The 102,037-nt window shown below is 42.7% G+C and overlaps 1 protein-coding gene, 1 long non-coding RNA gene and 1 pseudogene across 11 annotated transcripts; 2 read left to right on the top strand and 1 right to left on the bottom strand.

The window, feature by feature from the left end:
• Positions 1-15,910: 15,910 nt before the first annotated feature.
• On the top strand, positions 15,911-99,972 carry LOC113931451 (OFD1 centriole and centriolar satellite protein). 10 transcript variants are annotated; one of them, XM_027609424.2, is made up of 25 exons: positions 15,911-16,021; positions 33,656-33,686; positions 44,608-44,713; positions 54,221-54,319; positions 58,077-58,277; positions 60,881-60,949; positions 61,036-61,063; positions 72,591-72,698; positions 74,462-74,598; positions 74,923-75,096; positions 77,394-77,500; positions 79,031-79,150; positions 80,838-80,911; positions 82,047-82,138; positions 83,202-83,391; positions 84,382-84,512; positions 85,043-85,154; positions 86,797-87,372; positions 87,853-87,976; positions 91,920-92,020; positions 93,243-93,353; positions 96,118-96,275; positions 98,795-98,947; positions 99,491-99,555; positions 99,829-99,972. In XM_027609424.2, exons 3-25 carry the CDS (start codon positions 44,666-44,668, stop codon positions 99,869-99,871), a joined length of 3,021 nt encoding a protein of 1,006 aa, XP_027465225.2. In that variant the 5' UTR covers positions 15,911-16,021; positions 33,656-33,686; positions 44,608-44,665; the 3' UTR covers positions 99,872-99,972. The 10 variants fall into 10 exon arrangements, with proteins under 10 accessions (XP_027465225.2, XP_027465226.2, XP_027465227.2 ...); XM_027609425.2 differs by lacking the exon at positions 15,911-16,021 and adding an exon at positions 29,554-29,609; XM_027609426.2 differs by lacking the exon at positions 15,911-16,021 and adding an exon at positions 29,581-29,605.
• On the top strand, positions 36,873-38,235 carry LOC118355926 (annotated as a pseudogene).
• On the bottom strand, positions 43,954-53,541 carry LOC118356622. Its single transcript, XR_004819863.1, has 3 exons — positions 53,456-53,541; positions 47,247-47,354; positions 43,954-44,701 (listed from the first exon to the last, which is right to left on the bottom strand). It is a non-coding gene; the product is annotated as an uncharacterized LOC118356622 (long non-coding RNA).
• Positions 99,973-102,037: the final 2,065 nt, after the last annotated feature.

The raw sequence follows: 102,037 nt of genomic DNA, 5'->3' as shown, positions 1-102,037 counted from the left end.
GTCAGTCATTCATTGAAGTTCACTCCACGATCACTAAAAGTTGACCGTTTGGGGAGAGAGTGGATGACTGTCTGCTTTGTGCTTTGTGGCCACTTAGTCCTTTGCTGTACGCAGAGTGTGGTTGAGAGCAGCTCAGCAGGCCCTAGAGCTTGTTAGAAATGCAGAGTCCCAGGCCTCATGCTCCTGGATCCCCTGGTGATCCTGTTCAAGGCAGTTTAGTGCTCCTTTCTCAATAGGCCAGGAGTCCGTAACAGTGGCTGCGTATGAGGATCATCTGGGGAGACTGACAACCCACTGATGCCCGGGCAGGGCAGGGGGGCTCCCCAGAACAATTGAATCTGAATGCATGGGATGCAGCCCGGGCTCTTTTAATTCCTCAAGTTATTGTGAGACAGAGTTGAGAACTACTCCCACACAGGCTCTCACTTGATGGTCTCGCAGCTCTAAGAAAAGAATGTCACGGTACACTTTACACCTGAGGAAACGGGCCCCCAGGGGTGCTGTGCTTAGCTAGCCCAGCTGGAACTGCTCCCACACTGTCTTCCTCCAAATTCACCATCCAAGACCACTTCAAATTTGACTTCTGAGAAAGGTGTTCCTGGCAATGTGGGACAAGACGAATAGTGTCTTTAGGCTCCAACATTGGATAACTAGGGCTTTGTTACTTTCCCCTCTCTTGTCTCACTTGTCTCTCCCTTGAACCATGAAAATTATCCTCTAATCCCACAGGTAGAATTTTGTTTCGAGTCCTTTTGCCTAGTCAGAGGAGTTGCGTATTTATTTGTTTGGGTTTTTTTGTTTTTTCTGCACAAGTCCTCCAGAGTATATAAAGTGTTTATGAAATTTGGTTTCTGATGTTAGGGAGCCTTCATGTTCTCAAGGGCATGTGAGTTTAGATCCGTAGGGGAGGACAGAAGCTCTCCTAGGCTCTGTGGCTGGGACCCCGCAAATTAGACGGACAAAAGACAGACTAACAAGAGAAAAACCGTTCATTAACACGCCGGGCATGAAACATACGGGAGAAACTCAGTGATGAAGAATTCAAACGGGTGGTTGGAACTTGGGCTTGTGCAATAGCATCTTAGCAAAGAATGATACATTTGTAGAGAAATAACAAGAAGAAAGGGGCTTTAGGCTTTTAGGGCCCGCAAACTGGGAGGGTAAATATATGGGGGGACTGATGAACATAATGGTCATTTAGTAAGGTTTGTTTGTGTAGACTCTCCTCGCTGCCAGCCTGAGGATGTTCCCTTCTTCCTGGTACAGAATTCCTGAGGGGAATTTACATTCTGCTTTCAGGCAGAGAGCTCCTTCTGTGTCTGCCTTTTGTCATTTGCGTTCAGCCCAGAATGATCCTCATGCCAAGATGGCATATTGGGGGTCCCATACTCTGCACCCTTTTAGGTCTGAAGTTCCAATTGTGCTAATGTAAAAACAGGCCTTGATCTGTCAGAGGTCGTCCGTTGCCTCAGCCTTTGAATCTACCAACATTTCTCTAATGAATGAATTGAAGAGGAAATTCCTTCTTTAAGGCTTTTGCAGTGTTGAACCAACCTGTGCGATTATTTAAGCACAACACACCTCTGTGATTATGGCTGATTTTGTTCTCTTTTGAGAACTTGTCGAATGTTGATGGTTACAGTTTTGATAAGCTTACTTCAGAGTTATACACATTTTCACCAGTTCTTTTCTCCCACCGTTCCTAACTTCCTGTGTCAGAGCTCTGAAGGCCTAACCAGATACACAGTTTACCTGCCTCCTGACACAATTCCCCAAATGGTGCCTAAAACTAGAATATGTTCGCGTGTTCCAAATGGGTTTGAAGTAATCGGAGGCCCTCGAGTGTGAATTCTATTTTGATATCTTTTCCCCTGGTGGCTTCCCGGGGCTGCCTATTTTGATGTAACATGCTAGTCTTAAAGAGAAACTTGCAGAGTCACCTAAAACTTGAAGTTTCACAAACTGGTTTCATGTGACTTAGGATGATCTTAAAAACTATTCAGTGGTTCTAAAAGGGCACATCACATGAAAACCAAGTGTTCGTGTCATTGTTTGTTTTTTGTGTGTGGTGGGGTTTTAAAAAAGTTTTTATGCTGGAATTGTGCAAACTTCATTTGCAGACAAATAAAGGCATTTGAAATGGAAATTCCTTCACTCTCCAAAATGTAAAAATCTGGGTAGTCCTTTTCATTTCCTTTCGACTGGTCAGTGACTTTTGGAACCAGAGATAGGCAAATAGCAGTGTGGGTTTTTTTTTTTTTCTTTTAGCCAATGAGACAGCATTACATTTTTAAGTATAATCATCCTTTCACATTCTGTGTCTCACCCACTAAAAAGAAAGTGTTTTCCTTTAAAATTGCTTCTGGGGGAAAGGAGCTTTCATTTAATTTACAATCACGGTTACAGAAATGGCAAGTACAATGGCCCCAAGGTCCGGGGCGGGGCGGGGCACGACAGGAGCTGACCAGAGCTGAGGTGAAGTCACAGGAGCCACTGGGTTCATTAGGGCCCTTGTCAATCATCATAAGGACTTTGGGTTTTTTCCAAGCCCGATGGGAAGCCATTGAAGGGAGGGAGTTGGTAGTGAGACAACTTCAGTGGCCTTTAGGAAAGTTCCCTCTGGCTGCTTTGTTAAATTAGTTGGGGAGGGAAGGCAGGATGGATGCAGAGACATCCAGTCAGGTGGCCATGGCAATGGTCTCGTTGTCATGTGACTGGTTCCAAACAAGGGTACACCAGATGGTCTCCCTGCATGTTTACAGTTGACAGAGTCCTTGGCGATGGGGTTCGGGAAATGCTACTCCAAAATCTGGTACCTTCTCATACAGAAGAAACTGAAGGAATCCAAGTAAGGGCCTGTAGGTGGAGGACTCTTTGGCCTCCCCCTCCTCCCCTGAGGCAGGTCCTAAGCCCCTCCACTGAGAGGTGCCCTCCTCCTACCCGAGGAAAGGAGCATCCCTGATCTCTGCAGAGGCAGGCACACAGGGGAATCTGAGCAAAGAGGACTTTCTAGGTTTTCCCCTTGGCTCATACCCTTCGGTCCTATCACATTCCTCCCTGACCTTCCACAAAAGCACACCGGTTTAACTCTCTTTGGGGCTTCGTTTCCTTATGAAGTCTCCTGTGTCATGTAGAATTTATGTTACATAAATGGGAATGCTTTCCTTTTGTTAATCTGTCTTTTGTTACAGAGCCCCAGCCAAGAACCTAGATAGGATAGAGGAAAAAATATTTTTTTTTCCCATCCTTATATAGGCAGTTTTGCAAATGGGTGTTTCATCAAATCCAACAACCGCAAATTCCCTACCTGTGACCCATAATAAAAATGAACTAACAGCACAGAAATTCAGTACAAGTACTGGCCCGGATCTTGGTTGCCCTGGTTACGAGGAGTAGCTGCATAGGGCATAAGCATCAGCTGTTATACCTCAATCTAGAAGGGCTCTTCATGCCTTTTCCCACATCACCCTCCTTTTGTCCATGTTACTTTTTTTAGATAAAAAGTTGGATACAATTGCAGCTCTGTCTCTTCCCCAGCACTTCCTGGGTTGAGAGGCTCCTTTCATTCCCTATTTCCATTTCTAAGCACCAGGCAGGGAGCCTGCAGCTGGCCACGCTCCACTGCCTTTGCGAGGGTGGGGTCTTCGGCTTTCTGGTCAGATTGCTTTATTTATAACTTCCCAGTAGATGCAAAATATTTTACACAAGTATTTTTATATCTCTCAGAGGTATTTACTGTAAGTGCCTAGATTATAGAAGGCGTCCTCTTGCTTTCAGAAGAGCCCACAGTCCAAAAGGAGAAAGGATGATGACTTCATATGATTCCATTTGCATTACTATTCAAAATGAGGTTTGCAGAGACGTTGCCGCGCATTAGCAGAAATGCCGTGCCGTGCGGTGGCAAGTGCCCATTGCTCTATTGCCCAGCGCTCGGCGCTCAGGGCAATGAGGTGATCGAGAGCCATTCCAGGCCTCCGGACCCGCAAAATGCAGGGGACGCACCAATGACGTGGCCAGCTATCATTTTACATTTTAAGAGCTATGAGAGAAACACCGGCTGACTGACTGATGAGGCAGGGGTGCAGGGTACCCGGGAGGATCAGGGAGGGCTTCACGGAGTCTGTGACGCTCAGGGTGAATGTTGAGATGAAGTGAGCCAGGCAGAGGAAGGGGGAGGGATATTCCACCCCTGCATTTGCTAGATTCCTGGCACTTCATCTACAGGATCTCACGTAACCTTCACAGCTACCCTGCCAGCATTTTAGAGGTGAGGAATCTGAGGCTGAGAGAGATTAAGTTAGTTATGCGGGGCTACACAGAGCCAGATTCCATTTATCTATTTGACAGAGAGCTCATGACCCGAGCTGAAGGCAGACAGTTAACCAACTGAGCCACCCAGGCGCCCCTACAGTTTTGTTTTCATGCAACAGATGTACACATATCCCCCAGCTTTGTGAAATCTCACAAGCTGCTGAGCAGGAAGTTTGCAGACATTTTAGTGGATTTCAATGCCATTGGAAAATGAGGTGGTGGCTAAAGGGGCTGAAGGTTCCTTTTGGGGGTGATGAAAACGTTCAAAAATCAATTGTGGCGATGGTGACCCTACTCCGTGAATGTGCTAAACACCATCAAATCATACATTTGGAATGGGGGAATTGTGTGGTCTGTAAATTAGATCCCAATAAATAAAGCTGTTATTAAAAAAATCAAATGAACTGAGGGAGGGAATTAGAAATAGAAATACTCTATTGGGTATTTATGTCAGCGAATCATTCTGAACCTTTAGTATATTCATACATGTAATGGAGAGAGAATGGCAGTCTTTGTCAAAGGGGCCTTGCAAGGAGCCTCCCCTGCCAGCTCACAGTGACCCAGAGAGAGGCTGCATCTGCACCTCGCGGCCTCTGTCCAGGCAGTTTGCTGGGCCCCAGCCTTTGTATTTCTGCCTAGAAGGCCCCTCTCTCTTTCAGTCCACAAAACAAACAGGGCTAAAGCTTCCTCCCACAATGATCGCTCCTTGTGTTTCTAACCCGTTTCTCAAGCCACAGACTTGAGCTGTACTATGAATGACATCAAGCCCCCTAGAGCATAGAAAATCTTCTCGAGTCAACCCAGAGCAGTTGCCATTTACATCCCTGGTTAGATCTGTACTTTGAAAAGAAACTGCAGATAAATTCACTACCTCAGAATGAGGCCCTGACATCAGCGGCATGAGCCAGACCTGGGAGCGAATACAAAAATGCACCCCCCGCCCCGCCCCATCTCAGACCAGTTGAATCTGAATGTATGTTTTCACAAAGCCCTCAGTGATTCCTCACAACGCAATCAGTTTGTGAATGCTCTCTTGTCCACAGCAACCGGGCCTGTGAACTCTGCCTTCCCTCTTATGCTTTTCGATGAAATGCCTGAGTTTCTAGCTAACAGGGATCTCTCCACTTGTCTTGGTCACCAACCACCTCCACTCTCCACACTACTAAATCCAAGGGACAGTTCTCAGCCCTGAAACCTGTCTTCAGCATTTGACACACTGGCCTCCTTGGGAACACTCTTCATGTGGTTTGCAGTCGATTGTACTCTCTCTGGTTTTCCCTCTTACTGGCCACTCTGTCTCAATATTATTGCTGCTTCCTCATTATTTTCCTGACCTCTTAACTTTGGAGTGTCCAGAATTTAGTCCTCGGACACCTTCTGTATCTACACTCACTCCTTTGTTGGTGTATCTAGTTCCATGGCTTTCTATACCATCTATATGCTGATGACTCCCCCTCTTTATCTTCAGGCTTGCATCTCTCCTCTGAATTCCAGGCCCCGAAATCTAACAGCCTGCTTGAGAACTCTACTTGAATGTCTGACAAGCATGTCAAACTTCGTATGTGTAAAATCAAGCTTCTGATCTTCTCTCCAACGCTACTTCTCCACTTAATAGCAACTCCATAGTTGGATAACTTAAGCTAAAAACCTTGGAGGTATGATCAAGTCCTTTTTTTCCCTTCCTTCAAACTTCCAATCAATCAACAAATCCTGTTGGCTCTATTTCAAAGATTAAGAAGCCCAACTTAAAAATGGACAGAAGATTGGGGCACCTGGGTGGCCCAGTCAGTTAGGTGTTTGACTCTTGATTTTGGCCCAGGTCATGATCTCAGAGTTGTGAGGGAGAGCCTGGCGTAGGGCTTCATGCTGGGCGTGGAGCCTACTTAAGATTCTCTCTTTCCCTCTACCCCTCCCTCTCTCTCTTAAAAAAAAAAAAAAAAGGTCAGGTCATGATCCCTGGGTCCTAGGATCGAGCCCCACATTGGGTTCCCTGCTCAGCAGGGAGTCTACTTCGCCCTCTGGCCCTCCCCCGCTCATGCTCTCTCTCCCTTTCTCTCTCTCAAATAAAATCCTTAAGAATAAATAAATAAATAAAATTCTATCTGTTCATTGTTTTACTTTCCAGAAGGCCCTATAAATCTTAGGTAAGGAACATAGTTGAAAGAGTTGTTTGGTGATATTGCTGCTGTTGAGTTTTTCTATGTATTACATATTGTGCTTGGCTGTATGTCAGTAATTCTAAAAGTGCCTCTTTGAAAATAATCATCCCCAAATCACATATATAAACATTATTTGCAACTTATGAGGTTTTTTTTTTAAGTGGTTTTTAGTATATTCACCAAGTTGTACAACCATCACCATCATCTAATTCCAGAACATTTCCATCACCACCCCCCCAAAACACCATTAGCAGTCACTTCCCATTCTTCCCTCCCTGGAGTCCCTGGGAACCACTAACCTGTTTTCTGTCTCTAGGGATTTGCCTACCCTGGACATTTCATATCAATGGAATCATGTAATATGTGGCCTTTCGTGTCCCGCTTCTTTCGCATGGGTTTTGTTTTTTTTTTTAACTTGAGAAGTAAAGCATATTTTACTAACCAAAGGGACTGTGCTGGCCTTTATTTAAAGTGCAGCTTTAATTGAATTCACATAAATAATTTAACATTTACATCTGTCATAATTGCACTTCTTCAAATTTTTATGTCAATAATTTTTAGTAATCACATGTTAAAACTTGACATTTTGAAAGACAAAAAACCCCCACTCATCTACAAAATAAAGGTCACAAATATTTTTCCTTAAGAAAAGGGAAATATGGATATTTCCCCCTACTTATTTTAGTTGGCTAAGTAGAGTTCAATCAGATTTCATCACTATAACCACTGTTTCAGTAAAGACTTGTAGCCATTGTTTAGTAAGGACCAAAGTCAGAAATTCTTAGCAACACGTTGGCTCGGTTTTTCCTCCCCTGCATGTCTTCTTCCAAACACACAATACAGTGTGGTATAAAATTATTGTGCCTTTGAATTATATGGCTTGGAAAAAAAAAAAAGAATTGTATGGCTTGTTTTAAAGTAGTCAGTTCCTCACATAATTCCATTTTATCTCTAGGCTGAGAGATTTCACACTTAGCTCATCCTATGAATTTTCTCCGTTCTGTCTCTCCTCTATTTTATCACTGCTTCATGTTATTTGTGGACATGTTTCTTCCCTTTAATTGTCCATTAAGTTCCCTGTGCACATCTTAGTTATGTTTGTATCCCTCAAAGCCCCAAGATTAACTCTGGGCATGGTAGATGCTTAATGCAATTTTGTAAAATAGGTTTTTACTTAGAGTGGAATTTCAATGAGTTCATATGTGTTTCTGTTCTACATCTGCCACCCCATACTTTGGAAACACTGCATCTAACTTTAATAAAACTGGATCAAATGTTATGATTGTTAACGTTTCAAACCCACTCCCCCCAAAAAGTAATTTATTCAAAATAAGTTTATTTCATTCATGTTATGGCATTTGAAACTTACCAAATTAATGGAAGAGAGCCCTGAGTCATAAGGGTTGTGTAGATTGTATTATTGCTCAAGTATTTGATGACCTTCCCAGTGAGACAATTCTAGAATACCATACCACTTAGATCAGCTTTGCCATGTGACTTGCACTGCCCCTCCCTTTAGAAGGATTGCACATCCTAATGTGTAACTCGCTTTGGCCAAGGACATATGGGTAGAAATGATGCATGTCACTTCCAGGTAGAAGCTTTAAGAGCCAACCAACCAATGAGAACTGCAGCATATCAGACGGGCTTCTCCATTAGCTCAGATTCATCAGCTTGGGCCCAGAGGGAACGTGACATGGAATGGAATCACAGCTGACCTGTGATAGACATTAAGATGAGAAACAAATCTTTGTTTTTATAAGCTGCTGAGATTTGGCGGGGGGTTGGGGCGGGGGTCATTTTTTTCTTTTTTCTTTTTTTTTTTTTTACCACAGCATGGGCTAAGCCTAGACTGATTGATAAAAAAGTGTTAAGAGAGGTATAGTTCCAATTACCTGAATTTATATTATGAATCACAATAAGTTTGCACTAGATGATCTATATGATATATTCTAACTTTGTACCATTCCAGAGTTTGTACAGTTGACCCTTGAACAACACAGGTTTGAACTGCTCAGGTCCATTTATACATGGATTTTTTTTTTTTTTTTTTATAAATACAGTACAGTATTGTAAATATATTCTCTTATGATTTTCTTAACATTTTCTTTTCTCTAGCTTACTTTATGGTAAGAATACAGTATATAATACATATAACATACAAAATATGTGTTAATCAACTGTTTATATTATTGGTAAGGCCTTTCTGGTCAACAGTAGGCTATTAGTAGTTAAGTTTTGGGGGAGTCAAAAGTGACATGCGGATTTTTGACTGTATGGGAGTCAGTACCTGTAACCCCCACTTTGTTCAAGTATCAACTGTAGTTTCAAGTAAAGACATCAACTCCTTCTAACTTAGAGAAGGCATTTCTTAGGGAGATGTTGAGTAGTTCTTGGAGGCAAGGCTGGAGTATTGAGTTTGGACAGTGGACAGGAACAATGAGAATCCACACCATGAATGGCCTGATTAAGATGCTGTCACTGCTAGGCACTAGGTACTGCCACTGGCATCATGACCACTGGCACTGTCTGTGGTCTCTGGACACCAGAGGCCACCACTACACATGCCAGAATGAACTTTGAACTATTCCAGCATCTCTGTGTTCCTTGCCTAAGGTTCAGATCTTCAGAGAGGGTATCTGATTGGCCAGTCTTGGGTCTCATGCCCTGTATCCTTGTTGTGGGGGTTCTGGAAGAGCAAGTATCTAAGTAGCTGGCCTTTAGAGCTGTTATAATGAAAAGACTCACAAAATAGTTGGCTCCCTAACAGAAGGGCCTTCAGGTGCTAAGCAAAACCCCTTCTCCCCAACCCCCCGAAACTCTCAGAAAGTAAGAAAACTTTGCAACTCCTAATGTGTATTTCTTACTAAGTCAGGCTTCCCTTTATGGGGGTATAACATAAGCAGTGCGGTATAAATGACTATACTGTAACTGAAAATTTATGAGGCGAATGGACATATTCTAGTCCAGTTCAGTAGAATTTTCTGTGTTGGTGGAAATATTCTATCTACACTGTCCAGTGGGCTGGCCACTCACCACATGTGGCTATTGAGTCCTGGAAATGAGGTAATATGACTAAGGAACTGAATATTGAATGCCATTTAATTTTAATTGATTTATATTTCAATGTAAGTAACCCCTACAGCTAGTGGCTAGACAGCATATTTCTAGTACCTTTAGGCACCACACCTACTTTTCTCCACTAAGTTCTTCACGTTTTCTGTTATATTTATTTCTAAATGTTTTATAATTTTGCTACTGAAATTGGTATCTTTTTAAATTTACATTTCCTGTGTTTGTTGGTTATATAAATGGAATTTATTTTTGTTAAACATTTTTTATCTAGCCACTATCTTGGTCCATTTGGGCTGCTATTACAAAATACCATCGACTGGGTGGCTTATCAACCACAGAAATATATTTCTCACAGTTCTGGAGGCTGGAAGACCAAGATCTTCCAGCAGACTCGGTGTCTGTTGAGAGCCCACTTTCAGGTTCATCAATGGCCCTATTTTCACAGTGTCCTCAGATGGTGAAAGGGATGAGGCAGCTCTGTGGGGTGTTTTTTTATAAGGGCACTGATCTCATGGTGAAAGCCCCACCCTCATGACCTAATCACCTCCCAAAGGGCCCACCTCCTGATACCATTACATTGGGGGTTAGGATTTCAACCCCTGGATTTTGAGGGGACACAAACATCTAGTCTACAGTAAGCTGCCTTGTTGAACTCTTTCAATAATAAGTTTTCTATAGAGTCCTTTTGAATTTCCAAGCATATTGTCTGTGCTGAATATAGTTTTGTTGCTCCCTTTGCAATCCTCATATTTGTTCTTTCTTTTATTTCTGTGTGCTGTGACCTCGAGTGCAATGATAAATAGAGTGCTTGCTGCAGACACACTTCTCTTTTTCTTGTTTTAAAGGGCATACTTTATAGGGCACCTGGGTCACTCAGCCAGTTAAGCATCTGAGTCTTGATTTTGGCTCAGGTCATGATCTTGGGGTCGTGAGACTGAGCCCCACAACGGGCTCCAGGCTGAGCGTGGAGCCCACTTGGGATTCTCTCTCTCTCCCTCTGCCCCTCCCCGTCTCTAAAGAAAGGGGGGGGCATACTTACAGATTTTAACTATTAAGAATGATATTTGGTGTGGGTTTTTAGTAGATACTCTTTGTGAGGTTAAGGAATTTCCCTTCTATTCCTGGTTTGCTGAAATTATTCATCACGAACGGGTGTTGAATTTTGTTGAATGCATTCTTTTCTTCACCTATGGAGTTGATTGTATGTTTTCTTTTCCCTTTAAGCTATTAATATTTTTGTTTTGAGAGAGAACGCACACGCATGCACGAGCAGGGGTGGGGTGGGGCAGAGGGAGAGGAGAGAGAGAATCTTAAGCAGGCTCCACACCCAGTACAGAACTGAAGCAGGGCTCAGTCTCACAGCCATGAGGTCAGGATCTGCACCGAAGTCAAGAGTCAGACCCTTAACCGAGCCACCCAGGTGCCCCTGAGCTGTTAATGTTAAACTATCCTTGCATCCCTGAGATACACCCACATTGTCAAGACATTAAATTATATTGTCTTCTTTTCTCTTGATTATTATTCACTTTTTGCTGCCTCTTTGCATGTCAGTATTTTTTGTTGAATGCCGGACATTGTGTGTAAATGCAACATAAATGCTCTAGATGATATCTTCCACCACTGAGGGTTCCCTCTGTCCTCTATTAGGCAGATAGGGTGAGAGATCTATCACTTTAATCCAGTCAGAGATTGGGTTTAGGCTGAGCCTGGCTACAGCAATGGCCAGGAGCTCGCACAAGCTTGGATTATTATGGCTACTGGGATGGCCATGGGGAGAGGAGATGAGAGAATGAGAAGTTGGTGATGTGAGGGCCATAGTGGTCTCAGGTTTTAAACCAAAAGGGTCAAGAAAGCTGCTGGTGGGCATTGGGTACTGAGACATATGGCAATGGGGGGGGTGGGAAGAGGGGCACTAACATTCCTGTCCTGAGTTCTAAGAGCAATATGAAGTTCTGGATGTGTCTGTGGATTTCGGAGGGCTTCTGTTTAAAGGAAAAAGTGGCTAAGATAACTGAATTTTTGTCTTCCCTAACTACTATAGCCTAAGGCAAAGATGACATTTGGATGCCATAGAAAGTAGGGTGCTTAAAATTCCTTTGTTAAAAAATTTCTACTTATTGCTCAAAAAAAATACTATAACATGGAATTCAAATTTTAAATAAAAATTCCCCAGAATCCTGCTGCCCTAACAATTCAACTATTTTGATTTTCCTTGCTGCTTTCCATTCTTTTTTATTTTTTTAAAGATTTTATTTATTTATTTGAGAGAGAGAGAATGAGAGATAGAGAGCACGAGAGGGAAGAGGGTCAGAGGGAGAAGCAGACTCCCTGCCGAGCAGGGAGCCCGACGCGGGACTCGATCCCGGGACTCCAGGATCATGACCTGAGCCGAAGGCAGTTGCTTAACCAACTGAGCCACCCAGGCGCCCCTCCATTCTTTTTTAAATAAAAACTCTTATGCAGAAACACCCACAAACACACACACACACACACACACAAATATACTTTTTCTATAATGTAACCATGGTGTGCCTGGAATTTTCCTTCTACTGCCTCTAAAGGTGAAGTTCAGTTTATGACTCACATTCATTAGGAAGTCAGCAAAGGGATCAGATTCCTCACTTCATTCCTGAATTGTAATGCCTGTTCCGTTCTGCCATCTGTAATTACCTGAGTTAAGCTATGTTTAGAGTGTGGTAGGGAAAGAGCATCACTCTTCAAAATGCACTTAATATTTTTAAGAGAATACATTAGAGCTAGTTATGGCTGAAGAAACAATCATAATTTTGGTTTTTCCATCAATTATGAAGATTTTCTAAATCTTTCTAAAAGTTTGCATCTTTATTTAGACTTTTTTTGAGTGCTACTATGTGCTAGGTTCTTAGTGAACTGCTCTTTTCTCAACTGGTACCGCCCCCCCCCGCCCCTTCCACAGCTCTTCCCACTGCTGCTTGCTCATCTTGAGGGCTCAGCATAAGTCCCCTGATTCATGCCTACTGTGGTACCATCCCCCTGTACTCCCACAGACTGCACCTTGTTTATTTCCTTCAAGGCCCTTAATCCAATTGGTAACTGCACTGTGTGTTTAGTTGCTTACTGAATGTCTCCCTCACTCTTCTGGGCTGTCCTGAGAAAGGGATTGAATCTATTTTATTCACCAAGGTAAGATCATATGATATAAACACAGTTGGTAGATGGGAGCAAAAATTCAGGGAGGGTGCTTGGGGACACCCCTTGAATTTCTCCTGCATCTTGTCTACCACTGTATTCTCAGTACCTGGCACAGTGTGGGCACTCACTATATATTTGTTGAATAAATACTAACATGAAATGACTTTTCATTTCCTGAAAAATCTTAAAACCACCCAAGGGAAGAGGGTAGATGTGTTTCTATACTACAGGCATTGGAAGGGTTTGGGCTGGTGTGGTGGTTACCCGCAAACTTGGGAAGTGCCAGTTGCAGTGGCTTCTGACTCCCATGCCCCCTCTCTTCTGACAGTAGGCAGGCTGGTGGAGGAAGCGTGTCGGTGGCTTTTGATTCCCAGGTAGCCATTCAACATCAGCCACTGTACAGAGCTCATGGGACCCATGAAAGAATATATGTTCTATCATGGTGGCAAGTCAGACTTTCCATTTGATTGTATCAACCTGAAGATCGCAAATCCTGAAATTTTCTTACTGGCGATATATAGATTAAGGATGATGCTCCTATTCATTTTTTGATTCACTACTCCTTTTTAAGCTAAGGAGTGAAGAAATCAGATTTCTGATATTTTCTCATATTGAAATTTTATCTGACTTCAGGATCAGGATAAAAAGTTAGTACTAGTGTAGGAAACATGCTGAATTTAGTTTCTAGCCAAACTGGAAGGGTGTGACATTGTTTGAAATACTGAAAATGTATATATTATATAAATATATGAATATATAAAGGAATATATGAATTAAATAAAGGAATAAATATATACTATAGATAAATATAGATAAATATTAATATTTATTGAAATATTTCAATATTTATTGAATATTTATTTATTCAATATTGAAAATTATTCAGTATTTATTTATATAAGAAATGTTTCTGGGGCACCTGGGTGGCTCAGTCAGTTAAGCGTCTGCCTTCAGCTCAGGTCATGATCCCAGGGTCCTGGGATTGAGTCCTGCATCAAGCTCCCTGCTCAGCAGGGAATCGGCTTCTCCCTCTTCCTCTGCCCCTCACCCTCAGATCCCGCTCTCTCTCTCTCTCTCTCTCTCACCTGCTCTCTCTCAAATACATAAAATCTTAGAAAAAAAGGTTTCCTCCACCGAACTGGGATTTTTTGCCTTCATACACTATTGATAACGTTCTTTTTCACTTATTGTATGTTGTTACATATTTTCACTCTGACTTTAAAGCCAAATATAATGGATTTCGAATTACTTTTTATGCTTTTCTCCCTTAGTACAGCTATGCAAGTACGTCTATGTAATATTGAGAACAAATCTCTTATTTTGGTCAATGATACAGGGAAATTATCAAATTTCTGATTATTTAGATATGTCATTTAATGGTCAAGTTGCCTACCATTGAGTTCTATGTTTTTCCTTGTATGTGAAAAGTATAATCAATTTAACTAGATCAGTATTTATGATACCTGAGTCTGGGGCCCACTTATTTGTAATTTTTCTTCAGAGATACCAGAGATGATATCTTTCAGACTCCAGCTGGAAATGGGGTATTAACTCCCAGGGCTCACAGTAATAAGTAGGTGTCATTTAATGAAAGAAAACATTAATGCTTAGCAACCTTGACCTCTTTTTCCTCCATAAGTGATGCAATGGATGTTTACAGAATATAAAGACAAAAGTCTTAATTAGATGAAGTGAGTCAAATGAGGTCAATTTTTAAATGTTTTTCGTCAGTAAGCAAGATCATGGAGCAAGAGAGACAGAGACCATCTAACTTGTGTCAGCTTGCCAACCACACACATCCGACAACAAAAATCCCCCAAACTTGCCCTTCAGGGAAAATTTTTTGACCCACTCTATTCTTGCACTGTCAAATCAGTTAGGCAAAGAAAGGAATGTATACCTGAATATATGAATATTCTTAAGTGTCAGTTGTATAGTGTCTCAGTAATAGTTATTTCAGAAAAAGTAACTCCTTATTCTTTCTTCAGGTGCTGACTATAATCTATACTCAGATGTTTATATACAATAATTCCGTAGGAGCGCTTGTTAATAGCTGCTTGGTATTAGCAGTTGCGGAAGATAAAGTGCATCACTCTCTGACTATGATTATGATATACAGTTTTCAGGCAGCCTTTCCTTAGTGATCCTGTGGGTTGCTTGTTGCAACTTAGTTCACCGTACATGACACTATATAGTTCTTCTTTGGGAAAATTAATTCTAATGTTCTTATATGTTTTATTGTGTGGTTTTAATTATTTTGTATTTTAAAATATAATATCTTTCCCCTCCCTATTTTCAGTAGATTTATATTTTATAAACCTCTACTCATATTTCCTTGGGGGGAAATACCCTACATGGATAAAAAATAGATTTCTTTATAAAAGAAAAATTCATTTAAGCTCAAACTAGAACTCAGTCTTTATTACAGGCCTCATTGTCATAAGTATTCTAAAATTGTCTTTAATACTTGTGAGAAACTCTACTAAAATACACTTTTTCTAGTGCTGAATGAAAAGACTACATTAGATTCTTTACCTGAAAATGACTCCCTAAAGAGCCGAAGGTTATTTAATGATTGTGAGCCCAGCAAATCATAAAAGTGAGGTCCTCCTCTTGCAATACAAACAAACTAAATCTACCCCACAAAATATAGTGAGAGGTCAAAGTCCCTCCAGGAACCTGTGTCGTAAGAACCATGCGCTCAACTCCATATATTGAAGTGAGGAATTAAGAAGAGGTTTTCCAGTAGTCTTTCTCCACTACCGCTTTATATTTAGAGATAACAGAGGCGGTATTTTAACAAGATGACGGAAAAGGTTTCCATTTACTTTTATAAAAATTCCTGTTAATGCCACAATATCACAGCTGTTTGCATTTTTCATCTACCATTTGCATATTCGTTTTCTTATGGAAATCACAAAAACCTGTGATTGTGCTGATGCGATCTGTTTATTTCCACTTTAGGTGAACTTTTAAAGATAACTATTATTTCGTGCTCCCTCTCGCCGGAACGCAGCTGAGGACACGAGGAGTAGCCGACCCCGGGAAAAACGGCGATCTAGCGAGAGGACAGGCGTCCGGGAGAGAAGGTGAGGGCGGGCCGTGCCGCGGCCTCGAGGCCCCGCCTCCGCGGGCCCCGCCCCGGCCCGCCGCCATGTTGTTCCCTGGGCGCTGGACGTGAGTAGCTGGAGCTGGACCCCCGCAGCGCTACGCGCTCCTGCCCGCGGCGCCCCGACCTACTCTCCTCGGAGAGGAGCTGGACCGGCCAGCCGCGAGCTCCCGGGCGTCCTCTGTGTGGCCACGAGGTGAGTGGAGCGCGGACGCCCCTCGGGGCCGGGCGGGGGTCGGGGCCGGGCGCGCCAGCGTCAGGGTCTGGGGGGGCTCGTGGGCCCCGAGTGCGGCCTGGCCCTGCGGCGGCCGGGGCGGGGGCTGCGCGGGGCCGCGGGGCAATCGTCCGTCTCGGGACGGGGGACGGCTTGTTGCCTCCTGACTCCTGCTGACTGACGCAGGAGAAAAGACGAGTTCCCACAGCCACGTAACCCGAGGAGAGGGACACACACCCAGACACGCGGGGACACATGGAGGGACGCCAGACATCGGGAAGACACACGCAAACACCCGGGGAAAGAGAGATCCGCAAACACCTGGGGCGCACACGGACTCAAGCGCCGGGGGAGAGCGACACGTACGTGCGTTCTCGGGGAGTGGGGGGGGGGGGGGGGGACACAACCCCGCGGGAAACACACGCACACAAAGACACGCAGTCGGTCGGGGACACACAGGTACAACACCCTTTACCCCCAACCATTCGGGGACACACACACATCCACACGCCCCAGCCCGCCCGGACCAAACCATACCCCCGAATGATTAACGGAGAGGAAGCAAAGGCGGTCACAGGGTTTGATTTTGGCGACCTCTGTCAGGCTGCCCGGGTGAACGTTTGCCAACGTGTTAATGACCACTCGGTTAAGGAGTTTGGAGTGTGGAGCCAATTCTAGGGGCTGGCGGCAGTTTGGGGCATTATCTGAGTGAGACTGTGGCTAAGGTTTCAGAATCGTGTTCCTTTCTTCCAACTTAGTTTGTCAAGAGGCAAGGTGAGAGTTTAAAGTGCTGACCAAATAGCTGTGGCGGTGTTAGTTGTCTTTTTGTTGTTGTTTTTCTTTTTAAGTGATGATACATCCCGTGACCGTGGTTCTTTTGAGGAATGACTTTTCTGCTGGTTTCCAAAATGTCATGTCATCACAGTCTTTTTATAAGATTTCAGCAACCTGATAAAACCAGTAGAATTTGATTGCTTTTTTAAAATTAAAGAAAAATTTTTACATGTTTGTCTTTCTGATACCACTGTACTGGAAAATCCCTAAACTGCCTGTAATCTCAGAAACTGGTTCGTGGAGCAAAACGAGAGAGATGAAGGAAACCCAGAACTCTTCGGTTTTTTTTTTCCCCAGCCTTTTAGGAAGGCTGTGCTTAGTTTCTCTTTCAGGAGCTTATGTCGAAATTATAAGCACTACTTGTCCATAACTCTCAGTATCTTACTTAGATCCCCAAATCTAAGACGATGGTGTGATCCGGGTGCTTTCAGTATTTTTGTGTAGTCGTTGTAGTTAAATTCCTCTTGCTTATACTAAAAAGTTTCTGGTTTGGTGACTTATTTTGGAGAGTTTTCTGATTTGGGGATGTTTTTGGTTTATCGTTTGTGAGGTTATATAGCAGACCAACGAAAACTAAGAACATCATTGGCCTTGTTGACTGTCTTGGAGGTTGGGGAAATACCTTAGTGCTCTTCCTCCTTTCCATCCTCTCGTGTCTTTTCGTTTCTTCCTGTCCTTACCACTCCTTCCGTGTAGACTACAGTACTCTGGAGGCCTGAAGCTAAGTTCCTTTGGTTCTAGAAGTTAATTTTTAGCCTCCCCTCATTTCTTACCAGTTCTTGGGCAGTCACTCTGGCACTGGATGTTATGTGCATATAAATCCTGTTCATACATCATTTCATTTGATTCTCACAACAGTTCTCTGGTATTAGCTCCATTTTACTCGTGAGGAATTTGCTGGGGACATAGGAAGGTTAGGTCTGTTTCCCAGGTCACAAGTAGGGAAGAGGGCAGAGGCAGGATTCGGGGCAAGCCTTTGTGAGTTTTGCTTTCTTTTCTTTTCTTTTTTTTTTTTAAGATTTTTAAATGTATTTATTTGAGATGGAGTGAGAGTGAGAGCGATCATAGAGGGAGGGGGAGAAGCAGACTCACCGCTGAGCAGGGAGCCTGATGCGCATCACCATCCGAGGGCCCCGAGATTATGACCTGAGCCGAAGGCAGACGCTTAACCAACGGAGCCACCCAGGTGCCTGCCCCCTTTTGTAAGTTTAGAGCGGTAGTTCTCACCGTGGGGACAGTTGACAATGCCTGCAGGTGATTTTGGTTTTCACCTGAGAGGGAGTGCTGCTGGCTGGCATCTAGTGGGTGGAGGCTGTGGATGCTGCCCAGCATCCTACGGTGCACAGCATAGCCCTCCACAACAAAGAGTTGTCTGGCCCAAAATGTCACTAGTGCCAGGGTTGAGAAACCCTGCTTTACAGCAGTCTAACTCACAGGCTCACGTTTCAGCGCTTCTGTAGTTCTTCAAATGCAATGTCATTTTCCTATTTAGGATACCTCTTAATCATTTTAAGAAAGAACAGTGGGGAAAATTTGAGAACTTAAAGAGATTTCCCTTGACCAAGAGGCATATTCATTCATTTGAAAGACTAAGGAGTGAACAAATAATTTCTGATAACAGAATCTTTTTTTTTTTTTAAAGATTATTTATTTTAGAGAGTGTGCATGTACGTGAGCAGGGGAAGGGGTGGAAGGAGAGGGAGAGAAAATCCACAAGCAGATTCCCCACTGAGTGGGGGAGCCTCACGCAGGGCTCGATCCCAGGACCCTGAGATTATGACCTGAGCTGAAATCAAGAGTCGGACGCTCAACTGACTGGAGCCATCCAGGTGCCCCCAGGGTCTTTTATTTATTTATTTTTTTAAGATTTTTTCTTTCATTTTAGAGAGAGAGCATGCAAGCAGGGGAAGGGCAGAGGGAGAGGGAGAGAGAAGCCCAAGCAGACTGCGCTGAGCACAGAGCCGGCCGCCGGGCTTGATCCCACAACCATGAGATCATGACCTGAGCTGAAACCAAGAGTCAGATGCTCGACTGACTGAGCTACCCAGGCGCCCCCAGAATCTTTTTTTTTTTTTTTTAAAGGCAAAAGTGTCAAAAAGAACTTGAGAGCCATTCAGAGCTGTTGAAATAGACTTAGGGGTTTGGTTTCTGTATTATTCCAGTTGTCAATAAACACTGGGCAGTCAGTTAGGCACTGATATGAAAGTGCTGGTGATATGAAGGGCAATAGGGAGTTGCCAACTCTGCGAAGCTTATAGTCTGTCTAATCATAATCGTAAGATCAGATTCTGACTCTGTCCTGGAACAATTTTATTGCCTGGGCTACTCAAGGTCAGGGGCTAGGTGTCATTAAGAAACAAAATAGCTGTATACCCACACACAGGTACCTGTAAGGGCGTTTACTATGGGTGGACTTAGGTGAAATGGGGAACAATTGATGTGTTTTGTTTTGTTTTTTTAAGATTTTATTTATTTACTTGATAGAGATCACGAGTAGGCAGAGAGGCAGGGAGAGGGAGAAGCAGACTCCCCGCTGAGCAAGGAGTCCGATGCAGGGCTCAATCCCAGGACCCTGAGATCATGACTGAGCCACCCAGGCGCCCCTGATGTGTTTCTGATAGCTTTTTAGGTTGACCACATCTGAATATTTACAAGAATCAATATTTACAAGAAGCCATTCTTGTTGAGCATAAAATTTTCCTTACATTTAGCCTCAGTAGGCAGTAGTTATGCATGCATTTTATCGTGGAAATCAAGAAATGATGAAATTTTTAAAAATGACTTTTGTATCATTTTCTTTTCTTTCTGTTGTTTTGCAGCCATTTTCCCCATACCTGTCTAAGACTAGGCCCTTCAGTATATGTACTACTTCATTGTGGTGGTGGATGTAATTATTAGGCGAACTTTGGGGGTCAGTGATTGAGAGGAGGAGTCAGAAAGGTTTGGCTATCTGTTTAGGAATCACTGTGAAAGTGTTATTCATGCAGCTGGGATGGCTCTTTCGTGGGTAGCTTTGCTTTTGACTTACGCTGATGGACAGCATGTTCTTTGTTACTTACAGATTTCTCTGTCTCTTATCAGGAGTTATCTCCTGTGGGGTAAAGGGGATGCTAAATTGTACACCCAGAAATGATTGCTATCATATGGGATCTAGCAAAGGGATATATATGTTCTTTCCTGATTCGAAGGGTTTCATTCTGGGAAGGGTCAAGAGGAATTGGTGCAGGAAGAACATGCACTGGCCTCAGAGGAGTCTTGCTCGATGTATAGTTGGCTTGCTGCTCTGGCCAAGTTAGGTCACCACATTTCTTTCTTTGTAAAATGAGATGGTTGTACCTTACAATCTCTATGAGAGTATATGACACCAAGTAGAGACATTATATTATTGGCTTCCAAGTAGTTCCGCTCCAGGCAACATGCAGGTTAAGCAGCAGGAGGGAATAAGTCAGATAGAAGTGTGCCTGTGTGTTTGAGAAACGCGTCTCACTTGAAAGCTAGCTAGGTAATAAATTTGTTGGTCAAAACCGGGGACCAGAAAACAGAGCTTGTGACTAAGTAGGTCATCAACAGAGAACATTTATTAAGGATTGGGCCGGGGGGGGGGGCGGGGCGGCACTGAACTCATAAAATGCCTCACGGAGTTGGGAAAGCTGTGATGCAGAGGCACATTCTGGATACCTGAGGGAGGAGGCCTGGGGGACCCCGGTGTATAAGCAGGTGGAGGAGGCCTGGCCTCTCCTTGTGTTGAGGAGGTAAGGCTGGAGGTAGTCCTAGGCCTGTGCTTGCCAGGGAGCCTGGGGTGTCTAGGCTTGTTAGATACCTTGGAGGAGAAATCTCTATTTTCCAGAGTGAATCTTGATATTGTACATGTTGTGAAAGTGGAGCTCTGCGTATTTCCACATTCTGTATTCTTCCATTACTTTTTGTTAATTTTTGACGAAGGTGGATACAGGGTTTAGAATGCTGTTGCTTATCATGAACACAGAGAGGACAGCTAGAAGTAAATGAATGCAAGTAAGCTGACCACTGGATCAGCACTGGGTGGGGAAAACGGGTATGTATTTTGAAAGAAATACAGAAATGAAGCAGGCAGTCAGGCTTTACATTCTGCCCTCACTGAACCCAGCTCACTTCATGGTGGGAAATCTGGACGCAGACTGTCCAGACAGAAGCACTTCTGTCCAAGGTCTGATGCCTTACAAATCTATGCTATTGTTTGATAAGGGGACGGAGAAACAGTATGGAGCAACTGGATATACTCATTCCGTGGCCACATTCATTATCCAAGTGTGAAGGCTAGCAGAGCAGTGTAAACTAACAAATTGAACTGTTAGTTCAATGTAAACTGAACTATTTTATTTTTTATTTTATTTTATTATTTTTTTAAAGATTTTATTCATTTGACAGAGAAACACAGCGAGAGAGGGAACACAGGCAGGGGCAGAGGGAGAGGGAGAAGCAGGCTCCCCGCTGAGCAGGGAGCCCGATGCGGGGTTCAATCCCAGGACTCCAGGATCATGACCTGAGCCGAAGGCAGACAATGACTGAGCCACCCAGGCGCCCCTAAACTGAACTATTTTAATTCCAAGTTCTTGTGAATTGGACTAGGTTTTTGGGTACAGAGGCCAAGGTAGTTTTCATATGAGTGGTTGCGTTGCCAGTGTTAGAGAAGCCTGAAAAAAGCCTTACAGATTTCTTTTCTAGAACTTGCTATGTAGAACACTTAGAGGAGTGTTTATTTATTAAGGTGTTGTTTTTTTTTTTTTTTTTTGAGAGAGAGAGCGAGCAAGCATGAACAGGGGGAGGAGCAGAGGGAGAGGGAGAAGCAGCCTCCTTGCTGAGCAGGGAGCCCCACGCGGCACTCGATCCCAGGACCCTGGGATCATGACCTGAGCCAAAGGCAGAAGCTTAACCGACTGAGCCACCCAGGTGCCCTCAGAGGAGTGTTTTGATTTAACAGGTTCAAAAAGTTAGAAGTCACTTGGCTATGGTGTGTAGCTAGGCACCTGCTCTAGTTGGTGCAGTTTCTCGCTTGTGTATTTAATCAGAGCAGTGATTAGATAAACATACCTGAAAATACATACATGGTTTAGTTGGAAGTCAGAACAGAACAACAGAAGAACTGCTTGAGGACCACACGTTGGTGAATGCAGAACATTCTCTGAAGGAGTTCCAGTATCTTTTTTTTTCAGATTTTATTTATTTATTTATTTGAGAGAGAGCGTGCGCACAGAGGAAGAGGGAGAAGCAGACTCCCCACGGAGCAGGGAGCCTGATGTGGGGCTCTGTCCCAGGATCCCGAGATCATGACCAGAGCCGAAGGCAGACAACTGACTGAGCCTCCCAGGCACCCTGAGTTCCTCTAATCTTAAAAAAATTTCATAAATAGTTGTTTTGGAGCAAACAGCTGCTACCCTCATATCCTGTTCCTCATTAACATTTGTGTAGTACTTGATTTTTATCACAGCAGCCCTGGAAAACCTAGCTTTGCGAAGATAACAATGTCATGGAAAGGAATGTGGTACAGTCTCATGTTGAAACCATGAACTCCCTTGAGCGCCAGCTTGCCTGGTGTCTTACAGATGTCTGCTACCTCTGTGGCTCCCTCAGAAATTTAGAAGAGTCTGCCCTGCCTCTGTTGCCTGTGCAGACTGACCCTTGATCCTCTCTCCCTTGTTTTCCGTAGGGTTTCATCCCCATTTTCTGCTCTACACACTTCTTTAGGGAGTAGATTTGCCGGTGGCGAAAGGGGCCTCTAGGTGCAGAGGGGATGGTCATGGGGTCTGTGGCCTTTCAGGAGAAACCCTTGTGCTTTCAGCCTGGCCAGCCTGTCTCAAGAAGTGTCAAGAAGTGCCAGTGTGCCTCTTCAGGCCTGCCCTGGGAATCAGCTTTCTCATCGTTAGCTGCTTCTCCCCGGGTTAGCGGTCCTCATCTCTGCCGTTTGTCATGACGAGGACATTTGCTGTCCATCTCAGTTTCGTTGCTGTCTCTCATCTACAGTTCCCTCTTCTTCTCCTTTTTGGGTTTGTGTGTGTGTGTGTATATATGTATATTTTTATATTTAAAGATTTTATTTGGCAGAGAGAGAGAGCGAGAACAGGAACACAAGCAGGGGGAGTAGGAGAGGGAGAAGTAGGCTTCCCACTGAGCAGGGAGCCGGATGCGGGGCTCAATCCCAAAAGCCTGGGATCATGACCTGAGCTGAAGGCAGGCGCTTAACGACTGAGCCACCCAGACACCCCTATATGTATATTTTTAAAGATTTTTATTTATTTGACAGAGAGAGACACAGTGAGAGGGGGAACACAAGCAGGGGGAGTGGGAGAGGGAGAAGCAGGCTTCCCGCTGAGCAGGGATCCCCATGCGGGGCTCGATCCCACAACCGTGGGATCATGACCTGAGCCGAAGGCAGATGCTTAACTGACTGAGCCACCCAGGTGCCTCATCTAAGGGGAGTTTTAAGGACCATTAAATAGAAAGCATTTTCAAGGTCACTGCCAGGCTCTTTAGACCTAATAGAGACAGTAATGATGGCTGGGTCCCGGCTCACACTTAGAGGTCCCACCGATGCCTCCAGCTAGAGATACGATATTTCATAAGATCCTTTCCCAGTTGGGCCTCCATTCCTTTATTTGTTTAAGAAAAATGCCTTGAGTACCCTTTGAGTTTTTATGTCATGTACATCCAGACAAATGGCTACATCTGAGAGAATTCACTGTACCAGGTGGTCAACTGTGGAGCTGTTTTCTGGAAGCAGACACAGCGGAAGTCCTAAGAGAAGCATTTTTCTCTTTATTTGCTTTAGGGCTTTGTGTCCCTTAGGGCATTTAGATGAGGACTGAGGAGAAGCCCCTGGATTGGCCTTTAGGAGCTCTCTGGTGACTTGGGAAGCTTTTTGTAAGCAAAATCAGCTCCAGTACCTTGGTTGGAGCAAACTGGGCATCGTTGATGGAGAAGTGGGATGAAGTGAACTTTCCTGTAAGCCAGGTGCAGTGCTCTTCTGTGTCTTCTCATTTTGACCTGGTAGCAACTTCCCTGCAGAATGGGCTCCTCTAATCCACTTGAGTCCTAGATGCTAGACATAATAGCTGTCCTCTTGCAGTACATCTTGGGAAATCCCCACTCCTCTTACTTAATTTCTTAACAGCCAAGAAGTTCTACTTTGCTGTGGCTTCATGCCTTAGGGGTCGTGTTTGTGTACTAACTCCTCCCTGGGTTTTTATGGAAGTTCTCCAGACCTTACCCTTTTCTGCTCCAAATTAAAGACACCTGGTTTCTTACCTGACTTGAGGAGTCAGAATCAATGTTCCCTTAAGTCACAGCAGATCATTTTAGATCATATTTAATTTGTGTTTTGCTGCTTTAATGCATTTTGCTAACATGCATATTTAAATTCATTTCTTTCACAATGCAGTCTTCTTCCTGAAACCTAGCCGGAATTTCCAATAGTCCTATCTTGTGACCTTTATCCATTTCTTTGTCTTTGAATTGTGTCCCTCACAGTGCAACCTTAAAGTATCTTAAACAACCTTAAACTAAAAAAAACCTCTTGTCTTTATTGTTAAGCAGTTTAAGTGTCTTTCACAGGTTAATGTCTTATAGGTAGATTTATGGGTGTTCTTTTAAGGACCTCATTAAACAGAATAAAATGTTATCCTCACTTCCAGGATTAGCAGTTTCTCATGAGTAAGTCTGTTCACTGACCTGTCACAGTTCATGGTCAAAATGTAATATTAATAAAGTCTCACAGGTGAGGGAGAGAATGGGGAAACAGTGATGTCAAGTAAAGATGAAAGTCTGGAGGGTATTATGAGTAACACAAATGGATCACACATCATATACAAATGATGTAGGGGCGCCTGGCTGGCTCAGTCCGGTAGAGCAGGCAACTCGATCTCGGAGTTGTGAGTTTGAGCCTCATGTTGGGGGTAGAGTTTACCTTAAAAAAATGTATACGTACACACACAAATGATGTGGACATGTATTGATCATTACAGATCCTTTTAAGAATCAGATGAAACCCTTTGTACTCTTTCCGGAGAAAAGCTGAAGCACACACTTGCATCTGTACATTCATCCTTGTTTCACCTGTCATTCTAGGAGGTGTGTTTTCCCCCTGCAGCTCCTTCATGGACTCCCCAATTAAGCACACTCTCTACCCAAACTGTCCAGTACTCATATAGCAATTTAAATTTAAACTAATTAAAATTAAATAAAATTAAAAGTTCAGTTCCTCAGATCAGTCGCATTTCAAGTGCTCAAAGCCATCCATGTGTGCTTAATGACACCATACTAGATAGTGCGGGAGTAGAATATTTCCATTATTGCAGAAGGTTCTGTCTGATCATGGTGCTCTGTATTTTCAAGATGGTTTAGGAAGACTTAGTTCCTTAACCTCTCTTTTCCTTCCACTCTCTCCACCACTGTTAATGATTAGTTCGTATACCTAACTACAGAGGTGCCTTGTGTTTTAAGCAAAATCGTGAGTATATATTTCTTAAAAGTTTATTTATAATTAGGTGACTTATCTTCAAAAAAGAGTACTTATTGGGTCCCCTGGGTGGCTCATTCAGTTAAGCTTGGTTTTTGCTCAGGTCATGGTCTCAGGGTTGTGAGATCGAGCCCCACATCAGGCTTCACTCTCAGCACAGCGTCTGCTTGAGATTTTTCCCCCTCCTTCCTCCCCCTAGGCTCCCCCCAACTCATGCTTTCTCTCTCTAAAATAAATAAATAAAATCTTTAAAAAAGTATTGAAATGAGTTCTTCAAATAGGGTGTTCTTTTTTTTTTAAAAAAAGATTTTATTTATTTATTCATGAGAGAGAGAGAGAGAGAGAGAAGCAGAGGGAGAAGCAGGCTCCCCGCTGAGCAGGGAGCCTGATGCGGACTCGATCCCAGGACCCTGGGATCATGACCTGAGCCGAAGGCAGACGCTCAACCATCTGAGCCACCCAGGCACCCTGCTCTTGCATTGTGTTAGTGTAGTTTGATTTACAGTTTTTTCCTTCTCTTGCTATCTCTGTGAGGTAATGTTCAGTGGTCAACTAGATGATTTATTTCATCTGGTAAGGTGTACCTCTAAAAAAAAAAAGTTGTGGCTTCAAATTGGTCTCTTCCTATGGTATTTTGCTTAAGTCTTTGTGTGTGTGTGTGTGTGTGTGTTGTGTGTTGTGTGTGTTGACCTCTTGCTGTAGAGATAAAGCACCCAATTAGACGTGGTGACTTCTTGACTTGCTTCTTGCTCATGCGTTTCAGCAAGACAACCAAGAAGACTGGAAACAGAGTGGAACTAATTAGGCTGTTAAGTGAGAGACACTGATACTAAGATTCAAGAAATGAATCCAGCTCTAAGCGAAAATAGAAATAATTCAGAGATTACCCATGCGTTTCGTTCCTTGGTTAGTTTCTTTGAACCTCAGAATAAGTGGTATGCCTCTAAACTAGGACATTCAGGGTAAATGCAAAAGGAATGTGTGATTTTGAGAAAAAAATATCTGTTCCTAAATTTAAAACAAGAGTGATAAATTCAATTTAAGTGTTTGGAAGTAAGGACTAGTCAAGGGGTTACAGAATATGTGTTTCAAATCAGAAATTTTGAGCAGAGCAGTTTACAAACCCAGCCCTACTCTCCCTTCGGCAGCTTATTAAAGGAATGTTGTTGTTTTTTAATGTTCACCAGCTCCCTGTTGGAGCCAGTAGTACTTAAAGTGGCATTTTCATTAGACTTGCAAGAAAGAATCAGTTTTTTTGTCCCTTCCCACACATTTTAACAGACTTCAAAAATAGAATGGGGGAAGAACTGATTGAACAAAGAATTGTAAGCGCGGAAAGTACAAATAGAAAAATAAGAATAGAATAAAGGAGGAAGTTATTTACTCTTTGTTCTTAATTTTGCATTTATTTGATACCTCGCAGAACCAAAAAAAGGACAAATGAATGGATAGAATTAGGTGTGGTGTGTCCCTCCTCAGGAGTTGACATTGTAATTAGGAAGAGACGTGTACACAGCTGACAATGGTTAGAGCACAAGTGAGTGAGCGCTGTAATCAGGTGGAAATGATGATGAGAGCAAAGAAAAGAGGACGATTAGGTTTCTGGGGGTGGCCATGGCAAGCTTCTTGGATGAGGTGAGGCCTTTGAATGACTAGGATTTTCCTAGATGTCTAGGTGTTGGGAGGGAAATCCCAGTCCAAGATAAGGGCCTGAACAAAGACTGGGCTGTAAATTCCTGTGATAGGTGTGGGGACGGTGAGTTGTAGTGTTATAATTGGGACAGGTTTGTGAGGTTGGATGGCCCTTGGAATGCCATGCTCTAAACCTTTATATATAATGAAAATAATGAAGAAATAAATGGGGTTAGTTAACTGTTAAGAATGGAGGCAGTTGGATCTATAAACAATAAAAAATGTCTGCCTTTAATCCCTACAAACATTCCTATTAGAGATTTATATTTTTTCTGCTTGGATCTGACTCCCTCTTGGTTTACTGTAGTATAATGGCTTTGGAAACCAGCAAAGGGTTGGGGAAAGCCAGAGAAAAGGGTACTGCTAATAAACTATCTGTAAACAATTGATAGTTAAGATAAAAGTATACAATAGAAAAGTTGGAAAAATAGTGTTGTAAAAAGTAAAGGGTGGACATGCAGTGCTTTTTGTCTTCAGTTTTGAGGTATGTGCTGAAAACGTAGTTCATTTTCTTTGCTGCCCGTGACCTACTTATCCATTTTCCCATGCAGATTAGTGTGTGCTGTAGACAGCATGTGGTGGTGCCAGCACGTGTATTGTAATCCTAAGCTATCTACTGTGTGTGTCACAGTTCATTCAAAGGACACTGATGAAGCGACAAGGAGATCATTCGTGCTTTGCATGAATCTAATTTTAGGGTCGTCTTTGACAATTCTTAGGACGCGTACGTATTTGTGTGAGTGTGTGCATCTATAAATGTACACCTGTATTCTTTAGATATAACTCACATACCATAAGATTCACCGTTAATGTATACAATTCATTGGCTTTTAGTATATTCACAGAATTGTGCAGCCATCACCCACTATCTAATTCCAGAATATTTTCATCACCCCCCCCCACACACACACAAAGAATCCCTGTACCCATTAGCAATCACTCCCCATTTACCTTTCCCCACCTGTTTCCTGGTACCACAATTCTACTTTCTATCTGTGGGTTGGCCTATTCTGAACATTACATATAAATGGGAGGCCACATGTAATGTTATTAACAATTCAGTTGTTGGACATTTGAGTGGTTTCCACTTTTTGGCTATTATGAATAATGCGGCTATGAACATTCACATACAATTTTTGTGTGGAGTATGTTTTCATTTCTCTTAAGAGAAGAATTGCTGGGTCATATGGAAGGTTTATGTTTAACTTGTTGGGGAATCACCAGGCTATTTTCCACTATCCCTGCACCATTTTACATTCCCACTAGCAGTGTATGAGAGTTCCAGTTTCTCCATATCTTCATCAACACTTGTCTATTGTCTGTCTTTTTTGATTCTAGCCATCCTAGTGATATGAAGTGGTATCTCATTGTAGTTTTGATTTACATTTCCCTAATGATGTTGACCATTTATGCCTGTTTTTAAATTGGGTTACTTGGTTTTTTTTGTAAGATTTATTTATTTAGGGGCACTTGGGTGGCTCAGTCGGTTAAGTGTCTGCCTTCGGCTCAGGTTATGATCTCAGGGTCCTGGGATTGAGCCCTGTGTCGGGCTCCCTGCTCAGCAAGGAGTCTGCTTCTCCCTCTCCCTCTGCCCCTACCCCCACTTGTGCTCTCTATCTCGCTCTCTGTCTCTCTCAAATAAATAAATCTTTTTTTTAAAGACTTTATTTGAGAGAGACAGAGTGCACAAGTAGGAGGGGCAGAGGGAGAGGGAGAGAAAATGTGAAACAGACTCCACAGTGAGCTTGGAGCCTGGCATGGGTCTCAATCTCATAACCCTGAGATCATGACCTGAGCCGAAACCAAGAGTCTGACGCTCACCCAGCTGAGCCACCCTGGTGCCCCTCTTGCAGGCTTTAATATAAACCTGTAAGGTTTTCTGTGCTGTGATCATGGTATGCATGTAGTTTTATCATTCAGCAACAGCATATTTCTACAGTCCCACCTTTCCATGTTTCCTCAGGGAGTGCAAAATATCCCCAGTTAGGCATTTAGGGCATTTGCATTTGCCCTACTGTTGACATTTTTGCAAAATTTCTTTTTTTTTCTTTTTGAGATGATTTTAGAATAGTATGGGGATGCATTTTTTGCTATATTTTATTTTATTTTATTTTTTTAAAGATTTTATTTATTCATTTGAGACAGACAGATAGAGAGCATGAGCAGGGGAGAGGCAGAGGGAGAGGGAGAAGCAGGCTCCCAGCCAAGCCAGGAACCAGACGTGGGGCTCGATCCCAGAACCCTGGGATCATGACCTGAGCCAAAGGCAGACGCTTAACCATATGAGCCACCCAGGCGCCCCTGCTATACTTTAGAAAATTGGTAACTCGGGGAAAAGTATGGGCATTTTTTAATGGTATAATGTGTTTCCATGAAACAGTCTTTTTAGAGAGCTTCTTTTTTTTTTTTTTAACATTTTATTTTGTTTTTCTAAGTAATCTCCACATCCAACATGGGGCTCGAACCAACACCGAGATCAAGAGTTGTTGCATCCTCTACCAACTGAGCCAGCCAGGTGCCCCAGGCATATTTCATTTTTATTAGACATAGTAGGTATGCCAATTTCATTATTATTACGTCTGCACTTAGAGGCATGTTCAGGGTGCATTAGGAATTGGGGGGGGAAGGGACTTCAGTGGGAGATGGGGTCTAGCTGCATCTACAGGGGTGAGCAGGAGTTAGCAAGGGGTGGCAAGAGGAAAAGATGAAAGGGAGGTGAGGTATAAAGCCACAGAGTGAACATCTTACTGCAGGATCCAACTACAAGGCAGAAAACCCACCATTTTCAATCTCAAAGCCAGCTGATGCCATTGGTAGTTAAAAGGGATCATAAGGGCATCCACTGAAGCTCTACCCCGAGTGCCTCCTCTTTCCCTCACCTCAGCCAGTTACCTTTCTGGATTTACATCTGATCAGGTTGCCTGCTGCTGAAGCTCTTAAAGTGCTCTCATCATTTCAGGGGTGTAGATGGAAATCCTTCCCATGTGTCTCAGGCCCTGCCTGTTTCAGTCCCCTGTGTATAGCACTCTCCTCCCTCTCTGGGCTCCAGGTGCTCAGGCCTATCTCGGGTTCTTCCTCTGCCTTGGCCTCTTCCTTCACCACTTCCTTACTCCAGCTCCCTCTGCTTTTCTTGGGGTTTTCTCCTCTCCCTGTTGCTGAGCTTCCTGCTAGTGGACTTAGCCTGTGATCAGACCTACTTACCCTGGGTCAAATCCCCCTACAGTGGAATCAGACCTTAATGAGGCTGCTCTCTATGGACGGCATGCAGCTAAAATGATCATTGAGACATTGCTTTGGAAGAGCCCGCACTGGAAACTGGTGTGTAGTCTCTCACTAACACACTTGAACACAGCCCAGTTTCCCTCTGGCCTCGGAAGTTACCACCTTTTTAACTGAGCAGCAGGTGAAGTAGCTGGCTGAGGTACAGGGTCGTAGTGTATGAAAATTAAGTCCCCCTGAGGTCTGGAATCACAGGTGACTCCATGAAGTACTCACATGTGGGGCCTGGGTGTGACTGAGAGAGCCGCAAGTTTACACACTGCATCCCTCACTCACCGAGGGAGATGTTGGGCAGAATCCCCTGAGCTATTTAAGTTGTTTGGTTTCTGGTTCAGCATGAATACTTGCACTCTCTGTCAAGTGCCTCATTTGTAGGTCTTGCCATAGTTGTAACGCACATGGGTTTGTGTGCAGATTGTCACTTAACCCAACTACAAGCTGCATGTGGCAGGGACCGGGTGGGTGTGGCTGCATCCACAGTGTCTGGCACACAGGAGGCTGCACTAAGCACTTGTTTAAAAACTGCTTTGTCACCTACTCCGTGGAACACTAGGCTTCTGGGGGAGATGCTTCAGAGTTCTGCCAATATTTGATTCACATTTCATTTAAAACACGTTTAGGGGCTCCTGGGTGGCTCAGTTGGGTAAGCATCTAACTCTTGATTTCAGTTCAGGTCATGATCTCAGGGTTGTGAGATCGAGCCGCATGTCAGGCTCCATGCTCAGCATGGAATCTGCTCATCCCTCTCCCTCTGCTCCTCCTCCCTTTTGCATGCGCTCCCTCCCTCTCTTTCTCTCCCTGTAAAATAAATAAAGTCTTTAAAAAGAGTGTTTAAACTATTGAAATTCTATTAAAACTTTGGCACTTGGGGCAGCCTGGGTGGCTCAGTTGGTTAAGTGACTGCCTTCGGTTCAGGTTGTGATCCCAGGATCCTGGGATCAAGACCTGCGTTGGGCTCTGCACTCTGCAGGGAGTCTGCTCCCCCCCCTCCCCCCCCCCGCACCCCGGTCTCAAATAAATCTTAAAAAAAAAAAAAAAAAAAACAACTTATCACCGTTACGTGTGCTTTATTTTTTTTTTAAGATTTTATTTATTTATTTGACAGAGAGAGACAGTGAGAGATGGAACACAAGCAGGGGAAGCAGGAGAGGGAGAAGCAGGCTCCCCGCTGAGCAGGGAGCCTGATGTGGGGCTCGATCCCAGACCCTGGGATTATGACCTGAGCCGAAGGCAGACGCTTAACGACTGAGCCACCCAGGTGCCCCTAGATGTGCTTTATTTATAGTACATGTCAGTGGATTGAACACTACTAGTTCTGTCAGGTTACCTTGTTCTTGTGCAGTTCTTGAAATAAAGCCCGCAGTTGAAAGACTCTGAGCATCGCAGCTGCTTATGTTCATTCGGCAGTCAACAGGAAAACCCTCAGAAATAAATGCAAAGGCAGCTGAGCCTAATAGGGTAAGTGGCAGGCCTTGGAACAGTCAGCTGCCCTGAGATCTCCCTCTCTCCATCTTTTCCTAGCTGTGTGACCTCAAGTAAGGTAGTAGACCTCTCTGAGTCAGGATCCTCATCTGTAGTGGAGGGATAGGGACACAGTTGAGAGGAGTGGATGCATTGAAGCGGAGGAAAGGGCTTATAGGGCTTAGTCAGTGTTCACTGTTAACAGCTGTTGTTACTGTTGCTATTTCATCTTTAACCCCAAATGTCAAAATTTTGAAGAGTCTTCATTTATTCGTTGATTGAATTTATAAGTTAAGGGCTGCCGTATGTAAGTTTCACAGAAATGCCCTTTGCTTAAAAAAGGTGTGTGTCAGGGATAAAACCTTCGGTTTAGACTAAGAGAGCGCTAGTGCTTCAGTCCAGCTGCCCGCATAATACGTCACTCAGAAACCTTCGCAGTGAATTCGGTCTCTAGGGTTCGGATCCTCTGGCTTCCTCATGTCTGCCTGCATAATCCTCTTCTCTGTTCTGCCCAGGACTCTTACTGAAATTTGACTGAAGAAATGGTCATGAAAGAAACCTTTCCTTAAAACTGCCAGTAAAGACTTCTTCACGTGTTCATCCCACAGAAACTTCTTGCACTCCTATAATGAGCCTGGCACTGTAGTGAAACGCTTTTACCTGCTGTCCGTGACCCAGTGAATCTTCCTAGGGGCCCTAGGAGGTAGGATGTCAGGTAGCTCGCCCAGGGGTGTGTGCTCTTGGCCTTTGGCACCAAGAACCCTTCTCCTTTCTGATAATGGGCTACTGTTCTGTCACAAGAAAAGTTTTCATCTCTGCCTTGGCTGCCCAGAAGCTTCCTGACATAGCGCTGCCTTAGCCTTAGCCTTAGCCCAGCTTTTCCTTTGTTGCGTTGGTGCCCCTCCCTCTCTTGTGACTCTTCCTTTTTCTTGTTTGTGTTAGCTTTATTTAATTCTTTGGAATAGGATTATTCTCAGCCACGCAAAATTTGGGCAAATTTTGAAGAATGACGTATTTTACGTTTTTAAAAAATTATATTGAGAGCGAGAGAGGGTGAGAGAGAGAGGGCGAGAGAGCACAAGCGGGGGGAGCAGGCTCCCTGCTGAGCAGGGAACCCAACACAGGGCTCAATCCCAGGACCTGAGATCATGACCTGAGCCGAAGGCAGACGCTTAACCGACTCAGCCACCCAGGCGCCCCCATAGTTTACATTTTTATCCTAAAAATATCTTGCACTTGTTTGAGTGTGAAACTTAGAAAAGAAGGGTGGGCAGGCAAAAACCTTCTCGAAAAAGCAGTGATTGAAGTGTAGTATTTGGGGGCGCCTGGCTGGCTCAGTTGGTTAAGCGTCTGCCTTCGGCTCAGGTCATGATTCCGGGTTCCTGGGATCGAGTCCTGCATTGTGCTCCCTGCTCCGTGGGAAGCCTGCTTTTCCCTCTGCCTGCCGCTCCCCCTGCTTGTGCACTTGCATGTGCGTGTGCGCCCACTCTCTTTCTGACAAATTAATAAATAAAAATCTTTTTTAAAAAGTGTAGTATTTGATTCTAGGATTTCTTTTGGGCTGAGAAAGGTCATGGACAGCTTTCAGGTATGGTTTTCCATTTATTTATTTATTTATTTATTTTTCCCCTTAATTTTTTTATTGTTATGTTAATCACCATATATTACATCATTAGTTTTTGGTTGGTTTTCCATTTATTTTTAGTTTTATTTTTTCTGGTTTTCCTTTTAAATTAAGAATCCAGATGCTCATAGAAGTCATATTTATTCACATTTTAATTTTTGTTTTTACTCTTAAAACTATGAAAACAAATTAAACGTACATTGCTAAAATGAGCTTTCTAATTTTTTCTTTGCAGATAATGATGCTGCTTGAGCTGAACAATTAAGGTAACATTTATGACCTATGTAATATGCTTTTCTTATTCAGGATTCTTTATCAAATTTAGCTGAATTGTTAAAGTCATGTTTTAACCTTGCTGTGGTTGCTTGTGGGCAATCATTCCGAACTGTGGAGTAAAAAAGACTTCACATTATATTTTAAGGTGAGTTCTGAAAATAACATAACAAGATACCTTTATTCATTCATCTTATGCTGAAGTTTCAAAGGGTTTTACTATTTTTAGAAAAGAAAAAGGGAGTATTTTTAATGTCTCCAAGCCAGTTATGGTTATGTTAATGTATAGATTGCCTGAAGCTAGCTTTTGTTGGATTCAATGGGAAATAAGATGGTTTATATCATTATCTGTATCGCCATGTATGTTTATATACAATTCTACAGTAAGAATCAAAGAAATGTTTGTGTATATATTGTTTTAGCAAATGCTAGCATCCTTGCAAAGAGGGTATCTGCAAGGCCCCAGATTATAGATGGGAATTGTGAAAAATCATACCCCACTTCCTGGTGTATGGGTCTAGCATACCTCAGATTTGTTTAATCAGAATAATGGCACCAACTAGGAAATCCTACATTATTATGAAAAAAGAAAAGAACTGTGTCAAAGTGTCCTGATAAAATTATAAATGACAAATCTCAAGGAATTTCTAAGACTAAATTTGGTAGATATATGCAACCAGTCATCTGGGGGGAGGTTATTAGATTGCATAATCTGGTTTATAATTTGATGTGAAGATCCTAACAATTCAGTGCTGTGCAGTAAAACTTTGTGTCTGGTAAGGTAATTGGAGACTTACTCAAACACTGAGATAAATGATATACTAGACTCACACACATCTCTTACATCCTTAGAACACAGAAGAGAACTCTTGAGTTCATGTATCTTGAAAATCTTGTGAAAGGAACAGTCTTGGAATGGGGGCTGCTGGGGAAGGTGTTGGTGATGACCATGCTGAGTGGTTCCAAGGGCTCAGCTGTTAGTTAGGTGAAGTGGGGTAGGATCACCAGCAGAGGAAGCAGCCTGTGCCAGGGCCCAGGCAAGGGAGAGCAAAGGAGCTGAGCAAGTGGAATTGAATTTCAGTTCCATCTGACTGTGCATTTGTCAATGACTGAAGCCAGAAATGGGGAGCAGGGCTAGGTGTCTTGTCTTAGAAGTTGGACTTAGATCTGAAAATCTGGAGAACCACTGAAGAGTGTTAAGGATAGGACCTTAGACTAGTGCTTTTTCCTCATCTCGTAATAGCTGGTATGCAATTTTGGTTTTTGTTATTCTTTTTTTCTATAAATTGAAATAGTTTAAGCAAGATTGCAAAGTTAACAAGGAACAGATTTACCAAGTTGTTACCTATGTCAGGAGATTAAGGGGTTTGGGATTGTTTCGATTTCCTCTCTGACATGAATGTAGTTTGGGCATTGAGCAGAGCAATCCACTGAAGTCAAAAACGTCTCCAAGAGGTAAGTACTTTGATTGCCTCACAGTTTTGTTGGCCACTTTAAATTGTATCAGTTATAGTAGTAATTATTGTAGTAGTAACTTAAAAGAGCCAATAAGAGTTACGGACAAGTTCTACAGGTTTTACCAGAATAGTGTATCATGTAGTTGGAAATTCAGAATTCTTACACATGACAGGAAATATTTAATTCCATTATACTGGGTCACATTTGCTTAAAACCAGGAGAGAGCCAGATACTGTTTACTGCAGTGAATTTCCAAATCCATCCTAGTCGATTAACAATTATTGTTCATGTCTTTCTTACCTTCCCATTAATGGATTCACAATATATCCAGTTTCATGTTAAAGTTAAGAACCATTTTTGCTCTAGAACTGTGCTGGCCACTACAGCTATTGCCTCTTTAAATGTGGCCATTCAAATTAGTTATGATTAAATAAAATTTAAAATTCAGTTCCTCATTCCCTCCAGCCACATGTCAGATGCTCAGTAGTCATGTGGCAAGTTGCTGCCATATTGGAGAGTGCAGATGGGGGACATTTCCATCATTACAGAAAATTTTGTTAGTGCTATTCCAAAGATTGTCTCCTTTTACAAATTTTAATGTACTTAAAAGCCATGTAATAGTGAAATATTTACAGATTAAATGATATAATTTGATTCAAAATAACTGGGGAGAATGGGGAGTTGTTACGGAAGAAACAGGATTTGCCATAAGTTGATAATTGGTGAAGCTAGGTTAGGGATCCATGGGGGTTTCATTATATTATTCTCATTATTCAGAAATTTTGTGTATGTTTGAAATTTTCCATGGTAAAGAATAAAAACAGAAACCTTAAATAGGAACAGTGCTCCTGTTGGCACTTAAAAGTAGCCATCTGGGGACTCTGAGCCCAGGGTCCTGGGATCGAGTCCCGCATCGGGCTCCCTGCTCAGCAAGGAGCCTGCTTCTCCCTCTGCCTGCTGCCCCCCTGCTTGTACTCGTGCACTCTCTCTCTCTCTCTCTCTCTCTCTCTCTCTCTCTCTCTCTCTGGTAAATAAATAAATAAAATCTTAAAAGAAAAAAAAAGTAGCCATTTGTAAATGGGCATCTGAAATTCTGCCCCACACAGGCTGGTGCCTGGGGTGTAGGGAAATGTTTAATCCTGCCCCGGGGCTTCCCCAAAAGGGTACATAGAGTACCGCATTCTTTTTTTTAAGGTTTTATTTATTTATTTGAGAGAGAGCACAAGCAGGGGGTAGTGGCAGAAGGAGAGGGAGAAGCAGACTCCTGCTGAGTGGGGAGCCCGATGTGGGGCTCCGTCCCAGGACCCTGGGATCATGACCTGAGCTGAAGGCAGACGCCTAACCAACTGAGCCACCCAGGCGCCCCTAGAGTACCACATTTTTAAGGTTTGTCTCATTCCTTCTGAAAACACACAAGTTGACAGCCCAGGTTCATATTTATTAAGAGTTTGAACTGCCCAAATGAGTCTTGTGGGCAGAATGTGCTAGATAATGATATTTTGTTAAAAAATTCCATTGCTGCTGACATTAATTTTAGCCAAGTCCAAATTGTGTTCCTAATGAAGAGAATGGAGCCCATTTACTCAGTCATTGCTTATTTTTGTTCACAGCCAAATCAGTCAGCTTCTCTCTCTGGTTTCCTGGTTACCAGCTCCTGTGGTCATAGCGTTGGAAGAGAGAAAGGGGAGGTCATTGAGAAAACCCTTGGCACAAGACGAAAGCCATCGGTAAAACTGTCACTGTGCCACCAAAGGGCTGTTTGAAGTTGTTACAAACAACCTGCCTACTTTGGTCTCCTACTGCATGTCTAACAAATGGGGGCAGGGCTTATTGTGCGTAGAGAGGAATGGTTGAGAGCAAGGTGTTTGGGGTGAGACTTGGCTTTGAGTGCCTGCTTCAGTCAGCTTGGGGGAAGAGCGAGCCCTGACTGGCTGTGTCACAGAGTACCAGTAGGGTTGTGTCTGCTATGCAGTCGAGCACTCAGCATGTGACAGCTCTTGCATTAGGCATTTTCTGTACAGAAAGGACTGGGGACTCTACGCTTTATTTCCCTTACGTACTGATATTCATAGAATCATGTAGAGAAATGTACAGGTCTAAAGCAATGTAGTGGTACCTCTTTATTTTACAGGGTTCTAAAGTCAAAATTGTGAAATTAATAATGGCAGGAACATCTTCACTTTTTAAAGTAATTCTCCTTGGAGATGGTGGAGTTGGGAAGAGCTCTCTAATGAACAGATATGTGACCAATAAGTTTGATACCCAGCTCTTCCATACAATAGGTGTGGAATTTTAAATAAAGATTTGGAGGTGGATGGACATTTTGTTATCATGCAGATTTGGGACACGGCCGGTCAAGAGCGATTCAGAAGCCTGAGGATGCCATTTTACAGAGGTTCTGACTGTTGCCTGCTCACTTTTAGTGTCGATGATTCTCAGAGCTTCCAGAACTTGAGTAACTGGAAGAAAGAATTCATATATTAGGCAGATGTGAAAGAGCCCGAAAGTTTTCCTTTCGTGATTTTGGGCAACAAGATTGACATAAGTGAACGTCAAGTGTCTACAGAAGAAGCCCAAGCCTGGTGCAGGGACAACGGCGACTATCCTTACTTTGAAACAAGTGCAAAAGATGCCACAAATGTCGCAGCGGCCTTTGAGGAAGCAGTTCGAAGAGTGCTTGCTACTGAGGATAGGTCGGATCACCTGATTCAGACAGACACGGTCGGTCTGCACCAAAAGCCCAAGCCTAGCTCATCTTGCTGTTGATCGTCAGAGAGGTTGCCTGTGCGATCTCACCAACTTACACACATACACAGAAACAAAACACGGTGGAGAAGAGAATTAGCATTTGCAGCAATGGATCATTTACTCATAAAATTAAACTAACCATATTGCTGCTTTGTTAGTGGGTGGGAGAAGGGACACATCCACTCATGGAAGAATCAATTTACTCAGTAGTGGCACCTTACATTTATAAATTGTAATGGTTGTCTAATAACATTTAATTTAAATATGTACGTTACAGAGCTAATAAATGAGATGATCAATACTTTAATTATAATTAAAACAAAACACTTGAATATTCTGGAAGTTATTGTTTGTTTTTCCTGGGAAAATGGAGAACTACTTTTTGTATGTGTATATTTTTATGTAATTAGCATTCAGTTCCTGGTTGAGGGGAAAAAAATTCCCTAAAGCAATAATGTTAAATAATAAAGATTAAAACCTAATGCATTTGCATTGCAGTTATTTGATTACTTCTTCATTCTCTTTAAAATTATTTAAGTGTTCACATTTTCATTCTCTGTATCAGAATTGCTCTCACTAGTAATCACTCACTTGTGTGCCCCCACCCGCAAAACAGAAGCCAACTTTATCACTCTTGGAGGAAATACTAAGGATTGTACTTTGTGTGAGGGTAAACGACATCTTTGGTCACATGTGTAATGCCTTCTTTGTCATTGAACACTGTTTAGTGATTTGCTCTCAAGGAGATTTGATAAAGCGAATTGTAGTCTTTCGCGGGTAAAGTTCATATGCTGTGTGTGCTTATCCAGTGACACATTGAGCAGCAATATCTGAAAGGGCCAGTTTCCCACACCTTGTTGAACAGTGGGTATTAGGAGTAAATTTTTTGTTCATTTTTTAAATAGATGAGTCACGTTTCAAAATGATAAGACTTAAGAGACAGATATCTATACCCTTGCCACCCAGTTCCTGTCCGTGGAGGCAGCATGTGTCAGTTTCTTGGGTATCAAGCTAGATACTTAGTATGTAAGGGAAGCATATTAGTTTGCTAGGGCTGCCACAACAAAATGCAGACTGGGTGGCTTAAACAGTGGGAATTTTTCTCACAGTTCTGGGGCTGTATGTCCAAGATCAAGGTGTCGGTAGGTTTAGTTTCTCCTAAGGTCTCTCTGTGACTTGCAGATGACCTTTCCTGTGTGCAGCACCACCCCCCCCCCACCATGCCACCATGTCTCTGCGTCCAAATTTCTTCCTCTCATAAGGACACCAGTCAGATTGGATTAGGGCCCACCCTAGTGGGCTCGTTTTGACTTAATCACCTCTTTAAAGGCCCTGTCTCCAAATACAGTCACATTCTGAGGGACTGGGGGCTAGGGCTGCAACATAATGGATTTTGGGGGGACACAATTCAGCCCATAATACATATGTATGTGTGTAGGTATTTACCTAATGTGTAATTTTGATTCCTGTATAGATTTAACTAATACTTTGCTGGTTTTTAAAAAGACTTATAAGTAGCTTTTCAGTAACCTTTTTTTCAGCTAAATATTCAAGAGGTCTAGAGCTGGGAAGCAAAAAATGGTCAAGGGAACAGATCTTCATGTGTGTAAAGACAGGCTGGTGGGAAAGGAGAGTAATCCAGTTTAACACCGTCGACTCAAAGGGATCCAGTGAACAGGGGCTAGCTGACCAAACACAGTACTGAAATGTGACCACTAAGGAGGAACAAAACCTGGCAGTAGCTCCGGCCTCCAAAGAGACTACAATAAACGGATGGGAAAAGCTCTTCAACAAGCAGCAAAAGGTAGCTGCAGGTCTGACACTCTTGTTTTTAGGAAGTAAAAGGCCTTTTGATTGGCTGGTGTTACCTAAACAAAGATGAGAAATCTTGAAAAAACAAGAGTTGCGGAAGAAAGCAGTTGGCGCCCGAGGCGGCCGGGGTTGGTGGAAGGAAGTAGCTGCGGAGCCCCCAGGAAGCTGGCAGAAGGGAGGAACGGTGTGCATGCCCCCCAGTCTGGGGAGGAGAGGCCCCAGGGTTCCAGTGCTGGTGCTCGCCACAGGGCGTCGGGCCAGCTCTGACAACGTGAGCTTCTGTGGTCTACTCGCGCAGGGTCGTCGAGACAGCTCAGTGGTAAGAACAAGGCAAACGACTGAACTTGGAGAGTGGACAGATGTACGTTTGCAGCCCATGTAGCAAATAGTGTGCAGTGTGGAAGATGGAAAAGTACAATTCCGTCAGTGGGGTAATGTCTTTGTCACCTTGTGAAACATTCCCTAGTTGAAGTGAAAACATCCTAGATGTCCCTTAAGAGAAAACCTTGAGTTTTACATTCCTGTAAAAACGTGTGTAAGCTTTCACTTGAGTATCATGACACCGTGGACACCAGTGGCTTGTGGGGCAGTGGAGTAGAAAAGTGGACCTGCGTACTGTCCGTGGATTCTGAGAAGCCACCACTGTGGACTGGCAACCGGAAAGGGCTGACATGACTGAAAAGTGAAAGAACACGGGCAAGAGCAGAAATCCACTCTCTCTCTACATACATGGGAAACGTGGGCACCAGTGAAGCATCTGGGGAACGAAAGAGGACAGTATCAGAACTGTGCATTTTCTTTGGGTCCCTTTGGGTATGCTAACGTAGAGTAGCACTGACCTAGCGCTGACACACGTACACTCAGTGGGGCCTCAGCCCAGGGTGCTAATGATGTCATCCTGTTGCTATTGTGTTCCTGAACCTTGTATGACATCACCTACTACCAGATCTAAGATTTGCTGGCTCTTGAGCTTGCTTAACTGCCAGCCCCTGGTTTTTCCCTTTACACCAGCTCTGGTTGTCCTAGCCACATGCCTGGTGCTGCTCTTCTCCATACCTTCGTGGCCCACATGCTCTTGCAGTGCAGCTCATGGCTGATGTCCCATCCACCCCCACGCTTGTCAGTGGACTTGCTTCAGGCTCCTTCAGAGACGCAGTCACACACACAGTTTGTCCTGAACTACAGTAACACACATAGGGCCTGTGTCACTTGCCGTCTCACCCTCACGAGCCTGGAGGAAAGGATCATGGTTTGCAAGGCACTCTCCCACGTCCTGCTGCAGACAGCCTGCTGCCCCTGGCGGCCCACGTCACACCTTTGTGCACCATGTGTTTCCTGTGGGCAAAGCAGACGGTCTACTGCAAGTGCACACCAGCGTCTCTCCAGTGAGCATGGCTAAAGCCACTCCCAGACGTCTAGCGGACTGTCTCTCTGCTCCCAAAGCTCTGGCACCTAGCTTGAGGTGATCTGAGTTCTAGAAAATGGGTTAAGATAATAGTTTGTAGACTCTCTACAGGGGAAATAGGACTGAGACAGTAGCGGTAGCAGCGTGAGCACAACACTTCAAAAATTCGATTAAACTTCCACAGTCTTGGACAAACATCTTTATTTAAGAAATCCAATAAATAGATGGGGTTAAAAAATTATGGTAGCAACTTCACACAAGGGTATGAGACCAAACTTAGAACTACTTGCTCAAGTTATTCAGGACAGAACAAAATTAAATGCTCACAATTAGCACAGAAAATATCTGGTTATAGTACTTGTTTTTAAACGGATATTTATTAGTTTACAGTAAGATCCCACTTGTTATAGACCACTCCCCATCCCCTTGGTGTACAGCCTAAAAAAGTGAAGAATGCAAATGCTAATGTAATCTAAACTTTCTTGTTTACAATTCCAGAATTACAACTTTTTACTGGTATAACTACCAGCAGGTTCACTTACTTTAGTTTACTGTCGGAGGGAAAGGCAATATAAGAACATAACCTGTCACTTTGGTCCCAGCCTCCCATTTTACAAACATGGATCCAGGATTCTGGATTTATAGCGGCATCACTTTGACAGGCAGGCCTGTGGCATTTGGCACTGCAAACGCTGTTTGCTCCGGCTTCTTGGGGAGTGCTGTGTATACTGCCTATATGGTTTTATAACAATATCTCTAGATGTGCAGAAGCCCATGTACATGCTATCGACTTCAGTCCATACTGCAGAAACTTCCAGTTTTCAATCTGTCTACCAAAATCTTGACAATGACATTTGGTTCTGAATTGTGACAACAAGATCAAGCTATCGTTTTTTTTAATATTTTATTTTTTTTAAAGATTTATTTATTTGAGAGAGTGAGAGAGAGAGCACATGAGAGGGGGGAGGATCAGAGGGAGAAGCAGACTCCCCGCTGAGCAGGGAGCCCGATGCGGGACTCGATCCCGGGACTCCAGGATCATGACCTGAGCCGAAGGCAGTTGCTTAACCAACTGAGCCGTCCAGGCACCCCAAGATCAAGCTATCTGAATGAGTAAAGTCAAAAGCTCATTCTGAATTTTTAGAAGAAAGATATTTCCAAGGTTATAGAGAGTTTATAAATAACACTGTTCACAAGCAAATATTGATCTGTTGATAATCATTAGAAACTCAATATACTGTTTTGAAATAGTAAGGAATTTCACTAGGTTTAGATGAATTTAGACTACAAGTAAAACTTTTCCAGGCTGTTTAGTCAAGTTACTTACAACATACACATTCCTGAGAATACCCCATTGTAGTGACATTGTTTATTTCCAAATTTTTCCACATTCAACTTAAAAGGTGTCTCTTCCCAAGAAACTGAACTTTTCTGTCAAATGCGCTTGATCGAATAGGAGAATTGGGTTCATAAAATGGATTCATTGCAAACTAGGAAAGAAGAAGGTATTAGTAAGCTTGTCAAAGTACAAAGACTGACAAATCATAGATCTCTAGAAGGAAATTATTTTAAAGTTCTAAAATCATCAAAGACATCTAAAAGTCTGAAGACCCATTTTTAAGTTTCAACAAAAATGTTCCACTGTTAAATAGTAATGACCCCTTGAGATTTTTGTCTTAGTGTTTTAGTTTTGAGAACTACCTGTGGCAAAACTAATGGTGGTATGATAAGTGTTGCTTATGTAAGCTAAATGAACTTTCAGGATTCACCCTTTATGTGAAATACTAATCTACTCACATTAATTATAAATGTATGGACTTATCTGTAAGGCCCTTTGGCTAAAACTGAAAATCCACCATATGCTCGTAAAGAAGTTATACCCCGTTGCTGCTATATTAAATGACCCTTATGTAGTAATTTTTTTGACAATCAGGTTTTTAATACTGTCCTTTAACACAGGCTGAGTGATCACGTTCTTAAATAGTATAATGAGTGTATCATAACATATGTGAGAAAACTGTCAGACTGAATCACTAATAAGAAAAAGGAGTTAACCAGTTTTTAAACCTTAATTTACTTGATGTTGTCTATCTTAAAAAGACATAACATTTTTATTTGCTAATTCTGACTAGGAATATGAACCGTGCTGATATGGACAAAAAATCTTGTCTAAATACAGAACATTGAAAATTAATTAAGAACATACTGTTAGCACTGCAGTTTAACCACAGACATCCTATGTCTAGTTTATTTTTTCTAAATATCAAGAAATGTGAGTGGCACCATTCTCCTTGAGGGACCATTTGGTAAACTTCCTGACAATTTATGATCTATAATCATTGCACTGGTAACTGGTTTGCATTGTAACTCGTAAGTAGATGGAGCATATTTTAGATTAAAATTATGCAGCAATTTCCCTTATGTAGCCTGCTTCCTTCTCTTTTTAGGGTTCCCTAATAAAATCAACGATATGTGCGCCAAAAGGGGGAAACTGAAACCAGTTTAAAAACAACTACCATGAGTTCTGTCCTAAATACATATGAGCCTGGCAGTGAAGACTTGCCTGATGAGGGAGTTTCCAGGGATCGGTCTGACTGGGGAGGGCCTGGTCTAAGATGAAAACTGCAGTACAAGGGAGTTACTGCAACAGGCCAATTTCCTGTCAAAGTCGGAATCCCTTTTTACAGTCAGATTTAAAAAGTTATGGAACATACCATACCTTTATGTATAAATCATAGACATCAGTAAAGAAGTTCTTTATTCCATCTTCTTGCCTTATTTTTTTTTAAGATTTTATTTATTAGAGAGAGAATGAGAGATAGCACGAGAGGGAAGAGGGTCAGAGGGAGAAGCAGACTCCCTGCTGAGCAGGGAGCCCGATATGGGACTCGATCCCGGGACTCCAGGATCATGACCTGAGCCGAAGGCAGTCGCTTAACCAACTGAGCCACCCAGGCTTATGTCATGAAGCATAATAAATCTCATATGTGAAAGAATTAAGGTATAATCTTAATAGAAATCAAAAATGAAAAGTAGGTGATACGATATCCTTCAAATGAGTCACATGCATTATATTTTGTGATGGAAAAGCTGCATACATAAACTGGGTTTGAAGTTAGGTAACTTTTATCTTAAAGATGACATAATCATTCTAAAGTTAGAGAGTTACTACAAAATAAAGTAAAATCAATCTAATGGTTCAGATTAAACTTAGTTTTATTTGAGACTTGGTTCTAAAAGTATCTGTTAAACAAAATTATCTGTTAAGCAAGATAAACAAAAATTCTTCCCCTAAAAAAAAATAAAAGTAGCCTCGTAAATGGCAGTTTTTACCTGACACATTGAAGTCCACAGACTCAGTCTGGCATGTATGTCCCATGTTGTTCTAGTCTGTTACCCCAACTTTTAGTTAGAGATCTTTATTTAAAAGATAAGGATATGACCTGCAGTAACAAATGCTGAAACAAACCACTCATTGAACTTGTCCACAGTTTTCAAGTACATGTTGTTGGACAGCCACATGTTCTCATCTACGAGGTCAAGAGCGGCATGAGCTATGAACTGGTTCAGACGACGATGATCATCCTAGATGACAATGTGAGTAGCACCAGATTAACATTTCCGGACAGCATCAAGAACACCAACATTTCATTCTGGAAATTCTGTATGTAGTCTTCTTGGGGGTTGCGGGGGCATCTTCTGCTTTTACTTCATTTATTACTGTGATGGGACTTAGGAAAGATCTTAAGTGTTTTCACATCATATTCTTTTCAATTTGCTATCTAAAACTCAACAAATAGAAGCAACCAATTAAGTGAAATGTGTTCAAGAAACTATATAGATTATTTAATTTTGCAAGAAGGAAGTTACCAACCATTTAAGCGTGTGAAGAAAGAACAGTAGGTAGAAAAAGATTCTGCTTTAAAGACACTCATATCTTTTAGAGGAGGACGTGAAAAAATACGTAAGTGGTTATGGCTAATGGACAGCACTTCAGGTAGGCTGGAGAGCGACACAGAAGTGACGTTGGCATGGGTCTCAGGGTCAGCAGGGGAAAAGGGCAGGGAAGGCCGTGGGGCACAGTGACACTTGGTGAGCAGTGGAGACAGCTGAGAAGGTGGCACTCTTCTGGCACTCACTCTGGCCTGGCGTAGGCCTCTTTCAGGTGAATGGAGTTTACGTGACAGGGGGACCTGGGAGTGGCAGGCCATACTCAGCCCCAGCTGTGAGTAGTCACCTGTCTCAGCAGCAGGAGACAGTCCTGTCAGAGCTGAGTGTCTGTTTCGTGGGCTTAACCGGAGGTGGGACTGTCCCACCATAACGTGCAGAGGGAATTCATAACCTGGAACAGTCTTCCTCCTGTAGAATTCTTTATTTCAAAATAAACTTTTCAAAGAACACTTCTGTCACAGGTTCAACTGAATTCTTGGTGTTGAGGTCCTAACCACCCCCGACCCTGCCCAGGACCTCCAAATGTGGCCTTCTTTGGAAAGAGGGTCGTTGCAGCTGTCGTTAGCACGCTAGAGGAGGATGGCCCCTAATCCAGTATCACTGGTGTATGTATAAAAGAGGGGAATTTAGAGACAGACACACACACGGCGAGAATGCCACATGAAGACTGGAGTTCTGCTGCCACAAGCCAGGGAACTACCAGAAGCTAGGAGAGAGGCCTGGAACAGATTTTCCCCTAGCACCTTCACAGGGGGCCTGGCCCTGCTGACATGTTCTTGGACTTCTGGCCTCCAGGCCGGTGAGACAATGCGCTGCTTTTACTCTAAGCCACCTGGTTTGTGGTGCTCTGTTATGACAGCCCTGGGAAAGGCAACTTAATATGACCTCCTTGCTGCGGAGGCTATTCCTGTGACAGGGCTGGAGGAAGGCTGCCAGTGGCCTTGCACAGCTCAAGCATGTTTACTCCACTCACATCATCATGACGAAGCTAATTTAATCCCTAGAGAAATCGATGTGTTTTGTGTCTGGCTTACAGCAGTGTTTTCCATCACTTCACATGGATGATCAATCATGAGATTAGAAGAAAAATGTAGAAATGCTTTAAGGTGAGTGGTAGCAGCAGAAAGAACTAAGGTCAAGTCACGCCACAAAGTGTTTTTATGTGCACAGCTTTGCCTACCACAAGTCCACAGGAACTATGTAAGTAGCCCTGTACCACAAAGCAACCACTGCTACAGAGATGGCTCGGTACAAAGTTTTAATGAGCAGCGGGCTCATAGGAATGTGGGAAAATAATGTAGTAACCACCACCTGATAGATAATACCTTAACCACATTTCTATCTTATTTTCGTGGCAAGATTTAAATAGTTGAAAAGCATCACACACTGGACATTATGCGCTACAATTAATTTCAAAAATCAATTCTTAAGGGACATTAAAGCTTATTTTGGAGTTAGGAGAAACACAGCATAACTTTTTATTAGCAACATGAACCAGTACAGAAAGATGGAAGGGCCCCAGGTATTCTCATCTCAAGACTATATGTTTACTCTGAGTGGTATGTTCTTGAACCAAGCTTGTTTTTCTGGAACCATTACTGGCAACAAGGAAGTTGGGTGGTGTCACTGGGGAGAACAGCATGAGGGCACCGCCCAGCTGGTAGGTGGTGCAGAAGGTCACTGAAAACTGCTACAGTCTCAGGGGCAGTGGGACACGGAAGCAAGGGTCTCTTTTAACCCTCCCAGGTGTAAATGGCCCTACTATGTATGGCCTGATGAAAAATGTAATTCCCTTGGACAGAATGGGCTCTCATGGCATCTCCAGTCAGTAACAACTGTTCTTCCGGTCCCACAACAGGTAGACTATGTTTCTATGTGCTCAGGGAGCAGCTTTTCAGAATGGGTGACACAGTGAACTACGTATCAGAGAAGAGACCCAGAGCATCCTGCTAGTATGTGCCAAGTGTGAGCTGAATCAAAGGATGAGTCAACAACTCAGAGGATGTTCCCTGGCTGGCTTCTATCAACCTGTGGGACTGCAGAGCAAGCCTTGTTTAATTGCAGTGGATTCCAGTTACCTCATCTGTCCAGATCTCTTCCAGCTGTAAAATCATGCCACACCATTATCATTACAACAGCATAACAATTCTTACAGAATTTTTTAAGGTTCCATACGCACTTTGGATTCTGCTTTCCCAGCTGGCAAAATTCCATTTCAAAAACTGGATTATCATGGTGGCCCAGAATTACAAAGTAGAAGCTTCCAGACATTGTCTTCAATATATAGCTAATTAAATGAAAATAACACATATTTTTAGCACACCATACTGAAAATGAGAAATGGTTAACAAGAAGTCTAGAATTCATTTTTTTACTTAAACCTGACATTGTAGAAGGAGACCATTAAGCTTGTCATGTTTTCCAGTACACTGCCATAGACAAACGGCTTTGGGACTATACAGATTATGTCTGTGATATGTCCTGTGGAATCCAGTACTTTATTTTCATAGGGAAACTGGAAGACCTCTAATACAAAATCATTAAAACAACATTCTCATGACCTGAAAGTCTGGAACATTCAGAGTAAGCTGGGCCAAACTTGGACTGGGCCAGTTAGCATTATTAGCACTAACACTGGGAAAAATTAATAAAGGTGCTGATTTTGTCTTCTTCCTACCGGAACAATGTATGCTATAAATCTCAGTCTCTGCAAACGCAAGAGCCTATGACATGCCTCCTCAAACAACATTCATAAGGAAGACATGGGGCTCCTGGCTGGCTCAGTCGGTGGCGTGTGTGACTCTTGATGTTGGGATTGTGAGTTCAAGCCCCATGTTGGATATAGAGATTACTTAAAACAATAAAATCTTAAAAAATAAGGAAGACACAATTTTGTATTCTAGAAAAGATGGAAGAAATCATAATCCAAAAAGACATTTGAGGCATTAAGAAGTCTTAGAACTGGTGTTCATAGGTTTGCTAAGGAAATGAAAGTGTTGGGGTGGGAGGGCTTGGGGCAGGGGATCAGGGATTCTGTGGCTTTTAGCACAGATGGGTGGAAGGATTTATGTATGTATTTATGTACTTTTAGCACAGGGTCTTTGGAATCAGACAAAGCTAGGCTCAGGTCTAGCCCCGCCACTTACTAGTAACCTGATTACAGGCACTGGTCCTTAAACTCCCATTGTCAGTTTCCTCCTCGGTGAAATCGAGGTAGCCATCACAGATCCCTTATGGGGACCTTGAGGATTATACAACCTAATGCATGTGAAACACCAGGCACAGTATCTGGCTCAGAGGAGGTGCTCAGCACACGTTCTCTCGAACAACACGGAGGAGCATACACACACGGAGATGTGCTGACTCTTAAGGCCTCCACATGGGGCAGCCTCTTGGTTCACTGAGAGTATACCATCTCAGGGAAGGTATAATGAGGTGTGTCAGAGCCCAGGGCTCATCAAGCCTCACTGGGACTTCTGCTGAATCACACTGAACATCAGAAAATTCGAAATTGTTTCCTAATGAATACAACCTTCATTGTTAAGGAAATCAAGGCACTGCTGGCATTTTGAACTCTGGAACTGGGAGGCCCATGACTGGAAAAAAGGCAAATAGGACGTTCTTCTGGCATGATGAGGTAAATAGAATTTAAAATGTTCTTCGGGGCAGGCGTTGGCACACTGCAGCCTGCAGGCCAGATCTGGCCTTGTCCATCCTTGTATTGTTGCTGAAGGCTGCCTTTGCCCGACACCAAAATGACAGTTGGGCAGCTGCGACAGAGACCATCTGATCCTTTACAGGAAAGTCTTAGGGGAAAGATGGGGGAAAAGGCCCAAATAGTAAAACTGGGTAACAAGACAGGCAGGAATGTTATGAAAGCTCTGCAAAACAAGGAGAATTAGCAACAATTCTCAAGATTGAAAGAAATTTTCAAGGGGCAGAGGGATGGGAACTTTAAATTTGAACAAAGTCGACAATGACGTCATTAATTGGAATAGGAGTTTGTAGCTGGAGTTTGCCAAGGGAAGGGTTTAACTTCTTCAGCACAAAACATTTAAGAAGCAGCAGAAAACAATACCCATCTAAGGAAGATAACCCTCGTTCCGGTGCCTGCATAGTGTCAGTACAGGGTGAGGATAAACAGAAAGGGAACCAAGGAAACACCACATAAAGGTTAGGTCATAGACGCTACAGCTGGACAGAACTTGAACTGCCAGTAATTTGATTTCACAGCAGCTGAAGGAGTAATTCTACTATTCGATTCTACAGGCAAAACTGGAAGGTGAAGTGGAAGAAATGGAAATCTTGGGAGAATACAACCACATGGTCTCAGGAAGGGAATGTCTACAATTATTTAATATTTGAGGTTTATTATGCCAAGGTGGTAGGCAAAGATGAGACACACTTTAGAATTCTGTGCTGTCTGGGGGCACCTGGGTGGCTCAGTCGGTTAAGCGTCTGCCTTCCGCTCGGGTCATGATCCCAGGGTGCTGGGATCGAGCCCTGCATCGGGCTCCCTGCTCAGCGGGAAGCCTGCTTCTCCCTCTCCCACGCCCCTGCTTGTGTTTCCTCTCTCGCTGTGTCTCTGTCAAATGAATAAATAAAATCTTTCAAAAAAGGGGGGGGGGCATTAAGCATCTGCCTTCGGCTCAGGTCATGATCCCAGAGTCCTGGGATCGAGGCCCATATCGGGCTCCCTGCTTCGCGGGAAGCCTGCTTCTCCCTCCCCCACTGCCCCTGTTTGTGTTCCCGCTCTCACTGTGTCTCTCCCTGTCAAATAAATAAAATCTTTAAAAAAAAAAATTCTGTGCTGTCTGATACACTCAACATTCTGTGAGGAGGGAAACGTTCTATATCTGCACTGTCCAATGTAGTAGCCACTGGTGGCTATTGTGCCCGCAGAACTGAATTTTTAACTTTATTTTCGTTAAATTTACATAGCCAGATGTGCTTACTGGCTACTGTATTGGAGAGTACTTACTGGCTACTGTATTGGAGAGTACTGTATTGGACAGTGGCTACTGTATTGGCTCTGTAACAATGATTTGAAACTTTTTAAGTCCTGCAACCTCTTCTACCTTCCCTGTATCCACAAAGCCAGTGTTACTTAGTACTCCGGTCTGTGATGCAAATGAAGCAACTGTGGTGTTTGTGTGAGCTTGAGCGTGTGTGTGTCTGCTCAATTTCCCCATTACCTAAAATAGGGGTCCTTCAAGCATCTCCTAAGAAGACTAGGTCTCCAGGTGTGGAGGAGATGGCTACACGGAACTTGGCAATGGATTAAACTGGGGAGCTGAGAAAGAGGGAAGAATCAAGGATGCTTCCAAATGCCTGACTGAGGTGATCAAGCAGAATATCAAGATGAGTCTATTCACCAAGAAAGGAAATAAGGGGAAAAAGAGGGATGAAATGAACACGTCAATTTTAAACATGTGGTGGTAGCCAGAATTGCACGCCCCGCCCTGTCCACGTCCTGATCTTGAAAACCTGTGAATGTTAATTTCCTGGCTGAGGGGAATTAAAGCTGCAGATGGAACTGAGGTTTCTCACCAGCTGACCTTACGACAGGGAGAGGAGCCTGGACTAGCCAGGTGGGCCCAATATAATTACAAAGGTCTTTAAAAGTGGAAGAGAGAGGCCCCAAGAAAGGTCAGAAGGAAGTGCACGACAGAAGGGGGTGGGGGCGTCACGGAGATGCCGCACGGCCAGTGTTGGAAAGGGAAGAAAGGACCAGAAGCCGAGCGGCCTCTAGAAGCTGGAAAGTACAAAGAAACTGATTCTTCCTGACAACCTCCAGAAGGGAACACAGCCCTCCTGGTACCTGGATTCCGGCCCAGTGAGACCCGTGACAGTGTCTATGCCACAGACGTGTAAGGTAATACGTTTGTGTTGTTTAAGCCCCTCAACTTTGTTAGAGCAGCAGACAACACACACGTCAGAGCTGAAAAAGCTGCAGGAGTGAGAAAAAAGGAAACACTCAGAGTGCTCACAGAAGGTAGGTGCGTTCTGGAGGCAGACTGAGGACAAGGGGAGTGCACTTAGCACGGGACAAGTTTCAGAGCACTGTAGAAGGCCGGAAGGAGGGGAAGGGGGACGCTACCTGCGGGTAATCGTTTTTCTTTCCCAGCATGCCTCCTAAGGCCCAGTACAGAATAAGTGCTCCACGCTTGGGGAATGGAACTGCGGGGGGCGGGGGGGGGGGGCGGGGGGCAATAGCTGGGACAGGGTCGGGTGCAGCTGGAACACAGGAATGAGAGGCATGCTGGGATTAGCCTCAACACAGAAAAGAACCTTCTGAAGGTTCTAGTGCTGAGGCCCTCACGGTCTCTGAGGCCTGACTAATGAAGTCTGTGAGCAAACAATTAACAGCACCTTTGTGAGAAGGTGGAGTTTAGGTGCTTATGAAGAAACTCCACAAGAAGAGACTGGAATTGTTGACTGAAGGGAGGGGAGCCAGGACTCTCACCTGGGATGAAAACAGCTGCTGTCCCTGATGGCTAGGTGATTTGAGCTGCTTGAGAGAGAAGGCGAGCGACCACTAAAGAAATCAACGGGTGATAGAGGAGCTCTGGACTACCTTGAACTGAAAGAGGGCACTAACTAGTAATGAACACAAAAATGAGACCACATCTCTGTGAGGCTGGCATGAGAAGGGCAAAAGCACAAAATGAATGGAAATGTGTGAAATTAAGTTAAAAGCCTTCTTAGACTACAAGAAAAAGGGGAGAAAGGTCACCTGGTACATAAGAGGATGCAGATCTGCTGAACTTCAGTTTTCTCAGAGAGCATGATTTTTCTAATAGGAAGTGTGACAAAATTAGGTGGGCTGTGAACCTCAAGACAGGTATATTAAAAAAAAAGACATCTCAATAAATACAGGCCTTCAAGTCTTAGCAAATTTATATCTTCAATTAACAAATGTGATTGTATACTAATCAGTGACATGGGAAATCTCAGGAACAAAAGAGTCAAACCATCTGAGATAGGTAAGTGTTAATATTTTCAGAAACAAAGGCTTATCTTCTGTAACTGGGTACTTTTGGAATAGACTAAAACACTCGTTTTGTTGAGTGAGGGACCACGCCTACCTGACTTGAATGTCAATGCCCCAAGAACTTAAAGTTGTACAAGTCAGTTGACAGCATAGGGTCTTTAGGGAACCGCTGAGCGTGACCTTAACCTAGTCCAGCTCAACATTTTGAATGCTTAGGAGCGGGACAATTTATCACATTCAAGGATAACATGCTCAGGCAGCGAATAAACTGGAAGGCAACACTAAGGATTCAAAAACCCCCTACAGGTCAAGAGAATTGAAGTGAAATGACAGAATTTAAGAGAGTGCAAAAAAAAAAAAAAAAAAAAATCCCGTACTTAAAACCAAAACAAACAACTGTACAATAGGAGAGAAACCTAGGTTAAGAGCAGTTCATCTACAAGGACCCAAAAGTTTACATTTATTGCAACAAGCTCAATTAGGGGCAGTAGTCTGATACAGTAATCCAAAAAGCTAATGCCAATTTTAGGCTGCATTAAGACCATGTCCTTTTAACTAATCACATCTCCAGGGAACATACTTCTGGGAATCTCATTTTAAAAGGATCAATAACTCGGAACTGTGTGTTTGTAAGGAATGCTCTGGAAAGAAGAGCTACTGAAGGAACGGAGGATGTTTAAACTGGGGAAGACCTTTCTGGGGGTGGGGAGTGAGATACAGCAGGATCTTACCTTCAAATATAATGTATGCTGTCTAATGGAAAAGGGATTTGACTAGGGATGGCAAATGGGTTATCGCTGGTGAGCCAGTTCTAAACAGCGGTAGTGACTGCCAGGACCTGGTGCTGATAAAGGCTGAGACAAGAAAGATCTGTAGCAGGAAAGATGGCTGTGATCGAAGGGCAGTACCTACGTGGGTCCCAAATATTTAACTCTGGGCTAGACAGACTTATTCCAAGCCGCCCAGAGGACAAGCTTAGGGCTGCTCCTTTGAGGTTACATGGAGACTTATTCGAGACAATGTTACCAAGCACTTTGTTACAAACTATCAGGCTGCCTGTGAGAGGACCAATCCCCTCCCCTCACAGGACAGGGCCCACGAAGAATTACCCAGCTCCAAATGACAACAGCACGGCCCTTTAAAAAAACCCCGAGTTACCCGAATGGCCTATGAAAGGCAAAATGAAGCAAAGGTCCTGAGCTGGCCGACGTCTGCAGGATGAAACGCGATGGGCACTGGCCGAGTGGCCTGGGATGAGATCAGCCGAACAGGGACTGGCCAGGTCCGATCCGGCTGCCCCCGGGCCGGCTGGAGAGACTGGGCCAAAACCCGCGTCACGCGGGGCCCGGAACGTCCCCTGGAGTTCCCGCCCCCCTACTCACTCCATCTCCTACCTGCAGGGAGCGGCCGACAGTGGAAACAGCCAGTCACTTCCCCCCGCAGACCCGCGCTTGGCAGCCTCTGTCAGAACTCCCCGAGCAATCCTCGCGAGAATCCGCCGTTGAGATCACGCGAGAGCTGGGAGGAGCTTCCGGCCAGAGGACTGCGCAGCCAAGCGCGTGCGCCCTGGTACTCCCGAGCAGGGCGGTTAGGTTTGGCGGGCGGGGAAGGGCGGGGAAGGGCGGGGAAGGGCGGGATCAACGCTCAGCCCGGCGAATTCCCGGTCGTACCTGGTTTTCTCGTGTTGCCTCACTACCGGTCCCCGCCCTCCAGCCGCGTGGGAAAGTCGCGTGTGGACCACGACCCCGCCTACCCATCAGAACCGTTGAGAAAGGCAATGCGAGTCTGCTAGAGTTCCTAGTTGAGAAGCAGTGTTCAGCTCTCTTGTTCTTCCCGACTGGCCCCCAGGCAGAGACGGGGCTCTGAAGGCCGGGATTCCCCTTTGTCCTGAGCCTGTAGCTCGGGCTGGGTGTTAACTCGGGCCAAGGCAGGACCGGCTGGGCGAAGTCGGCGGCAGGGGAAGCTGACAGCCGATGGCTCAGGTAGATACACTGGCCCCTCCTCAGGGACCCGTGGAAACGTAACCTCTTGTTTGTTTTCGTTATAGTTTCTTTAACCCTGCCCAGCCTCTTCGGGTTTCCCTGGAGGCCACTGGTCTGTTTTCAGAAATTCATGGTCCATGTGCCCGCCGGGTAACCCGTAACCATTTTTTCTTCCAGTCCACTATGCCCCCCAAATCTGACGTGTTGAGTCAAGATGAACTGCGAAAAAAGCTATACCAGACGTTTAAGGATCGGGGTATACTGGACACGCTCAAGGTATCCGTTTTAGCCATATCTTTTACATAACTTTTACAAGTTAACCTGTAACGGGCAGTCCATATTTAAATACACCCAGGTCTTGGCTTTTAAAAAACAGTATGACGTAGATTGTGTTGGTAAGTTACATTTTTATGTTCCTGTGTAACTCTTTGTAATGGAATACGGAAGACTTAAATGGTTTGGAGTTTGGTCTTAAAAGAGCATATTCAAATAATAGGTTTATTGGACTGATACTAAGGTAGTAGTGGCTAGCTCTATAAAGTGAACACATTCTAATAAAGTTGGACTTGGTTTATAAATCTGGCTTGCAAGTCCTGAATTAGTAAGTGGTTTCGTAATAGTACGCGCTTTTGGAATGAAAGGAATTGACACCATATAGAAAACATTAGGTGTACTACTTACCATAGAATAATTTGGGGAATGCGAAATTTCTTCCTTAAAACGTATTGAAATGTATAAATATTTGGGCAGCAAATATTAGTACATATTATATGAAGGAGTAGGATTAGCTCACATGTTTTCATTACTGTATACATTTCAAAAGTCTATTTTATATTTAAAATGTTAAATTAAGGGGGCACCTGGGTGGCTCAGTCCCTTGAGCCTGCAATTACTGGTTTCAGCTCAGGTCATGATCAGGGTTGCGGACTCAGCCCTTGACCAGCTGGGGGTGGGGTCTACTTAAGATTCTGTCTTTCCTTCTCCCTCTGCCCCTCCCCCCCTTAAAAAACAAGGAAAAGCGAGCTTCTTAAAAAATTTTCCTCCCTCTCCCATTGTTTTGGTAACTTAAACCTTGAGATTAATCTGAAAAATCTAGAAAAACATGGAGAAACATCGCTAATACAGCCACTAATTGACATAAGTGTATTTTTTTTTTTTTTAAACTAATCTCCATACCCAATGCAGGGCTTGAACCCACAACCTGGAGACCCGGAGTCCCACACTCCACTGACTGAGCCAGCCAGACACCCCTCCTTTTTAATCTGAGATTATGTGGTCAGCATTTTCCTGTGTCCTTTAAAGTTCCTTGAAATCCTCATTTTCAATGGCACTGGGCTTGTCTTTGAATGTATGGGTAATTTTATGTAACAGTCCCCTGTTGAAGATTCAGATTATACCCAGGTCTACACGTTCCTTCAATTGCATCTCTCACTTTTTGCCTGGGATGGGTTAAGTGACATTACTGAACCAAAAGCCTGAGCTTTTATTCCTTAAAGATTTTATTAGAGAGAGCACGAGCAGGGGGAGGGGCAGAGGGGGTGGGAGAAGCACTCTCCCCGCTGAGCTTGGAGCCCTATTGGGCTCCATCCCAGGAACCTGAGATCCCGACCCAGGCTGAAGTCACATGCTTAACTGACTGAGCCACCCAAGGCCTAAGCTTCAAGGCTCTCAGTATATGGGTCTTGTTCTAGCAAGATTGTAATAGTGTGTATTCCACCAGCAATTTGATAATACTTATCTCTCCACTGATATTATCATGACATTTTTTAAAACATGGGAAAACCCTTTACTATTCCTTTGATTATTAATGGGGTTGTACATATTTTCTGGCCATTTGTATGTTTTCTGTGGATTGGCAGTTTATGTTCTTTGCCCATTTCCCCCTCCCACCCAGCAGTGTTTTATTAATGTATAAGATTTCTTTTAATAGAAACTTAATTTCTTTTCCAATTTTGCAGCCATACTTTATCTTGGTGTTCAGTTTTAATTTGGTTCTAAAAATACTGCTGTACATTTTTAATAGGGTCAAATCTCTTGGTGGTTTTTTGCTAATTATTCTCAGTTCTTTAAGAGAACAAGTATTCACTTTTTATGTTTTAAAAAGGCCTTATTTTTTTACAGTTAACTCTTTAACTCGCTTGGAATTAATTGTAGTGTATAATGCATTAATATGCTTTCTAATGTGGAATGGTCCTTGGATTCCTGGCCATGGCGTATTTTCTTTTACTGTCTTCTGAATTAGATTTGAGAGTGTTTCATTTGTAGTCACAAATGATACTGATGTATCCTTATCCTTCTTAAGCTGCCCTTGTTTGGGTTTGGTATCAGGATTTTGCTAGTTTTGTTCACTTTACAAATGTGTATCTTCTAGAGAAATATTGTTTCCTTTTGCGGCTGGCTCTTCAATTCTGTTATTCCAGCCTTACCAGTGGCAAGACAGATTTTTACTTACTAAGTTGGAGCTAATTTTTGTTTTCTCAGTTCAGTGACGATGGCCTGAGTGAGTTTTAATTTTTAAAATTCATTGACTTTTTTAATGGCCTAATTAACATTCTGTTTGGGTGTTTGAAAAGACTTTCTGGTGCAGTACAAAGTCCAGTATCTATTAAATGGAGTTTATCAAGTCTTTTTCCTTATTTTGAGTCTACTCTTAATGTCTGAGAGAGTTGTGCTTTGGATGCACAAGTCTCTTCTCTCCCAGTTCCCCTCCCCACCCACAATAATTGTACTTATTTCTGTTTTAGGAACATTAATTCTGAATGGATTTCCCTTATTTTTTTACATTGGCTGCTGCAGAGCCCCCAGCCAGTTGTGGCATTCCTTCCAGCAAGTGCTGGATGGCTTGCTTTTTGTGTTTGTCGAGCTGGGGATTCATCTGTAAGGTCCTTTGCTTTTTTTTCTACCTTTATTTTCCTTCCTGCTTCTGTCACTCCTCTAAATCTTATCCTGTTTCAGTATTTGTTTGCAAGACACCCTAAGGCATTTTATTAAGCTGGATTTAAATATATTCTTTAGTAGTTACAAATTTAATTAAATCACCTCTAAATTTTACTGGTGGAGAATGCTGTCATATCTCTTGTTTTATTTCAGTTACTGAACTGTACTAGATGAGGCGGGACATGCATATTCTGTTTGTAAATGTCTTTTTTTTTTTTTTAACTTGGGACTTTAGACGTATACTAAGGCCTGGTCTATACTGGTAATTATATACTGTTCTACTCTTGAGCTAAAGGATAGAAGAAAGAAGTATAACAAGAACTCCATTCGTTTCTCTTGCTTGTATTCTATTAGTATGAATTCATTAGATATCATTTACTGCTGAACCCCATGAATCTAGGCAGTGCAGTCTTAAGCTCAGCCCAGTTGTATGTTTCCAGATGATATGCAAAATAGACTAGAACAAATACCCGGTAGTCTGAGTAATTTAGGGAATTTTGTTAAAACCCAGATGAATAATGCTAGTGTTATAACCTTGAGAAAATGACCCACTTTGAACTGTAATTTCTCACTTATAAAATGTGAGAAAATTATTATACTTCAATGTCTTGAGATGTAAATACTGTATGCAAAAGTACATCTTAATATGTTTTTGGGTTTACCGATTTCTCTCTTGCATATGTGATTTCCCTTTTGGGAACCCAATTTTGTTTTGATCAGTATGTCCAATATTTTCATATCCTTCAATAGTCCACAGAGAGGTGAGCAGGGGGCAGAATTGTCTCCTGCACTCGATACCCTGGTGAAAAGCTGCTGAAGGGCTCCTGGGGAAGTGAAGTTAAAGTATACATGCATTCTGGCTATCCACAAGTTAACTTGGAAGTTGGTGAAAACGAGTTTCTTTTTCCAAAACTCAGCAGGCTACTTGTGTCACAGGGTTATCTAGGGAATGGTTCCTAACTTTTGGTCACGGATCCAGAACCATTCTGGAAATAAGGATGCTAATTCATGTGACAAATCTGTATATCTCCAGTGAAACAATGCTGCTGAAAATTTTTTTCTTTCTTGGTTATTTTTGTTTGTGTTTTTGAGCTAGACACAGCTCCGAAACCAGCTGATTCACGAATTGATGCACCCTGTGTTGAGTGGAGAACTGCAGCCCCGGTCCATTTCAGTGGAAGGGAGTGCCCTCTTAATAGGCGCTTCTAACTCTCTAGTGGCAGATCACTTACAAAGATGTGGCTACGAGTATTCACTCTCTGTTTTCTTTCCAGAAAGTGGTTTGGCCAAAGAAAAGGTAAAGTCTTTCCTTTTCTCTTTTTGAATTTTCTATCAACAGCTTTTTTCTGAGATAACAGTAAGTGCTGTATAATAGTGGAGTATTCCTTGGCTAGCGAGGTCCGTTTCTCATTCATCTTTGAATTCACATCATATGTTCTATCACGTAACGAAGGGGAAGTACTGAAGTTGATTGTTTATTGTTATCAATTCCTTGGACTCTCGATTAGTTTTTGGTAAAATTGTGATGTGTAGAATCACTGTTTTGGAGCTAGAATTATCCTCCCATTCTGTGTAGTCTGCTAAGACTCACAGTTGCCTTTTATGTTGAATGTCTGTTGTAAGATTGTCACTGTATTAGGCACACTGCAGATGATGAGGAACCAGTCTCTGGAGAGGTGAAGTACTTTGCTCAAGGTCACATGATTTGTAAATATCAGTGCAGGGCGGTAAATCTAGATCTCTAAAATATGTTCTTCTTACTATGTTAAAGTCTCTTCAGAGATTTCTATTCTTTAGGATTACACAAGAGAAGTGAGGGATACAATAGTTTTTAAAAGTCTATGACATTCTCAAATACTAAAACACCTGTTTTTACCAATTTTCTAATTTATGTTTAACAGTAATGTTGGAGAAATCTAGTCACACTTGATTATTTTAAAGACTGATACAGCAGACTTTGCCTATTTTTTTTAATAGACTTAATTTTTTAGAGCAGTTGAGGTTCAGATCAAAATTGAGCAGAAAGGAGGATATCCCATATGCTCCCTCCTCCCACACATGCACAGCCTCCCCTCCTAGCAACATTTTTTGTTACGTACGTGACTTTTTTTTTTTTGAAAGAGAGAGGCGGGGAGGGGCAGAAAGAGGAAGAGAGAGAATCTTTAGCAGGCTCCATGCCCATTGTGGAGCCCACAGTAGGACTCGATATCACGGCCCTGGGAGCCAAAATCAGGAGTCAGACACTTAACTGACTGAGCCACCCAGGTGCCCCTATTATATACATTTTTGCCATAGAATCTACATTGTCACATCTTATCACCTAAAGTCCGTGGTTTATTTTTATTTATTTTTTAAAAGATTTATTTGAGAGCGAGAGAGAGCAGGAGCAGGGAGAGGGGCAGGAGGAGAAGCAGACTCCCTGCTCAGCAGAGAGCCCGAAATGGGGCTCGATCCCAGGCCCCCAGGACCATGACCTGAGCTGAAGGCAGTTGCTTAACCACCTGAGCCACCCAGGTGCCCCTAAAGTCCATAGTTTAACTCTTGGTGTTCTCTCTATTTTTATTCTTTTTTTTTTTTTTAAAGATTTTATTTATTTATTTGACAGAGAGAGGCAGTGAGAGAGGGAACACAACAGGGGGAGTGGGAAAGGGAGAAGCAGGCTTCCCGCTGAGCAGGGAGCCCCATGCAGGGCTCGATCCCAGGACCCTGAGATCATGACCTGAGCCGAAGGCAGTTGTTTAACCAATTGAGCCACCCAGGTGCCCCTCTCTATTTTTATTCTTTATCTTGTCTATAATTGACTAAAAGTTTCATACTCGGATGTTTTAAGAAAATAAGAACAATGTTAGTATTTGAAAAATTCAAATATGCTGTATTTATTAACAACCAAATTTTATTTATCAACATTAGGAGTTCTTGTTTGGTCCGTCACTCTTTAAATTTTGCTGCTGTTGTTTGTTTGTTTAAAGTAAGCTCTAAGCCCAACGTGGGCTTGAACTCATGACCTCAAGATCAAGAGTCATGTGTTCTACCGACTGAGCCAGCCAGATACCCTGAAGTTTCCAATCATGTTTCTCATAATTTAGCTTATTTGGATGAGTAACAGTCAATAACATAGTGGTTGAAGCAGTAGTTAATACAGTTCACATACTTAAAGGTTTCTACTCTAAAATGCTGTACAGAATATTTTCTATAAAGGAAAACCACTTGAAAGCCTATCCACGTTCTCAGGGTAGGTCTAGTAAATGACAAATATTGTAGTAGAAATAAGAATAGCCGCCCACGGGGCGCCTGGGTGGCTCAGTTGGTTAGGCATCTGCCTTCGGCTCAGGTCATGATTCTGGAGTCCCGGGATTCCCCCTCACCCCATTCGGGCTCCCTGCTCAGTGGGAGTCTGCTTATCCCTCTAATAAATAAATAAAATCTTAAAAAAAAAAAAGGCCACCGAAAATGTTTAAGACTATTTTAGGTATGATTTAGTTATTCGTTGTGGTAAAGGCAGTGAACCTTCAGTTCATTTATATTTTGAAGCAATAGTATTTTAAAAACTATTGCAGTTGAAAGACTCTGGAATTCAGACATGTCTTCACTGGTTCATCAGCTATTTGAGTGTTTGTAATCTATAAGGCATTAACTATTTAGACCTATTAGACCAATTATCTTCATTGTGAAATATTTGGAGGTTAATTATGTGATCAAGAAAAATACTTTATCCTTGTGACTTTAATATGTTTGTTATCAATAGTATAAGAAAGTGCTTCAATTTTATATTAGCATGGTTATAATAGTTTGTAATTTAATCTGAAGCGTGACTCTTAGTCTTCAGAAATGTCCTTTAGCTTTAAACATTGATGTAAAAAATATGTCTAATTTTTTTTTTTAACTTTTCTTTTCCTTAAGGTATTTACTATGCAAGATCTATTACAACTCATTAAAATCAACCCTGAATCCAGTCTCTACAAATCACTGGTAGGATTGTTTAGTTTTTATAACCTGCTTTGGTCTGTTAATTGTAACTGAACAGTTGAATAAAGATAAATATTTTCTTTTAACAGATTTCAGGATTTGATAAAGAAAACAAAGGTAGGAGCCTTCATCTTTGTAGAAAATAGCAACATTTTTGTCATGTACTTTTTCCTGTAAAACTATGAAAGTAATAATACTGAGGGGTATGAGTAGGGAATTTAATATGAATTTGAGTTTCCATGCTGTGACAGTACCTTACCTTTTTATCTAATTTTTTAAGAAGCTTTTATTTAAGTAATCTCTACACCCAACGTGGAGCTTGAAGTCGTGATCCTAAGATCTAGGAGTCACATGCTCCACTGACTGAGCCAGCCAGGCGCCCCAATACCTTACCTTTGAATAAACGGAATAATTCATCCATTTTGACAAATGTAGATCACTTCCCCAAATTTCAGTCTTTCTTAATTGCTCTTAGATACTCAAAAAGCTATAGACAGAAGTTGATAGAACCCTAGAAATGATGTGAAAGCTACATTTTGTTCCCACTGTTGAGACCATTTCCGCACACACAAACTAACAATTTTAAGGCTAGATTTCTTTGTAGCCTAGCTCTCCCCCTCAAGTACAGTTTATAGATCATTAATATTTGCTTAAAAAATTGAAGTATCTGGTCAGTAATAAGTGCTGCATATGTATTTTTTTATTAAGTGTTTATATGAGCCTGATAAATTGCTTTCGTCTTGGCTTTGATAATAACCTTCATAGAGTCCATAACATGCCAGACCATGGGCTAGACTTGACGATGGACCTTGTAGCATGAACTTAAGCTGGTAACTTGCCTGTAATGCATATTCTTTGGGTCTATTTTAAGTAATCTGTAACATTATGTAGTGGCCCTTTTGTGTTGGTGTGCTCCTGGATTTTGTTTGTTGCCAGTATTGCTGCCATCCCCAGTAGGGCATTCATTTAGAACTTAGCATTCAGCAAATATTTGAGTACTTAGTTTCTGCCAACCATTAGTCTGTGACTTAATTGCCTAGTTTCTTGAGAGTAATATTAGCAGAGGATGAGTAAATCAGATCACAAGACATTCTGGAGTGCCTGTAAAGTAGGTCATCCATACTGAACTTCAGTATGGTAAGTGATCCTATATTCAGTATTCCAAGACGGTACTGTCTAATGTAAATTTCCCGTAATGATGGGGATGTCTGTGTCTGTGCTATCGGGTATGGTATCTACTAGCCATGTGTGGCTATTAAACATTTGAAATGTGGCTAGTGTAACTGAACTGACTCTTAAATTTAAATAGCCATACGTGAATAGTGGTTATGACATTGGACAGGGCACAGATCTAAGGTATATAGTGGATATCTGTAGCTTAACTATTCTTTCAGAAGGAAACTTGGGGCCTAAAGGGATATTAAGAAATAATCCACTTATTAGAGGTATTTCACATTATCTTTAAAAATAGTTTTTCACCTTTACACACTGTTTAAATGCTTCTGGTTCAGAAAGACATGTGGTTAACAGCTCTTATCAGCTTCACCCAGCATCCTAGTGTAAGTTCTGAAATTCAGAAAAACTATGCATAGCAGACATGTCAGGCATCCTCATGACAAAATTTGGGTAGAACTCTTGGCTGACACTAAAACAGCTATTGTTAAAATGAAATAATTTGAAAAAATTCGTGTCTTCCAATTGAGAACATCAGAAAACATGTAGGAAGATATTTTGTGCCCGTTTATGCCCTAACAGAGACCTATAGTTTTATCTTACTCTTTCTGTATTTGAGGGTTCTGGGTTGTTGAATGGCCATAGTACTTTTCTCCTAGATTACACTTACCCATCCTTTCCGCCCCTAACTTTTCAGAGATAATAATGCCGAGAAAAAAAAGCTGTGCAGAGCATTTGGATGAGGGCAGAAAGTTTGGACATTGGCTCTTTGTTTTCTGGAGATTAAAATCCTTACCTGTGATGGGTAAAAGAATAGCTACATATACCAGTGGGATAGAACAGCAAGCCCAGAAATCAGTCTACACAAATACAGTTGACCCTTGGACACCACGGGGGCTAGGGGCTCTGACCCTCCCCACCGGGGCCGCTGCACAGTCCCAGTCCACATAGAATTGTTGACTGCCCCAAAACTAACAGCCAGCTGCTGACTGGAAGCCTTACTGATAACATAAACTGTCAACACATATTTTGTGTGTTAAGTGTATTATATACTGTACTCTCAAAGTAAGCTAGAGAAGAGTGTGTTGTTAAGAATCAAAACAAAGAGAAAATACGTTAACAGTACTGCCCTATATGGATTGAAAAAAATCCCCCATATAAAGGCCCTGTTGTTCAAGGGTCAACTGTGTAGTCAACTGATTTTTGATAAAGGGTGAAGGTAGTTCAAGGGAGGAAGGATGGTCTTTTCCACATGTGGTACTGGAACAATTGGATACTCATACACCAAAATGAACCTAGCCACAGACCTTATACCTTACATAAGAATTAAAATAAACTGTAGATCTAATTTTAAATATGAAACTATAAAACTTATGTAAGAAAACATTAAAACATGTATGTGACCTTCGGTTTGGTGAGGAGCTAAAACACTAAAAGCATATATATGAAAGAAAAAAATTGACCAGTTAGACTTCATTAAAATCAAAAACATCTGCTCTGAAAGACATTGAGAATGAAAAGACGAGCCCCAGACTGGGAGAAAATATTTGCAAAGGCACATCTCCTAAAAGACTTGTATCAAAAATACACAAAGAACTCTTAAAGAGACAACCCAGTTAAAAAATGGGTAAAGGATCTGAACAGACATGTCACCAAAGAAGATACAGAGATGGCAAATAAGCTACAAAAAGATGTTCAATGGCAGTTGTTATTAGGGCAAGGCGAATAAAACAACAAAGATCTCCCCATACCCCTGTTAAAATGGTAGAAATCCAGACTACTTACAACCCCAAATGTTGGTGAGGATGTGGAGCAACAGGAACTCCCATTCACTGATAGTGTGAATGCAAAATGGTATAGCCACTTGGGGAGATGGCTGGCTTCTCACAAAGCTAAACATAGTCTTACCATACCATCTGACAGTGATGCTCCTATTTACCCAGCTGATTAGAAAACTTTCATCCACATATAGCAACTCTATCACAATTGCCAGAAATTGGGAGCAACCAAAATGTCCTGGAGTAGGTGAATGGATAAACAAGCTGTGGTACAGCCAGACAGTGGAATACTATTAGGCTGAAAGTAATGAATTGTGAATCCATGCAAAAATAAAATCTGGGGCGCCTGGGTGGTGCAGTTGGTTAAGCGTCCAACTCTTGGTTTTGGCTCAGGTCATGATGTCAGGGTTGTGGGATCAAGCCCTGCATCAGGCTCCCTGCTCAGCAGGGAGTCTGTTTCTCCCTCTCCCTCTGCTCCTCTCCTCTGTGCTCTCTCTCTATGAAAGTCTTAAAAAAAAAAATTGCAAAAAAAAGAAAAAGGCAAAACTATAGAGCTGGTAAGTGGATTGGTGGTTGCCAGGGATTTGGAGGGAAGGGGTGTAGGAGGTTGAATAGGTGAAGCATAAGGAATTCTTCAGGGTCATGAAGGTATTTTGTACGATACTGTAATGGTAGGATATATAGCACTAGATATTGGTCAAAGCCTGTAGAACTTTATAGTACAAAGGGTGAACCTTAATGTAAGCAAATTTAGGAGGTCAGGTGATCCCAGGATGGACTGCAGTATGTGACAAAACCATCTAATAACCTCACTGGAGGGGATGGGGAAAAAAGATACTGAGCTTGACCAACTTTGGAAATGAATACTGTGAGGCTAAAAGCAAATGAAACTGTATATAGGCACCATATTCGGAGTGACAGTTACTTCTCATGGAGGTACTGGTTAACAATTTGGAAACCATTGTACGTGTATGATGGAACTGAACAGTTAACTAAATGGATAGTAGAGGGTGAAAGCTGGGTTTCTCACTGTTAGAGTGCAATTTCACAGATCAGTAAGATGATGAGGCTAGAATGATCCATGTGGTAATGGATTTGTTGGAGCCCTCAGTATAAGCTCAACTGTCACTTAATACAGATGCAGAGGATGTATGGAAGTATTTATAGATATGTCTCTACACAGGTTAGTGGAACATTCAAATTTCCTTGTTCTGCAGGCTGAGAGAGCCTAGAAGCAGTGACCCCCCAATAGCCGTGAGCACACCTAGTGCCCACTTTGGAACACTTAAGATTTGGTTTCCAATACCATTCCATAATAATAGGAACCAAGGCTGCCTGGAGCAATGGCTGATTCCAGGACTGGGGCAGAGAATGTACAAGATGAGCCTGGAGTCTTTTACAGTGCCAGATGAAAGGAAATCCTTAATTAAAAAAAGAAAAAAAATCCACTGTGAAAGAGCTTCCAAAGGCCAAAGCTAGAACACATGGAGCAACAAAATAAAATATTGGATTATATAAAATATTACATAATCACATAGGAATTGAAATAGAATGTATAAAATACCCATGAGTTCGTACCAGTGTAAAGAAATTCTTGAATAAATGAGACTAGAGAATCCCTTCTTAGAGGGGTGTATATATGGGGAGGGGAGAAGGGAGTAGTGAACTAATGAGGGGCCTGTGAATAGTACTACAGAACTGGGAAAAGGTGACCATTCTTCACCTAGAATGAGTGAGGGGAAGAGCACATCTCGAAAGATTATCTACTGCAGCATCTTGAAGAAAATTTCTGCAGTAGGTCTACCTTTTCTGTAAAGGCAAAGCAGACACACCTGAGCATAACAGGGGCAGGAAGTTGGGAGGAGAGAACAGGAACCCTGGGGGGAGAGAAGGTCAAGAGAAGATCAGTGGATGAGCCAAAGAGGAGCTGCAAGCCATGGATATGAAAGAACAGAGTGTAGGTCACGTTAGAGGAAGTGAGAAACAGTAGATTTTAAAATATTCAGAAAACGGAAAAAAGAAACAGGCCTTTAACTTGGCTGGTGCAGAAGCTAAATCCTTCCAACTGTTTTTTTTGTTTGTTTGTTTTTAAGATTTTTATTTATTTGACAGAGACACAGCGAGAGCGGGAACACAAGCAGGGGGAGTGGGAGAGGGAGAAGCAGGCTTCCCGCGGAGCAGGGAGCCCGATGGAGCCCGATGCGGGGCTCGATCCCAGGACCCTGGGATCATGCCCTGAGCCGAAGGCAGACGCTTAACCGTCTGAACTACCCAGGTGCCCCCTTCCAACTGTTTTAAGAAACTAAAAACTTCTAGCTAAATTTATACTCCTGCTTTAAAAAAAGTTTCACACTATTCAGAAAAGTATAAAGTGAAAGAAAAGTGGAAATCGCTGCCTTTATTCTCTGATCTCCCTTTCCACGGATACCTAGAATGAATAGTTCCTCCTACCAGAATTTCGTTTATGAATGTGAAAGTCTGTGTGATTGAAACATACATATAATCATAAATGGGCTCGTATTATACTGTTTTGCAATTTGCTTTATTCACCAATATATCTGTATATTCAGAATATTTTTTAAAGAATGTTTTTAACCCCCATTGGAGATTTCATTGTTTTATTGTTTTGCCATTGGAAGCAATCAGTGTGTAGAGTACAGCCTTTGTGGGCTTCTAGAAGGATAGCTGTGTAAACTTACAGAAGTGGAATGATGAGGTCAAAGGGCATGTGCATTTGAGCACACACAAACCCTGACAAAATTCCCTCCCAAGTGAACGAGCATGTCTGTTTCCCACTCCCCTGTGTGGAAGAAGTTGACTTCAACCCTCATGGATGACTTTAAGAGGTTCAAGAGTTCAGTGGGGGAAGTCACTGCAAATGTGGTGGAAATAGCAAGACAACTAGAACTGGAGCCTGAAGATGGGACTGAATTGCAGCATTCTCAGGATCAAACTTGAACAAATGAGTTGCTTCTTACGGATGAGCAGAGGAAGTGGTTTCTTGAGCCGGAATCTCCCGGCGAAGATGTGGTGAAGGTTGTTGAAGTGACAACAAAGGATTTCGATTATTACATAAACGTAGTGCCCGCATTCGAGAGGATTGACTCCAGTTTTTTTTTTTAAGATTTTATTTATTTGTCAGAGAGCACAGGTAAGCAGAGCAGCAGGCAGAGGGAGAGGGAGAAGCAGACTCCCCACAGAGCAGGGAGCCCGACGCGGGGTGCGGGGCTCAATCCCAGGACCCCGGGATCATGACCTGAGCCGAAGGCAGACCCTTAACTGACTGAGCTACTCAGGTGCCCCGGAGTGACTCCAATTTTGAAAGAGGTTCTATTTTGAGTAAATCATGTGCTACAGAGAACTTGTGAAAGGAAGGGTGAGTGTGGCTGACTTCATTGTTGTCCTGCTGTTGGCCACAGCCACCCCACCTCCACCAACCACCACCCTGATCAGTTATCAGCCATCAACACCAAGGCAAGACCCTCCCCCAGCAAGAGTATGACTGGTTGAAAGCCCAAATGATGGCTAGCATTTTTATTTTTATTTTTTATTATTTTTTAAAGATTTTATTGACAGCGATACAGCAAGAGGAGGAACACAAGCAGGGGAAGTGGGAGAGGGAGAAGCAGGCTTCCTGCAGAGCAGGGAGCCCGATGCGGGGCTCGATCCCAGGACCCTGGGACCATGACCTGAGCTGAAGGCAGATGCTTAACGACTGAGCCACCCAGGCGCCCCAATTTTTAGCAATATTTTTAAATTAAGATATGTACATTGCTGTTTTAGACATAGTGAATGTTATTGCACACTTAGGCTCGAGTATAGTGGAAACATGACTTTTATATGTACTAGGAGACATTCATTAGACTTGATTTATTGTGATACTCACTGTATTGCACTGTTCTGGAACTGAAATTGCAGGATCACTAAGGTATTCCTGTATTTATTTTTAATGGATGTGTCCCGATTAACTTAATGCCATAACTGATGAATCCAGTAGCATTATGGACAATGCAGTCATGAACATTATATATATATATATATATGTATACCTATTTTTCAATCAAAATATTTGTATAATAATACAAAATGCAGAAATTATAAATATAGTTGGTGAAACCATCAAAAAATAAATGTAGCCAGGAAATACCTCCCACCACAAGAAATAGAACAATGCCAGCATCCGAGAAGCCTCCCTTGTATCCTTCCCAATCACTATGCTTTCCCTATTACCCAGTCTTAACTGCTGTTCTGATATCTAGCACCATAGATTATTAATGCCTGTTTTTACACTTTATATGCATGTAGTCCTGCAATATATCTTTTTTTTAACTATTTATTTATTTGAGAGAGGGACAGAGAAAGAGAGAGAGCACAGGTGGGGTGAGGGGCAGAGGGAAAAGCAGACTCCCCGCCGAGCAGGGAGCCCGGTGCGGGGCTCGATCCCAGGACCCCGGGACCATGACCTGAACCGAAGGCAGACGCTTAATGACTGAGCCACCCAGGCGCCCCCCTACAATATATCTTGAGTGTGGCTTCTTTCTCTCAGCATTATGACATTGATTGATACTATTTTAGCATTGGTTTGTTCATATTAATTGCTATGTATTCCATTGTGTAGAGTATATGGTTATTTTTTACTCAAGTATAATATAGTGTTATATTAGTTTCAGGTGTACAGTATAATGATTCAACAGTTCTATATATTTCTCAGTACTAATCGTAACAAGTATACTCTTAATCTTCTATTTCACTCATAGCCCCACCCACCTCCCCTCTGGCAACTATCAGTTCTATGGATTTTAAGAGTCTGTCTCTTTTTCCTTTGTTTCTCCATGTATTTGTACTTTCCAGATTTTTTTCTTACTGTTGATTTCTAGTTGCATACTGTTGTGGTTGGAAGAGATACATGATATGACTTCAGTCTTGTTGAATTTGAGACTTGTTGGCCTAACATGTGATCTGTTTTGGAGAATGTTTAATGTGCACTTGAAAAGAGTGTGTATTCTGCTGTTTTAAGATGGAACCTTCTGAATATATCTGTTAGCCCCATCTGGTCCAGCATGTCCTTCAAAGCCACTATTTCCTTATTGATTTTCTGTCTGGATGATCTGTCCATTGATGTAAGTGGAGTGTTATACTCCCTTACTATTATTATATTACTATCAATTATTTCCTTTGTGTTTATTATTAGCTGTTTTATATATTTGGGTGCTATTGTGTTGGGTGCATAAGTATTTACATTGTTCTTTTTTTTTTTTTTTTTAAGATTTTATTTTTAAGTAGTCTCTACACCCAGCGTGGAGCTTGAACTCACAACCCAGGGATCAAGAGTTGCATGCTCCACCATTTGCCAGATAAATGTTTTTTTCATCCCTTCACTTTCAGTCTATATGTATATTTAGGTCTGAAGTGATTCTCCTTTAGGCAGCATATAGACGGGTCTTGCTTTTTTTTTTTTTTTAAGATTTATTTATTTAGAGAGTAAGAGAGAGCCACATATGAATGGACGGCAGAATGAGAGCATCTTCAAGCAGACTCCCTGTTGAGCAAGGAGCCTGGGTGAGGGGCTCCGATCCCATAATGCATGAAATCATGACCTGAGCCAAAACCAAGAGTCAGATACTTAACCAGCTGAGCCACTCAGGTGCCCCATAGATGGATCTTATTTTTTGTCCAGTCACCCTACGTTTTTTGAGTGGAGCATTTAGTCCATTTACATTGAAAGTAATTATTGATAGGTGTGTACTTATTGCCATTTTGTTACATGTTGTATGTTTGTTCTCTGTTCCTTTCTTGCTCTCTGTGATCACAGTTTGTTAGATTTCTTTCTCCTTATTTTTGGTGTATCAGTGGTTTTGATTTGTTATATTTAGGCTTATATTAACATCTTATGCATACATCTGTGTATGTTAAGTTGATGGTTGCTTAAATTTGAACCCATTCTAAAAGCATTAAATTTTTACTCATCTCCCCCCATTCATTTTATGTATTATGATGTCATACTTTACATCCTTTTATTTTGTGAATCTCCTGACTGATTTTTACAGATACATTTGATTTTACTGCTTTTGTACTTTAATCTCCATGCTGGTTTTATAAGTGATTAATCTACTTTTATTATGTTTGTATATAACTGTGAAATTTTTTCCTCTCCTAACTTTCTTATTCCTGATTATGGCCTTTTCTTAAAATTCAAAGAACTCCCATTAACATTTCTTGTAGGGCTGGTTTAGTGGTAATGAGCTCCTTTAACTTTTGTCTGGGAAACTCTTTACTTCTCCTATTCTGAATGATAGCCTTGCTGGGTAGAGTATGCTTGGTTGCAGATTTTTTTTTTCCTTTCAGCACTTTGAATGTATGTCGCTATGCCCTTGTGGCCTGCAGAATTTCTGAAAACTCAGCTTCTAGCCTTTTGGGGTTTCCTTTGTATATAACTGTTTTCTGCTTTTAAAATTCTCTATCACTACTTTTTGCCATTTTAATTATGTGTTTTGGTGTGGACCTCCTTAGGTTGATTTTGTTGCGGTCTCTCTGTGCCTCCTGCATCTCGATTTCTGTTTCCCTCCCCAGATGGAGGATGTTTTCAGCTATTATGTCTTCAAATAAATTTTTTGCCCCCTTTTTTCTCTCTTCTCCTTCTGGGATCCCTATGATGCAAATGTTATTATGCTTGATGGTGTTGCTGAGTTCCCTTAACCTATTCTCATTATTTATTATTCTTTTTTCTTTTTGGTGTTCATCTTGGGAACTTTCCATTACTCTGGCTTCCAGCTCACCGATCCGTTCTTCTGTCTCCTCTAATCTGCTATTGATTCCCTCTAGTGTATTTTTAATTTCAGTTGTTGAGTCTTTCATCTGTGATTGGTTCTTTTTTATATTTTCTCTCTCTTTGATGATGGTCTCACTGAGATCCTGCACTCTTCTCAAGTCCATCAAGTATCTTTATTACCATTACTTTGAATTCTTTTTTTTTTTTTTTTTTTTAAAGTAGGCTCCATGCCTAGCATGGACCCCAACGCAGGGCCTCAACTCACGACGCTGAGATCAAGACCTGAGCTGAGATCAGGAGTCAGACACTTAACCAACTGAGCCACGCAGGTGTCCCCATTACTTTGAATTCTTTATCAGGCATATTGCTTTTCTCCATTTCATTTAGCTGTTTAAAGGGCCAGTCTGGAGTTGCCATGGGATTGTAGTTGGGTGTTGTCAGCAGTCAGACCAGATCCCTGCTCTTAGCCTGTTTCCTGGGGCTGAGAGGTGGTTGGCGGGTGGGGCTGGCAGATCAGATGTCTGCCCTGAGTCCATTTGCTGGGGCTGTAGTTGAGTGGGTGTGTGTGGTTATCCTCTCCTATCTCCAGGGCAGGAGTCACTCTGTAGTGGTGGCTTATGGGGTGTATCGTGGCAGGAGCTGCTTTGGAGGGACTCCTGCCACTTGGGCATTGGATGGGCCAGATGCGCAGGAGAACATGGGAGCTGGGTGGTGGTAGTAAGGTAGGTGGTGGTAGGTGGTGGTGGGGGGTGGTGTTCATGCTGTTCCCAGAGTGTCTGGCTATCTAGGCTTGGGGGTGTGGGGAGAAATGGCTCCTGACAGCTCTTTTGTTTTTGGAGATGTCTCCTGAAGATCTCTGCCCCTCCAGCCCAGGTTCGAAGATTAGTAAATAAATCTCCTTCCAGGTATACCCCAAGAGCTTTTCAAATTGCTGCTTCTTTGCTGTTTCTGTGTGGGGTTGTTATGCTGGCTCTTTAAGAGTGGACACTCCGTTTCCTTTTGCCCTCCAGCTCTCCCAGAGCTAAGCGCAATGATTATTAAGGTACCTGGAGGGAAGCCCTGCTGACTGTAAAAACTCACAAAGTTAAGCCCCCCTGGTTTTTAAAGCCAAATGATATGGGGACTCGTCTTTTCAGTGCAGGTCACCCCTGTCTGGGGTGCCTGGTGTGGCTGGGTTCTGCTCTTCTCCCTTCTCTGTGCTTGTGGTGTCCCTCCAATTGGTGGTTAGTTTGGTTCTCAACTGTGTGTCTGCCCCTCCTACCCTTTTCAGTGTGGCCTCCCCTCTGCGATTAACTGTGGGATGTCTGTTCCGCCAGTCTTTGGGTTTGTTTTCTGGGTTAGTTGCTCTGCTGTGGCTGTTACCTAGGTATGTCCGTGGGAGGAGGTAAGTTTAGAATCTTCCTATTCTGCCATCTTCCCAGAAGTCCCATATGCCTGTGTTTTTAATCTTAGCAATCTTACTGGAAAAATAGTCTCTCTGTTGTATTATTTTGCATCTGTTTATACTTTTGTTCACGTTTGACAGTTATACTTTTTTTGTGTAAATTTTGTCCATGTCTTGTTCCATATTTCCATTTTTTTCTTACTGAATTGTAAGAGCTCTTTGATATTATCAGAATTAGTCCTCTGTTTCCATATTACTGCAGATATTTTTTTTCCAGTGTATCACTTGTCTTTTGACTTCATTTCATGCCATATAGGTTTCTGATTTTTATATTGTTAGAGTGATAAATATTTATCCTTATTGCTTCTAGGTTTTGTGTCATGTTTGCAAAGGCCTTTCCTTAGATATTATTCTTAAAAGATCTAGAATGTAAAAAAGGATAATGTTTTAAAACCAAGATTATATAAACAGTGACTGAGCGATGGTTAAATGAAAGAAATTTGTGCAGTGAAACTGTATTATACACTTTGTGTCTTTTAGGTTTTCTCATGCAGTTTTTAAGAGAATTGGCAGACTATCATCAGTCCAAAATGAGCTGTGATATGGAAACTCAGACAAGTTCAGCATTTCCTAGCAAAGACTCTCTTGGTAACTGTAGCCTTTTTTCAGAATTTTAATTGTTGTTTTCAAATGACAGAAATGACCTGATTTACTATATTACATGCTTGTTCTTGACTGGGAGGGATGCAGCCTGCAGGTGGCGGAGGTGCTCATTTCCTCTGGAATCACTGTGGGAAGGGACCAGAACTGCTCTCCAGTACTGCTCCCTCCCCTCGTGACGGCTAAGGCTGCACTTTCCAAATCTTGGGGGAATCCAAAGGCCCACGTTCTTCCTTGTGTGTTGCATTCAACCTCTCTTAACCGGCAAGTTCTTCCCTATGTCTCATCTAACTTTATTTTACAGCCACTAAGTGAGAAAATCCTAGATGAGTTGCACTGCCGAGAACTAGACAAGTCAGTGGTGTATCACTTCAGTTTATAGTTGAGGAATTGCGGGTCCCCAGAGGAAGAGCAACTTGGAAACATTCTGGGGCAGAACTGATAGTAGAGTCCAAGTTTTCTAAAATTATGTGATTAATCGGTTTTGTGGCCCTTCCCAAGTCTTAAGGAGTAATGGTGCTTTTAACCTTTAAGAAGATGAGCCTATAACTGGTAAAAGCTACACTGTATAACTAGGCCTTTAATTTATTTTGGCATAGGTTTTATTCCATTGGGAACATGGTACATGCTTATTCTAGAACAGTGCTGTCCAATAATATGCGCCACATATGTAATTTCTAACTGCCTAGTGGCCATAGTAAAAAACAACAAAAAACCCACAGGTGAATTTGTTTTAATATATTTTATTTAACCCAATATGACTAAAATATTCCAATATGTAATCCGTATAAAAAACATGAATGAGATTATTTTAGATAAAATTTCTGTGTTCAGTCCTTGAAATCTGGTGTGTCTTTTACACTTAGAGCACATTCAATTCAGATGATCACATTTCATCTACTCAGTGGCCGCATGCGGCTAGAGAGTCCTGTATTGAACAGCACAATTACAGAGCATTTGGAAAATACAGAAAAGTGAATGGAAAATATGTCTAAAATTTTCTAAAGAGATGAACACTGCCAGTACTTCTGCCAGCCTTTTTTCATGTGCATTCTTTTTGGTGGGTGTTGGTGTTCTCCATGGCTGAGATTGTCCTCTAGGTACACATTTGCATGTTGCTGCATGGTTGATTCTGATCCACAGTTGGTTTGAGGGCTGTGGGTCTACTGGAGACAGCACTAGAATGCGAGATAGTCAGTGGACCTGGTCTCAGTCCCAGTTACACCATTACATAGTTGCTTAGCCCTCGAGGACTCAAACTGTAGGGGCCACTTTCCTTCCCTGTAAAGCAGAGGAGTTGAAATACATGATCTTTGGTTTATTTTAAAGTCAGTGTTTTGAACGTGTGAGTCACCGGTAACCAAAGGCCACTTCGTTCTGCCTTGGCATCTAGGGACTAGAAAGAGATGCCGGTGTTTTCTGACTTCTATTGTACGCTTTGCTTTCTTTGCCCCTGACATTTGAGGATGAAAATTTTCTAACGTACAAAAAGGTTGAAACAGTTATACACTGAACACTTGTATACCTAGATACTCCCAGCAAATTTGTGTGATACTTGCTCAAGCACTTGTCTGTCCCATCCATTAATCCATCTTAATTTTTTGATGTTTCAAAGTCAATTGCAGAGATCCCTACACTTTCCCCTAAGTATAATCTTTGCTTTTGAACAGACCTCTAGCCTCTTGCTCACCTGACCGCATTTCTCTGTTCTAACTTCCTGTGTTGTTGTTTTTTTTTTTTTTTTTTAACAGCAGAAAAGCTTCAGCTCATTGATGATCAGTTTGCGGATGCTTACCCTCAGCGTCCCAAGTTAGAATCTTTAGAAATAAAGTTAAATGAATATAAGAGAGAAATAGAACAGCAGCTTCGGGCAGAAATGTGTCAAAAGGTAAATTGTATCTTGTTGCTGTTAGCAAGAGTGATATTGGTGCTTATCTTTTGATGCCTTAATGTTAGGTATAAGGGGAAAAAATGGAGACACTTTATTAATGAATGTGATAAACTATTGCACATGTGATTTTTCTTTCTAATTGATGTCATTTTTTGTGCCTTTTGAATGAATGCTACAGGTACAGTGAATGAGATGAAACTAAAGATGAGTTAAACTAAATATATTTAAGTAGAGCATTAGTGTTAAACCTAGCCATCAAGAGAGAAGTTATTTCTTTAGTATAGTTATTGGTATTTATAGTTATTTGTACTCAATTGGCAGTTGAAGTATTTTAAAGATACCGAAATAGCAAAAGTTAAAATGGAAGAGAAGAGAAAGGCTGAGAGGGAGTTAGCTGAGTTCCGGAACGAATTGGAGCGAGCTTGTCAAGCAAAATCTGAAGCCCTCATTTCTCGGGAAAAGATGGCTCTTGAGAGAATTCAAAAGCACCAAGAGGTAACATTTTACAGTTATTTACCGGGTGTCTGTTTCCTGCAGCTCTTAGTAGATTGGCTCAAGGTCTGAGACTGGGTTGGGACAGTTGGCTAGACACGACAGAGCGCTGCAGGAGCACTAGGGACTGGGGTCAAGAGCGCAAATGGAAGCATCGGCCTTGAAAAGGATACGCAGGCTTCGTTCCTCCGAAACGGCTGGAAGGAAAGAGCTGTGAGTGCGAACGTCCGTGTGGGGATTGTGAGAAACTCACGCTGAATAAGCTCCATCCTCTTGGGCAGATTTGAGGTTCAGGGGGGCAGCTTCTAGAAGAGGATCAGCAGTTGGGGAACGGTTGCGTGGGGGGAGAGGCAGAGCAGTGAACGCTCTGAGACAGACAGGACTGATGGCACTGTGTCGAGGGCCCAGCTGAGAGGGGCAGCTTGTGACGGGTGTAGACCAGACCAGGCGCTTGGAGGCGATTGTTCTGTTCCAGTTCTTGGGAAGCTTTGTAAGGTTAGCCAGGGTAGAAGGAGGCACCTGGGGAGCGGAGCTTTCTAGAGCTGACTTGGCTTGAGAAAAGCAGCCTGTTTAATTGAAGACACTGGGGCTCGGTGGGGTGGTGAAGGAAGCCAGAGGGCAAGATGGGTGGCTACTAGCCCAGGGGAGAAGGGAAGGCCCCGTGGCAGAGTCCGAGGCCTCGAGGACTAGGTCTGGGGCTACCGACAGGTGGAAGGGTAAGCATGGGCCAACGGGATAGGGTTGCAGGCGGAGGTGTCACGTGAAGACCGGCAACAAAACGCAGTGTGCTGCCATTGTGTCAAGTTCAAGGTACCCGGAGGAGCGGAGTCCAGGCCTGCAGAAGTCAGTCAGGTGGCCATCTGATCTTCTCTCACGGAGGGTGACTGGACGGGAGGTGGAAAGGTTGAGGCGTGGCAGGAGGCGTGGGGTCCACTCTTGTAGGAGAATCCAGTTCCTTTCCCAAGGGGCTATCTTTGACCAGCCTGGATTGGGACCACTGTTCCCCGTGTCCGGCCAGAGCTGCTGCCGTCGGGAGCTCTCGCTCGGGACTTCTCGGTCAGACCCAGTCGTTCCATGCTGGTTGCGTCCCCTGTACGGTTTTGTTTACCATTTCTGGTGATTGGGCTCCTATAAAAATAAATGTGGGAAGCGCTGTCTTTTAGATGATTGGATTATGTTTAGATGAACAACTGCATCCTCAAGATCGGTGACTAATTCAGACCAATCAGTTACCAGACCAGAATACTCATTCATTCATTCATTCATTCATTTATTTTAAAGATTTTATTTATTTATTTGACATAGAGAGACAGAGTGAGCGCAAGCAGGGGGAGTGGCAGGCAGAGGCAGAGGGAGAAGCAGGCTCCCCACAGAGCAGGGGGAGCCCGATGTGGGACTCAATCCCAGGACTCCGGGATCATGACCTGAGCCGAAGGCAGTCGCTTAACCAACTGAGCCACCCAGGTGCCCCCAGAATACTCATTTAGTTAACTGATTCTCTGAAGGCTCTGGACAAGAGGGCCCTCCTCATGCAAAGCATCGTGTCTTTCTTCCACCACCTGGAATGCCCTTCTCCTTCTGTCCCTGATGAAACTCGCTTGGCCTTCAAAATCCAGCTGGAATGTCACCTCCTTGTGATACCTTCCCTGGGCTCCTACTGACAGACTGATTCGCCTGTCGCTCCTGCCACGGAGTCTTTCTGTATTTTGGTTATAAAATCCTCACATCGTAGTCTGATTATTTCTCTCTCCCTGACTGAACTGCAAATTTTGTAAAGGTGAGACCTGTATCTGCATCCTTCTCTGTCCAGCTCCGAGTGTGCTGTTTGACATAGGCTAGGTATTCCATGAAGCCTTGCTCGGCAGACACACAAATGGAGGTGTGGCCCATTCAGCTTGCCGCTGCTGAGCCAGAACGGGAACTGAAACTTGCCGGCAGCAACAGCAGCAGGGGAATTCTATTCTTTTGACGTTTTATTGCTAAACACCCATTTTGTCATTTTTTTCTTGCTGAAGCACTCATCCAAATTTTAAGCGTCTGAGAGATGTTACGTAGAATAAATAGACCAGGGATGTTAGGAATACAGGATAATGGAGTTTCACAGTCATTGAAGGAGGGAACATGTGTTTGGGTAAGGAATTAGGCAAAAAAGCATACCTCGAATTGAAACCTCTTAAGAGAAAGGGAAATTGTAACCCTAAGTGTCTGGAGTTTGTTTTCCGGAATTTAGGAAGCAGTATGTTCAGATCTGTTTTATTTTCTTTAGCTTGCTTACTAAAAATTAAAGCTTTCATACACAGATGGAAACCAAAGAAATTTATGCTCAGAGGCAGCTTCTACTAAAAGATATAGATTTGCTAAGAGGCAGAGAAGCCGAGCTGAAGCAACGGATCGAAGCTTTTGAATTGTGAGTAATGTGTATTCGTTTCGGATATTCAGAATGAATGAGATTTAAAAGAACTAAATAGGTGTCTTAATAGTCTGATGCTAATTGCCAAGTAGAGTTTTTAGTTGTTAAAGTGACAACATCTGGTTTTAAAAGGCACAGATTAAGAGAAACAAAGACTAGGGTTTCATTTATGAAATACTAGACATTAGGGTGAAAAGCAGAATGAGACACCATCATTGGGCTATAGTAAGACCAGATAGATGATTTGAAGAAGCTAATAATGCTTTGACAAATCCTGTGTTTCTCATTTACGTTCCGTTCAGATCTAATAGTTTCACATGCACATAGCAACTGAACTCCAGATACCCAGACCTTCCATGTTTACTTGCTCTACTGTTAAAAAAAAAAAAAGGAAATATGGTGACTCTGACTTGACTTGTACTGGGTGAAACTATTTCTCTTGGTGTGTGTGTTACTTTTTCTAAGTGCTCACAGATGTATCAACCTTCACATCTTACCTGGGATTAATACCAAGCTCACCAGTCTGTAGTTGGTGGAATAAGCTTTCTTTCCCATTTGGGGTCTTGACATTCATAGATACTCCAGGAATCCGATTTTATTTAAGAGTTTGTCTCCATCTTCATTAATGTTTTTTCATTTTCGTAGGCTCTATTCATTTGATTTCTTCTCTCTGCCTACCTTACTCTCCTTTTGGTGATACTGAAGTGGCACATTGATAGAGAAAAGTAAAGGGGCAATATTTGGGCAGATTCTCGGTTACATAATCATGATTATATAATCACTTCCTTACCTCCACGTCCCGGACTCCGGTCTAACTATATTAAACTAAAATAAATGGATTTAATGCTCCTTTGCTTTACAGATTAGCCAGCAGAGGGAGCTCTAACACAAAGCGTTTATCCTTTGCTTGAAACAGACCATGTTCATAGCACTCCTCACTGCGGTTTGGTCTAAGTACTTGTGAACCTGACTCCCGGCTCCAGAATTGGTTTTGTGGGTGATTGGCGGGGGGGTCTCTCCATGAAAAGCACTCCATTCTCCGGATTTGGAGGTTCTGAAGGACCCATCTATCGTTTGCTCTCTCTCGTCACTCTTTTCAACATGCATTCAATGGATTATTAAATGCCAAAAATGAATCTTCTACCTGTAATTCTTATGGGCTCATCAGTTAAGTCTCACAATTAGAAGTAATACTTTAGAAGAAACAAGCATTTAAGTGCACTAGAGTTTGGTTTGTAGCTTTGTAACTAAAAACATCACTTTTTCATCCCTAAATTGATGATAGCCATTGATCCCCTGTAACCCTTTTTTGAGTGTGGATCCTCTTCTGTAAGAGACCACTTTGGTCTTGGTACATTCACACTCCCCTTAGGTGCCACCGGATAATTCCATCTGCTAGTTGATGAACTAAGTCAGCTCATAAAATAGATGGAGGAACTAAAACACGGGCTATTTTTTACCCCCTACATTTGTTACTTCAGATGTTGTGGTTTTCTTATTTGCTTTCTCTCTTTTTGCTAATTTCAGGACTCAGAGGCTGCAAGAGGAAAAAAATAAAAGCCTAACTGACACACTGAGGAAGCGGGAATTGAATATAAAGAGCATTGAGGAGAGCTATGACCAGAAGCTCAAGAATGAACTTCTCAAGTAATTGCATGGCATTGCTAAAGGAATCCCGTGTTTCATTAAGTTGCTAGAAGCACAGCAACACTGATGAAATAGATAAGACGGACAGTTTTTTTTGGGGGGGGGAGATAAGATGGACAATTTATGGCAAAATTTGGTGTTTAAAAAAAATACAGGTTTTCATTGGTAGTCAAGGCTTTCCCATGAATATTTAAGATGGGTTTAAAAAGATGCAGAGAATAGCATCCTCTGCTCATTCTTACTCATAGCTTCTCTGACACTGAGAGCTTATGGTTTGCTTCAGTTTTTAGGGCACCTTAGGACTTGCTCAGTTTGCACAGCTGAGCAGCTGAAAAGTCAGAAGTACAACCACTTTCCTCCCTTCTCTCCTCATACTGGCATGAAGATGGGGATAGGCCACAGTTTCTCCAGTGGTGGTCTTATCGGTGACAGGGTTCGTCACTGAACGTGTGCCCTGGTATTCCTTCAAGGTTCTGCCAAGCCCGAATCCAGAAAAAGGATTAGCTATAGGAAGCAAAACACAGCATAGGAGAGGAGAATATGGATAAGTGTGGTCCCTGGGGCTTTCCTATAGCCTGAGTTTTGTATCTTGGTGAATAATCTCTTCATGCAAAGACATTAAGCCCATATGGTAACTCCCTCCCATGCGTGGCACGCCATCTGGCACATAGCAAGTGCTCAGTTAACACTGACTAAGTGCATGTGTAGTGAAGCGATGACTCCGCTCAGCTCCTCTGGGCAGGTCTTAGTCATTGGCCTCATTTTTATTGCCTTGCTCATAATTTGTCATTGGTATTCCATTACATAGTATGCACCGAGGTTTCTGGAAGTTATTCTTTAAAAGAATTCTGTCAAAAGAGGTAGCATCTTTTCATTGTATCAGTTTTGAAATGATGGATTTGATCTACCTATTTTATGTCTGCTCCTCTACCATACTAGCGAACACTGAAGTAACCCTAGTTGTTAAACACGTTTTTCTTCCTTTATTCCTCACAGTTTGTTAACTTCACCTAGCCATGGATATAGTGAACTGTTTGGTATCATTTGTCCGGCTTTGGGTGTCCTTCTGTGTCTTTAGTCAAGTGTTGAAGTTGGGAGGATATCACAGGATTGCTTCTCCTTCCTTTTTCTGGCCTCTGAACCAGAAAGTCAGCTGGTAGCAGCTGGTGGAGATGGCTGAAGCCCCGAGAGATGTGCCTTTGGGTATTGCTAATTCAGGTCTAATGCTCGTGGCAGTTGGCTCTCAATGCCGTGCTCAGCCTTTAAGGGCAAAAGGTCTTATCTTAGGGAGGGGAGACGGATAGGTGAATTGCAAGTGACTGACTTGGTTATCATTTGGGATTTAGAGTCTGTCACGCACACTGTAAGTTGGCCTTAATTTACTACCTTGTGTCAGTCGAGACTAACTGAGAAATAATTGTTCTCTCTAACCTCACAACAACAACAGGACCCTTGATCTTGTGTGACTGAGTTTTGGGACCAAATTGACAGGATCACAGCAGGGTGTTATGGACCTTTTATGTTCAGAATTCATATCCCTGGCTTTTGTCTTGAGAGAGCTTGAGGCTTACATGTTGTCACTTTCAGTGCCCTTAGGTGCCTCAGCGCCACAGATAAGCTCATGTATTGATGGTAATCTGTCCAGGAAAGCGACAAGGAGCTCATTTTTCGTTCTTCTGATTGGCAGGTATCAACTTGAAGTAAAGGATGACTATATCACCAGAACGAACAGGCTGATTGAAGATGAAAGGAAGAATAAAGGTGACTCTGGGGGCAAGCTGTGTTTTTCAGCACTGATGTAGGCTGTTAGCTTCCTAGTTGGGCCTGTTCTGTGTTCTAAAAAAGACATAGCATACACATCCTTGTTACTACGAAAATTACATGTTTTTTGTTATTTTAATTTTACAAAATAAAAAAATACTGTCTTACTACATTTTTGTGAACCTTAGTGTTTAACCTTTTGTATATTCACAAGGGTTAGTGATTTATCAGCAGGATTTTTATCCAACGTATTTTGATAAATGTGATTGTCAAGAAGGTGGCAGCAACTTATTGCCATCCCGTAAATATCACTCTTAACTGTGAGAGACTTCATTTTTTCCTAATGAAAATTTTAACTTCTCCGTCCCTGTGATCTAGTTTCTTATTTCTTTTACTTCTAATGTATTTTTATGCTTCATGCTATTTCCCCTTGACCTATAACCTCTTAAATTCTTGTATACATTCGCCAGAAACTAGGAAAGTTGGATAATTTTTCATTCTTTGAGATATTTTACATTTTAATATATGTCTAGGAACTTGTCGATGACAAGAAGTTAAACTTTTAGTGGCCATTTTAAATGGACTCTTAGGAGGACACCAGGGCTAGGTACTTGATACCGCCCAGCCAGGTCGCCCATCGTGGGCCTGCTCCTTCGCAACTGTCTTGTGAAGGCGAATGCTTATATAGGTATCCGTACCATCGTGGATTCAGCAAAGTATCCACGATGAGGTATATATGGTGAGGTATCTATATAGACTTGTGTTAGATGAAGTAAAAATGATAAAATAATAACTACAGAATCACAACAGACAACTAAATCTCTGCATTCGAGGAAATTCAGACCTGTTGGCATGAGGGCCCTGTGCTCTGAGCAGATGGTGTAAGTGGTAAAGATGTGTGTAGCAGGAGGAAGTTCGCCACATATTTAACCCTTAAAACTAACGTCCCGTCCGTCACCTGTTGTGTAACAGGGCTCATTTTGTACTTGCCTGCTGATTTTTTTTGACTCTGACATCTGCTGTTTAGATAATGAAATAATAGTCATTAGGGCTGATCTGCGCCCATAAATTATTAAATGATTTTGTAGCCACTAGGAAAACATGATGATGATAATTGGTTGGCTCTTTCTTTCAGAAAAAGCTATACATTTGCAAGAGGAGCTCACAGCTATTAATTCAAAAAAGGAAGAATTTAATCATTCAGTAAATCGTGTCAAAGAGCTTGAGGTAATTGTTAAGCCTGTTGTTTTGAAACAGACGTTAAGACGATATATGAAACTTAGTTTTAGTCATACGTAATTTATCTTCAGTTATCCTCTTGATGTGTTTGTTTATTCCATGACTAAGAAGGTGATGGCTGCACTTTGTTCATTCGCTAGTTCTTCACTTCAATCTTAGTCTCCTAGGGAAGCATAAAAGGATGTCTTTTGGGGCCTAGAGTCCTGCCTGAATCCTGTCTTTCTCCCTTTCTGCTTATGTGCCTTTGGGCAAGTTTTCTGACCTCAGATTCCTTACCTGTAGACTTTGGGATGTTGCCTACATTTCATGATTGTGCAGGGAATTCAGTGAGCGGATTGATGTGCGTAGCACGCAGCTGACACAGACTAGCTTCTACCTCAGCCTCCTCTCCCTTCCCATCAGCAGCAGGTAAAAAATCCTGTCATGATGTCGGGATCTTACAGCTTAAAACAAAATGAGATGCATTTTTCGTGTGCCACTGTTAACTTTATTTCTATTACTTTGTGTGTTTGCTATCTGAAGGACAGAACTGGAACTTTAGGTACTTAAAATAAATTTTATACACAGAACATATTTTTGTAGCTGTAAGGACTTGAGAGCTTTGCAGGCTGCAAACTTGAGCTCTGTTATACTAAGAAAAAGAAATCACCCCACAGCATGTTAGGATATCTTACCTTTTTATTACAAAAAAAAAAAAAAAAGTGTGTGTAGATCTATCTATATATATGTATTTATATATTGCCACCATCTGTGGTTACATTGTTGGGCCCTTAGTTGCATCCAGAAAATGGGGTGATTGTCAGAAGCACTAGCTTTGCAGGACAGGGTTGTACACAGTAGCAGTTGGATGAACTTGCCCCTGCCCCAAATCAAGGGCAAAAGATGACTTGTACTGCGGGAGTTAGGGTCTCGTTGCAGAGAACCAGACTTCTGTCATGGGGCCTTAATTCAGTCATGATGTCCAGCTCGGGGCGTGAAAGCCTGGCAGCTTTCACTTAAGCAGTCCTGTAAAGTCACTGTTCAAATACAAGTTTTTCTGTTTCAATTGCAGCTTGAGTTAGAATCTGTCAGAGCCCAGTCTTTGGCAATAACAAAGCAAAACCATCTGCTGAATGAAAAGGTGAAAGAGATGAGTGACTATTCGCTACTGAAAGAAGGGAAACTGGAGCTTCAGGCACAAAATAAATTACTTAACCAACAACTGGAAGAGACTAGAAATGAAAACTTGCGTCTCCTAAACCGTAGGTGTTTTTTTCTGATTGGCATGGCTTTGTAACTGCTATTAGCTTAGTACTCTGAAACTGCTTTGTCCTATAAGGGAAGCTTCAATCGGGAAGATTTTATAAAATTAAGATTCTTGAATCAAAGGTACTTTGTTTTTGCTTCCTGCTGCGTAATTGTGTCACTAAGGAGAAAACTTTATTAACTGGATAAATCTGTTCCTCTGGATGGTACCTGGCTCCCCTTGCCCTCTGACTCCTCTGGCCTGGTGGTGCTTGGCCCGTGGGGACCCGCTCAAGCGCTTGGAGGGAGGGAAGAGTGAGGTCGAGGTGATTGTGAGCCCTTCTCCATCTCCTCCTTGCGGAGTAGCCCTGGGCTGGCCCTGGGCCTCAGGAAAGCAAGATCCCAGTACCTGGGGGCTGGCGCCTCATCAGCGCCCTGTGCCTGCTCGCTCTCCCCAACTCTGGGAATGCCTCCCTTCCTGACCCTCCAGGCGTGAGGACTGGTAACAGCTTGGCCCCAGTACTAGCCCAGGGAACTATACCGTCCTTTGCGGTACCCTGTGTAAGTCTCTCTTTATTAAAGGGTCTTCTGATGACCCAAAATGGGGACACCATCTGCTTGCTTTCTGGACCCTGCATGCCGCTGACAGATTCACAGGTCGGATTGGACCTAGGGGCAGTCCCTGGCAGGCTTTGACAGAGCATTCTTTCTGTGCCTCTGTGCGTAGTAGAGGAGAGGCGGGCATTCACGTTAATTTGAGGATTTGAAAGAATTCTACTGGGAGTAGAACTCTGAAGAGTGGTAAAGTTTGCAATTATGTGCATTAAATTCTTTTGTTCTGAAATTGGTGATTCAGGACTGCTCTTAGTCCATTCAATAAAACTGATATTAATTGCGTGTATACAAAGAAAGGGAAGAACCATCTAAAGCCTCTTTAGAAACTGTTTTTGTTAAGTAAAATGAGAAAACCTCAGGTTGGTAATGACCAGGCTTTTTTACCTTCATAGATATAGCTCAGCCATCTCCTGAGCTGGTGGTTTTTCAGAAAGAACTAAAGAAAGCCGAACATGCCATCGCATTTGAGCATAAGGAGTTCGAAAGCCACAGGCAGGCTCTGCAAAAACAGCTGCAAAGTGAAGTGAGTATTGCTCTTGGCTCATCCAAGTGTTAGGGCAGTGCACTTTGTGGGTGTGTAAAATTGGCATGTGTCATACCAGCATAAATCAGATCTATTTTAACATCAGAAATTCCCCCATATGCTAATTACTTTCCCAGTATTCTTTCTCATCCGAGAAAATTCTCGAGTGATTGTGACATTATATTCATGATAGTAAGAAAATCAAGAGGAAAGTAAACTCTCTTAAACACCCAGTTTTCCAAGTCTTGATGGTGCCCACTGTTAAAAGTATCTCTTGATTCTCACCCCGCAACTTAACGGTATTGATGCTCTCTTTCTCATGTGAACCTCCCGTCCTGGAGTAGCTGCTGTATGAAAGGAGTAAAGAAGGAGCTGGAGAACTTGTTAGTGTGTTCTGTTGTTTCATAGGTATAAAGCTGCTCAGAATTGGCAAAAAAGAGAAAGAGAATAAGCCAGGTGAGAGAATTGTTCTTTTGAAATAAACTGATTTGTTTTACTTTCATTTCTTTTCCTTCCCTAAATCTTTTCAGATTGAACATTCTGCACAGCTGAAGGCCCAGATACTTGATTACGATAACTCTATAAAGAGGTTAACTCTACAGGTTGCCGATTTGAAATTGCAACTGAAACAAACCCAGACAGGTCGGAGACGTTTTTAACGTGTGTGTGTGTGAGTGATTGTGAAAATGTAATGATTACTCAGTGAGTTTTAGTAATTCTCATAGTAGGGGAGGAGCTATAGAAATATGTGTCACCTGAGAAGTATAACTTCTATTTCAGGACTACCCACCAGGTCATCCTCTAAAGTGACTTGCTTTCACAGATGACCCATGGCTCAGGAGAGGTGTGGTAGTGACACAGAAGTCCCCAAATTCATCCGGAACCTAGGCTTTGCTTTTTTGTTTGTTATCCCGCCGCTAAGACCGGTTGACCGTTCAGTGGTTTTACATGTCCCTGGACAGACGTGTACATGTGTGCGAGAAGCAGGGCGGCCAGCAAAATGAGCCCTGCTGCTAGCGGAGTCTGGAAACACTCTTTGTTTCGGGTCCCAGTTGTGAAGTTCGTTGTTTGCCTTAGGCATGCTCCGTTGAACTTCCTTGGGCCTCAGGGTCCGCACTGTAATAGGGCTAGGAGTGGCGCTGGGCCACATGGATGAAGATGAAGCAAGACAGATGGCGGTACGGTGCCTGGGACACACACAACACGAGGAGGTGGTTTCTGCTGTCGTTTTTGTACTCTGTTTTCATTGCCAAGCCAACGTCTGCCCCTTCCTACTTCATAACAAGGACGCTGAAGGTTCCATACCTTCTTTAGCTGCCTGTAGGCGCAAAGCAAGTTCCTCCGTGTTAGCAGTTGACATGCTTTCTCACTTCTTGGTTCTGAACCCTCCTCAGGCCCAGTTATACTCTGCCCTGGTCAGGCCCTTGTTCGCATCTCCCCACACGAGTTTTCCCTTTACTCATTTCTACTCTTGTTTGCTCTTCACTTTCTCTAAATAAATCTGTTTGCCAGACTGCCCACAGCTGAAATTCTGGTGACCTCATATCATGAACAGTAGTTCAAGAAGGTGGAACCTTTTGAACCCCCGCTTTGCACATGGTGAGCCTCTGTCCGGCAGCGCCATCAGGTGAGGTAGTGGTCCCAGGTACTGGCTTTGCCCTAGGACATGCCAGTGGCTCTCCCATCGTGCTCACTGTGTGAGCCAGCCTCAGTAATCTCAGCCCCCCCATCTGTAAAATGGGAGCAGTGCGCGTTCTTAGCCCACAGTGTTGTTGTGACTGCGTGTCTTCCTTCCCTTATCAGAAACTCAGGCCCTGTGCTGTGGTTTGTGGATTTTGCCACAGCCCTGGAGGTTCTGGGCAGCATCCTGCAGTGAAACAAATTAATTTTTTTGTAATCAAATGGGTGAATATTCATGCGAGGTGGAATAAGTAAAGATTGTAAATGGGTTTCCATTGGTTCGGGTCAAACTTTTCAACCAAGTGAGTTGAGGTCTGGTTGGGCTTTGCCACCAAATAAATTAGGAATATATTTTCGGTTTTCAGAGCTTTTTAGATTGTACAACTGTGCATAATGGATTGTGAAATAATATGCGTTATGAAAAGTACATATAACCTCTTGATAAATGTTAATAATTACCATCATGACTGCAGCTTCAAAAACTAATGTGCAAGTTTGGCCTTAATATTTCCTTTTATTTTTGAAAAATTGTGATCTCGATCTATTTTAACTCTCTTCTCCACCTTTTCCGTCATTTCTCACGTGGTCTTCTTGTAACCTGCAGCGCTCGAGAATGAAGTGTACCGCAACCTGAAGCAGTCTCTGATCGATTGTTCCATCAGTGGACTGCTGAATGGCAAGACGGTGGTGCCTCATAATGGGGATATAAGCGGGGATTTCTTGAAAAATCCTCTCGACCAGGAAAGGCTGATGGCGGTTATACCAAGGATCATAAATTATCCAAATGCAAGCACGGAGAGTAGTTCCCCCGATTCTGACCTTGAGTTTGTAGCCAATACCAAAGCAAGGGTGAGAGAGCTAGAGCAAGAGGCCGAACGTTTGGAGAAAGCTTTCCGAAATTACCATCAAAGAGTTAGTCAGCTCCCCGCTAAACGCCCCTTAGCAGCCAACAGCCAGCCACCCCTGCACTTGCTAGGGACACTCAAAAGCATCACCTCGAGTTCGCCCCAAAGACGCACTTGTGCCGAGGACAGAGTTGTCTCTGAGCCTCCGGTGGGCACCCCCGAAGAGGACAAGAGCAGCGCCTCGCGGCCACGCAGGAGCACCACCTCCAGACGCCTCTCCTCCACTCCTGTTCCCAAAGCAAAAAGGAGCCTCAGTGGTGAAATGTATCTGGAAGGTGAGCTCCTGCCAAGAGGGTTGCAGGACGCTCTGGATTTGGAAGGGTCTCGTCCTGGGAGGGCCTCTTCCCCAAGTAAGAGTGCAGCCCTAGACAGCAGGAAGGAGCGGGAACTGAGCACGGAAACGCCTGAGCCCAGGCACTTGGGTCCTCTCTCTCGATCTGCCCTTCCCGGGTTAACCGTGGCGTCTCCCCCATGTTGAGGGGGTGGGGTAATGTCCTGTTCTAGCAACTTCATAGGCACGCAGACAGGTGCAGAGTGACAGTGGCTTTCCCTTTACCGCTGGTTAGTTGTATATGTTTGATTGTTACCACTGCAGTTTCATTGAGGGGTTTGAATCGTTAGTTTTGTAGATCATTTATGCATCATACTCAGCTGTTTACAAGGATAATAGAATTCATTGTCAGAGTAAGAGAACTGTGTAGAAACCATGTTGCTGTCTTCTCCTTGCAATTTTTAATAGGCCTTCTGCCCCTTAGGTCTGGACCGATCCCACACTGCTGGCCCCAGTCCTTGTCCCAACAGAACACCCCGGCCTTCACCCACTGAGTCCAGGCACAGCCCTTCCGTCCACCCGCTGCCCAGCTCTCCAGAGCAGGCCAGGTAACACCGCCTTCCGCTCAGCCTCAGCCCAGTCCGCTGAGCTACATGGGGTCTCAGCCCGGACTCATTTGGGGTTTCTGTGGCAGTATAGAGTTGGTAATCAGATGGTAAGATGATGTGTGATCTTTGAGAATCATCTAAATTACCTGGAGCGGGGGTGGGGAGGAACATTCCTTTTAGCAAAGTAGTTTCTACTTCTTTGCTAAACTTGGTGTGTAGAATCTACACTGTGGTATCAGTAAACATCTTCGTACTTCAAAAATAGACTTGGTTAACGAAGGTAAAACAAATTGTCCAAAATCTGGGAAAACAAATTCAGTTTGGAGCTTAAGACAATTTCACACATCACTAAAAAGTCATATAAAAATATTTTGGCATTTAAATATAAACAAACAGGTTCCAGCTTTTTTTTGTACTTGAGTATAGTTGATACACGATGTTAGATTAGTTTCATGTACACAGCGTAGTGATTTGACTCCATACGTCATGCTGTGCTCCCCACAACTGTAGCCCCCATCTGTCACTGTACAACCCTGTCGTACAGCCATTGACTGTAGTCCCTATGGTGTACCTTTTATTCCCATGGCTAAGTGGAAACCTATACCTCCCCCTCCCCTTTACCCATTTTGCTCATCCCTCGGCCCCCTTCCCCCTGGCCACCATCACTTTGTTCTTTTTGTATTGATAGGTCTGATTCTGCTTTTTCTTTGTTTATTCATTTGTTGTTTTTTTTTTAAGACTTTATTTATTTCAGAGACAGTGCACACGAGTGGGGGAGGGGCAGAGGGCGAGAGAATCCCAAGCAGACTCTGCGCTGAGTGCGGAGCCCGACGCAGGCCTCCATCTCACAACTGTGAGATCATGGCCTGAGCCGAAATCAAGAGTTGGATGCTTAACTGACTGAGCCATCCAGGGGCCTCTGTTTGTTCATTTGTTTTTTAGACTCCACATGTGAATGAAATTACATGGTATTTGTCTTTCTCAGTCTGATTTATTTCATTTAGCATAATACTCTCTAGGTCCCTCCCTGTTGTTGCAAGTGGCAAAAATCTTATCCTTTTTTATGGCTGAGTAATATCCCATTATGTATAGATGTATATGCGCCACATTTTCTTTATCCATTTACCAATTGATGGGCATTTGGGTTGCTTCCATATCTAGGCTATTTTAAATAATGCTGCTGTAAACATAAGGGTGCATGTATCTTTTTAAATTAGTGTTATTTTCTTTGCATAAATACCCAGTAGTGAAATTACTGGATCATATGGTATTTCTGCTTTTAATTTTTTGAGGAACTGCCATACTGTCCACACTGGCTGCACCAGTTTGCATTCCCACCAGTAGTGCACGAAGGTTCCTTCTCCACATCCTCGCCAACACTTGTTGCTTCTTGTCTTTTTGGTTATAGCCATTCTGACAGGTGTCAGGTGATACCTCATTGTGGCTTTAATTTGCATTTCCCTTATGAGTGATGTTGAGCCTCTTTTCATGTGTCTGTTGGTCATCTGTAGGTCTTTGGAAAAATGTCTATTCAGGTTCTCTGGCCATTTTATTTTATTTATTATTTTTTTTTATGATTGTATTTATTTGACAGAGATAGAGAGAGAGAGAGAGAGCACAAGCAGGGGGAGCAGCCGAGGGAGAGGGAGAAGCAGGCTTCCCATGGAGCAGGGAGCCCAATGTGGGGCTCGATCCCAGGATCCTGGGATCATGACCTGAGCTGAAAGCAGATGCTTAACCGACTGAGCCACCCAGGCACCCCTCTCTGGCCATTTTAATCAGATTATTTGTATTATTGGTGTTGAGTCATATAAATTCTTTACATATTTTAGATTTTAACCTCTTATGGGATATATCATTTACAAATATCTTCTCCCATTCAGTAGGTTGCCTTTTCATTTTGTGATGGTTTCTTTTTGCTGCGCAAAAGCTTTTTATTTTGATGTAGTCCCAATAGTTTAATTTTGTTTTGTTTCTCTTGCATCAGGAGACCTATCTAGGAAAATGTTGCCAAGGCTGATGTAAGAGAAATTACTGCCTGTGCTCTCTTCTAGGATTTCTGTGCGTTCAGGTCTCACATTTAGGTCTTTAACCCTTTTGAGTTTATTCTTGTGTATGGTGTAAGGAAGTGGTCTAGTTTCATTGTTTTGTATGTAGCTGTCCAGTTTTCCCAAGACCATTTGTTGAAGAGACTGTCCTTTCCCCAGGGTATATTCTTGCCTCCTTTGTTGTAGATTAATTGACCATATCAGTGTGGGTTTCTTTCTGGCTCTCAGTTCTGTTCCACTGATCTTTATGTCTGGTTTTGTGCCAGTACCATTGTGCCAATACCATACCGTTTTGATTTCTATAGCCTTGTCGTATATCTTGAAATCTGGAATTGTGCTACTTCAGCTTTGTTCTTCTTCCTCAAGATTGCTTTGGCTATTTGGGGGTCTTTTGTGGTTCCACACACATTTTAAGTATTACTTGTTCTGTGAAAAATGCTGTTGGTATTTTGATGGGATTGCATTGAATCTGTCAACTGCTTTGGGTAGCAGGGACATATTAATATTATATTATTTCTTCCAATCCATGAGCATGGAATATCTTGCCATTTGTGTCATCTTCAGTTTCTTTCATCAGTGTTTTTGTAGTTCTCAGAGTACAGGTCTTGTAGCTCCTTAGTTAAATTTATTTCTAGGTATTATATTTGGTGCAACTGTAAATGGAATTGTTTTCTTAATTTCTCTTTCTGTTACTTCATTATTAGTGTGTAGAAACACAATTGATTTCTGGGTATGAATTTTCTATCGTGCAGCTTCCCTGAATCCATTTATTCTAGTAGTTTTTTGGTGGAGTCTCTAGGATTTTTTACGTATAGGATCATGTCATCTGCAGATAGGGAGAGTTTACTTCTTCTTTTCCAATATGGATGCCTTTTATTTCTTGTCTGATTGCTGTGGCTAAGACTTCCAGTACTATGTTGAATAAAAGTGGCAAGAGTGGACATCCTTGTCTTGTTCCCGATCTTATAAGGTTCCAGTTTGTAGATCATTGAAATAAATTCTAAATTGGTAGTGGGTCCTGGGATATGATTGCTAAAGCAGGAGGGAGTGGATGTGTTGAGGAGCTCAGTGGGTTGCCCAGTCTGGGATTTGAGTCACATGTGGGACCACTGTTTGTACCTGGTCCCCATGGCTGGAGACTCTGACCCCTTAGTTCTGCATGTTGATTCCATTATGCTATACAGAGTTGAAAACTGCCACATGTGCCTGTTATGATCCTAAAGACTGTAATGGTTTTTTTATATCATTCTTTGTTGTAATAAAGCCAGGAAGAAAGATAAGACGCATGTGCTGAGTTAGGGCCCTTTGATGCACATGGGGCTTGTAGTATAACCTCTCCTGCTGACAGTGTGCTGAGGGGTGTGCAGAATTCGTTTTTTTCTTTTCTTTTTTTTTTTTTTAAAGATTTTATTTATTTGACAGAGACACAGCGAGAGAGGGAACATAAGCAAGGGGAGTGGGAGAGGGAGAAGCAGGCTTCCCACGGAGCAGGGAGCCTGATGCAGGGCTCAATCCCAGGACCCTGGGATCGTGACCTGAGCCAAAGGCAGACGCTTAATGACTGAGCCACCCAGGCACCCCCAGAATTCGGTTTTTTCAAAAATGTTTTCTGGTTCTTGAAAAAGTCAGCTCCTCCTAGGAACAATGTGGGAATGATGGTAGTAGCTATCTCACAGCATGTGGTGGTATGAGGAGTCACCCCCCCCCAACAGCTTAGAGGGATGCCTGGTGCATGGAAAGTGCCCCCTACAGTGTAGCTCTTATTCTTCGTGAGCCCAAGAGAAACTGCTTTTCGAAAGCATTTTCTTGAGTCCCAAAAGATTTTCATCGCCCTGTGCTCTTGGGTTTTACATTCCTACAACTTGACATTCTTGAATTTTATTCTTCCAATCCAGTCTTTATCAAAGACAAATGGAGCTTCAGGAAAAAAGTGAATTTGCAAATCCAGGCAAGCTACCTTTTAAGGACAATGAGGAATTTGAATCATCTTTTGAATGTAAGTTCAAATATGAATACTGGTTTTTATAAGCTCAAAATGTAGAAAGCTTAGTTTTGGTGAAACATATTGTCATGAAAAGCAAAGAAGTTACAGATTAGGACATTTTTATTTTGTTTTTTTTGTTGTTTTTAAAAGATTTTATTTATTTGACAGAGACACAGTGAGAGAGGGAACACGAGCAGGGGGAGTGGGAGAGGGAGAAGCAGGCTTCCCGCCGAGCAGGGAGCCCGATGCGGGGCTCGATCCCAGGACCCTGGGACCATGACCTGAGCCGAAGGTAGACGCTTAACGACTGAGACACCCAGGGGCCCCAGGACATTTTTATTTTGTGATAGAAGCACAAATACAGATACATTGCCTCATTTTTATATCACGAAGATTTTCAGGGGTGTGTTCTGAGTTCCATTTATTAAGCATTTGAGGATAGCTCACAATTTCAAACTTGGAGCTGAGCCTATAAGTGAATCCTTAACTCAGTTTACCAATTTTGGGATTGCCTCAGATTTAAAATAAGTGATTTTTAAAAATTCTCTTTTCCCTTTTACGGAACAGGAGTATACTATTATTTTTATTTGAAGTATACTGATTCCGTTGACTGCCTAAGATTTAGAAAGCCCATTTTTTAAGTTAAAAAATGGAGGTAAAAAAGTAGAAGCTTGTGAGTCTAGGATTGGTGTCCAGCTGTGGCCCTGCCTAGAGCCCACTGCTTAAGTACAAGATAGAGCTGTAGCGAGGGTCATCCCCGCAGCCCTTTCCACCTTGGAGGTCTTCATATTTGCACGTAACCTGCCATTTTGCTTCATGAGCTTCATGGCGAGTGTGAAAGCATCATGTTTTGAACATTTCACTGATAAGGGTTAGTAAATCTTTCAAAATCCTTTTGACTAAGTTTGTTAAATCATTGATTTCAAATAGAATTCAAGTGATTATCAGCAAGCCAGGTGAATTCTTTCACTCGATTGATTTTTCCCTTTGGGTAACCAATGAGATTTTGTAAAGGCATCTAATTCTCGAAAGCAGAAGAACACTGGGAGAAGTGAATACCGTGGTCAGGCGGCTCCGATGCAGACTTCTAGAGTCCTCGAGACAAAGAGCTGGCCCAGTTGCTTTGGCCAAAATGCGCGTGCTTCACCATGAGTTCTCCCGACACTGCGCTGCACTCCCTTCTCTTGCCCGCATTCCTGAGGACTCACAGGACACTTCTTTGCCCCTCGTGTAGATGCAGGGAGCGCAGCGAGGCAGTTTGAAGCGCACGGCCTCCATCCTGCCGGCGACATGCCTCACGTGGATGCTGCTGCGGCCGCCAGACCTATGTCCTATCACTACCCGAGTAAGTTTTCCTGTGTTTTAGTAAACAAAATAGATTAACGAATTAGTAATATTGAATCTTATTTCATTTTCTATTTGCTTCCTCCATGCCTTAAGAAAGTAAGATAAGCAAAACCTTTATATATTTCAGTCTTCAGAAAAGCTGGTGACATTGCAGGAAAACTGGTCATGACACTTGTCTTGCGGGCTCACCTTGTCTTTCCTTTGCTTCCTCCAGATGACCCACTTCCCTCCCCCAGGTGGAAGAAAGGTGTAGCGGGGACATTGGAGCTTTGCCCCAGGGCTCAGCCAACAGCCAGGTCCTTTTCTTCTTGGACCTAAGTGTTGAAGCCTCAAAGTTGAAAGGAAATGCTTCAAGTAAAACCAGCTATTAGTCCTTTCCAAACATTGGGAGAACATCATCCCTAAAAGCTACGCAAAGCCTCTTAGAAACAGTTTCTTGGTTTAAGGCACAGTTGGGAATATGAGCAATCCCTGAAAGAAGCAGGAGAATTTGAGAGGGTTGATTTTTGCTGATTCCAAAGTAAATCGTTCTGGAAAGCACTCCTTCATTGAGGCCTGATCAAGAGCCTTTTCTCTGCTGGGCACTTTCCTCGTGGCTGGGCATACAGCAGTGTACCAACCCAGGCCCCTGCTTCATGGAGCTTCTAGTAGGAGAATTGGACAGTCGGCAGGCTGTCGTCAAGGACCTCCAGTGGGATAGATACCGATAGGGACCGTGGTGTCCGAGAGCAGATCTGACGGGCAGCCGTTCGGCAGAGAGCTGAGTGATGACGTAATAGAATAAGGGAAAGCAACTGAGCAGACAGGTGTTCTGTTTCTGACACGTAACATAGATTATGGTAAATGGCCTTTTAAATGAGTCTTAAATAGTGTGGTTACCTTTTGGTCCTTGAGAAGGTCTCTTACATTTGTTGTTTCAGCTCTGCATCTGGGTGCAAAGGGAAATGAAGAAGTCCAGGCTTGATGCCTTTGTGCCAGTGGAAACACTTCTTTTCTTTGTTCTTAATGTCCAAGGCGGTTTCGGTATGCCCCTCTGCCGAGTACACTAGACTCGGCTACAGAGTACACCTCCCAGGGAAGAAGCAGCCCTTTTCATGTGTTTAAATTCGCTCCCAAACTGCATTCTTACTGTGAGGTTGCTCCTCCGTGGGAGAGCCTGATAGACCGAGGAGTAAGCCTCCTTGCCCCAGCAGGCAGGACGCTGCGTCGCTGCCTGTGGATATGGTCAGCGCCTCCTGTGGTATTAGAATTTTCTGGCCAGGATTAAGAGAAGACTGTTGCTCCTGTCCCGTCAGTAAAGCTAACTTTTTGCTAGTGACTTAGGACAGGGCACGGCAACGAGCTTTGAAATCCCGTGGTGAACCTGTGAATTTGTTGTTTCTTAGCATTGCTGGGGAAAGTTGAGGTTATAGGCCAGGGCTGGAGGAGAAAAAGGTTAGCACAGTCATCTGTGGAATTGAGATTGAATTCAGCATGTGAGGCGTGGGGACCTGTGTTGCAAGCTTAGGGAACAAACGATTAAAACATGGTCCTTAGCCGGAAGGAACACAGGTAGGGAGACAGATGCCTATGGGTTGTGACAAGGCAGGTACAAAGCACTGTGTGAAGAAGGTGCTGGAATGGCCAGTTGTCACTTTAGGAATAAGGAGGACCTCACAGAGGAGGTGGCTTTTAAGTGAGGGCTTGCATAGGTGGTAAAGTTGTGGGGGAAGAAGGGAGCATGTCAGGTTAAGGAGGCCGTGAAAGCAAGGGTGTGGCGCAAGGCCGATGCGGCTGTGCTCAGCTAACAGCGGGTTGCTCTATAGACGGAATGTTTCGAATGTGAAAGTTACGGTGATAGAGGAGGTCAGTCTGGAAAGAAAAAGGCAGATTGTCAGCCTAAACCACTGTGGGTTAGGAGTCCCCCAGAGCAGAGAGTGTGCAGAGCAGATCCAGGAAGTGACTGGTGCTCACGGGGGTGAAGGTGGGTTGCTTGAAGGCAGAGAGGAGTGTCCTGGAGCACACTGACTAGATGCTTGCAGCCACCCAGGTAAATGGTGATAAGGACCCTCAGTGCAGCAGGAGGAAGAAGAACCTCTAAGCCCTGGTGGCCGAGTGGACATAGCATGGAAAGAGCATGATTAAAGGGACAGGAATGATGAGTTCAGGTATGAAGCCAGGGCTCTGGGGTCTCCATGTGTTGATGGCAGGAAGCCTGTTAGAAACCAGGGAGTGAGGAAACAGGGAGAGAGGTCGGGCGTAGAGAAGGAGGTATGGGAAGGCTCGGGGATCAGCCTGGAGGAGGTGGGCAGCAGCAGCGAGCTGGCTAGAGCTGGGGCAGGGGGCGCGTCCTCTCTGGGGCAGGAGAGACTGGGGCGCCTGCACAGGAGCAAGGGGAAGAGCTGGGAGAGTGCTGTGTAAATGAAGACGGACTGACGGTTCAGTCTGAGTCCTAAAGCCAGGGGCAGCCTCCTAACCAAATGCAGAGTTTGCCTTGGGAAGGGCGGAGGTGAGCAAAGAGCGTAAGAAGCTGTGACTGGGGGGTCGTGAGAGGCAGTTAAAGTCATCGTATTAAGGGTGACTTGTCTTCATCTTAGCAAAGTAAAAGGCAGGGCGCAGGGCTAGGAGTGGGTTTGGGGGCTTGAAGATGGAGCAGGTCAAGAGTCCTCTAAGAACCAAGCAGTCTTCCTGAGTCTTGGCAAGGGCCCCTGCAAAGCACTCATGCATATATTTGAAAAATCCGATGCTGGAAACTACGTGCCTTTTCTTTTCTGTCCCATTAGGCGTAGATCAGAAACAAATGGGAGAACAGAAGGAAGAAGAAGAAATATGGGAAGAGCACATGAAAGAACGCAGGCAGAGAGAAGAAAGAAGGCAGAATGAGCGGCAAGAGGCTTTAGAAAGGGAACGAAGAGAACTAGAAAAATTGGATCAGGAGCAGGTAATGCTAAGTACACGCAAATTCCCTATGCTGCTTTCCCCTTGGTACACCTGCTGTAAGTACCTTGTTCTCAGGGACATGAATCCTGACTGTGTCCTGAAGTCATAGGAGTGACAGATAACTTTGGTTTTGTTTTTTGTTTTTTGTTTTTTTTACCATACAACATTATTACAGTCTTATTGACTATATTCCCTATGCAGTACTTCAAATTGCTGTAACTTACTTACTTTATGACTGGAACTTTGTACCTTTTAATCCCCTTTATCTCTTCCCCTGTCTCCCTACCCACCTCCTCCCTGGCAACCACCAGTTTGTTCTCCATATTTGAGTCTGGGTGTTTCGGGTTTGTTGTTTCTTTGTTCATTTGTTTTGTTCTCTAGATTCCACATGTAAGTGAAATCATGTGGTATTTGTCTTTGACTTATTTCACTTAGCATAATATCCTCTAGGTCCATCGTGTTGTCACAGATGGCAAGATCTCATCCTTCTTATGGCTGCGTAATAGTCCGTTGCGTATATACACCACCTCTTCTTTATCCATTCGTCTGTGGATGGACACTTGGGCTGCTTCCTATCTTGGCTATTGTAAATAATGCAGTAAACATAGGGGGGTGTGTATCTTTTCAAATTAGTGTTTTTGTGTTCTTTGGGTAAATACCCAGTAGTGGAATTACTGGATCATACGGTAATTCTATTTTTAATTTTTTGAGGAACCTCCATGCTGTTCTCCAGAATGGTTGCACCAGTTTGCATTTCCACCAGCAGTGCACAGGGTTCCTTTTTCTCCACATCCTCGCCAACACTTGTTGTTGATTATCTTTTTGATTTTAGCCGTTCTGACAGGTGTGAAGTGATAGCTCATTGTAGTTTTGATTTGTATTTCCCCGATGGTGAGTGATGATGAGCATCTTCTCATGTGTCAGTTAGCCATCTAAATGTCTTTGGAGAACTCTCTATTCAGGTCCTCTGCCCATTTTTAATTGGATTGTTTGGGTTTTTTGGTGTTGTGTAAGTTCTTTATATGTTTGAATATTAACCCCTCATTGCATATACCATTTGCAAATATCTTCTCCCATTCAACATGTTGTTTTTTTGTTTTGTTGATGGTTTCCTTCACTGTGCTGAAGCTTTTTATCTTGATGGAGTCCCAATAGGTTTTGGGTTTTTTTGTTTGTTTTTTGTTGTTGTTCTTTGCTTTTGTTGCCCTTGTCTCAGAAGACATATCTAGAAAAATGTTGCTAAGGCAGATGTCAGAGAAGTGACTGCTTGTGCTCTCTGCTAGGATTCCTGTGGTTTCAGGTTGCACATTTAGGTCTTGAATCCATTTTGAGCTTGTTTTTGTTTAAGAAAGTGGCCCAGTTTCCCCAGCACCACTTATTGAAGAGACTCTCTGTTCCCTGTTGTATATTCTTGCCTCCTTTGTCGTAGATCAATTGACCATATAAACATGGGTTTGCTTCTGGGCTCTCCATTCTGTTCCATTGATCTATGTGTCTTTTTTTGTGCCAGTACCATGCTGTTTCGATTATTATAGCTTTGTAGTATATCTTGAAATCTGGCATTGTGATACCTTCAGCTTTGTTCTTCTTTTTCAAGATTGTTTTGGCTCTTTGGGTCTTTTGAGGTCCCATACACATTTTAGTATTACTGAGTTTAGCATTAAAAGCCTGCTGTAGGCATCCCAGTCTTCTTTGCTTAAGAGCCCTGAGAAAGGCTATGTAGAACATAGACCTTAGGAGTTTAGCAGCAAAGGGGAGCTTTTGCAAGCTCATTTGTGTTCTCATCTGGTCCTGGAAACAAGCTGTAAAGGAGGTGGGCTTTGCTTTGCTATAGGTCTTCCCTTTTTAAATGGGGTTCTTTTTCTTTTTATTAGGATTTTATTTATTTTTTGACAGAGACACAGCCAGAGAGGGAACACAAGGGGAGTGGGAGAGGGAGAAGCAGGCTTCCCGCGGAGCAGGGAGCCCGCTGCGGGGCTCGATCCCAGGACCCTGGGATCATGACCTGAGCCGAAGGCAGACGCTTAACGACTGAGCCACCCAGGCGCCCTTTTAAGTGGGCTTTAAAGAAGACTTCCAAGGTCAGCTAGCAGGGACTAGAGTAACCCTGGGGAAGTGACTGCTGGTCAGCAGTGGCTTCCAGGGCCTCCCCTGCCCTCCTTCCTCTGGTTCTCTTTTGGCCTTCTAGGTCCTGATTCTGGTCCTAGGCTCATGGGTTACTCTGGCCACTTCACAGACCTGCTAAGTCTTACTGAAATTCATCTTCCATATGGATGTTCTTTGGACTCCTGGTTAATTTGGTTTAAAGCACAGGCCCCTTGAGGCAAATTAATTCCTTCCTTCATTGAGATGACCTCTTTGTCTCCCTTTGGTAGCAATGACTTCAATTAAAAAAACTGTTCTTTGGCATGCAGGTTGTACTTAAAGGACCAGGATTATGTTACTATGCTTTTTTAAACACTTACAAGTTGTTTTAATGTATCTGTATGTTTCCTATTTTGGCACCTGTCTATTCCACAGAGGATGATTGAAGAATCATTGAAGATTGAAATGGAAAAAGAATTAGAAATAAGTGTTGAAGAAATGAAAGACAAATCTGTTTGTGGTGAAAATCCTTTAGAGAAATACATGAAAATTATTCAGCAGAATCAAGACCAGGAGGCGGCAGATAAGGTGCTGATGCTGTGGACTGGCCTTCTGTAGAGGGGGTTGCCGAGGGATGCTTTGGTTTGTTAGAAGGCTGTAGGACCCAAATCTGCCTTCCTCATTGGAGACAAAAAGGTAGAAGCATAGAAAATCCACAATTCAAATTGAGCCCTGAGTCTTTTTGATACATGACACTCTTGACAAAATTTCATCGCTTTGCTTGGGGAAAGATTGAAGAGGTTTTGATTTGTCAAATTTTATAGAAATTAGGATGTCTCTCATTTTAAGAACAAGAAAGAAATGTAGTGAAAGGTCTGTTCAGGAATAATGAATGCATTAGTACCATCTGAAACATCGATGTTTTACTTCAGTCTCACACACTGTGGGTATTGAGTATGGGTACCAGATAGTTTATTTTGATGGGCTTGCTGAATTTCATGTTGAAAAGTCACCTCTTTTTTAGACTCTTAAGTTGCATATGTATCTCAAATTAGTCCTAGAGAAATCAAAGTGTTGAATAAAATTGATACATAATGTAATTTCAAGATTCTTTTTCCCTCTTTGCATCAGAGTTCAAAGGTTGGCAGAGAAGCCTCAGAAGTGGACACAGTGCCATCGAGCGACAAAGACGAAAGGTACGGTTTCCTCAATATGGTGTTCCTACACAGACCATTAAGTTGCTGGTGTGTCAGCCAAGGGAAACGGTCAGATATTTGAGTCTCCCTGTAAGAAATTAGTGAAACAGTCAAAATTAGGGACTTCAAAAAAAGAATCTGTTGCATTTTTTAATTTGTAAAATTGCTTAAGCAAGGGCAGAAACCCCACAGAGAAAGAATGTGAACATCATAAAGATCCCTGAATAAACTTGACAAGAATTTAATAAATGTTTTTATCTTTCCCTAATTTAGTTTCACGGGCTTTTCTCATGAAGAAACAGATGACTTTTGGTAACCATGTTTGCTGTCCAGCATCTTACCCATATAATGTAACTGAAGGCCTATGAATTCTCTGTAACAACAGAATTCTCAATAAAAATTTTACATGTAATCCCATGCGATTTTGTTTTTCATAATTTTATTTGGTATCATCGTATATAAACCAAAAATCATCTAGTGAAGTAACACCTCTTTAGAATTTCTCCTTTTCAGGCTTTGCGTGACACTAGAATGAGTTTTGTTCCTCCCCATTTTTGTCAGAGGTTATATTTATTCGAAAACTTCTTGGTCAGTTGAGTTCCAGGCCTCCGTATTGGAAGTTTCAGCTATGGTCCTTTCCTCTCCAGAGCTGGGCTACCCCCTGTCAGACAGGAGGCCATCTTCCCTGACACTCGCCGTCTGACCTGTCCCTGAAAATAAGGACATAGGTCTTTCCATCCCAGGTGTTAGAAATAATACAGTATCCCCTCTGGTCTTTACTTTTCACATCTTTTGCTTGAGAATGAACACAACCCCTTCTTAGATGGTGATAAAAAGAGAAGGTAACATATACTGAGCACTTTCTGTGTACCAGGTACAATTTTAAACCTTTTTATGTATGAACTCACTTAATTCTTATATCATCCATATGAAGCGTGTATACTGTGACTGTCCACATTTTACAGATGAGGAAGTGTGAGGCACAGAGAGGTTGGTGACTTGATCAGGGTCTCATAGCCATCAAGTTGCAGAGCCAGGATGTACATACCCTGGCGGGAGACCAGTGCTGCCTCCAAGCTGGGCTGTTCTGGAGCTGCTCCTGTGGAGGACATCCCACAACTTGCAGTGGGTCGCCCATTGCATGTCCCTTTCCAGAGTGACCTTTAGAAACCACACAGCGAAAAAATAGGATAATTGCACTCCAGTGCAGCACCCGCAGAACTTCCTGAAAGGGAGGAAGAAACCCATTTGCTGTTGTTCCCCTTTCTTCATCTTTGCACACCTGTACCTCACAGTCCAGCGTCTTGTGTGTAGGAGCATCTTGGAAAAGTTCTTTAATGACGCTGCCAGTATGGTCACCGAAAAGTGCACATAGAACGGCCCTGAGGGTGACCACCCACCCAGTATGCCCAGAAAGTGCTAACCCATGGTCCCCCAGCTCCTAACATGGGATGAGTTTGTCTGGTCTGTCTGTTCAGTGAGGTCCCAGAGATCATTTCCCCGTACAAATACAGACTGGGTTGAATTGGTTTTGCCAGTGATACTAGGTCACTGAATTCTAACAAAGTGGGAAGGCGATTTTTTTGTATTTGTTACTGCTTAGGCTTCTAAGGAGTTTCTCATTGAAGTATACCTTTGAAAGTCATTGAAGAAATAAGTTGTCTAGGCATCATCATTATCACACCATATCAAACATCAAGTCCTTTTGCCACCAAGAACTTGCCATCTTCTCTTTCAACACCACTTCATAACGTCTTTTTTTTCTTCCAGTTTTCAGATAAAATTGACATATAACATTGTGTGCATTTAAGGTATAGAACGTGTTGATGTGGTGGACTTACATGTTGCAAAATGATGACCACCATTAGCAAACACCCGCATCATGTCACATAATCACCATTTATGGGTAAGAACATAGCAACTTTCAAGTATATGATACAATATTATTCACTGTAATCACTATGCTGTACATGAGATTTTCTGAATTTACTTCTCTTGTGACTGGAAGTGTGTGCTCTTTGACCAACACCTCTTCCCCACTCCCCAGCTCCTGGTAACCACCAGTTTAGTCTGTTTCTAGGAGTTCACCCTTTTAAGATTCCCCATGTAAGTGAGAACATACAGTATTTGTATTTCTCTGCCTTATTTCACTTAGCATTATGCCCTCAAAGTATTGTTGCAAAGAGGAGGATGCCTTCTTTCTCATGGCTCAATAATACTCCATCGTGTAGATGGTGTGTATGTATATACATGTATATATACTGTATACACCACGTCATCTTTACTAATCCATCCCTCCTTGATGGTCACTTAAGTTTCCAGAGCTTGACTATAGTGAATAATACTGCAGTGAACATGGCAGTCCAGATAATTCTTCAAGAACCTGTTTTCATTTCCTTTGGATAAGTACCCAGAAGTGGGATTTCTGGATCATAGGGTACTTCTGTTTTTTAATTTTTTGAGGAACCTCCATACTATTAAC

Source organism: Zalophus californianus, chromosome Y (genome assembly GCF_009762305.2).
Source record: "Zalophus californianus isolate mZalCal1 chromosome Y, mZalCal1.pri.v2, whole genome shotgun sequence".
Lineage (NCBI taxonomy): Eukaryota > Metazoa > Chordata > Mammalia > Carnivora > Otariidae > Zalophus > Zalophus californianus.
The sequence above is the reverse complement of the archived record's forward strand: the minus strand, read 5'-3'. Positions and strand labels throughout refer to the sequence as shown.

Coding starts and splice junctions, on each gene's coding strand:
- LOC113931451 (XM_027609424.2), top strand. CDS start 44,666: ATGAGCTATGAACTGGTTCAGACGACGATGATCATCCTAGATGACAAT. Junction 54,320..58,076: donor GTATACTGGACACGCTCAAG/GTATCCGTTTTA, acceptor TTTTTGAGCTAG/ACACAGCTCCGAAACCAGCT. Junction 80,912..82,046: donor AGATGAAAGGAAGAATAAAG/GTGACTCTGGGG, acceptor TCTTTCTTTCAG/AAAAAGCTATACATTTGCAA.